Below are 144179 nucleotides of genomic sequence, written 5' to 3' on the forward strand. Positions count from 1 at the left end.
AACAAGAATCCATGGGTTAACAGAGATGTTCGCGCGGCACTTAATGCAAGGACCTCTGCTTTTAATTCCCGGGAATGTGGAGGAGCATAAACAAGCCAGTATCAGAGCAGCCAAACACCAGTACAGGCACAAAATTGAAGGACAGTTCAACACCACCGACTCTAGAAGTATGTCAAGTCATGTCAAGTGGTTTTTATTGTCGTTTCAACCATATACCATTAGTACAATACACAGCGAAATGAGACAACGTTCCTCCAGGACCATGGTGCTACATAAAAACAACATAGGACAAACACAGAACCACATGAGACTACACAACTAAATAAAATACCTATATATACCTATATACCTATATAAAGTGCACGTGCAAACATGTGCAAAAAGTACGGGACAGTACAAGAAATTTCTAACAATGAACAGGACAATAGACACAGTGAGAGACAGTGCAGCGCCGACCAGTACTCAGTACAAAAAGATGACAGTTTCTAAAAACGTAAACATAACATACTATGAGGTAGTGACGTTGGTGTTCGGAACACAACCTCTCCCTTAACGTCAGTAAGACCAAGGAGCTTGTAGTGGACTTCAGGAAGAAAGACAGAGAACACAGCCCCATCACCATTAATGAGTCAGCAGCTTCAAGTTCCTCGGTGTCCACATCACTGAGTTGTCACATGGTCCGTCCACATCACTGAGGAACTCACATGGTCCGTCCACATTACTGAGGAACTCACATGGTCCGTCCACACTGAGGCCATTGTGAAGAAGGCTCACCAGCGCCTCTTCTTCCTGAGATGGCTGAGGAAGTTTGGAATGAACCACCAAATCCTCACACAGTTCTACACCAGCACTGTAGAGAGCATCCTGACTGGCTGCATCACCGCCTGGTATGGCAATAGCACCGCCCACAACCACAAAGCCCTGCAAAGGGTGGTGCGAACTGCCAGAAACATCATCGGAGGTGAGCTTCCCTCCCTCCAGGACATCTATAACAGGCGGTGTATGAAAAAAGCTTGGAGGATCATCAGAGACTCCAGCCACCCGAGTCATGGGCTGCTCTCACTGCTACCATCAGGCAGGCGGTATCGCAGCATCAAGACCCTCACCAGCCGACTACATGATAGCTTCTTCCCCTAAGCAATCAGACTTTTGAACACTTGATCTCTCACGATCAACAATCAGCACTGCATTTTATTAATCTCACACTGGACTGTCATACTTATGTTCTCCACAATATAACTACTGTATATATATATATATATATTTTTTTTACATACTTTTTATTTTTTATTGTATGTGCATTCTATATTGTGTGTATTGTTTATTGTACATTGTATGTTATTATTGTGTTGTGTAAATATGTGTACATTTGATATGTAAATTGTGTTGTGTAAGTATGTTGTTTACTGTAATTGGTATATGTCTCGTCACTGTCATGACTGCTATGTTGCTCGGAACTGCACACAAGAATTTCACCTACTGTTGCACTTGTGTACATGGTAGTGTGACAATAAAGTGATTTGATTTAAGTTGACACTGACCAGAATGCCACCAACTTCTCTGGTCTCATCTTAGATGGATAGTAGAACAGTGGAATCGTGTTTTGTAGTCTGACGAGTCCACGTTTCAAATAGTTTTTGGATTAAAACAGCCTTTGTGTTCTCCGTGCCGAAGAGAAAAAGCTATGATGCGTAAAAATGTTCAAGCAACATATACTGCCTGCCATCCAGCACGTCTTTTTCAGGAAAGTCCCAGCATTTTCCAGCAGGACAGCTTCAAATCACTTCATACTGCCTGGATTACATGTGTATGGCTGTGTTAGTAGAGAGTGCAGGTGCTAGATTGGCATACCTGCTTTTCTGATCTGTCTCCTACTGAGAATGTGTGGTGCATTATGAAGCACACAATATGGAAACGAAGACCCCGTAAAACTGCACAGCTGAAGACCTACGAAATGAATACTTTCTAAACTTAACAAACTTGTGTCTTCAGTGCCCAAATGTGTTATTAGAAGAAGTGGTGACGTTTCACAGTGGTACACACTCGACTGTGCCATCTTTTTTGGAAGAATTTTGCAATCACCTGATTTGAAATGACTGTACACTTTCACAAAAAAAACAAACATGAAATTGACCAGGTAAAATGTCAAATGATGTGTTTTTGTAGTGTTTTCAATATAGCACTGGGTGAAATTTTTCAAATTTTACAAATCACAATTTTTTGTATTTTCCATACTATTTTGGAATTGGGGTTGTAAATAATCTTGCTCACGAAAAAAGAGTTCAAATGTCATATACTGTAATATTCTTGTCTAATTACAGTGCCAGTGCAGGAGGATAAGATACTAGCATATATTATCACTATTCTGTGTGATGAATTTACTGCTGGTAATGCTGATACACACTGTTTGCACAATGTGTAAATGTTCACATTATAAGAAGGTATACATGCATAGACATATGTACAGGAATGTGCGTGTAAAAATTGTTATGCTTGTGTACCTATGTGCAAGTGAATGTATGCATGTGTGTATGTGTAGTTTTGTGCATGTGTGTGTGCATGTGTACCCCAGCACATCTGGCCTTTATATCAGGGCTTTAATTAATCCTGAGTGAAGGCCAGGCAGTGACAACTCAACTGGGCAGACTCCAGCCCTGGACAGGTCTTGATTTATGACGGTCGAGCCCCAACCAACACTGATTTATTTAAGAATAAGACTGAGGGAGAGAGAGAGAGAGAGAGAGAGAGAGAGGCTGGGCAAGCAAGGAAGGACAGAGTCTTGGTGTGGAACAGAAAGGTACTGTTTGCTGGAGGGGAGAAGAAAAAGAGGGAAAGAGAGGGCAAAAGTGAGAGAGAGAAAATGGCCCCCATTTACAGCGGCGTCAGATACATGTACTGTACATGCCAACATATACAAGCAGCTTTCCTTTAACACAAGAACTGGTGGAGAGGAAATCATATATCCTGACTGTGGGCACAAGATGCTTTTTCTTTCAAATATACCGTAAGTTCATATTCTTTCAACTCTACACATTTCCTTATGTTTATTATTCATAAACTACATTTGCATTTCTACAAAGGAAATAGCAGTGCTTGCAAGGCAGCACAAGAGTTCAGGATTTAAGTACGTAAATAACACGCTGCAATCGAGTCACTTTACAGTTCTCATGACACTGAACACAAATCTTGTTTCCTGTCAGGCAGGCACAAGAATTGGCACACCCAATCGGAATTCAATATGCTAATAAAACAATAACATCATCACCAGTCTTGGGTAACGTTACTTTTAAAAGTAATTATTTCGAATTTTGTGTTACTCCATAAAAACTAACTTAATTCATTTCAAATTAAATTTTTATGGAAAGTAATGCATTACTTTACTTTTGCCTTACTTATTTCTCTCTTCTGCTGTGCATTCAACACAAATACAAGAGATGTGTAGAGACATTACAGGTCATGCTCGCTACTGTACAAAACTCTTGCCAAAACAACAGTAAACAAACAGATATTTAGAAAGTCTACAATCAGTAGGTCTTCACGTCAAATTTATAATAAAGCATATGCATGATTTGTTTTTCCATCGACATGGCAGTCAACATGAATAATGAATAATAAACACTGTCTTATTTAAAGCAGCAAAGATCAACACTTGAACCTGCATCATATATGCCATCATGTGCTGTGCCCATCGACAATGCCGAAAATCAACTTAAGATGTTTTTCAGTGTAGAATATTTTGAGAAATTAAGACATTTTGTCTGCGTACGCAAACCATGTAGTACGGTGTTCACTGCTGCTGATCCAGAGTCAGCTTTTCTCATCCCATTCTCCCAGTTAAGGTGAGCTGTATCACAGATAACTTTAGCTGCACAAGTCAGTGAATTGAGTGAGTATTTCATCCTGTGTATCATGTCATGGCCAGTGTCAAATGTCCTTGTTAGTTTTTAATCAAATTTAGTCAACCTTATCCTGTTTTTTTAGTCACGTTTTATTTGACTAAAAGTCTGGGCATTTTAGTCTTATCTTAGTCAAAGAAAACCCTCAGTATTTTAGTCTAGTTTTAGTCAATGAAAACTGTTGACATTTTTGTCATATTTAGACAAAGTGCAACACTTGGATTTATTGATGTTGCATCTAAGTAAAGCATTGCTTTGATTTTAACTTTAAAATACAAACTGTCTCAAACCGAAAAAAAAGTTGTCGATGTAGTGACACTAGGGGTGCTCTTGGGAGCCCCAAACACCTCTGATCTTTGAGAAAAGGCAATAAGATTTGGGGAGTGGAATTTGAATGCCACTCTCCCGGACATACAGGTATAAAAGGAGCTGGCTGCAAACACTCATTCAGGTTTTGTGCTGAGGAGCCGAGACAGAGTCCCGGACATTCCAGAGGGTAGTACAGCACTGTGGCAAGAGGGACACAACATATCGTTCCCTCCATCAGGGAACGGAGGTTACGACAGTAACGTCTCTGGTTACTTAACTGTAACCCCTGTTCCCTGATAAAATCAGATCGAGATGCTGCGCTGATTTAGGGCTTTGGGAACAGTTTTAGGTGTGACCAGCTGTGAATATGTGTGCAACACGTCAATGAATATGACTAGAATATATAGCCTCTGCTGGTGACATCAATTGGATGCACCTATAGGTATAGCAGGGCTATAAATAGATGCGTCACAGGTGCATCGTCAGGTATTTTGTCTGAAGAGCAGTCCTGGGGCATCCGCCTGACAGAAGCACTCTGGATGTCTGGACCCCTTACGGTTGTGTAGTTGTGCTCACAAGAGCGCGAGAGGTCTCAGACATGAGCTTGTGATGTTGACTCAAGGACATAAGAGCCCAGAGTGGCATGAACATCCAAACTTTACAATCTTATGAATGTGTGCGGAGAGGACCAGCCTGCCGCATTACAAACATGTTGTAGAGGGACACCTCTAGCCAAGGCTTCAGAGGGGGTGACCTCTGGACCCCTACTGGCGAAGCTTGACCTCGCGCCTCGTAGGCCAGGGCAATAGCATCTCTCACATAATGTGACATTGACTGCTTGGTGGCGGCCGCCCCTTGTTGCGCCCCCCCATGGCAAACGAATAGTTGCCCTGACTTACGCCACTGGCTAGTGCGGTGGACATAAGTCTGAGGGGCACGGACTGGATACAGTATGTAAACGGCGGGGAGCAGATGGCTTCGAGAGTGACCGGATGTACGGTCGAGAAGGAAATTTAGGCAGGTAGTCAGGATGAGTGTGCAATATTGCTTTTAGTCATTTGGCAAAATCTAAGCAGGCTGGCAAGACAGACAGAGCCTGCAGATCCCCAATTCGTTTTAGAGAAGTAATTGCCATAAGAAAAACCATCTTGAGAGTCAGAAGTTTATCAGACGCTCACTCTAGAGGTTCAAAGGGGGTCTCAACCAGACCCTCTAGGACTATTGCTAAGTCCCATGAGGGGATCCTAGTCCTAGCAGGAGGTCTCAGTCGCATGGCTTAACGAACGAAGCGAGCAAGCAGAGGATGTCTCCCCAACGGCATCCCTTCAAACAAGGTGTGGCAAGTCGATAGAGTGGCCATGTAAACCCTGAGAGTGGCGGGGCATGTGCCTGCTGACAATTTGTCCAGCAGAAAGTCCAGAACTGAAGCAATCTGGCAGTTAACTGGATTTGCATTATGTGCACTGCACATCTTTCAAAGATACCCCATTTATTGGCATAACTTCTTCTAGTAGAGGGAGCCCTAGCACTTAGAATGGTCTTGATGACTTCAGGTGAAAGCCCAGTGTCCCTTGTTTGGTACCCTTCAGGGGCCAAACATGAAGGTTCCACAGATTGGGCCAGGGATGAAATATTGTCCCCTGTGCCTGAGACAGAAGTTCCCTCCTGTCCAGAATTGCCCAAGGCGAGCTTTCGAGAAGAGACATTATCTCCGAGAACCATACCCTGTTCAGCCAGCGCCTTGCTGGCAAACTCTGGCCAATACTCCGGGAGCAGAAAAACCAGGGGAAATGCATAAAGGCGCATTCTGGGCCATGTATGCGCCATCGCGTCCAAACCCAGGGGGGCTGGATGACTCAGAGAGAAGTAGATGGGACATTGCACTGTCTGTTGAGAGGTTAAGAGGTCAACTTCTGCCCTGTAAAATCTTCCCACTCCCCCGTCGGTATTTTCTGTCTGGACAGTAAATCTGCTCCCACATTCACATCCAGGGAAATAAGCTGCTCTGATTGACAGGAGCTTGCCTTGGGCCCAAAGGAGAATCTGCCATGCCAGTCTGTTCAGCTGGCGTGAACGTAGGCAAGACAAGGCAAGTTTATTTATATAGCACATTTCATACACAATGGTAATTCAAAGTGCTTTACATAGAAGAGATTAAAATAAGAATAAAAAAAATAAGAATAATTGAAACAGTTTAGAATATAAAATAAAATAAAATACAGTACAAACAGTCGGACACACAGTGCACAGTGCTCATTCAGTAAATGCACAGCTAAACAGATGTGTTTTGAGTCTGGATTTGAATGTGACTACTATAGGAGCACACCTGATCTCTTCTGGAAGCTGGTTCCAGCTGCGGCTGGCATAATAGCTAAAAGCAGACTCTCCTTGCTTAGAGTGAACCCTTGGTATTTCTAGCTGATTTGATCCTAATGATCTGAGTGATCTGTTGGGTTTATATTCAGTGAGCATATCTGCAATATATTTAGGTCCTAGCCCATTGAGTGATTTATATACCAGTAATAATACTTTAAAATCAATCCTAAATGTAACTGGGAGCCAGTGTAAAGACCTGAGGACTGGTGTGATATGTTCATATTTTCTGGTTCTGCTCAGAATCCTGGCAGCAGCGTTCTGTATGAGCTGCAACTGTCTTATGGTCTTTTTGGGAAGGCCAGTGAGGAGTCCATTACAATAATCCACCCTGCTGGTGATGAAAGCATGTACAAGTTTCTCTAGGTCTTGACTGGAAACAAAGCATCTAATTCTTGCAATATTTTTCAGATGATAGTATGCTGATTTAGTTATTTCTTTGACATGACTACTGAAACTGAGGTCTGACTCTAGAGACACACCAAGATTCCAGACTTGATTTTTAGTTGTTTGACCCCTAGCGTCAAGGTATGCATTCACATTGAGAACTTCATCTTTGTTTCCAAACACAATGACTTCAGTTTTGTCTTTGTTTAACTGAAGAAAGTTTTGGCACATCCAACTGTTTAATTCATCAATGCATTGGCACAGGGAGTCAATGGGGCTGTAATCGTTAGGTGATAGGGCTAAGTAGATCTGTGTGTCGTCTGCATAGCTGTGGTAAGCAATTTGGTTCTTTCTCATTATTTGGCTCATTGGGAGCATATACAGGTTGAACAGGAGTGGCGCAAGAATTGAGCCTTGAGGGATTCCGCATGTCATGGACGTCCACTCAGACTTATGGTCTCCTATACTCACATAATAACCTCTCCCTTCTAAGTATGACTTGAACCATTTTAGGACCATCCCAGAAAGCCCCACCCAGTTTTCCAGCCTGTCAAGAAGTATGTTGTGATCAACAGTGTCAAATGCAGCACTGAGGTCGAGTAGTACCAGTACTGATAATTTGCCTGTATCAGTATTTAAGCGAATATAGTTTATTATCTTTATGAGTGCTGTGATGCGATCGGAAACCAGATTGAAAATTGTCAAAGTATCCATTTGAGTTCAAGAATTTGTTCAGCTGATTGACGACAACTTTTTCAATGATGTTGCCTATGAAAGGAAGATTTGAGATCGGTCTATAGTTGCTTAATATGGTCTTATCCAGATTGCTCTTTTTCAAGAGGGGATTGACAACTGCAGTTTTCAGAGAGTTTGGAAAACTCCCAGAGAGAAGTGAGGAGTTTATCACTTCTAGGAGATCTGCCTCTAAACAGTTGAACACACTTTTGAAAAAAGATGTGGGAAGTGCATCAAAAGCGCAGGTTGATGTTTTAAGGTGCTGTACGGTTTCTTCCAAAATTTTGCCATCAATTTCTTTGAAATCAGACATAGTAACTACTTTCTCAGGTTGTGGTTTGATTTGTCTGACCGCAGCACAACTCAAGGATGTGCTGATCACCTTTCTGATTTTATTGATTATTGATTTTTTTCAGAGAAGAAAGCAGCAAACTCACTGCACTTGCTGTCTGAGAGCATTTCACTGGGAATCTGGCTTGGGGGGGTTTGTCAGTCTCTCTACAGTCACAAAAAGAGTGCGTGTGTTGTTTAAGTTGCTGTTTATAATATTCGAGAAGAAAGTCTGTCTAGCTTTGCCTAGTTCCATATTAAAAGCATGGATGCTGTCTTTGTAGATGTTATAATGGACTACAAGTTTTGTCTTCCGCCACATGCGCTCTGCTTTTCTGCATTGTCTTTTCAAATTTTGCACTACTGTTGAGTTTCTCCAAGGTGCTTTTTGTCTGCCACTCTTCTTCCTGACTTTCACAGGAGCAATATCATCAATTACACTTTTAACTTTTGAGTTAAAAGAATCAAGGAGAAAATCAGCAGAGTCAGCAGATATACTTGGTGTTAAAGATATAGCCTTCATAAATAGTACACTAGTGTTCTCATTTAAGCATCTCTTCTTGACAGACACAGATCTAGCTTCAATGGCAGGAGAGATCAATATATCAAAGAAAACACAGAAATGATCAGACAGTGTGTGGCAGCGGGGGCGTGGTCAAGCGCCCGTCCGGGAGAGAAAAGCGGTAAGGGCGCTTGCACCTGAGCTAAATTATGTCTAACACCTGTCTCTAATTTCAGTGAGCACGGGGAGAGCGGCATAAAAATCAGCCAGAGGGCCTCCATGAAAAGAGGAGTGACATGAGAGTTACGAGGCTGTGTCTTTAAGCTGGCTGTTTAAAGAGTGCTCCGTGCACGTTGTTTTGTTATTTGTGATCATTATTGTTAATAATAAAGACCCTCACCTTTGAGCCACTGCGTCAAGTGTCACCCCTTGGAGGAGATCTTTACACAGTGCTACATCCTTAATAACAATCGATGAAATGTTTAGACCCTTACTGATAAATAAATCTAGAGTGTGTCCATGATTGTGTGTTGGTCCATGTACATGTTGAGTCAGATCAAAATTTTTTAAAACAGTTTTGATTTCTTTTGTCATATTGTTTTCTGCATTATCTATGTGAATGTTTAAGTCTCCAGCAATGGCAAAACAGTCAAACTCTGAGGCAATTGTTGATAACAGTTCTGTAAAGTCCTCAGCAAAGGCTGGTGAGTATTTTGGAGGCCTGTAAATAATGATAAGTAAAATGCGTGGAGCACCTTTTAACACACAACCCAGATATTCGAAAGACGGGTAATTCCCAAATGATATTTGCTTACATTGATAGACATCTTTAAAAAGAGCAGCTAATCCCCCACCTCTCCTACCTTCTCTGCAGACACACAAAAAATAAAGTTAGGAGGGGATGTTTCATTAAAGACTGTTGCACTACAGCTGTCTTCTAGACAAGTTTCATTTAGAAAAATAAAATCCAGGTTGTATGTGCTTATTAAGTCGTTGACTAGAAGTGATTTATTTTTAAGTGAGCGGATGTTTAAAAGTGCTAACTTAACAGTTTTTGTCCCCACAGCAATCTTAGTTTGGCGTGTAATAGGCACCAGATTAGATGGTTTGCTGAACGGCTTTTGAAGGCCTTAGGCTTTCTATGATGTAATCGAACAGCAATAGAGAAAGATACTGGCACACTGGGTTCCCGCTTGTTTTGTAAACATTTGAGAAAGTTACTGTTATCATATCGGGGACCCGACACATATCACTGAGAGCTGGTATCAGTTGTTTTTGGTTCACCTCGAGCAGATGGAGGAGGGTGTGAGCCCTGGCGTTGTGGCAGAGGCCAGAGAGCTCTCACAGGAGGAGGGGGAAGGCGAGCTGGGCCCGCAGGTGGGGCCTGACATTTTTTGCTTGATATCTGGGGGCTTGCAGCAAAAGAGTGGGATAGTTTGGTTCCAGCATACACCAGTTCTTCCATTTTCTCTGAGAAGTACAGATGTGGAGATGCTGGAGAGAGGGATAACGTGTCTGGTGAGAGGGGCTGTTGCTCTGGTGTTATCGGAGGCTGAAATATGCTGTCCTGGTTTCCCTGGGTGTTTTCCAGAAAGTCGTCCTTGGGTGCTGAATCTTGGAGCAGTTCTAATATGTCACAGTCTGTCTGTGGTGAACTTTGTGGGCAGGGCTCAGATGAGATTGTGTCCATGAGCAGAAATTGTTGTGGCTGAGTGGTGTTATCATTGTCCTTGTGTGATTTGTCAACTGCATGTCCATTCAGGTGCTGAAGTGAAGTCCTGTGGTCATTCATACTGTGTCCAGGTGTGTGTGTGCCATTCAGATTGAGTGGATTGGCACACACTGCAGAAGGATGATTGAGGGAGAAGTAGATATTGTCCTTTAGCACTCTTGAACCAAGTTTGTTTGGGTGGTGGCCATCCTGTCGAAACAGTTTCCTCTGACTCCAGAAAAGATTGAAGTTGTCAATGAAGTTAACTCCTTTTATATTGCAGGTTTTTTGCAGCCATGTATTAAGCCCAAGCAACCGTGAAAACCTGTTTGTTCCTCTTGCTGGAAGTGGTCCACTGATGAATGTTTGAACTTTCAGTCTTTTAAGTGTTTCAAAAAGTTCATTGAAATCCTTCTTAAGGGGTTCTGACTGCTCTTTATGAATATCATTCTTCCCCACATGAATGATGAGTTGATTTGTAGTCTTATGTTTCATCAGAATGTTCTGAAGTTCCCTGTTTACATCCGAAGTTGTTGTTTGTGGATGGCAGCATGTAGTTGTATCCCTGCTGCTAATGTTTCTGATTATGGAGTCACCCACTATCAGAGTCCTGGGCCCGGCTGTGCTCTGAGCTGAATGCCGCTGTCTGCTCGACCTTGAGCGCCAGTTAGCATCAGTGTTAGCTACTGGCTGATTCAGTCTGTGCATCGCATTCATCACGTTTGGGGATTCCTCATTCTTTAATACTTCAAATCTGTTCTCAAGATGTATAGTCGGTGGTAGGAAACCAGTGTTTGCAATCCTTGTCAAAGCCGTATCTGGGGTAGAGGATGCTACTGCGGCAATATGAGATGCTCGTGACAATCTGATGTCTCAAGTGCCTTTTGGTCTCGCTCCCTGTTTTTGCCATCGATTTGTAAGTCGATCGGCTTGTTTCTCTACACTCAGTATTGCCTGTCGAGGAGCACTAGATTCATGTGACTCACTGGCTGTATGCTGTGGGCGTCCATGACGAAGCTCTGTTGTGTGTTCCGTCTGGTTTGGTGGTCCTGTAAATAACTTTGTTTCAAGAACTGCAATCCTTTGTAAAATTCTGTGGCAGTTAGTGCAGCAAGTAGATTCCAGAAGAGGCATTTTCTCTTATCCTTTTGAATGTAGGCATTTGTGTTTTCCCTTCCCTGGAATGAAAACTTTCAGTGGGAGGCTGGTCGGATAAAAAATTCAGCTTTTTTTTTGTAGTGGTCCAAGCTTTTGAGCACTGTGCTGATTTGTTTAAGTTAAAATTAGTTGATAAAATGAGATAAAATATGAAAATATAAAAGCGACAGTAAGCAAGAGCGTCCGAACAGAAGCTATGTAAAAGACTACTGCTGTGTTGTCCACCCGCACCTCTGGCAGCCTCTGGAGGAGTATTTCAGGGCCAGAAATACAGCCATCAACTCGAGGCAGTTAATGTGACAATTGAGCTGATGACCCTCACATCACCCTGGAGCTGGACGACCACTAAGAACACTACCCAGCCTGTAAGGGAGGCGTCTGCAACTTGCGACGGCAACACGCACCTAGAGTGGGACCCAAAGTAAGGAACTGGAATCTGAACCACATAGAAAGGGTAAGAAGCGCGCCGCACGTAACCCTTATTAGCCTTAGGGGACTTTGAGCCACAACTTAAATGGTCTCATGTGCAGAAGGCCCAAAGGGATCACCGAGGACACAGATGCCATGAGACCTAGTATTCGTTGATACTGATGAACAGTGCAACCTTGGCCTAGCCTGACTTTGCTCAGGGTGTTCTGAATGGACACGATTCGAGCGGGAGACAATTGTGTCCGCATCATGATCGAATTCCAATACACAGATAGGTAATTCCCTGAGTAGGGGAGAGAACGCTCTTTTTGACATTGAGTCTCAAACCCAGAGAAACCAGATGAGCAAAAATTATATCCCTGTGCTGAACTGCCAGTTCTTGAGACTGTGCTAGTATCAGCCAGTCGTCTATGTAATTCAGAATGCGGATGCCCCGGAGTCGCAAAGGAGCCAGTGCTGCATCCATGCATTTCATTAATGTGCGGGGTGATAGGGCTTGGACAAATGGAAGAACCCGATATTGGAAGGGTTCGCCCCCAAATGTGAACCTCAGGAACTTCCTGTGTTATGGCAGAATTTATATTTGAAAATATGCATCCATGAGATCGATTGTGACCAACCAATCATGATGTTGGATTTGGGACATGACCGTCTTGCTAGTTAGGCCCCGTCTGGCGGTCTGAAGTTGTAGTATTCGGAACCGTCATATCCTGCCGGAGATAGGAGGCAGGGGCGAGGAGCCTACCCCCGTGCATGACGGGACTCAACTGGTGGTGGTGGGATGGTGGAGGTTGCCACGTTAGTACACTGAAACAGCAAATTGATAGATTGTGAGCAGACTTATAAAGCAATGGCTTACATGTGATTGGCTGGGAATTACCCAGCTAATGGTACGATGATGTACAGCTGCTAGTCTTCCCGCTAGAACTACGCTGCGCTTACATTTGTATCAGGAAGACTTGCAGACTTGAGTGAAATTGAAGATGACATTTATTTTATGAATATAAAACAGAAAAGTAATGTCTCTCTTTGGCATAGGCCCCGTCTGGCGGTCCGAAGTTGTAGTACTCGGGAGATAGGAGGCAGGGGCGAGGAGCCTACCCACAAAAGAGAGAGAATGTAGAATACTACCCCCAAAAGAGATGGTCCGATTGGGTACGAGCCTGGTCTTGTGTTCATTCTTTACAATAGAAAAAGCTGTGCAATAGGGAAAGCCGTGTTTTTTTTTTTTTTCTTCCTTCTCCTTGAGTTTGATTTTGTACGTGTGCGTCGAGGGCCTCTGGTTGTGTTGAATCTTTGCCAAAGACGAACAACGTGGTATGCGGACCTATGTTAGGCCAGTTTTGCTGTGCAGTGTCTTTGTTGAAAGATAAACAACATTTGATTATGAAAACCCTCCGTCAAGGGAAAAGTTGTTTGAGGTATCTTTGCCGAAAGGTGAACAACATGCATAAAGCCATAAGATTATGGCGACGTTGCGTGCAATCCCTTCGTTTAAAGAAAACAACATGGGGTTATGAAAACCCTCCAATGAGGGAAAAGTTGTTTGAGGTATCTTTGCCGAAAGGTGAACAACATGCGTAAAGCCATATGATTATGGTGACGTTGTGTGAAATCCCTTCGTTGAAAGAAAACAAAATTTTATATGAAAACCCTCCGACAAGGGAAAAGTTGTTTGATGGTTATCTTTGCCAAAAGGTGAACAGCATACATAAAGACATACGATAATGGCAATGTTGTCGTGCAATACCTTGTTGAAAGATATCCCATTATAGCGCAAGCTTTCCAGCGAGGGCGGCTGGCTTGTGCAATACCTATGCAAAGGAACCATGCTTGAGATTATGGAAGCCCTAGACATAGTAGACATAGTTATGCACTATCCTTGCGAACAGTGCGTGTGCTTGAATATGCGGATGTGCTGGGAGTGAGCCACCAACCACCACCAGATATGCATGAGAACTTATGGCTGATGGAGAGTTGAGCTTGTTTGATGATTTGGGTTAGGTTGACTATTTGAGGTACGATTGGGGACACCAGCGGCCGAGCATCTTTATTGTGGATTCCAGCATACCACGAAGGATGCCAGTAGAAGCTGGTCTGTGAAACTTCTACAAAACGAGGGAGGGAGTCAGAGACTACATTGAAAACCCAAGAATGTGTCTGGCTGGGATAATGAAGTTGCAGGAAATGCTCTGCCATGTCAGACATCTCATAAGGGACATGATGGTTCTAGGAGGACCAGCCTTTATTGATTATAGTGATGACTGCGGAATTGTCGCATAACTACGATGCATTTGCGTGTCTGAAGGGAACCCAAATGACACTGGCCGTGACGGCTCTTTTAAATTTCTCTTGTTGATGTAGGTTGCTGTGTCATCACAAAATGCAGCTGCAGCTGTTCTGGGAATATATCTCCCATTTCTGTACTCAAACATATATGTTACCCCATATAGGGTAAATAACTCTTTCATTGGAGGGTATAGTGGAATGTTGTTTTGCTGGAACAATATAATGAAGTGCTGTATGAATAAACGTGGAAGGATTTGATAGCTTGGGTCTCTGTGTCATTTCTTTCTTCCCTCAGTTGAGCCGCAAAGAGACAGGGATTGCAGATCAAGAACATTTATTAAATACATTAAATGATGAAATTATCTGACAATGGGATTAATTATGAAGAGAGTATGAAGCTATATTGAAAAAAGTATAATTCTGGCCATTTCCCTGTGAACCATGATCCTAGAAAGTAACCCCTAAATCCTATGGAATTAGCCGCGTCCGTGGATAGGGACATGTCATCCAGAGATTCACGGGTTCTAGTCCAAATTCCACTCACCAATTCTCATTGGCCTTTGGGGGCTCCCAAAAATACCAAACAAAAAATAAAAATAAATGTTTGACGTTAATTAAATGAATGCAAGACTTTAACCTACCTCAATTTCTTTGTGGTTAGCCTTCATACCATCTTCTCTTTCTCCCAAGTCCAACTGTTGCTGTCATTATTTAACGAAGGTTAGCTTTCTGTAAACTACTTGAAAGGGACTCCTCACTAAAATCTCCCTAAAGGCCTAAATCCTGACTGAAATTCTTCTCTGTAGAAATTAACATATTTGGGAGGATACTACCTTTTCTAGTATTTTTGACATAAACGGGATATTTGAAATCGGTCTATAATTAGCCAGTTCTCCAGGATCAAGTTGTGGCTTCTTAATAAGCGGTTTGATAACTGCCATTTTAAAGTTTCTTAGGACATGTCCTAAGCATAGCAAGGAGTTAATAATATTAAGAAGAGGTTCCGTGATTACAGGGATACCTCTTTTAAGAGCTTAGCTGGTATAAGATCTAACCAACATGTTGTGGCTTTTGATGTTTCGATACGTTTTGTTAGCTCTTCATGACCTATGACAGAGAAGGATTGAAGATGCATGTGAGGAAAATTATTAGACACTGTTTTCTGAGGTGCTATGACAGATGATTGCATAATTCCAATTTTATTTCTGATTATTTCAATTTTATCTGTAAAGAAATTCATGAAGTCATTACTCTTGTGCTGCTACGAAATATCTGGTTCTGTTGAGGCTTTATTCCTAACCAATTTAGCCACAGTACTGAAGAAACATCTAGGATTGTTGTGGTTATTTTCTATGAGTTTACTAAAATATGCTGACCTGGCAGCTTTTAGTGCCAGTCTGTATCTACAGACACTATCCTTCCATGCACCACGAAATACTTCTAATTTAGTATTTTTCCACATGCGCTCCATGTTCCAAACTGCTCTCTTGAGAGCATGAGTGTGATCATTGTACCATGGTGCAGGGCTTATTTCTTTAATTTTCTTTAATCGAAGTGGGGCGAAAATATCAAGAGTGCTAGAGAAGCCTGCATTTATATTTTTTGTTATTTCATCAAGTTCTTCTGGGCTTTGGGGTTTAGTGAGTGTATGAGATAGATCTGGAAGACTATTAGTGAAGCTATCTTTAGTGGTCGAAAGAATAGTTCTATCTGATTGATAGCGTGGTATAGATTGAGTAACATTAGCTGATTGCAGCATACAAGAGATGAGGTAATGATCCGAGATGTCATCGCTCTGCTGCAGAATTTCTATAGTATCAACATCAACTCCATATGACAGAATTAAATCTAGCGTATGATTATGGCGATGAGTTGGTCCTGTTACATTTTGTCTGACTCCAAGAGAGTTGAGAATATCAATAAATGTAATCCCAATGTATCATTTTCATTATCTATGTGGATGTTGAAGTCACCAACAATTAAAGCTCTATGTACAGTAACTACAAGATCTGATAAAAAATTTGCAAATTTACCAAGGAAATCAGAATAAGGCTTGGGTGATCTATACATTGTAGCAAAGACAAAAGACGACAGATTTTTTATTTATATCTGACGGTGTCACATTAAGCATTATTAGTTCAAAAGACTTACATTTATATCCTGTCCTCTGAGAAACACCAAAAACGTCAATGTAAATTGAAGCAACACCTCCTCCTCGACTCTTCAGACGTGGCTCATGTTTATAGCAATATTCTGGGGGAGTAGATTCATTTAAACTAATATATTCATCCAGTTTTAGCCAGGTTTCGGTCAAACAGAGTGCATCCAATCTATGATCTGTAATCATTTAATTAACAATTAGTACTTTGGTAGAAAGATATCTATGTTTAGGTAGCCCTATTTTTATATGATATGTATTTTTAATTTGTTGGTTTTGTTCAAGTTTGACCTTAATAAAAAAAAATCTAAATTATTTAGTGAGGGTATTGTGTTTGGTAGTTCGGGGAACAGACACAGTCTCTATGAAATATCTAGGTGATACATTCTCTATGTGTTGTAGTTTATGTGACCTGTGTGACGTCTCAAGGCAGCCAGCAGACGTTCGGATTAACCAGTTTGTCTGCTTCCTGACCTGGGCCCCAGTTAGTCAAATACTATCATTATTAAGACTATGACCCAAATTACTAGAGAGGAGAGCGTCATCTTCCCTGGAGGGATGGAGTCCGTCTCTCTTTAGCAGGTCAGGTCTACCCCAAAAACTCTTCCAATTGTCAATAAATCCTATTTTATTCTTCAGACACCACTCAGACATCCAGCCATTCAGTGACACGAATCTACTTTAAACCTCATCACCACGACGAGCAGGGAGGGGACCAGAGCATATTACAGTGTCTTACATCGTTTTTGCAAATTCGCACACCTCTTTAACATTATCTTTAGTGATCTCCGACTGGCGAAGCTGGACGTCGTTAGTGCCGACATTGATAAGAATTTTAGAAAATCTACGTTTAGCATTAGCCAGTACTTGTAAATTTGATTTGATGTCAGATGCTCTGGCCTCTGAAATTCAATTAACAAGAGTGGCTGGAGTCTCTATTTCCATGTTCCTTACAATAGAATCGCCAATAACAAGAGCTCTTTCAACTTGATTCTCAGTGGGTGCATCACTGAGTGAGGAGAATCGATTGGAAACCCTAACAGGAATGGGAGAGTGGTGTCTCTTTGCTGAGCGAGTATGCCGCCGAGACGTCACCCAAATGCCATGCTGCAGAGGCTCTATAGCCGGAACCAAAGTGTGTATGTTGCTCTCTGTACTACTTGCATCTGAAACAGTATCTACAGGCTTCTCTTTCTCACTGACCTCCACTAAAGTTCGAATGCGAGTCTCTAACTCATTAACCTTCTCCGTCAGCCTGAGTAATTCCCTACATTTATCACATGTAAATCCCTCACTGCTGACAGAGGAGGCTATTGTAAACATGTGACATGCAATGCAGGAAGAAATATCATGAGCGGATGCCACGACATACCGCAAATTGTTTGTTGTTAGTTGTTCCTGAGCGGTGAGGGTTTGAGATTGATGTGAATCTCTCACAAAATTGTTTGTTGTTGGTGGTGGTTGTTCTTGATAAGCGGTGCTTTGGGATCGATGCAATAATCTGTGTACCACAGAGGAGAAAAACGGGTGCGCGCTGAAAAAATTTACGCAGTTTAATCGCGATAAAAATAGAACACGGATGCAGGTGGAATATGCACGCAGTTGAATCGCGATAAGAGAATAATACGAGGGAAAACATGATGCACGCTTAAAAATGGCAGATATTAAGGATTAAAGGCTGAAAACAGATATATTCGCTTTGGATAAAAGCGTCTGCCAAATTAATAAATGTAAATGTAAAATATATAAGCGATGCTAAAAAAAAACTAGCAGGCTACAAACAGACTCTAGGTAGGTGTCAGCAGCAACAGGTAAAATACACGCAGATGAAAAAGTAGAAAAGTGGAAAAACCTGAAAAGCAGTAAAATAACAAAGGGTATAACGATGAATGATGAATATAAAGATGAACGTTTGAGAATAAGAATAAGCAATGCTAAGCAGCCTAAGCAGGCTACAAACAAACTCTCAGAGCAGTTTGGATGCAAACTGTTCCTAGAGAAGTAGTTAGGGGCAGGTTTAAAACAAAGCAATTCGGATGCACAGTTAGCGATCATTCCACGTTGTACGTATATGCATAATCATGCAGTGGCCACAGGAAGACTTGTCCTGGATTGTGTTATAATATACCACAAAAATGTGTTTACACACTTTTAAATGCAGCTTACAGGAATCAATCATGAGAATCAAAGTAGCATTACCTGAATGTTACATTTTTAACTAAATGTAGAGGAACACATTTCTTAACTCTTGCTGTGATTGCCAGGACAATGGCAAAGTTTATGATGGCTGCTCATGTAAGCTCCAAGCGCCATCCACCACTGCAAATAATGAGTACAACTGGATTCCACTGAAGCATTCAGATTTACACTACTTTTCCAGCAATATTTTGCCATTTTTTAAATATAAATCTCAGGGTGAGATAAAAGAAGACTTGTTGTGCTCTGCCCATAGCTGATAAGCATGGCTCATACTCTCTAGAACTACAATGCCCATTATTTGCACACATTCTACAACTTCAATGAACATCTCTAGTAAGCCTCCCACTCTCTAGAACTATAATACTCATCATGCCTACACATTCTACAACTTCAATGAACATCTCTAGTAAGCCTCCCACTCTCTAGAACTACAATGTCCATCATGCCCCTCCTTGAAGTTTTCACACTTTTATTTCTGATTTATCACAATATGGGGAAAGGACAGGTGTGCAAAAGCAACATGTTACTTATTTAAAATAAAATAAAAAATATATTGTTACTTTACTTGATACTCGAAAAAAGTAGTCTGATTGCGTAACACACGTTACTTTCATCACGTTACCCCCAACACTGATCATCGCAGTTGGTTTTGAATGGCAAACTTTCAAAAGTCAATGGTTGATTTTTGTTAAATTTCTTTAAAAAAGCCTACAGTGTACTAAAACCAAAAATAGATAGCATATCTAAGACTAAAATTATGTAACAAACTTTGAATATCACATGACATGGTCTTGGAAAATGTCTCTATGGGAACGATCATACAGATATAGGTAAGTTTGCACGAGCACGGCAACTCTGTGCGTCAGTCTGTTCATATTGACTGATCTTGACTGAGTGAAGAAATTAATCAGAAAAAGATGTTGGCATCACACTAGCACCGGGTCACGCCCACCGATGGCATGGACCAATGGCAGTATGAAGGTGTTTAGCAGCCTGAACAAAATTGTCCTGCAATTTTGCGCTAGCTAGCTGTTTCAAACCACCCCAACAAACTGCCACCACAACATGACGTCACACCCTTTTGTTCTTTGATATCGCCAGAAGTATATTCTGCAGTCCTCGCCTCTCCTTTCCCTTTCTCCTCTCTTCTCTTGCAGAAACATTGCAGGCACAAGCATAAACACCATGTATAAGTTAGCGCTCTTTTTTATAATAGTATTTATGTATTAGGTTTATAGCAAAATTAGATTAGGTTATTGATAGTGTTGTAAACTTTTTATCCTTCTAGAGAGTGGGAAACTCAGAAGGTAAGACCAGGAGACTCGGTTGTATCTTCAAGCAGGATTCTTTATTGAGAAATTCGTGCTGTCAGCAGCTGCAGGGACCAACATCTAACTAAGGGAACTTTACATTGTAATTTATACATGCATTTAGAGGGCAGTGCTTAGAGATAGACACAAAGCACCCAGGTGATAACTTTAAAGCATGCAAATGATGTATACAGGCATAGGAAACCCACCCTAGACTCTAGAGTGTTACCAGTCCTAATCCAATCAGCATAACTATTCAGATACAGAGATGCTAATCCAATCAGCCTAACTATTTAGACAACTGGGGCTGGGGCTCCAATAGCCATTAAAAGACAGAGGATGAGATTGTCAGTAGTCTGACTAATTTAATTTACAATAGAGAGAACAGAACTGGAAGGAAATCTCTTGCTGGAATACTCTTTCTAACAGCTGATATATTTATCATTTATACCTTAAATGCTAAATGCAGTCTACTCTACTTTCCCAGTTTATATATATGATTGTGTTTAACATTTTATAAATTTGTAATACAACAATAGGGCAGTGATATACATTGTTCAACTTTTGACATCATGCAAGTGTAGTAGTAGGGGATTTTCTTTTCCTTTTTTTGCGTTCGTTACCCTTATTTGGGAATGGGTGGATGAGGTAATTAGGGCCGGTGTATTTAAGTGTGTAGACAGGAAGCCCTAGAATGTAGGCTTTGTCATACCCGCCCCTCTTCCGGTTACCGGTGTCACTATAGTCGAGGTAATGCACGGCTTTGTGTGGTTTTAAAGTGTTTAGAGTATCTGTTTTTATCTTTGAAGTGATTGCTGTAGCCGTCTCGGCGGCGTGCCCTGGGAGTTGTGTTAAGCGCTCGTGCTCATTGAAAGCTTTAAGGTATGTCGGCTATCGTAATGTGTTGTGGTGTGGTTTCTATGGTGTAAGTCGAGTTTAATGGGGGTTATTGTGTGTTTTAGCAGAACATTCGCGAGTGCATCCTGACATCGTGACATGTGATTCTTGTGTGGTATGTATGATTTAGGGAAGGTTTTATATCTCTCGACTGGAGTAAATCATTGTCTGATTGTTATGTTTTGTTTTGCAGTCTCTCACGTATGGTTAACTCAGGTCGCGCTGCTGTTTTTCGTGATTAGGTTATTTTCTTTGTCTTCTGTGAATATATATATACAGTATTTACAGTATATATTGTTCTCAGTTTTCCATAACTTTATTAGTTTCTGTGTTTTGTTTGTTTTTATTTGATGGTTTGGGTTATTTTGGTATTCTTGTTTGGAGTTGGTTTGACCAGTGTGATTTGGGCCATAGTGGCCGTGTGGTGTAATTATCTCGTAGTGAGTCTAACCATCACCCTTTTTGGTACATTGGGGTCCTCAATGCCGATGAGGTAGGACGGGTCATCCGTGCACCACTGATTTGGGTCAATCATCATAATTGTGTCTGATGTGATTGTTGTGACTATTTTGTATTTGTACCGCACCCACTAATTTCTCTTTTTTGTTCTTTTTGTTCGAGTCAAGGCTGAGTGCACCAAGGGGGAGGCTAGTCACTTGGGTGAAACATATTTGCTGTGAGTTTGGAACACCAGGGTTTGAGCACCTCTTCCTATTTTGTTTGCCATGCACAAATAAGTGGTTGAGAGCACACTCTTGTACAGCTAGTTTGCCACCCCTAAGGTAAGATTAGTCTTATAGTTTCTATTCTTTTTGTTATTAATTTGTTTGTTTTGTTTGGTGGGAACGGTATAGTATTTTCTTTTTGTGATATTTTGTTTGATATGAGTTCGTGTTTGCATCAGGTGTGTCTGGAGGAATGTTCTTTTAATATTGTGATATTCTTATTATTGTTATAATAAACGTGGCAGTGATTTATACCATGATTAATTAGAGAAATGTTTTCCAAATAAATACAAGTATTCATTTGTTTATCGTATGAAGCAACTCTGTCTTTTCACTGCACCACCGAACCTGTGTTCCTTTCGTATTTCCTTGGGTGTAATTCCCAAGGTGGCATAGTCAGTGCTATCGGACTTAAATTATATAAGAAGTACCAGGCCACGGTCACACAAGCATTACAATCTGCTTTGATAGGATTTAAGGAAGAGAACTTCAAACACTGCAGCCTGCTTTGATGATTGTAAATTGACCCTCATAAAGGATTATAAAGAATGATTCCTATAGCTAATCAGTTTAGGCTAAAAAGGAAATATTTGTTTTAGATAACAGAGAGCATTGTTATATCTGTTACATATATACAGTAACATTTCTATATGCTTGAGATAAATGGATTTAGGTTATTTAAAACCAGTTAGGCACACAATGCACAGTACCAATACAACGGATTCAAATTGTTTTACTTGTATTTTATTATATTATGGAATAACCTAAGTGTCAGTGAGTTCACACATCTGAACATGAAGTAGCTGATGAAACTTGGAGTTGCCTCCGGGTTAGAGGCCCACAAAAAATGCTTGATCACAGGTTATTAGATTCCTCTACAACTTTCAGCTCTTTCATTCTAGTTTCCTCCACTGTTACCTGCCTGTCAACCTCTGGCACATGGCACTACTTCTGCCTGATAGGTACCCCAGGGAGTGTGATGATGGATTATGCTGGCCTGCGGAGTGGTGGTGGCGTAGTGGGCTAAAGCACTAAACTGTTAAGCAGAAGTTTGTTGGTTCAATCCCCACGGCCACCACCATTGTGTCCTTGAGCAAGGCACTTAACTCAGGTTGCTATGGGGGGGATTTTCCCTGTAATAAGGGCTCTGTAAGTTGCTTTGGATAAAAGTGTCTGCCAAATGCATAAATTAAATGAAATGAATGAAATGAAATGCCTGCCTGTGGGTCCTGGACAACACATCTCAGATCTGCCTTACAAACTCCTGGAGTTACATTTACATTTACATTTACGCATTTGGCAGACGCTTTTATCCAAAGCGACTTACAGTGCACTTATTACAGGGACAATCCCCCTGGAGAAACCTGGATTAAGTGTCTTGCTCAAGGACACAATGGTGATGGCTGTGGGGATCGAACCTGCGACCTTCTGATTACCAGTTATGTGCTTTAGTCCACTACACCACCACCACTCCAAGAGTTCCTGCTTAGGTGGGGTGGGAGTTATTCCCCCATTTCTACAGCATCAGTGGCTTTCGTGGCCTGGCCAGGCTGGGCTGTTAGACTTCGTATGTCACAGTCCTTACCTGCCCAGGAGTGTAAGAACCCAGCCAGAAAAGAAAGAAACTTTTAGTCATCATAGGGAATGAGGATTAACACTCTTTCAATGGGGTGGCTCTCAGTTGATTAAAGGTCTGTTTTATGTGTTACAATCTGAGCTTCTTACACATGTTAGCATTCTAACTGTATAAACCTGTCAATGCACCACACTTGCTTGATAATGGAGTGATGAGTAGATGGTTGCTACTCCTAAATGCTGAACCCAGTGCTTTCGACCCCTTGAATGCAAAGTGGAATGTATTGCATGGTATCAAGAGATCCCTCTCTCAACCCTTCAGTCAAGATCTCATCAGACAGGAGGTCTAGTGTCCTATTTGATATAAAAATGATTGGCCTGTTTAGCCATTGGTGTGCATGCAATTGAAAAAGGAAGGACAAGCTGAACAAAACACTTCTCTTGGTCTCCAGACACAAAGCTAATAAAAGAAGGCCCCTGACTACAGAATATACACAATTTTGATTTTTTCTAACTCACACTTAGATAATCCAAGTCAGCTGTTAATTGTAAGTAATAGTGGAACTCTTGAGCCAGGAGTCAGTGGCTCCAGCCCCTGTCATTAGCTTTTGTGACCTCAAGATGCTCTTGTTTAAATGCTGCACAATTGGACCTCTTTCTCACGTGGATTTTTTGGTCAAGCCAGCTCATGCCTCTCAACCACTATATGTGACCCCATAATGCTTCTTTACTTTTTTTTTCTACAATGTGGTTTGTTGTAGCTCTGGAGGCAGCAACCGCAGAGCTAATATGTGCCTAGACTAGGATCTCTGCCACCAAAGCCAGAGTCGATGACACGGACAAGGCTGATTCAGCTGCTGCTGTAAAAGTTCTAACTTGGTTCACCTGGTGTTTGCAGTGAACTCATGATTGATGCAAATACAATAATGTAACGTCAGTGAGTTATAGACAGTATGTGCAGTGTAATGATAGTGTGGTGTAGTTCAAGTTTTCTCTTTATATGGCATTGATGGTTGTGGCAGGGCAGAGGGCGGGGCCGGGTTGTGATTATACACATCCCTTATCAGGCTAATTAAGCCTCTGAGAGGTATAAAGGCCGATGGCAGACGGTGGTGCGAAGAGAGAGAGAGATCATTTACGGACATGTCCGTCGTGTGTGTTGTTGTCTTTTGTTTAAGTTTATAATTAAAATATAATTTATATTGCCAAGCAGGTTCTCGCCTCCTCCTTTCCATCGAACTACCTTACAATGGTTTAGTTAACTTTTGATGTAGGGCATTTTACACATGATTGCAGGGTGCCAAAGAGAGCTAAGAAACAGCAACACATGAGAGGTGGTGTGTTTAGGTAATACTCAATTAACTGAAATAAAAATTGCATTGAGAAATCCAATAAAAAGTTATAGGGTTTACATTCACTTAAAACATTGTAAGCCCAAAGGGGGTTGAATTGAATTGACTACTTAATAATTTGAATTGACTATACTCATGGTCTTGATTTTTCATGTAGAAATTTTTAAAGAATCTAAAGGATAACATTTCACTAAAGGTTATCAAAAGCCACTTCTTAAATTCACTGGGGTTACAAGTTTAGCCCATGCTAAGGCACACAGCTCATGGCCTCAATACTAGAACAGAATAACAGAACAGTATTGTGAACAGCCAGTGTCTGAAGAACACACCTTTAATGCAAGGCCAACCTCAGCACTCTTGTCACCTCCCTACGGTGGCCCCAGAGGGCCATCAGTCAGATCTCTGAGGACCAGGAGAATGTAGGGAACAGCATAGCAGTCCTTGCTTTTATTGGATCTGATCATTTCTAATATTCTCTGGAATGTCCCTGGTTATAAATAGAACAACAACAAAAAAGAGAGAGAAAGTGAAAAAAGGAGATGAGGCTGATTTAATCTGGCATAAGAGCTCTAGATGGCCATGTTTTGATTGGATGTATGGAGTATTGGGGTGAAGTACTGGTAGAGGCATGGACTGACCGCCCAGAGTGAGCTCAAGACTCCTCAGGGAATAACTGCAGATCAGTTTCAGGAGAGACCTTGTTAGAAGTGTCTGAATGATGACTACAGGTATGGGAACATGTGAGTCTGTGAGTGAATCTATAATGGGTCTGTTTGGTCCAAGTGGGCTGAGAGAAGGGCTGTCTCCAGACTCAAGCATTTCATGTTACATCATTTCAGTTCCCACATAGACTCTATTGCATGCAAGCAGCTAGTTTGAAAATATCTGGACTGTCATTTGATCATATGAAAACATTCCCCAATATATATTACTTAGACAGTCCTTTCCCCATTTGTAGGTTGATTCCACCAAAAGACTAAAAATGGTGGCTCTGTGGTGCTACTAAAAATGTATCTGTTGGTTTAAGCTTCCTCACCAGCCTGATACAGCAATAATGGCTCAACCAACAGCTTGAGTTTGAGGGCAGGACTATCTGTTTCTCTGAGCAATGGGGGAGGGGAGAGTGTTTGGAAAACACCATTACATTTCGATACCATTCAATAATTTTTGGTGTTGCTAGTGGCGCATCAATCAAATACTTCACCTTTACATGGGAGGTAGTGTGTTAAATCATGTTGAAGTGTTCGTGTTCTTCTCAACACTTGTCACAAAATCATTACTGTAAAATCACATTTTTCACGAATTTCCCCCTTTTCCCCCATGATTGGTTTAATGGATTTTCTCCACTTACAGTGAGTTAAAAGGGCCTGCATTCACCACATACATACATCATACTTGTGTTTATTTGTGCTCGACATTCTTTTGTGCCTGGGTGTAAATCACATCTCAAAGGAACATATACCTCATTATCCTGCTACAACTTTAATTCCCCCTAAATGCACTGGAGAATATTCAGAGCTCATTGGTGGTGTAAACTCCTTAACTGATCCATATTAACTCCTCTTCTCCAGTTACCTTCCTCTCCTGTGCCTCTTGCCTTTCTTCAAGAACAAGGAAAAAAGCTGTCCCAACCCCCACTGCAACTGATGATCATATATATATATATATATATATATATATATATATATATATATATATATATATATATATATTTTTTTTTTTTTTTTTAACTTAATTTGACTTGTTAAATATAATTACAATCTAATGCATTCCATGTTGAAATTATGGCTCTGTAAAATACTATATTTTTCTGTTACTGTAAAAAAGGACTGGTCTACTCTGGTGTGCTTCTGGTGGAACCCAAGGCCATGAGCAATGGAACATGTCCATCATCCTGATTATTAGGTGGAGACCAATGGTGAAAATCAGGGCCATTTGGTAGGCTCAATAACACTGACAAAAGGGAAGGCTGAGCTACAGGAAGTCGATCTATACAGGCAACTGCTTAGGGAAGCACTCTTCACAAGAGGCCCTGGCCAGACCTTGGTTAAAATCCTTCACAACACAATGACAGGCCAAATTTAGGTCTGACATGGAGAATTGGTGCACTTCTAGAGCAATTCTTGAGAACCTGTGGCAGGGTCCAAATGATCTTGCTTGAGTTCCTCTTTGTCTAGATACACAAATCCAAACATTGTTGGTGTTTAACATGAAAGCCATTAGGGGAAAATTCATTATGCAGATTCAAGGTGAGGTATTTCAGTGCAAAACTTTTAAAAATCGTATTCATCAACCACCCTCAATCTATTTTTGCTGATGCAATCAGCACTGAAATTAAATTGCGCCTTGAGTATTTAAATTAAGTCAATATCATTATTTTCTGTGCAAACATGCCTCTTTTCAAGTAAAACTCCAACTCCAAAGAAGTATGTATGGGTCACTGAGTCATCCAGCGCTGAGGTCTGAGCCTCAATCCTGCACTCTCTTGAACCTCTAGGAGAACACCGGGGCAGGACTCAGGGGAGCATCATTCATTGCCTAGAGGATTTGGGTGGGTTGGAGGCCAGGTTTTCCTGGTATTCTGCCACAGCCCAGTAAATAAACACAGAGTCCAGCTGCAAAGAGCTCAGCCCAGCTCCAAGAAAAGAGAGCTAGGGAAAAAAGCACAAGAGGAGGAGGAGATCTTAGTTCACCTCCCAGTCAGAGGGGGTCTCTGTCCTCCCAGGCAGGAGAGGGGTCTGCAGCGGGGGGCTGAACTGGATGAGGTTGTGTGGAGAGGTAATTGCCAGCGGAACCTGAGTAGCTCTTAAGTGCCCTGGCCATAAACTCGGGGTCGTAAAGTGATCATCTCCCATGTAGTCGTACCAGTAAAACACACAAAGTCTTGAAGCTCCTGCTGCCAAAGGAAGATTCAATGGACAGCATAGGGACATCAGATCTAAAAGGAGGTACTATTCGTCTAACAACTCCTACTGTCCTCTGACTTACTCTTCATTTTACTTAAAATGCATGTAGGTTTTTGCCAGGATTTTTTTATATATATAACTCTGTTTAGTGGTTAATAGAGTTGGAATAGCGATGGGATGATTGAGCAAGTAGTTAACAACCGGGGTTATAAAGTGGGTTCACACAAATTTGCAAATTTTTTCCTTTCAGTGGTGGGGAACTGTAAACTCATAGTAGCGATGCAACTTATCTACATTTTTCAGTAGATTTTCAAGTAACAAGTTACATTATCCAATGAGGAGCACAATAGTATCACAAAATGCTTAATTTTTCCTATTATACTGCAAACACATCAGAGCCCAGGAAGAAATCAAACACACTTCCCTAAACCATCCTCTCTCTCATGTAGTGCTGGGCAAACCAAATAATTGAAGTGACTCGGTTCTTTCAGACAGTTTGTTAAAATAAACGATTCTCATATATTTAGTGTATCTCATATACTGTAAAGGGATATAAGGGAAAGGAGGAGGCGAGAACCGGCTTGACAATATAAATAATAGTTTTAATATAAAACTGAACAAAAAGACAAACAAACACATGATTGTCAGCTGCCCGTAAACGATCTCTCTCTGTCGCTCCACCATCCGCAGTCGGCCTTTATCCCTCTCTGAGGATTAATTAGCTTGATAAGGGACCGGGTATGTATAATCACGACCCAGCACCGCCCTCCACTGCATGACGTACACCCACCCCCCCTCTTTCCATGGGGGAGGGCGTGCCCTAAGCCCTGTCTGCCGGCAGGTCATCCCCGCCTTCCTGAAGGGGGACAGGGGGAGGGAAACGAAAACAATTAAAATATGGGGTCTCAGACCCCGCCGCGTTTCAGCTACTGGTAGGGGAATCCTCCTCCCTTGGCAGCGGCCCTGACCGCTCCAGGCGGTCGGTTAGAAGCCCCTTCTCCCCTCACGGTCGGTCACCATCCGCAGTCGGCCTTTATCCCTCTCGGAGGCTTAATTAGCCAGATAAGGAACCGGATGTGTATAATCACGACCCAGCCCCACCCTCTGCCCTGTCACATATACGTATATAAAACTATGATTCATTATAGTCATTCAGTAAATGAACTAGACCACATAAATAATTTTTTTATTTAATTGAGGCAGCCTTAGAGGGACTTTCCCAGAACTTACTGCAGAACTAAATAATATCTTTGGATAGTTTTGATTACAATACATCTAAAAATATTTTCTTAAAATAGCTTCATTGTAGTTAGCTACATTTTGTTAGTAACTTGTAGTGTAGCTCAATACTTTTTCAAAAGAGTAGCTAGGCTGCAGGATTTTTAATTTGCAAACTTCTGCACTATTCTATGCCATTTTGTAGTGCAAGAGGTATGATTACAATGAAAATGCAATAAAAGGTCTACTACGAGGACCCAAATTAAGAACTTCTTCAACTGACAAAAAAATATATAGTGTGGAATGCTGGACACTTCATGCACTTAGCGCTACCAGCTTGAACTGCATAGCGGTAGGGGTTGGGTTATCTGTCCGTGATGATGACCTGACAAAACAACTGTAATTAATGGAGAATGTGGCAACTAGCGAAACATCTATTAAAATGGCACCTTGAAAATTATTTGAATGCTTTGTCACACCTCACTGAGTGAATATGTACTTTTTTCAAGATATGAAAGTGTTGGAATGAGGTCGGGCTAACATGCTAAAGCTAGCGGCAACACATTATGAGCATTTTATATTTCATTTTCATCAGCTGAAAGATGTCAAACGCTTCTGTGTAGTAAAGAAAAATGTCAGTGTTCCATTTGAGACAATACTACACTTTGAAAATTCATCCACTAGATAGACAAGTGCATGTAGTGAGTAATCTAATTGCCTAGCATTTAGTGCATTATTTGGCACCCAACTTAAGACCTAACCCTTTTTGCACTTTTTGTGCTACAGAAATTAATGATACCTCAAATTTTCAGGACTGTTGAGGAAAGGTGTGCACTGTTACATTTCTAAGCTATTGGACTTATTATTTTCATCTAGCGGACAATGCAAAAATCCCATGGACTTACTTTGCAAGAGGGACACAAGCCATACAAGCCATAGTTTTAAGGAAACATCCGCAGTGGACTATATTGCCCAAGTCCATGGTGCAGATATAAAGTGTAATGAGAGGCAGTGGAAAGATGAAAATAAATGATGCTTGGCAAAGTTTAAGACTTGTCCAGCCTCCTATATGGTCATCAATAAAGTATCATCCAGTGAAACATTTTATTCAGCATGAAACCGGGAACAAGAGAAGGATTCCAGATGATGTATGACAGATTAACTGAAATGGAAATAACATCTCAAACAAGTCCAAGATGGCTTGTTAGTCTATTCTGGTCTCCCAGCCTGGAGAGGCTAGCCTGTTTTGTTGTTTTCATAGGGATTCTGGCACTTGTCAGCTGTGAGACCAGCTGGTCAACCAGCTAAAACAGCTGAAACACCAGTTTGGCCAGGCTGGGAGACCAACTGAATTGCAACAATACTTACTTTTAAAAACAGGTTTCATGCACTCTTATTGTCCCCATATACCCTTAGTTTGGCAAACAGATCAACATGATAACAAGGGAAGTTGTCATGTTGTTTCCGAGAGTTCTGGTACCCTAGGATCAGCCACATTATGCAGACTCAAGTGCCATTTCCCATCAGACATTTTTGCATTGGGTCCAAAAAGTTTACCTTCCCTTGTGGTGCGACCAGAAGCATATTGCATCAGCAGCATAGGTGACCCTGTTCGGATCCCATGATGAATCCAAGAAATAAGTGCATTTGTATAATCGGTGATGAGCACGATTCAGAGATTGCATTTTTACCACTAACATAACATTTTTACTCCACGATGGTCAGGTTTAGGTTTGGGGTTTGGGTTGGAGGGTTGAGTTTATAAAATATGCATTCCTTTTCACTAGACTACAGCCTGTACAGCTGAAAACAACATGCTTCACAACTCGCTTTTGGCGCCAGTACGCCCAACAACACTTCCACTTTGGCCACTGGGGGCAGTGTTTCTATATGCTGTTTCCAATTTCACTCTGAGATAAGTTTAAACAGATAATCCCACTCCAAACTGCCATTGAACTCTGCAAGCCATTTTAGAGGGGAAAAATGTTGTGGTTTTCCTAAAAAATTATGTAGATGTTTGCAAACTAGTAAGCATTTATGATGCTGTTGGTGACAGGTGGTGATTCATGGTGATGGTACACAAGTGATGCAGAGGTGAGAGGAGTTCAGGGCAGCCATATAAGGACTGTCTCAGTAGGCATTTGAGCAGACACATGGCCCCCTGACTGCCCAGGGGATGACCCAGCATGCATCACACATTCTGGGCAGGCAGTGAGGCAGAACCAGGGTGAGGAACGGGCCACATGGACAGGAGGGAGAGAGACAGAGAGGATACAAGGTTTAAAGGTCTCTAGTAAGCTACCTTGATGCAATATTATTTCCTAAAGAAAAGTAGGGCAAAATGTGGAACAAAGAGAATATGTGTTGTTCGCCACGCCAGATGATTTGATGAATCTAATGATAAAAACACAGTTACTTCTGCTGCCCCCCAAAAATTTGGTTTTGTTAATCAAAGTAACAGATAGTAGTAATGAATCATAGGCTGCTTGTGTAAATAGGATACATAGCAAATTAGGCATAAAACGTCCATTGCCATTTCACAAACAGTCTATAACTGAAAGGAGTTTGAATGCTGTAAGCTTATTATTAAATATGGATTTATAAATAATGGTTTATATTTACATATATATTAGAAATAAAAAGTAATACATTACTAGCTTTGTGTGTGTGTGTGTGTGTGTGTGTGTGTGTGTGTGTGTAAGTGGTGCTTGTCCATGCAAAACTAGGTTGCCACCATGATGCTAAGGTGTTGGGGGTGGTTTCCAGACTATTGCTATGTGGTTGCTAAGATGTTCTGGATTGTTGCTAGGTCCCTGCTTGGTGGTTGCTTACTGGTCCATGTCAAAAGAGCCCACGCTCAAGTCTTAATGATATTGTAGTCCATATATGTGGCTTGCATCTAGAGGTTGACCGATATTGGATTTGGCAATACAGATAACTTAGGTAGGGGGAAAAAGACCAAAAATGTTCTTAGTCTTTCATTATTGTGACGGACATAGATGTAGAGGCTACAAGAGTCCAAAGTGAATGAAATCCCAGATGCTGTTTATTGTACAACCAAAATCCCTATAACAACCAGAAAGAAAATGAAGATTTGGTGCATAATGCAGGACTTTTACAAGACCAAATACACCCGGTTTTCTTATTTTAAAATGTCTGTGCTCCCAGCTGCTCAAACAAACACATAAGGGAAACAAAATAGACACTCTTACAATCATCTACAACATATTACAATATAAACACACAACATTTTTTTTGAATGTGAGCAGAAATTCATCAACAGTTGATCAGCAATCAGTGTCATAAATGTTTGGTTATTGGTCAATAAACAGTGACATAGAGGTCTATGGTTAGGGATGAGGTTTGGGTTAGGGGTTACAGTTTCAAAAAACATACTTTTGGATTCACAAGGAACAAACGTGACATTTATTAAACTCCTACTTTTGTGAAAAATTCTCATGAGATAGGGTTGGATTGTTTATATTTCACCTCCAAGGGCTGTGCTTTTAGCAGCTTTAACCACTTTTAGTTAAGGATTTTGAACAAAACCCTAATTATTCAGCTGCATCCCTAATTACATACTTCTGCACTATTCTATGCCATTTTGTAGTGCAAGCAGTGTGATAACGTTGAAAATGTAACAAAAAAGTCTACTACGAGGACCCGAGTGATACACAACTGACAAAAAAAAAGTGTGAAATGTTGGACACTTCATGCACTTAGCCCTACCAGCTTGGCCTGTTGCAGTAGATGTGGGGTTACCTGGCCGCGATGCTGACCTGACAAAACAACTGTAATTAATGGAGAATGAGGCCACTAGTGAAACCTCTGTGACAACAGCACCTTTATTTTTAACCCATTTATCATCTCAACAAGCACAGGTCGATAGACTGTATTATTCATACCACCAAAAATTGGGCAGAGTTCAGTAGAAAGGGATAACAGTTTTTCATTATCATGGCAATGAAGTTGTAAAATCTTTCCACAGATGCAGTTAGTAAGTGATTTTCTCACAGTAAAATCATGTTAACACACACATTGTTTATGTCTTGTGTCTATACTTGTGAAACAGGGATTTTCAAGTTCTCAAATGTGGTGTAAGTGCCTGTACACACTCTTCACATGTCAAATTGTAACCACAGTACACAGTCTCAACGCCTAACCAACGGAAGCCCTCTAACGGAGATGTCTTGTCGCAGCAGCTGTACCAAGAGTATGGCTGATATTTGTCCAAACAGCAGTGGCCTCCTCCTGGCTGTTTCGAGCAGGAGTAGCGGTAGGCATCAGGGGCCTGCTCAATTCTGGGAACAGCGAGTTGTTTGGAGGGTCTAAACTGTTCCCCATTCCTTCTTGGCAGAACATCACAGGAGAACTCATGCAGCTCAAATATTTCTCTGTCAAATGATCTACAAAAACACATCCCACTGCGCATTTGAAGGGAAGTATGTGCACTCGTGTTTTTGAGAACGAGGAAATTATTCTGTGTTCTTATATACATTTTCAGCCATTGCAGTGATATTTTCTTTGTTATCGTCATTGTCATTTTAACCCAAATCAGAATCTGTGTACTAGAAAAGGCCTATGCACTCACACTTTACAAATCTTCTGCAGCAGAACATGCAGAGCAAACCTGCACAACATTTTTACACTGCATTTCCAACAAAAACTTAAATGTTTACAAAGTAATTTTGGTTTATGTTTTGCTGGATCTCTTTTTTCTAACCAACCAAAACAATAACATAAGACTCTCTGATGCCCCCTGCAGCTCTGGAGCAGTCATGACGTTTGTGTGACATTACCTCAGGTTGCTTGAGGTAAGTTTGTCTGATGTTTGTTTTTAGCAACTGGGATGGCGACTGTTGAATTGTAAAGTATAGTTGGTAGTGTGATCTCAATGTGATGGCCATATTTTCTTTTATTCGTCTTCTAGGACACTGATATCGCTAAAAGTGACACATAATGATAGGAACAACACACCTGCAAAGCAATTAAATTTTATTTATAGATTTACTTTTATTAATCTAATACATTTACATTTATTTTATATTAAAATATAACTCATTTAAATCTAAATAAATAAACATATTATTTTAAATATGTATTTGTTTAATTCTAAATTATGTACACAGTTACATAAATGTATAACAATTATACATTTATATTGAAATGCATAAAAATATACAAAAGAAATGTTTTTTATAGTTGATTTATTATTATTGTTTCTACATACATATATTTTACCAATAAATTTACCATGAGAAATTGAACAGGTGTTCCTAATAATCCTTTAGGTGAGTGTATACCATCAGATAAAAAATGAAAACCTGAATGCCTCTGCCAGAAAGCTTACAATGGGCCCTGGTTGGATCTTCCAGCAGGACAATGATCGAAAACAAACATCAAAATCAACACAAAAAAATGGTTCACTGACCACAAAATCAAGGTTCTGCCATGGCCATCCCAGTCCCCTGACCTGAACCCCATAGAACACCTGTGGGCTGAACTGAAGAGGAGTTCACCCGCATGGACCTCTGAATTTGAAGGATCTGGAGAGATTCTGTATGGAGGAATGATCTCAGATCCCTTCATGTGTTCTCCAACCTCATCAGGCATTATAGGAGAAGACTCAGAGCTGTTATCTTGGGAAAGGGAGGTTACAAAAAGTATTGAATAATCAAAATGGTGCCAATAATTATTGCCAATGCTTTTTGGTGAAAAAGGATTTTTTTAATGAGATATTTCCCGTTTCAATTGTTCTACTTCAATAAAAGGTGAGATTTTTGTGATTTGTTGTCAATGAAAATTCAAAAGGATAAACGATGCAGATTTGTTTTCACAGCCTTTTTTGCTCATATTTACCAAGGGTGACAATATTTTTGGCCACCACTGTATATTAAAATCTAAAGCACATATAAAATATGATTTTAAATATATTAATTTATATCTAAATTATATACAGTACATGATCAAATAAATATATAACAAATGTGAATTTGATCATATATTCATATAGAAATGTATAAAATACATGTAAGAAATGTTATTATTATTGATTTATTATTATTTATTTCAACATTCATACATAATGTAATTTTATATTAAAATATATTAAATATGAATATGAATTCAACATATCAAAATTATAATTTGAAATTATTATTTATAAATGTAATCTTGTATTTTAGCTCATGCAGTATAAATATATATAGAAATACAATTTAAATATTCATTTATTCAAGTAATAAAATATAACTAATTTAATAGAAGAATTTATAAAATATACATAATAATTTTATTTTTTATTATTGATCTATTATATTTGTTTTTACATTTATAAATACATTTTATATTAAAATATGTAGTAAATATGAATATAAAGTATTTAATATTTTATTGATATATATATTTAAACCATATCAATTTAAATTATTATTTATTGTATTTTACAGTAAAACCTATAGCACATATTAATATAAAATATCATTTTAATTGTTTATTTACATCTAAATTATACACATAATTAAATATAGCAAATATGAATGATCAAAATATAGAAATACATAAAAATATACATAATAATTGGTTTTTATTATCTATTTAGTCATTGTTATTTTATTTATTGTTTCTACATTTATATATACATGATATATTAAAATAAAAAGTAAATATAAAATAACATTCAATACACATTATACTTTATATACAATTTTCAAAATTACACATTTGTATTATAATTATGTTTAATCGTGTATTGTATATTTAAATGTACAGCACATACAAATGAATATAAAATAAAATACTGTATTAAATATTTATTTACATCTACATTAAATTTGTTATAAAAACAACATATAACACAAATAAATGTATTATACATTTATATAGAAATGTACTAAAATATACATGTTAATATCCAGACAGATTTTTTTATGAATACTTTATTATTTGTTTTTATATTTAAGATTATTTATAATTATTTTGATTTCTGATGGATTAAAAGTGCACAAATGATGTTATTGTAGTTTAGTTTAGTAATGTGTATCTCCACTTACACATCATTCATCTTGTCCAGAAACCCAAAGCTGTATGAAATCACACTGTAATTCTCATCTGTCTTTCACTCTTGTGACTGTCTCTCTCTCTATCTCTCGCTGTCTGTCTCTCCTCGCAGGAGCCTGACCTCTGCCTCAGACTGGTAACTGCAGCCTGTTGAAACATATCCTCATTTCATTCATAAACAATACAGTAGAGAGCAACGGCATAAGAGCTGCGATGAGAAAACCCTGTTCGTATGGCTTACTAGTGGCTGATGAAGCCGCAAATCAGACACAAATACGTCTTTGATGAGAACATAGTGAACCCAGTGACATAAAAGTGGAGCGTACAGCTGAGACAGATTATTAAGCTACAGGGCCTCTAGCAGGTGTTTTTGTGCAGCGCAGCGATAGTTTAAGGTTAGCGACTAACTGCCTCAATCTGTTACAAGCCTCCCAGCACAGCGTGTCATAGCAGTCCACTGTTTTAGTTGCTAATCTTTTTAACCTTTTCTAGATTCTTCTGGGTTTGTGTCCCAGGTTCCTCTCAGAGAAGGGGATTTTGAGAACACACTGTTATGTCCAGAGCTCTGTGGGCTTTTAGCCATGCCACATGTTGACATTAAGCAGGGCCGATGGATTTAGCCACAGGAAAATTGTGCGACATCAGCCAGGCCGGAGTGGTGGCATTTTTGTCAATACAGGGTGAGTGAAAATCAAATGCGTGAGAGATGTTGAGGAAAAGCATTCTAGAGTTAAACAACCACCTTTACTTCTTACATGCTACATGCAAGTGCACATGCTAGCATTGTTAATGTTGGTTTCAAACACATTTACAACGTTTCTGATCATCTCAGGAGAACCAGTTCTATTAGCTCTCAATTTAAACAATGTGTGCCATGAGAATGTACCTCTGTGACGTCTCAAATGCTTGTTATGTATTAGCTGGGTTGCTTTTCTGCATTTTCAAATGGGTTATGTTTGCAATGTTGATTCAATTTGACAGACAGCACATTTAACAACAGCTGTGTCCCAGAAGAATCCAAAACAGCAAGGCATTTTGTCTGTTCTTTTTTGGACCTCACATAATAACTTGTTGTGTCAAATAGCTGCGTGAAAACACACGGGCTGTGATGTCATATCTGTGTGACCTCACATCAGTTCAGTAATGCTCAGGTGATTTGAAAAGTTGCAGTCATTCATAGCGGCTGAAGTTTACTGTGTGCCCAGACACGCTGGCATTTGGCTGAAATATGCTCTCAGGGTGCTATTCACACTCCGCTGAGCTTCTTTCTCTGGATACAAGCTGCCACGATACATCTGAAAGCTGCCTGTGGCAAACACTGATTATAAAGTGTCACTCTGAGAAAGGACAAGAGCAGGTCTCGACGAAAGACAGATACGTTTACGTGTGCAAGAGTCAATGGAAGTGTGTGTCACATTCACATACACACTTATTATCACATATACAAAGATAATTTGACCTCTTTACTGTGAAAATAACCACCACATGTTCTGTTAATGGCATCTAGCATTCACAATTTAACACTGCTCTGAAATGATACTGATGATTTTGTCCTTTTTAACATAATTTAAGCAGAGTGGGCATGTTGCGCTTTTCACATTAACTATTGGCACAAAACTGGCATTTAATTTAATTAATACCATAACATGTACCAGGGTCTTAAAGATTACAGGAATTAACCATGTCTCTTTTTTTTTTATTTTGTCCTTGACAAAATGCATTTCCTGAAAAATAAAAGTTGCATCCAATCTTCTCCGTCAGTCAGTATCATATTGATTCAAGTGAACACCAAAGTGAAAGCTAGGAGTCAAGCAGAGGTTTTAACTGCCACTATTTACAAGTGTCTAAAGTCAATATTGAGCCACGAATATGACCGCATGTCTCTCTTTTTTTCATTTCATTTCCTGTGCATCAGAGTTGATCGTTTATGGCGGGAAGGGCTTCAAAGGGCCCTGAGCTCAGGGTGCGGAGGCTGATGCTGAGAGACGCAGGGGCGTTTAGAGGACTTCCAAAAAAAATCCAGAGAAAAGCTCAATTCTCAGGCCAGACAGTCAGAGGAGGAGGGAAACATATCAATGTGTGGCCAAAGATATATTATAAAACTGATAGTTATGATGCTGAAATCTGATTGGATGGGCCAGGTTAAGTCAATAGAGCAGTCTGGTTCCGGAAGTAAAAATCCCATTCATTTATCCATAGACTATTTGATTTTAAACTATAACATTTCAAGACAGACCTACTCGAGCTACGAGTTTGTTTATCGATGGTATATGCTTCTGTTGAAGCCGCCAGTCTGCGTTATTTCAACTTTGTTTAAAAATCATGTTTGATAGTTGAATTCAAGGCCAACAAAGTCCATTAAATGAGCCTCAGTCTGACCAACCACTCCCATGATGCACTCTGAATGACATAATCGAGTCGGTGCCTTTTCTCTATTTGTACATATCAGATTATTTTACAATTAGAGCGCAATAGTGCCCGTCCACAAGTGTTTTTCCTTTTCCTTTCTTTCATAGGGATTTCATCAAGTTCTTTCTTAAAAGAGTTGTAAGCCATGAACCAAATCAACCAGCTCCGAAGTGAATCACAACATTACAAACTTAGATTTGAACTTTGAAGGGAGAAAAAAAGGATTTACAAATTGGACAAAAAGACAAAAGATACAAGGCTGTGCAATTACAGTCTTTCATGAGGGAGTGAACGAGAATCCCATGAAGCATTGTGAACAAAATAATTAATTAAAACACATGGAAAAAGACATGGAAAAACTATTGATTTAAATTGGTTGATTATGTGTACTGTAAAACATCTGCTGAGCTCTGTGGTAAAATGAAGCCTATGTTCCCCTTCTGTCACTCACTCGACGATGTGTCGAATGTAGTGACACAAGGGGTCTTCCTTGGGAGCCTCGCGTACCTCTGAACTTGAGAAAAGGCCAATGAGAAATTGGCAGACTGAATTTGCATGGCCCACCCCCAGACATACGGGTATAAAGGGAAGCGGGCGTGTGTATATCAGCTGAAGTATCACCACTATTTCACTCACCTCTGTTGGCAAGAGCACTGCTGTTGGATCCTACGGCGCATTTCCAGTGGTGTTCTCTCTCTCTGCACGCTGTGCAGTCCACGCCCCTGGGTGCTACGACAGTGCTTCTGTCTATAAGAGTGTTTTCCCCTCCTAAAAGAGTTTGATTTCTCTAAAATAATTTGATTTTCACTCACAAAAGAGCAATACACAGCAGGCGTTGAACGTCCTTTTCAGGATGCGTCTTTTTAAACATGCCTTTCAGCCTCTGTGTAGTTCCTGGATGCGGTCGATATCTCTCCAAGACTGATGGTCATAGACGCTGCCTCGTGTGCCTGGGCAGCGATCACGCTGAGGCAGCGTTTGTGGGTGGTTCATGTACTCACTGCGAGAACATGACCATGGCAGCATTCGCGGCTTTCATTCCTTAAAGTGAACGCCACTTCAGCCACCCCCCGCATCGCTCCTTTTCCCACGGGATTGAGGAAGACCCGGCTGGTGATGGATGTGACTTGGGGATGGCAGCAGGCTCAGGCCCCCAGAATTAGATGATGACGTCGCCTCTGCATCGGAGAGCGTTCAGGCATCTGACGCAGAGGACTCGACTGGGCTGCCACCTTAGGGTCAGCCCGCCCAGTCTGAGGCCGACGCGCAGATGGCCGACATGATTGCCCAGGCTGCCGTGAGCGTGGGCTTGGACTGGAACCCTCCGTCCTCCCCACAGCCTTCACGGGTCGATGATTGGTACCTCGGGTCAGGGTACCGCTCCCAGCCACGCCCCCCTCCGGTACCTTTCTTCCCAGAGGTGCATGACGAGCTGATGAGGTAGTGGAGGGCACCTTTTACTGCCCGGAACCGACCTCCTCACTCGTCCGCTCTCACTACCCTCAACGGTGGAGCAGCCCAAGTGTACACAGGGGTCCCCCCCCTAGGTGGACAGAGCGGTTGCGATCCACCTGTGCCCCGAGAACAAAGCCATCTGGCGGGATCGCCCGGTACTCCACCTCCAAGGCCTGTAGAATGATGTCATAGCTGACTTTGAAAGCCTATAGCACCACTGCCTCTGCCCTGCATGGTCTCCAGCAGGTCCACCAAGCCAAGGCACCTGGGTAGTCCCGAACCCGATGTGCTGCAGGAACTGCGCTCTGCCACTGACCTCACTCTCAGAGCTACGAATGTCACAGCGTGGGCACTCGGTCGGACGATGTCCACCATCGTGGTCCAGGAACGCCACCTTTGGCTGAAAATGGTTGAGATGTACGACATTGACAAGGCATACTTCCTCAACGCCCCCGTCTCCCAGCTTGGCCTCTTCGGCGACACCATTGACGACTTCGCCCAGCAGTTTTTCCAGTAAAGAGGCAGATGGAGGCTATATCTCACATCATGTCACGGCACAGCCCGCACCCCGCCTGCCCACCAAGGGCAAAACAACAGCCAACTCCGCCTCAACCCGGGCCCAGCTCTCAGCCCCAGTGTTGAGTGCTCTGCAAGCAGCTTACGCCCCCTGTCTCCAGGACCACCTCTAGGACCCGTAAGTGCTCCTGAGACGGAAGACCCGGGCAGTCAGATGTTCACTCCGAAGCTGGTATCAGGACTACTCCGTCCTCCGGTGGCCCACTCGGACTTGGTTCTTGGATCTCACGCTCCTCGCGACAGCACCTCCATGGCAAATTCCCCTGAGGAAGGACCTTCTTTCCCAGGGATGGGGCACCCTCTGGCATCCGTGCCCAGACCTCTGGAACCTCCACGTCTGGCCCCTGGATGGGACGTGGAGGATCTGAGTGACCTACCACCTACAGTCGTAGGCATGATCAACCATATTCACTTTGGTGAATAAAAGTACAAATTTCCTTCCAAAACAGCAAAACCTGTACATTATTCAAAACTTTTGGCTGCCCAGTGTATATACAGTATATGTATAAATATATATATATATATATATATATATATACACACTGGCGACCTGTCCAGGGTGTCCCCTGCCTTTCGCCCAATGTTAGCTGGGATAGGCTCCAGCCCCCCGCGACCCTGTACACAGGATAAGCGGTTGACGATGGATGGATGGATGGATATATATACACATATACACTGGATATATATATCCAGACTACATATTTATTTAAATAAATAGGAACCTTTTGCGGTTTAGTAATCACATTGGGTCACAACGACCACGTTTAAATGCACCCAACAAAACAGTTTATTTCAGGGTTTTTAACAGAAAGTAGCATTCTGAAACATCATGTTAACAAGAACATTGATTTCCTTATGCATTAGCGGATTAAGAGAAAGTAATTTAACATACCTAGGTTTCTTGCATTCTTGAAGAATGCAGCTTAATGTGGTCATGCATAAACAGCATTTTGATGGGTGTTTGAAGAGTGCGTATGTGTGTGGAACAGATATAAAAAACATCATAGGATGGAGCCCAACAATGTCAACACAGTGGAAAGAATTCAACATTTACTGTATGGGAGTACAGTGAGAAAATCACATACTGTAAACTATAAACTATGTATATACACACCAATATAAAATATCAACTGTCCCTATTATCTGCTTTTACATTGGGGGAATTACGGAGGAAATGTACATTTTGTTAAGTTAACTCTATACTCTGCTTGAAAGCTTCACTTTATTTAGTTGACCATCTACTGGAAGCTTGCTTCTAAAACAAGCAGGCCAATTTAACTGTTACACTTGTGTAAAATCACCATGCAACAACTGCTTTATGCAGCACAATGAGCTAATTGCTAACAGCTAGCGGTCATGTTATTGTTTTGGTCAGTTTGTGTCGTGTTTAAGATGATGTCACGGCAGTAGAGGCAGCGCAACTAAGACGATCAGCCTATAATCCCATACATGTTGAGGGAGGGACATTAAACTGCAGTGGAAATGCAAGCTCAGAAAAGTAAAGCGAGTAGAGTTGAGGCGAGTCGAACCGTAATGTGCAGTGGAAAAGTGTCATTATACAGTGCATGTAAACAGGAACACGTCATGTGTCAGGTGTTTTGACCAAAACATTTTCTGCATAGGAAGCTCCTGTATTTCCTCGCTGAAGCATCTTCGGTAAGTTTCCTCTGTCCTCAATTCTCACGTCCTCATGGTGCATTCAGAGAATTTATACGCTGTAAAAAAGCAGTTTAAAAAAGAAAAAGTTTATGTCAGAAATATATCACTACTGCTATGTAATACTCAGTGTTTTACTTCTACTACTAATAACAATAATAATAATAAACTAAGCTAAAATATGCAACTTGTAGAGAATCAACTGTTTGTCATTGAAGCTTTTGTAAATGCGTACAAAATATTTTAATTACAAGTTCAGGTGTTGGCACGGAACACATGGCATGTTCTTGTAAAATTAAAATTGCTTTCAAAAATCATAAAAACATACAAAGAGATAAAAATGCCCAGACATGACCTCATCTAAACACACAAGTGTATTTGTGGGAACCTCTGAACTCATCTTTTCATACATCCAGCCATTTCTTTCCGTTTAAGCCTCCCATACTCAAAGACTTCTCCCTTAATCTATGTAAATTCGCATAGATTAAGCCAGATCCAAACCAGACGCTGGTTTCATCCAAATCACAACCAGTTTAAGCTGTGACCTCAATCAGGTGACTGCTCCAATCCCAGTTTGGAACTAATTAAGGTGGAGGGCATAATCTCCACTAAACTAGCACACCCCACCTTCTGCATTGTTACACCCAGCAGTGTCCCACCACACAAAGCAAGACCATTTTTATCCCAGCAGTTGCTCAATCTGCTTCTCATGGTGCCCAAAATTGCAACAACATATAAAGTGAGCAGAACAATATGTGCGGTTTTGTGTTTAATGTGGAAAGAGAACCCTCATTGTGGAAGGTTTTAGCATTTACAAAAGTTGACAAAGTGAGATATCTCCTCAGGGAGTGTTTTGGATGAGACTTGTCAAAGTGACTAATGTTGGCACATTGCTGAGACAAAAGCATTTGGGGAGAAAAGTAGCTTCAGTTGAATTAAAATACATATACTGTGTGCCAAGCATCCATCTTCAGAAGTTAGACAAATGCTCTTGTGTTAGTAATGGGGATTCCCCAAACTTTTGTGTGTCTCTGTGTCAGTCAACCAAAAATCCCCACAATCATAGTTAAACAATGAAAGCAGTTTATAAAAAGAATAAAACATAAATTAAATCTAAAAATGCCAAAGGGTTTGTGTTACGGTTACAGATTAAGGTACAGCAAACAGAGGTCTGGACAGGCCTTAAAATGAAACCTGACCAGTACCCATACCCGAAACCTGTGAAACGTCTGATTTTAAGCCCCCTCAGCGGCCCCTCAGGACACCAGAGCAGGAAGGAAAAAACACATTTGCTTACCGTTTATGAAGTGCCAGAACAATCTGGAATCATGTGTAACAGTCACATTAAGTCCTCTTTGTAGCCTGAACTTCTTTAGAAAATCTTTGTGACACCTGTGGACACAGCGCAGTGAATGAAACAGGGTTAGTGTGGCGGTCCTGTATGTGATACTGAAGATCAGTGAAATGTGGCGAATGATCAAAGACATGTCCAGCACATGTTTAAAAGCAGATCAAATGTATGTAAAAACTATTTCGTCCATTGGTTGGTCTGTGATTGACAGCATGGAGATGCATTAAGGCCCATTAACTGCGATGCCTCCCTGCCAGTCATCCAATTGTGTGAAGGGGGAAATGTTATTCTATGAAAGTCTGCTTCGTAGACGGCTTTCGCTGTTGCACACTGTCTCCTTGTTTATATCAGCATCTCCCACTGAAGGGGTTTAGATGTGCTCCTCCCACAAATGCAGTAGGGAGAAAACGTTGGAGGCCTGTGGGCTTCAGCATGTGTAAGCCTGTGCATTAATGCACCTCTGGTGTGCAAAGCAACTTAGGAAGTCTTTTACATTTTGTATTAATTATAAACCCGACTGAGACTGAACCCAAAGTCAAAGTTGGAAAAACTGGCCAGAAATCGGATGATTTGTCAGGTCCGGTCAGGCCCGTGTTGGGTTGCAGACCTAGCTAATTTAATTAACTTAATATAAAACAATTAAGCGCAACAGTCTGGTTCCTAGTAACAATCCAATTCATTTTCTCCATTGACTAAACGTTTGGTTACGTATGTAACCTCCGTTCCCCGAGGGAAGGAACGACATGTTGTGTCGGAGAAGCGACACTAGGGGTCTCTCTTGAGCGCCGATATCCACCTCTGATCTATGAAAAAAGGCCAATGAGAGTTGGCAGCCGGTATTTGAATGTCCCGCCCCCGGACATACGGGTATTTAAGCGGCGCAAATACAGGAGTTCATTCAGGATTTTTCTGAGGAGCCGGAAATGGTCTGGCCACAACAGTGGCTCGGTTCAGCGACATGGCGGAGGAAAGACACAACGTGTCATTCCCTCCCTCGGGGAACGGAGGTTACATACGTAACCAAACGTTCCCCTTCTGTCGCTCTCTCCGCGTTATGTCGGAGAAGCGACACTAGGGGACCCAATCCAATCTTGCCATGCACTGAACCGTGTACGTGAACCGCCGATACAGAGGCGGGCAGGGATTTCATCCAGTGCCGCGCATCGTCTGTACCTGGCTGCACGTACCCTTCCCCAATGCCCCATAAGAACATCGGAATCCTTCTAGTTACCCTGGAAGGGGAACAAGGCGATGTTTGCCAACATGGGAATGGGCCAGCCTGGCTGGGCCTCTTTTCTCTCTATGTTTCTGCATAGAGCAATCACGCCGGGCCCTTACGCATATAGGGAAGGGGTCTTACCCAGACCCTCGCGGAGACCACACCTGCCCTTTTTCTTGGGGAGGAAAAGTGGTAGACACGTCACACGGCCGTCTTAGGGCTCGTGTGGAAAGTATGGTGCGGTGGTAGATCCAGCCTCGAAAGGGGGGAGTTGAAACAGCACAGCGACCGGGGCAGCTGTAACTGCCTAAGGGAGACACGGGGTCCGCTTCGTAGGGGACAGAACCGTGGAATTACACACAGGGGAGTCCGAGCAGGAGGCCTTACCTGTGGAGCACCTATACCAGTACAGGGTAGCCATCAGGGTACCGCGAGTGGCTTGGTCGGCGAGTTCCTCTGCTGAACCGCGGACCTGGAGGGCTGGGGAGGAATCGACCAGGGTCCCGACTCGGAGTGGGGCGCCCTGGGAAGAAGGCGCACTACTTTACCTTGATGTCAGGAAAAGGGTGCTGGGCGCAAGCGATCCACCCGGCCGGTCGGTCTACGTGTTACCGAGTTCTACGGGCTCGGACCTGAGAAAACACAAGACGCAACCGACTCGACGCGGAGGTTGTAAAACCTTGCTAAGGTGTTGGGTGTTGCCCAACCCACGGGTCTACAGATGTCTGCTAGGGAGGTGCCCTTGGCCAGTGCCCACGAGGACGCAACACCCCTTGTTGAGTGAGCTCGGACCCGCAAGGGTAGGGGCACGGCCTGGGTGTGATAAGCCAGTGTGATGGCGTCGACAACCCAGTGGGCGAGCCTCTGTTTGGAGATGGCATTCCCTTTCTGCCATCCCCCAAAGCAGACAAAGAGCTGCTCAGAGCGTCTGGTGCTCTGTGTGCGGTCCAGGTAAATGCGCAGGGCGCGCACTGGACATAGCAAAGAAAGGGCTGGGTCTGCCTCCTCCGGGGCAGCTTGCAGGTTCACTACCTGATCTCAGAATGGTGTGGTAGGAACCTTGGGCACATAGCCCGGTCGCGGTCTTAGGATCACAGACGTATCCGCCGGACCGAACTCCAGGCAAGTGTCGCTGACAGAGAACGCTTGCAGGTCCCCGACCCTCTTGATAGAGGAGAGTGCGATCAGCAGGGCCGTCTTAAGAGAGAGGGCCCTGAGTCCAGTTGATTCAAGCGGCTCGAAGGGAGGTCTCTGGAGTCCTGTCAAGACTACCGAGAGATCCCAGGAGGGAACTAGGCCTGGCCGGGATGGATTCAAGCTCCGGGCGCCTCTCAGGAACCTAAGGATCAGGTCGTGCTTACCCAAAGACTTGCCATCTACAGGATCGTGGTGGGCGGCAATGGCGGCAACATACACCTTGAGTGTGGACGGGGACAGCTCCGGAGCTAACGTCTTCGGCACTGGGTCGGCTGTCTCAGGAACGCTTGGGAGCCTTCCGGGTCCTAGAGGGGGTTCGTGAGACAGGGGGCGTGCGCCGCCTGCGGGGTGCTCGACGCTGGGGCTGAGAGCTGGTTTGAGGCAGAGCAGGAGCTGGTTTCTTCGCAGGGGGACGCCCTCGGCGGGCAGACAGGGCGGGGCCCGTAGCGGCAGGTCTGCGGCGGGGCATGATGTGACTGATGGCCTCCGTCTGCTTCTTCACCGCGGAGAACTGTTGGGCGAAGTCCTCGACGGTGTCGCAGAAAAGGCCAATCTGGGAGACAGGTGCGTCCAGGAAGCGGTTCTTATCAGCCTCACGCATCTCGACCAGATTGAGCCAGAGATGGCATTCCTGGACCACTAGGGTGGCCATCGCCTGTCCGAGTGCCTGCGCTGTGGCCTTCGTCGCTCTCAGGGCGAGGTCGGTCGCTGAGTGCAGTTCCTGCAGCACATCAGGATCAGGTCCACCCCCGTGCATGCTTCTGAGTGCTTTGGCCTGGTGGACTTGCAGGAGGGCCATCGCATGCAGGGCGGAGGCAGCGCGTCCAGCCGCACTGTAGGCCTTCGCGTTGAGCGAGGATGTTGTCCTACAGGGCTTGGATGGGAGTACGGGGCGGCCACGCCAGGAGGTAGGGCTACCGGGGCATAGATGGTACACAACTGCCCTATCGACCTGGGGAATCGCCCCGTACCTGTGGCGCTCTCCGCCGTCGAGGGTGGTGAGAGTGGAGCGGGTGGCACCTAGACGAGCGGAGAGTGGGGCTCTCCACGTAGACGTCAGCTTGTCATGCACCTCCGGGAAAAACGGGACCAGGGGATCGCGAGGCCGCTGACGGCGCTGCCCCAGGAACCAGTCATCCAACCGTGAAGGCTGTGGGGAGGATGGAGGGTTCCAATCCAACCCCACGCTCACGGCGGCCCGGGAAAGCATGTCAGACATCTGAGTGTCGGCCTCAGCCTGGGCCTGCTGGCCCAAAGGCGACAGTCCAGGGGCGTCCTCGGCATCAGACATCACACTCTCCGATGCAGCGGCGAGCTCATCTGCTTCGGGCTCGGGAGGATAGACAGCCGGGCGTGAGGTGAGCCGCTATCGCCCTGGCGTGAAGCGGGGACCAGCGGCGTGTCGGGAGCGGGAGGTTCGCGGGGGCTACCGGCGAAACTGCACCGCTGCCGCCCCAAATCGCCCCCAGCACCAACCGCATCGTCCTCAATCCCGTGGGAAGAAGGAGCAATGTGGGGTGCAGCTGGGGTGGCTTGCTCTCTGTTGAAAGCAAGCCGCGACGCAACGTGGTCATGGTCATGTTCTCGCAGTGAGAACATGAGCCATCCACAAACGCCGCCTCGGTGTGATCGCGGTCCAAACACACGAGACAGCGCCTGTGGCCGTCTGAAGCGGAGAGCACTCTACCGCATCCAGGAACAACACAGGGGCGGAAGGGCATCTTGAAAAAGACGCCTCCTGAAAAGGACGTTCAACGCCGCTGTGTTTTGCTCTTTTAGAGAAATTACTCTTTTAATAGGAATTTACTCTTTTAAATAAACAATGTGTGTGTGTCTGCGCTGTCGAGGCTCAGGGGCAACAATGCATGCCGTGCAATCGCGAAGGAGAAAGCAGCTGTTGTCGCCGTCAAGATCCAACAGCATGCAGATCGTCAGAGGAAACAGGAACGTTAGTGGTGTGTAACTCGCAGCAAACTGCAGACAGACCATCGGCTCCGAAGAAATTTTCTGAATGAACTCCTGTATTTGCGCCGCTTAAATACCTGTATGTCCGGGGGCGGGACATGCAAATACCGGCTGCCAACTCTCATTGGCCTTTTTTCATAGATCAGAGGTGGATATTGGCGCTCAAGAGAGACCCCTAGTGTCGCTTCTCCGACACAACGTGGAGAGAGCGACAGAAGGGGAATTATATTTAACTATAACTTACAAACCTTTACATACAGATTTAGCATGAGCGCTTATTAATCGATAGTATAGGCTTCTGCTGAAGCCATCACTCTACATTAATAGTGGAAGATCTGGTGAAGAACTACACTACACATGATCCTGAAGAGAAAGATCCACCAATCACAAAGTCTTGTACCTTTGTTTTGTTTTTTGGTAAGATTTTCAATATATTTTGCTTCAAAATAAAGTTTGTAATGTTGTGATTCACCTCGTAGCTGGTTGCTTAAATTCATGAATTAAAACTTTTTAATGAAGGATTTTAATAATGGCAAAAATACTTCTGGAACCAAGACAGCTGACAAAGTGGGTGGGCACTGTTGCGCTCTATTGAAGCCAATAGGAAGACCCCACAATGTTTTCGATGTCATTCTGAACTACACCAAATCTCAAAAAGTGTTTACCAAAGTTTAACAAGTAAACGGTGCAATGAATGAAATTAGAGGTAACATTTTGAGTGAAAAATATTGTATTAAAGTATAGTTCATGTAGTTCCGTTCAACATAGCAAAAAATACACGGTAACCCTAGTTACTGTGAAAACCAAATAAATAAATTTAAATGAAATAAATCTGACAAATATTTTGAATATTTTTGTGTATTTATTTATTGGTTTAATATTATTGATATTATACAAAACTAAAAAAACTTGAATTGTTCTATAATATTTTTGGTTGAAACTATGGTTACCATGTATGGCTATATATTTAGACATTATAAATGTGTCTATATTTTCAGGAAAGGTGCAGGAATTCCCTTTTGCATCCAAACCTCTTACACAACTGAACCAGTGCAAAGTACAGTATATCAGATATAACACACACACACACACACATACACACACAGAGAGAGAGAGAGAGAGAGAGAGAGAGAGAGAGAGACATGTCTGTAGCTCTGCTGGTGTCATTATTTATGGTGGCTCCAGAGTTCTTGAAGGGTGCAAAGTGTTTCTAATAAATGGCTTCAAATTTCCCCATCATTTAACTGTGTGTTTATGTATGTGTGTGTAAGAGCTTACACACCTACAAATCCCTGACCGTTGACAACCCAGGTGTCAGTCATCCAACTGTCCACTCCCCTGGACTGAGAGAGAGAGAGAGAGAGAGAGAGAGAGAGATAGTGTCAAGACAATGGTCATAAGTAAAGTTGTCCGTCATTGAGTGTGAGGTGATCCAATAGAGTGTACTGTCAGCGGGGCCACTAATATTTCACAGGTGGGAGATGTGTGTGAGTGAAAGAGTGATGGTACAGCAGATGAGTGAGATGCTACATCTCTCCTTTCCATGTAGCTGTGGGGCGAGGGAGTAGACATAACAAATCACATGTTTTACTACTTTGTCATATGCTGCTCTGGGCTTTAGATTTGTCCAACAACAACGACTTTTATTCACAAATCACGAGTAAAACGTCAGATTATCAGTTCATAAACACTTTTCACTCTGTTCCTCACACAATGCTATCTTATGACATCTAAACACTTTTACTATAGTGCATGAATCATTTTAATGTTTGCATTACATCATCAACTACAAGCTTGTTCAAATGTGATCAAATTGAGCTCAACTGAGAGTGTTGCACTTGTGATGTAAAGGAGCGGGGTACGAGTCCTGAAGAGCACACAAGTCCACTCGTGAACCCAAAGTATCATAGAAGTGACACAAAATGACATGCTTGTGTTTTTCATCTCACATTTACTTCTTCTGACACTATCGGTAAGGTTTAGGTTTAATCTCCTGAGACCCGAGCTTGACTGCTGTGTGCATTTATCATTTGCAGTTTTGATTTGTATGTAACTAGTAGCACCAATAAACAAGCAAAAACACATTTCTAGAGCAAACAGTTTTCCTCAAATTGTTTTATCAAATAGTTTATAATGTTTCCAAGAGTGTTAGTTATTCATTGTTTTGAGACGTTATGGACATTACAGCTGATTTTCTATAAAGCTGAATTCATAATTCTGATTAAAAGTATTGACAAGCATCATTCAATCACCGCCAATGATGTTAAAATTACATTTACATTTATGCATTTGGCAGATGCTTTTATCCAAAGCAACTTACAGTGCATTTATTACAGGGACATCCCCCTGGAGCATCCTGGAGTTAAGTGCCTTGCTCAAGGACACAATGGTGGTTGCCGTGGGGATCAAACCAGCGACATTCTGATTAACATTTATGTGCTTTAGCCCACTACTCCACCACCACTCCATTGATTGGTTTAATTACATTTTGCATTCTACAATTCTGAATCTATGTACTGATTGTCATTAGCCTAGTTTCCATCCAACATCACGCTATTTTGTTATCGACAAAGTTTTTATTTTTACGCAAAATAAAAAGGTTTCTGTCTGTTTCCATTAAAATGACCTTTTATTGATAAAAATGGTGTGTGTGATGACGTCATACCCTTTGTCGCAACAGAAATCTGCCCTTAAGCTGTTTCGATACAGAAATGTGTGTTTAGCGATAATTGTGTCCCTTTCGCCTCCCAGATGTCCCTAAATTTTTTTCTGGTAAAATGGGGAGAGTACTGAGACAATTCATTGAAATTAGTCAGCTTACTGTCATTTTAATTAACAAATAAATGCAATCATAAGAGGAGGAATTGCAATCAAAAAGGAGCAGTTGTCCTTCTGATAGGACTGTAATATTGCTCCTGATGTTGTGCCCATCACAGGGTGTTCTAACCCGAAAGCGGATCATCACGGCCCTGTTTAAGCTGGCAACCTGCAGCAAGTAGTGGGGGTAACTTTCAGTATAAGCATAAGGAGCATCCATCGATGTGTATATAATGTGTGCACAACTATTAAAGAAACATTGATGCGGTGTTATATCAGGGTTTATATATATGATACATTCCTGATATTCAATATTCAATCTTCTAATCAAAAGCATCATAACTGCATTATGTACCGCATATTTCTCCAGCAACTTTTAACCACCAACTGAACTTGATTATCATCTCAAATTAATTTTAGCGTCATAATGCAATTTACATTTTCTGAAGAAGCTCAGCAAGTGTGATCTGAGGTAAAGAGGTAAAGATTTCAAATCTTTAAATGTTTTAAAATGTTCAAAAGCTCGTTTTCATTGTACAAATAGTTCTGATAGTTTATAGTCTTGAAAAATGTCTAGAACATTCTGAGAACGTCTTTCAGACAACTTTATTCATCTACAGAACAGGTAAGGTTAATTTAAGTTTGTGTAAAGAAAAGGCATATATATATATATATATATATATATATATATATATATATATATATATATATATATATATATAGGTTTAAAATGTTGGTAATTAATAGTTTTATTTAATGCTTTATTCATTTGGTAGGATAATTTATTTAGTTAAATACAGGGCATTTTGGGGTCTGGGTATCTCAGCGAGTATTGACGTTGACAACCACACCTGGGATTTGAATCCAGGGTGTGCTGAGTGGCTCCAGTCAGGCTTCCTAAGCAACCAAATTGTCCCGGTTGCTAGGAAGGATAGAGTCACATGGGGTAACCTCCTCGTGGTCACTATAATGTGGTTCTCACTCTCAGTGGGGCATGTGGTAAGTTGTGCATAAATGCCGCGGAGAATAGCGTAAAGCCTCCACACACTTTACCTTTGTGTTAACTCGCTCAACAAGTCACGTGATAAGATGCGCGGATTGACGGTCTCAGTCGCGGAGGCAACTGAGATTCGTCCTCCGCCACCGGATTGAGGCGAGTTACTACACCACCATGAGGACTTCGATCACATTGGGAATTGGGCATTCGAAATTGCGGAGAAAAGTGGACAAACCACTTTTTTATAAAATTTTATAAATATATATTGTGGCCATTCATTTGTTCTTCGTGCACTTGTCGATGACTTGTCTATATGACATTAAGATCAATCCATTCAAAAAATCTGTACAAAATTTGCGTTAATGCCAATTTTCTTGACAAAAAGTGTTTCCAAAACAGTTTTCAAAACATTTGAGGTATAGACATAGAGTTTATGCACTAGAGTTAAACGGAAAAATTTTATGTCGTCACTTGTGACATTTTTGCAATAATTTGCGTACTACGAAACGTAGATATTGTCTCATGTGTGTCAAACATGTTAAGTGATCTAAACATCATCTGCAGCCTAAAACTGAACTTTTCATCAGATTGGAGTGAATGCACTTATCAATAGGATGCTGCCTTGCTCCCTATTTAGTGAATGACTTAACCTCCAGTGTGCTGCCTGTCTGCACTGGTCTCAGAACAGTTCAATGTGATAATACACAGTAAACATCTAGGAATGCATTTATTAATGTTAATGAATAGAACCGTATTGTACAGTGATACCAAATGAAAATATAACCAAATTTATATGAAAATGAAGGGAAAATTATTCAAAATAACAAACATGTTTTTTCAACTTTTGAGGGAACGTGGTCCTAATTTCCACGTATGTGGACATCATGTTTATCAGCGCACTGATGGCAGAAAAATGTACAGACATTTTAAAGCAACACATCAAATGAAACTAGAGACATTCATCCAAACATTTTTCAGTCAAAAAACGTTTTACCCGATGAGACAGTTTTGTTGGTGCTGCACCTGTAGGAGTGTTTCACAGAAATCAACATCATGCTGTTGTGTCATGTGACTCAGTGCGCCAGAATTGTAACCCTTAAATGACAGTGTAGAATGTTGTCAACAATATTCAGTTTATTTAAATTCATGTAAATTATGCATTGTGTATAGCGAACTCAAAATACATCGTGGGCGAAGAGTCGCACAAGGTTTAGGGTAGGTACGTCAGTTTTGTTGATTTAAAACATGATAAACGTCATGGTTACTGTTGTAACCTCCGTTCCCTGAGGGAAGGAACAAGACATTGTGTCGAATGAAGTGACACAAGGGGTCTTCCTGGGACACCAAACGTACCTCTGAACCAGAGAAAAGGCCAATGTCAAGTTGGCAGACAGAATTTGCATGCCCCGCCCAGGACATAGGGGTATAAAGGAAATCCAGGAAGTTGCCTGAAGTTGCCTGGTGGAGGGAGCTCTGGCTTGGTCTATTACTGCAGGTGGTAGATCCACTAGATATTCCACATCCCGTCCAGGGGCCAGACATGGAGGTTCCAGAGGTCTGGGCGTGGGTGCCAGAGGGTGCCCAATCCCTGAGAAAGAATCCCAATAAGTGCCCAATCCCCTTCCTCAGGGGAATTTTCCAGGGAGGTGCTGTCGCAAGGAGCGTAAGATCCGAGAACCAGGCCCGGGTGGGCCAGTAAGGGGCCACCAGGATGACCTGTTCCTCGTCCTCCCCGATCTTGCACAGCACCGGTGCAAGAAGGCTCACTGGGGGAAATGCGTACTTGCGCAGCCCCCGGGGCCAGCTGTGTGCCAGCGCGTCTGTCCCGAGAAGAGTTGAGTCGTGTTGCGGTTTCCAGGGATGTGAGTGGTACGAGTTCAAGTCCTGAAGCGGTCTCATATGCATCAACCCGAGCGGCGCGGCTGAGGATGCCATATGCCCCAGGAGCCTCTGGAATTGTTTTAGAGGAACCATTGTGCCGGGCTCGAAGAGAGCGACTAGTTGTGTATGCAGTTGTGTAGTTGTGTATGCAGTTGCTCACTTCCTTTAGTGGGGCAAGATCTGCCTCTGCGTCTTAGTGAAGACGCGAGGGGACAGGGACAGAATGGTAGTGGGGGGGCGGAGCTGTGAGTGATGCCCAGTACCGAGGAACCAGTGGTCAAGCTGCGAAGGGTGTGGGGAGGACAGAGGGTTCCAGTCCAAGGAACGCTCTCCGATGCAGTGACGATGTCATCATCGAAGTCCAGGGGCTCAAGGGAGAATGCCGGCTGGCTGTGAGGCGAACCGCACTCATCCCGAGGTTGGACGGAAGTAACTGAGCATGTTGGGGGGCGGGTGGTTCGTGGGGATTTACCCGCCGAAACTGAGCCCGTCGTTATCCCCATATCGCCTTCATCTCCAGCCGGGTCGTCCTCAATCCTGTGGGAAGAAGGAGTGACATGGGGGGGGGGCAGCTGAAGTGGCATTCACCTTGAGGAAGGAGAGTCGCGACCGCAACGCTCCCACCGCTGTGTATTGCTCTGTTGTGAGTGGAAAACTCAAACTCTTTTAGAGATATCAAAACTCTTTTAGGAGGAGAGCATTCTTTTAACAGTGAAAAGCGCTGTCAAAGCGCCCAGGGGCGTAGACTGCACAGCTTCGGCTCCGAAGAAAAATTCTGACCGGCACTTGCTGCCCCCGCTTCCCTTTATACTCGTATGTCCGGGGCGGGGCATGCAAATTCTGTCTGCCAACTTGACATTGGCCTTTTCTCAGGTTCAGAGGTACGTTTGGTGTCCCACGAAGACCCCTTGTGTCACTTCATTCGACACAACGTGGAGTGAGTGACAGAAGGGGAAGCATTAACTTTAAAAACCTCATCTGTTTGGGAGAACATTTAACTTGCTTTTAGGACCACACAATGGACATTTCACCTCGAAACTATTGCAATACATTTAATGAACCACGCAATCTGATTTTGGAAAAATGTTGCCATGGTTGCGTAATTTTCATGAGTGTGTGCATACATTCACAGAAACCAAGTTTAAGAAAGTGTTTGTGTTGAACACAGTTTTAAATCGTGTTCTAGATGAGGCAGCTTTGCTTTCCTAAAGCCGAGACAGAAGCTCTCAGTCAAGTATTTAGCCAACAAAGAAAATGAAATGTGATCTCTCCCCGCAGTTTTATCTGAGCTGAGCATGAGTCAGCAGGCATCAGAGGAATTAAAGGTTTAATATTTGATATCGCCAGGGTCGTCTGCTTTCATGAGAAACTTACTCAGACTAGCTCCATAATTTCCACATCAGATTTAATCTCAAATTAAGACTTTGCTGTCTGATTTAGAGATTTTTAATAGCTATTCATTAAAAATATTTGGTGGCAACTGGGATCATTCAGGACATTCTCATAATTTTTCATAGATATTTGTACGTTTACACGATTTTTCTACATTTGGATTGACACTGAAATGTACAACATCAATGTATTCATAGCATTTAAAATGTTTATTATGTGTATTAGAGATGACATGTTTCTGCATGATAAAATGGTCAGACATTTCCTGGCATTATAACAGAACAAAGCATTTATAACACAATTATAACAATACCGTAATTCTGTTGCAATTACAGCTTATTATAAATGAATGTATTTTTCCTCCAGGAAACACATCTAAGTGATGACCCCGACACTGACCGCTCATTGAGCAGACACATACATTCCTGCTATCTGTGACTGTGCAACATAAGTGTCTGATGAAGCATTGCTGAATTAACTCCATTCAGTGAGACAGCAAGGTGAGAGAACGACAAGATGAGAGACTTATGGGAGATGTGTGGCAAGGTAATGGGGTGATATGAGACCAGCATCAGACATCATCAGTCTGGTGTGTAAAGATTGTGTTCATCTACACGTAACAGGGCCAAGGCAATCCAAAATAACAGCCTTCACTCTTACTCCACTATCTTCACACATATTTGTGCAGAATGGGATGTGGGAGAGGGATGCCAGTGGAGGAGCAGACAGATTTATATGGAAAGGTCAAAGGTCAGAGTCTCCCAAATTCTGTTATAGCCTAAAACCATCTTCAACATCCTCCACAAAGCACGTCTAGGCCATCAAGATGTGTGATTTTCAAATCTACTGTCCCATGGCTGGACATATTTGACTATTGTTTTTATGACCAAAAGACTTCATGAAAAACAGTTTTGACACACTTGACTGAATTTATGTTTCTCGTGATCTTTAAAGCGTTTTAACATTTAACATGTTTTGGTCTCTACATCAGGGGTGCCCACACTTTTTTGTGTGGTGATCTACTTTTAAATGACCAACTCAATAAGATCTACCAACTAAAAAAAACAGTTTCATTTAAAATAAGAAAATGCTTGTTGGGACTACTGCTTGTATCCCTACATGGAATTCATCTTCTTATTAATAAAAATATATAATAATGTTCAATGTTGATATCATTCAGTTTTAAAACTAAACCCAAAACACCTACAGCACAATAGATTACAATAGCCAGGGCATTTACCTTATTCTGATGACGAGTAAATATTGACCAGGTGAGGTTTTGTTTATTCAGTTGCCATGACAACTAGGTTTGCGCATACGCGCCTTCCAAGGACTTCTGAAACAGAGCGCGAAATTGCGATGCTACTGCCCGGATTAGGCAAAACTGAATGGAATCAGACAGTTTTGCTCTCCGTTCTCAGAAGTCCTTGGAAGACACGTATGTGCAAACCTAGTAGTCATGGCAACTGAATAAACAAAACCTTGCCTGGTCAATATTTACTCGTCAAGTGCAAGTCAAACAGAAACTAAAAGAAGGAAAGACATTATATTTATTTATATTAAAATTTAACGAAAGTACATTTACATTTTCTGCGATCTACCAGCATTGCCTTTGCGATCGACTGGTAGATCGCGATCGACGTATTAGGCACCCCTGTCTACATAATTCTGATATGTTATTTTATAGTTTGAATGACTTCACTATTATTTTTCAGAGTGATTCATTTTATGAAAAATCTATTTCAATAGTTATATGAAAAATAACTAAATGAATCATACCCATGACGCATACGTGTACATATTTTTTTGTGAATCTGTGTCAGTAGGGGGCAGTCAGTGCAACTCCACCTGTACAGACAACACGCCTTGTCAAACCATTGAAAGCAGCACAGCCTTTTACAGATGACACGCTCTTGCACTCAAAGACAGATGAACAGAGTTCAACAGAATGAAGGGATCACGAGACGTGTTTCCAAACAAAGCGAGACGCTTCATAAGCATCCATCTGATGCGCTGATCAAAGTAAGCCAATAATATGGTTATGCTTAATCAGGGCTGTTTCAGAGCAATTGGGGCCCAAAATCCTACTTTGAGGCCTCCAAGAATTTATGAACTACACAAAACGCAATAAATAAATAAAAACATAGCACAGGACTGGAAAATGTTAGCTAACTAATGGTTGCAATTTAAAACATGACAGTAAACAAACACCACTTACCAGTTTTTCTTACCAGTGGTCTGGCTGCGTTTCTCCTCGTTCTTTTTCCTTTTTCCATTTCCGACTTGTAGGTTTGCTTCATGATGATGAAAAACCCTCTGAGCGTGTCATATAGCTACAACGGTCTGCTTGCAGTTGCGTTCTCCTTTCCCTCTCAGGCTCCCTACAACTGTCTAATTGAGCCAAAACATTCGCAGCTTTTAGTATATTAAACACTATATTATCAAAATTGTAATAAATAAATAAACGACCTTGCTTTGTGGGGTAGCTCTGGGGCCGTAAGTGGCTGCTATTACCGCTTATAGCTAGAAACGGCCCTGTTTTTAATCATATGGAAATTTTTATCGATTGACAGACCCTAACTGTTATTATGGCAGTCTGCAATTTACAATGTTGGAACATTTTCACCCTGGATCACTCCATCGGGAACACCCACAGTCACATGAAACCTTGTGTGTGAAAATGTGTAAACGCCTGAAGTTCTGTTGCATCAGACAACGGACGATTGCTGAAATGTCTTCAACAATTGGAAAGAAAACTCCAGTTTCACCTACTGGCCTTCACTGACTGGTGACAAACAGCGTCACAAATGGTACAGAGAAAACCACAATGATTCCCGTCCTGCCCTCCTCCTTGTCTTCTTCGCTGCTCTTTTTTGGCTTAGTTACGTGCTGGCCTCAAGAGTACAAGATATTCTTCAACTCTCCCCACCCAGCCCTTCTGTTCTCTCCTCTCAGCGAGAGGGAGGAGACAGAGAGAGAAAATATGATGTTATTGTATCCTGTACAAGCACAGGATGTGGTGTGTGATGGTGTGTGATGTGGTTCTGTATGTGAGAAATAAACTATTGCTTAGTGTGTCATCTGTGCCTCTTTAAAACTAGCTTTTTTTATACTTACAAGAATGGCCCTGCCTCAGACCAGCGGTACCCTCATGTACCCTGTCGGGCCACATCAGGGAGGCGTCTCTTGCTGTGATTAGTGTCCGTGTAACACTTTGAACACTTCCAGCTCAAAGCAGAATCCAGCTGGGTCAGAGGCTTCAAACATCTCGGACAAGCGCATGAAATATGTGTGTGGGGGGGGTCTGGTTCCAGAGCCACTGAAAAGCTTCTTAGAGTTTAGATATAAAAAGATATCATATTCATTTTCCCATCTTTATTGCATGCCCCGGGAATCAAAGACAACAAATAAAGTCTCAGGTCACCCTTGCGGCATTTCAACCGGGGTCTTTCTTGTAAATAGTTCTGGGGCTCGGTTTTGCATGCTGCTGGCCAACAGAACTTTTTTTGAGTTTGAAGCATGATTTATGCTGCTGGAGGTATTAAAATCAGGTCACTGTCAACAATTTCGCTGTTATTGTTGGCTGTTCTCTACATCGCTCGTGCACATTGTTCTGTCACAGTCTTTTGTCTTGATAATTCACTACAGTTCTTGGCAGCGCTGGCTTTTACAGGATTGTCTTCACTCATATATTGACAATCTAATCTACATACAGTTTTAATAATTCATTTATATACTTTGATAATCCACGAGAGCCTGGCTGACATCATCATTATGACAATCAAAAATGTTTCATTATCACTATTTGGCCAAGAGAAATTATAGAAGAAAATGAGGAAGATCAACTAAATGAATAAACAATTTTCGCTACCACATTAGACAGCTACAGGTAAAAGTTTTGTGCTATGCTAGATATACTGGTGTACTCCTGAACGTTGACTAAATCAACTTTATGCAGTTTCAAATTTGCTGCATGGTCCAAAAATGGTCCAAAAGTATTGATGACTCATCTTTCATTTCATCATCTATGCAGTGTTGGATCATTTCATCAAAAAAGTAATCCACTACAAATGCGGTTCCGAGGTCCTGAGAACCTTCCGTATTAACTTGCTTTGTTTTTCCATAAGTAATTGTTACAATATTAGTAGTTACTCTTTTTTTTGGGCTGAAATTACGGCTACCATGATAAATTCTTGTAAGAGTCACGTATCAGATTAAATAATCCATAACCTCAGGCTGGTAATCTGCAGCCAGTCATCCAGCAGTGGAGCATGAAACAGCCATGTGCAGACTGGAGACAGAGCTGAAGGCCCTGCTGACAACTGTAAGTCCTGCTTGGACTCTTCTGTCAGTAAACATTGCTCCATTGTGCTCTCTCGGTCTGGCGCTTGGCCAACACTAGGTTAAAGTCTTCAAGCTGTTCATCTGTCAGAGGCCCGTGGTGGTTTCCCATCAGCCAGCCCATCAATATCAATGTTTCAATAAGCTATCACTGAACTCTAGCTAGGAGCAATGCTGCAGCATGCTAAGAGAGATATACGGTATCTACGTTTAAAAGGTATTTATTGCGATCTCTGAGAATTTTTGGCCAATAACACAATGAACTAAAACAAAACTTGCAATGCAATTTTTGAGGCTGTCTGCTCAGGGTGAAAGCATTATGATGTTATATACAGTATGTTTGGAATGCTGTTATTCCTGGGCTTTTTTTGGCAAGGGAAATAAAAGGACATTCTGTAATCATAACATTCTTTCCTCAGTGGAACACTGTGGAAGTGAGGGTGTGGTCGAGCGCCCATCTGGGGAGAGAGAAAGCAAATGAGACCAGGTTGGGAAACATCTCGGGTTACATGTGTAACCCTTGTTCCCTGAAAAAAGCGGAACGAGATGCTGCGCATCACAAACTTGTTTGCTCACTGACATTCAAAACACTGTCTCCAGTTGTCCAGTCGGGAAGTCTTATAGAACATATGGGCACATGTCAGCTCGTGCCCACAGAGGGCACTTAAAGCAATTTGTTTCAGTGTACAGGCTTATTGTGTAAACTGAACTCCCCAAACCAAACCTAACCCTAACCATGAGTGGAGTAAAAATATAATGTTAGAGGGAAATATGCAACATCAAAATCACACTCATCACTGATTATTCAAACATTATTACTTCCTTGTTACAATGCAGGATCTGAACCCTGGTCTCCCACACTGCTGATGCAATGTTCTTCAGGTCATGTGGAAGGTAAACATGCTGGAGATGATGCAAAAGATCTGATGGGAGATGCCGCTTGTCATGTGTCTGCAAAATGTGACCGGTCCTAGGGTACCGGAACTCTCGGAAACAACATGCCGACTTCCCATGAGATCATATTGAACTGCACTCCCTAACCTGAACCCCAACCCTAAACCTAATCATTAGTTAGTCAGGGAAAATGCAACCTCCTAATTGAGCTCACCAATGTTTATGTGAACGCAATTACTTTCTGGTGCCCACGGGACCAGAACCTGTGTCTCTACTAATTGTTCCACGGGAAAGGATAAACTCTTTTGAATTGATGCGTAAATGTCTGATGGGGGATGATGCTTGTCAGTAACTCAGCAGAATGTCACTTTCAGGGTATATGAACATTCGGAAGCAGCCAGTTGATTTCCTGTGTGACCATGTTGAAATAAAAAGTGGCATACGTGTTCATGGCACTGCTTCGTTTGGAGAACATTTTTAATGATCGTTTACCAATTAAAAAAAGGAAAAAGAGGTATAACAAGAGGACACTAGTTTGACTTACAACATCTGGATTTTTGGTGGCTCTTTTAATCCTTTTCTAGAGGATTATCTGTCTTGGCTCGTTGCAATCATTTGAATAATGCTGAATAAAGCCTGACTTGTGTGGAATTTCTTTATTAAATTCTCTCCTGGTTTCTGTATGAAAGTGCTGCTTTCAGTCGAGCCCTTTCTGTGGGGAGACACATCAAGCAATTGAAAGCAGCTGAGAGAAGTGGGAAGCTTTGAGAAGCTAAAACAAACAAATTACCCTGGTTCTTTACAATTATGCAACCATTCTTGTGGCAGTAAAAAGGCAATGAAGGCTTTAAAGACAGAGCAGCTATAGAGGTCAAGTTCTCTCTCGCTCTCTCTAGTGTTCTCTGGGAAGGAGGCCAAGTCCTGTCAGTTGTGGAGGTCTGAAGCCAAGACGACAGAGAGAGAAGACAAAAGTGAAATGTTGGACTACATTCCTCCTTACATTAGACGCTCTAACATCCAGATGTTGATAGGAACATTTTAGTATGAGCATTTTTATCTCTGACAAAATATATCCCCCCTTTTCTCCTTCTTTACCTGTCTGACACTGTTGTAATCCCCTCCGAGATCTCTGTGGAATGTTCTATTACAAACTGCTATCCTTTGAAAACCTTTTCTTTCTGTATAGCAAAGTCAAAATTAAAGTGTTGTGGCATTTAGTCAGTGATTGTTTTGCTTTGATATTATACTTCAAAAATTGCCACAATTAACTTTAAGCAGATAGACTTATGGGAATACAGGTCAAAAATACTGATGACTCACTCAGTACTCTCTAATTTTGTCCAATCAAATGCTCTCTAGAATGACAATGTCCCTCCCTCTAATACCATCCGTGACTGATTAGCACAAGCACATAGCAAATCATGGCTCACAGATGTGACGCAATCAACACAGTCATATGACAACGATTCGAAAGAGTGAAATCGTTACATATCGTACGACTTGGCTTGTACAAAAAGATACCCATATAGTTCCTAGCATTTCAAGGGACTGGATAGGGATAGTAAATGTTACAATTAAGTGTTGATTTGTATGTTTTAATACAAGTTTATATACTTATTAGTGTGATTTCAAAGAGTTTATGATGGTGTTCTGGGGGTTACCATTATGGTGAAGAGTGGAGCTTGAGCTTGCAATGAGAACAGATTAATGTGGTTCAAGATACTTATTACTCTCTAAGTTGAGTGATTGCTGTGCTAACTGTAACATAGTGGCCGAGCTGAACTCTGTAGTGTTTCACATTAGCATGTTTTTAACATGCTAACAATCACTGCAACAAAAATAAATAGGATAGATTATTTTGAATTAGTTTCACAAGTCTAATTTTGTTAGTTTGCCCAATTCAATTAGGTTCCTTCTACACAAAGTATTTGAGTTGAGATTACATTCTAATTGTGAACCTGGGAAACCACTGTCCACGATTAAATCAAGTTCAGCCAAAGAGTTATTTTGTGAGTGCACATTTAACTATTTCTGTCCTGTGGTGAAGTGCTTGAACATGTACGCCACCTGTAATACCATCTTCTGTTTGCAGAGATGAAAGTCATGGATGTGCTTACTGTGTGATGGGAGGAAGCTCTGTTTCTTCCCCGGGATCTTTCTGCCCATAACACATGACTATTACAGGACACCTATTGTATGCGGGTGTATACACATTTACAAATGTACAAGCGCTCGATGATGACAGTTGTCTGACTAAGCCACCCCACACTCTGTGTGAATTCACGGACCTCAACCAGCACCATTCTGAAAACCTTTCATGGACTCTAAAAATACTGCAAATATTGCCTTTATAAATAAACATTCCTTAAAATAAGGAAAGGAATGGGGCTTTTAAGGCTCAGAATAACTGTGGCTCTTGCCCTCTCTTTCATGTCTGAGGAAGCCAGGAACAATCTCATTGTTACATTGTTACATTTCCTTTTCTCCCAGTGAAACCTCTGTAGCTTTCGATATAAGTCACAAGCAGGTCCCTTCTGCACATTTCCAGCTCTTTGTATCACTAAATCGAATATAAACTGAACCGACCACACCTAAAGATGAGAATATGACCTGAGAATCAGGAGAATTTCAGTTTCACTCCATAAAGCATTGAGCTGTGACAAGCAAAGGTTTTTGATGGATAAATGTATGTAGCTAATTATGAACTGAAAAGAACAGATTCTGAACTAGAATTCCCAATTTCCAAGATAGTAGCATTGACTCAGAATCAACACCTGAAGAGCTCAGCAAGCTCACTGGCCTCTGACAAAGTCTGAGTTACAGCGGGATTCATTTAGACTTCATTAAGCACTGCAAGAGTTCACGACACAGAGAAAGGGAGTGAACCAGGGGAGCAACATTGGGTAATCAGAACAATGAGGGTTTGAGAAAGTGAGGATGGAAAGTGAGAGTGAGTGGTGAAAGACATAATGAGCCTAAGAAAGTCCCATATGGATTCAGTGTGGATGTGAACTGGCATCTCAGCAAGCACAGTGCTCACACAGAGAACTGACTCTTCCAAGCACACTCAGGTCACATGGATCATCTCTCAAAAGACACAACCACACCCAACACACGCAGAGAGAAATATAGACCTGGGTGTTTGGATATTGAACATATTACTGCTGCTACAGTATAAAAAAATAAAATAAAAAAACAGGTTTAAAAAGAAGTGTAACTGAAGTGAGAACTATCCCAGATTAGTATACTGACTGATCACACTGTAAATTTATTTTAGTACAAACTTATTGTATATTGTATATAAATCATGATTTCTGCGTGAAAATATTGGTCCACAGATATTACGGACAGATACATGCATATGTACAGCGAATGAGACCAAAAATGTACAGGGCACTTCCTATCCAAGGCACCTCCAATGCCACCACACATCATGTCATCAAGTGCTCCCCGCCAATTGTGGTCCATATACAGCCTATAGTCTTCCTGCTGGCCAACAGCTGGTTCTGCAGCCAAGGTTAGTGCTCCATTTGGTGGTAATCAAGTGGAGAACAGGAGCCCCACATCATGTTAGCTCCTCCTAATTAGCACCACTGAAGTCCATCAAATTTGCCAACCTGTGAGTGCCAGAACCAGGCCTCCTCTTCTTTGTGTTACCTGATCTGAGGAGGCAAGGGAAAATCAAGTAGAAATGTGGTAAAGAGAGGGCAAAACTGAGGAAAGTAAGAGCATCCAGGCCACATCACTCTCTCAGTATTTTTTTATTTATGACATTCCAGGCTCTATTTATATTCATGAGCAGGCATGGGAGCAGACTAGCATTCATTCTGCAGCTTCAAGTTCCCTACCTGTCCTTCCAGGAATCTCTGCTATTCCCATGCAATATTACCAGCACTGTTTATCCTGATCAAGGCTGGGACACCAACATAGACCAATCATTTTCCATTATGCATAGGATTTTTTTAGGATAATAGCCTACTAAAAAAGCTATTAGTTCACACCCACCTTGCTTAACAAGATCAACTGACCTTTCTTATGTTTTTGTGGCACAGTTGAAGGTTAGATAGAGCCTTCAGCGCCATCAAAGAAACATGAATATTCTTTATTTATCGCTACACAACCAGGGCAAGTGGAATATGTTTCCACAAGTTCCACATGATGTCACCACACAACAGTGCCATGGTGAGTTATTGACACAGTCCTGCTGAGGTAACCTGAGGATAACTGACCCGCTCAATGACACAATAGTGATTGCTAATGGATGTTCCCATGGTTACAACCCTGCAACCTTTTGGTGATCACACAATGAACACACAGGAAGTTGACACATTGCTAACAAATTTTCCAGTAACCTGAAATTGATATCAGTTACTGAGTTACTGAGATCCTGACATCTTCTATCAGACATTTATGCATCAAATATTACCTTTTTCCTGTGGTGCTACTAATAGTACAATGCACAAGCAGACTCAGAGACACAGGTTCTGGTCCTTTGGAACCCAGGAAGTAATTGTGTTGAATTTTGAATCAATGATGAGCATGATTCAGATTCAGAGGTTGCATTTTCCCTCTAGAATGTAGAAGCACCTAGTTTCACAAGCTTGACTTTGTGCATTCCAAAATGTGTTTGTAACGTTCCAAAAAATACCACACCACAAAGTCATAACACTACACAAGTATGTAATGCATCTCAACGTTGCTGCAAAGGGTTCTGTGGCCAACATTAGTGTGTACTGTCTGCTTCTGTAATTTTAGAGTTTTCTAAGTCAACTACTATCATGACGAAGCATATTGCTGTCAATATATTTAGAACAGTGTACCTGAAAAATAACATCCAGTTTGATGACAGACATTTGAAGATAACTTTATCATCCCCCTGAGTACTGAGGTTTGTTACTGTCACTCTAACACAAGAACACATGCATGCTCAGCTGGACCGTGCATTGGACAAAGCTCTTGCTTCTGCGTGTGCATACTTGTATGAAATGAGTTTCTGGATTAACTGGTTGGAAATTTCCAAACTTTTCAAAGTATTGAATATTAATAATTTTCTTGTGTTCACTGACATTATAGTGGTTCGTTTTAGATGATGACCAATTGCAGATGAGTTCTATTGGACTGTTAGAGACAGCAAGGTTTCTGTAGTGAAGAATTACAACTTTGCGATTTTGCCACATCCATGTGTCAGTTTAATTCCATCTCATTCAGATTACATTTCTATTTCGTCATAGCTGAGAAAATTGTTTAGGCTGCGTTTCAAAGTGATTTTGCTGTTATCACCCTAGTGCTGTTTGGTTTGAATGAAATCACCATAAATGGCGTGTGGAGAGTCTGATGGCTAAAACATTCCATATGCCAAATTACTCATTATTTACTGTTATACTGCTGTGGGGCATTTCATAATTCATGAATTTCCAGGAACAATGTGGCAACACCAGTATACGTACACTGCCAAGGACTCAACACTTAACCTTTCATTACACCAGTTTCTGTTGCATCCACTCCAGATTTGAAAACTTTGTGTCCCTCAGAGTTTCTTACACCCATCGTTCTATTTATTTGCTTACCTTGAGTTCACCAAATATCCATGTTCCAGGATCAACACCCTTATTGGTACATTCCATTGATAAATCAGATTGTAGGGAGATGAAAAGTGGTAAGAATGCCAAACGTATATATACAATGTTGATTTAATAATGTGGTACATTTGTTTACCCAGCATAGACATAATGAAAGCGTGCTTTTTTCATATGATTTAAACACTGAGTCCACCTAAAACTCCAATACTCAAGCCTTTTATTTGTGTAAAATTCAGCATTTCTTGTTTATAATAGTGTTTTTATGGCTCTGCTGTCAATTCCACAATCCGCTGTGCAAGCCTGCTACTCAGCTCTCATAAAGAATGATTTAAAAATGCCCACTCAACTCTACTCAATGCACCATTGGACATGTCTAGTTTGTCTTTGGCTGGGGTTAAACGGTTGATCAACATTTTCAGCTTATTACCTAATAAATTCTCTCTGATTTTAGGGATATTTCAAGGTTTGGCTTAGGGTTAGGGGTCAGTTTGTGGTTAGGGATAAGTTTAGGTTTGGGGTTAGGGATAACAATGTTGTTCCAAGAACAACACAAGATTTTGATGCAGGACCACATCTTACGTGGCAAAATCACAGTTGGCCTTTGTGTTTAGTGTGATTATACACTCACTCTCTCCAGTGTTCTTGATTTACATCCATTCCTAATGGCGGTGTGTCAGGATGTGTCTCTCGGTATGTCAGGATGTGGAGCAAGAGTTGCACTCTTCCTTCCTGACTGATGAGCAGACACATATGTGGAAACATAGACCATCCATCTAGCATGACACGATGACACCCTAGGGAACCCACCACACCCTCTTCTTATTACTCTTCATTAAGAAAATGGCATGTTTCAGAGACTTTTATGATGATATAACAGACTAAACATAACAGATTTTTTTATGTGGCTCAGGTGGTAGAGCGGGTTGTCCACTAATCACAGGGTTGGTGGTTCGATTCTCGGCCCACATGACTCCACATGCTGAAGTGTCCTTGGGCAAACACTGAACCCCAAGTTGCTCCCAATGGCAGGCTAACGCCTTGCATGGCAGCTCAGCCATCATTGGTGTGTGAATGTGTGTGTGTGTGAGTGGGTGAATTAGACGCAGTGAAAAGCGCTTTGAATACCACTAAGGTTAAAAAGGTGCTATATAAGTGCAGACCATTTACCATTATGTTGATATGGTGCTTTCTCAGACTAAAAGTGCTTTAAGAGAGAGTGGTCAAATCTTCTCAAGCATCAGTGTGCAGCATCCACCTGTGCACCAAATGCCCACCACATATCAGTGGAGAGAAAAAAGAGATGCAGTGGGCATGGTGAAAACTTTGTTTTCCACAGTAGGTCCCCCATCCAGATACTGATCAGTCTCAGCCCTGCTAAGCTTTAGACACCAGGCAAGAGTGGCAGGGTGCTTCTGTTGTACTTCATATACAGGATCTATGCAGACTATGTCACATACTCAAACGAATAGCACAGTGCAATTGCCATCTGCCAGTTACTCTGCCAACATTTATCCTTGCATCACAAAAACATCATGCTGGTTCTGTTTTTATGAAGTTTCAGAGGATTCTGTTAAGCTTCCGTTATCCTCTTGTTCTGATAATAAATCAAATTATTTATGTGGTTGTTGTTACTACATCAAACATTCGGGTCACAGAACAATGCCCGTATTGTTGGATGAAGTTTGTTCGGGAAGTATTCATACTACTTACCTGCATACCTAAAAAGCATACTTTATTAATTTGCCGAGAAGTACAATCTTCATCAAATTTAGTAAATACTCTCACAGTACACAAATCCGGATGCAGCTCCTGAAACTGAATGCCAACATCCAAAGATGGCAGGTCATGTAATTTTGGGACTTGTCTTTTTGAATATCTTGTCTTGTTGAAGTATCACAGTATGGAAGTCAAATATTGCAATAGCTGTTTAATGTTGACTTACACTAGCAAACATTTGAGAGTGTCTAAGAGTTGTTAAACAGATGTAATCTGGTGGATTATTGTAATAGTATACAGTATATCTAACCTTCACTGGTCACCTTTCACACAGGTGAAAACATGGTACAGCTAACAGGTGACTGGCATGTTTGTGATATCTGCTTTGAATGATTGGTACAGCAAATATCCCCTGTCCTAAAAAAAGAAACACACACACATTTCTACAAACCACACAGAGCTCTAGACCAAACACAGACAAGAGTGAAAAAGTGGCAAATTAAGTGTGCGTGGCGAGCACTACCATTATGTGTCTAACAGGGGCAGAAAACGTGCCAGGACATTTCAGTGGTGTCAACTTCAGCTCAGATTTACGGTTCTCTTCCTGTCCTTCATGGTCAATGACCTCAGTGCCTGTGGTTTTAAAAAGACAGATAAGTTTTCCACAAGCTGGCACTAAGGTTTAATAAAAAATGCATGCAGTTACTACCTTAAGGAGCTATTCCAACCTGATGTGATCCTTACAAATGACTTTCATTGGAGTAAGCCAGTCGGGGGTCCTGATTGGTCTGAATAACTCGCTGCTGCATGGTGCTGCCTGCTCTGTCTTGTTTGTCCATGCGCAGTCAGTGCCCTCTTTGCTCTGCAACGTTATCACTGCGTGAGAAAAGGGACGTGTGGTGTGACAACATTGTCAATTGTGTGACTCACATACATTGACAGCCCTGATCAAAGGTCTTACTAGAAAGAAAAAAAATATGATCTAAAGTGGATTTTCTTGATAGCATTCATTATAAGGGCTAGAAATAGTAGTTTAGCGAAGCATAAAGCTAAATGTTTACATGACAGTTTTCACAAGGTTAACTATTTCTGCTGCTGCAATCGTACATAAAACTCTACTGAGTCTACACAACTACATCTTTTTCTGATCATATGTGGATTTTGTTCATAGAATGAAGCAGAAAATATATTATTTGTAGCTTTCTATATGATGCTGTAGGCTACAGTGGTTAGCATTTCTCATAACACCCTGTATTGTTGTAGAAAATACAGTAGTTTGACTATTTTAAATTATGAGTAGCTTGTAGCTTGTCAAGAGACAGTTTCAAAGTATTACACTTTGTGTGAAAACAATTCAGAGTTTAATTCAATTACATCTTGAATTTTCATAGTGAATCTCACAAATTCCAGGACCAGTTTAATTAAACATGGCCAAAAATGTGATCTTAGACCTCAAACAAAGTGCTTCTTATTCGAAGGGTTGGTCATGGAAAGAAAGAAAGAAAGAAAGAAAGAAAGAAAGAAAGAAAGAAAGAAAGATAGATAATGAGTTAGAATTAAAGACAGAGAGCCTTTTACACTTTGGCACAATTTCCTCTCTATTTCCTCCCTGTAGACCAGTGTCTGCAAAATGTGCATGGTAGGAATTTTACACAGCAGTAGCTGTGAGAGTTGCCAAAACGTGTGCAAAAGACAAAGAAGGATATACAAAGAGAAAGAGAGGTTTGAAGAATATTCTTTCAGTTTCAAGAACGAGTGATTGGAGTTCTAGCAGTAAAACCTCATTCTTTGACTCCTTTTCCTTGTGTTCCTGGAAGTCTCAAGTCTTCCACGCAGCGGAATATGAGCCGGCAGGGCCACATGTGCATCCTGTTCTAGACCTGCCAGTGAGCAGATGGTTGGGGAACAGCTCTGAATGTTTAGGGTTAGAGTTTAAATAGGTAAAACTGACCGAAGAACAGTGCTTTCCACCCTGTCGAATGCTCCACCACACATACCTTCATAGATTTACCCACAGTTATTTATATCTAAGGTTACATGAATCTGCAGTCTGGAAGGATTGTAGGATTGCAATAAATTTGTGGCAGGACACCATGGAGTGAAATGTGCAATTGAAGACATTTTGAGAAGGAAACATTTTAATGTATTGTGAAAGAAAAAAAATTACTTGATAGTTATAGACTCGACAGGCACAGTTTATAATCAGGTCATTCGATATGAGATTTATTGGAAAAATACAAATTGACTCCATTATAGATCATTACAATTACTTAAATAGATGTTAGTAGGTTTTATGTGAATACTTCAGAAGTTTTAAGTATGCACCATGCAATAAATCATTTTCGTAATCAAATTCTTGTTTTCGAGTCTTTTTTCAAATTAAATCATATATAAATATTGATATTGGAAAACAAACAAATTTTTTTGGTATTAAATATATTTATTACACGGCTGTCTGGAATACTCTATTCTGATTGATCAGTGGCGCCATCTAGCAGTCTGATGTCTCTCAGTGTTATGACGCAGGAGGAGGCAGACAAGGGGTTGGTTCCAAGCGTGGTTTATTTGTAAACAATAATCAGGAAAAACACAGGAACAAAGGAAGAGACCACGATGGGCAAAACTAAACTCAAACACAAAATGAAACACAGGAGCAAAGAAAAGTCCACAATGGGAAAATCAAACTAAAACACGAAATGACATCCAGGCGTGCACAGGGTGAGGGAACATCGAACAGAACATCCACGAAGGGTAAGACTCGAACGAACAGACAACTGCAGGGAGCATGAACAATGTGAGCGTGCATGGACATAGGCAACGAACATGAAACGTCAACGATCGACAGGGAAAGGAGAAAACAGCAGGGTTTAAATGGACAGACACGGTGATAACAAAATGACGAACAGGTGCAGACAATAAAGCTGTGACAGCGCCGGGAAAGACGGGAAGTGAAGTTTACACATGGACAGTGATACTCAGGGCGGACAACAGGGAAAACGTGACATGGAACGGGATCAGTGCTGGGTGAAACAGAAAACACGGTGCGGACGACACGAAACACGGTGCGGACGACACGAGACCGTGATATAATCCCCCCTCAAAAGGACCGGATACCAGACGGTCCTAACACAAACAACAAAACAATAAAAATGACTGAATAACCCAGAAGAGAGGGGGGTAGACTAGGGAGAGAACAGACAGACCAGGGGGAAAACAAGGGGCACAGAGACAGACCACGGGGGCACAAGGGGCATAGAAACAGGCCATGGGGGTACAAAGGGCAGATAGGCAGACCAGGAAGGCCGAGAGGGCAGGCAGGCAGACCAGGGAGGCCGAGAGGGCAGGCAGGTAGTCTATGGGGGTATGAGACGGGACAGGTTTAGGTGGCCTGGGAGGAGGAGTGGCCACTAGGGGAGCTGGCAGAGCCAAGGAGGACTTCTGAGGCGAAGCAGTCGAAGACTTGGGTGGCGGCGCTGGAGGTGTAGGCAGAGGCAGGTTGAGCCGTGGCAGACTCAGGTGGTAAGGCCTTGGGTGGACCAGGACAGTGTTGGGCGGAGCCAAGGGAGGCGATGGCATGGAAGGCTCAGAAGGTGGAGCAGGGGAGCCACTGGAGGCGGAGCCGAGGGAGGTTCAGGAGGCGGGGCCGAGGAAGGTAGGAGGCATTAGAGGTGGAGACCTGGAAGGCTCTGGAGGCGGAGCCGAGGGAGGTGGCGCCGTAGGAGGTTTCAGAGGAGGAGACCTGGAAGGCTTTGAAGGTGGAGCCGAGGGAAGGGGTGCCGTAGGATGCTCTAGAGGCGGAGCCGTAGGAGGCTCGGGAGTCTCTGGGAGAAGAGCCGTGGAAGCTCAGGAGGCGGAGCCGTAGAAGGCTCAGGGGCAGAGCCGTAGGAGGCTCGGGGGCGGAGCCCTGGGTGGCTCGAGAGACTTGAGTGGCGGAGCCCTGGGTGGCTCGAGAGGCTCGAGAGGCGGAGCCCTGGGAGGCTTGAGAGGCGGAGCCCTGGGAGGCTCGAGTGACTTGAGAGGCGGAGGCTCGGGAGGCCCGAGAGGCGGAGCCCTGGGAGGCTCGGAAGGCCCGAGAGGCGGAGCCCTGGAAGGCTCGAGAGACTTGAGAGGCGGAGCCCTGGGAGGCTCGGGAGGAGGAGCCCTGGAAGGCTCAAGAGACTTGAGAGGCAGAGCCCTGGGAGGCTCGGGAGGAGGAGCCCTGGAAGACTTGAGAGACTTGAGAGGCGGAGCCCTGGGAGGCTCAAGAGGCAGAGCCCTGGGAGGCTCGGGAGTCTCTGGGAGAAGAGCCGTGGAAGCTCAGGAGGCGGAGCCGTAGAAGGCTCAGGGGCAGAGCCGTAGGAGGCTCGGGGGCGGAGCCCTGGGTGGCTCGAGAGACTTGAGTGGCGGAGCCCTGGGTGGCTCGTGAGGCTCGAGATGCGGAGCCCTGGGAGGCTTGAGAGGCGGAGCCCTGGGAGGCTCGAGTGACTTGAGAGGCGGAGGCTCGGGAGGCCCGAGAGGCGGAGCCCTGGGAGGCTCGGAAGGCCCGAGAGGCGGAGCCCTGGAAGGCTCGAGAGACTTGAGAGGCGGAGCCCTGGGAGGCTCGGGAGGAGGAGCCCTGGAAGGCTCAAGAGACTTGAGAGGCAGAGCCCTGGGAGGCTCGGGAGGAGGAGCCCTGGAAGACTCGAGAGACTTGAGAGGCGGAGCCCTGGGAGGCTCGAGAGGCAGAGCCCTGGGAGGCTCGGGACGAGGAGCCATGGGAGGCTCGAGAGGCGCTGACTCTTGGACGGGCGCGACCACTGGTGCTGGCTTTTGGATGGTCAGGGCTACTGGCGCTGGCTCTTGGACGGTCATGGCTACTGGCGCTGGCTCTCGGACGGTCATGGCTACTGGCACTGGCTCTCGGACAGTCGAGGCTACAGGCGCTGGCTCGGGGACGGTCAAGGCTACAGGCGCTGGCTCGGGGACGGTCAAGGCTACAGGCGCTGGTTCGGGGACGGTCGAGGCTACAGGCACTGGCTCAGGGACGGTCGAAGCTACAGGCGCTGGCTCACTGCTGGCGGTGGTGACAGGCGCTGGCTCACTGCTGGCTCGCAGACCGGGGCAGGCGTGGGCTCTGGCTTGCAGACCGGGGCAGGCGTGGGCCGGGAGGCGGAAGCCTGTCTTCTCTTCCTCCTCCGGGCAGACGAAGTGGACCGTGCAGACTCATGGGGAATGACGGACATGGGGGTTGGCTCGCTGACAGGTGGGGCAGTCATGACAGGAAGCGCCACGGACGACTGGGGAGTCACTACAGTGGGAGGAGAGGTTGGGTCCTCCTCAGTCACACCCACAGTGAATGGCGAGCCGCAGACCAGCAAGGTCTCCTCCACGAATTCCTGGAGAGTCTAGCCGCGTGTCGCCGGTGGCAACCGCTACCTAAGCGAACCGTTCAGGTTACCCCTGAAGAAGGCCACAAGGGAGGAGTCAGGGAAGTCCGCGACACTCGCCAGTTCAATGAAGTCGCGGACGTGGTCCTCTATAGGTCAGCCTTCTTGCCTTAGGCTGAGCAGCCGGTAGTTAGCCTGCTGGACCGCTGGATCCATTGGTGGGTCGATCGTTCTGTTATGACGCAGGAGGAGGCAGACAAGGGGTTGGATCCAAGCACGGTTTATTTGTAAACAATAATCAGGAAAAACACAGGAACAAAGGAAGAGACCACGATGGGCAAAACTAAACTCAAATACAAAATGAAACACAGGAGCAAAGAAAAGTCCACAATGGGAAAATCAAACTAAAACACGAAATGACATCCAGGCGTGCACAGGGTGAGGGAACATCCACGAAGGGTAAGGAAATCTCGAACAGAACATCCACGAAGGGTAAGACTCAAACGAACAGACAACTGCAGGGAGCATGAACAATGTGAGCGTGCATGGACATAGGCAACGAACATGAAACGGAATGGAGAAAACAGCGGGGTTTAAATGGACAGACACGGTGATAACAAAATGACGAACAGGTGCGGACAATAAAGCTGTGACAGCGCCGGGAAAGACAGGAAGTGAAGTTTACACACGGACAGTGAGACTCAGGGCCGACAACAGGGAAAACGTGACATGGAACGGGATCAGTGCAGGGTGAAACAGAAAACACGGTGCGGACGACACGAAACACGGTGCGGACGACACGAGACCGTGACACTCAGTAACAACCGCACATCCACATATCAGACCGCTCATCCAGGTATTAGAGTCATCATTCCTGCTTCTCGGATCACTGTGTGATCTTCAAAAGTATGATAATAATGTCAACTCAAATCAATGTTTCATGTGTATTTATTTATTTATTTGGCAAGTGGTCTTGTAATAGTCTGAATAATGAGGAGTCAGACATTCATTAATTACAAAATAAACACCAACAGAACTTCAACGCATACCAGAGGTGGATTTCAGCTGTCAGCGATTTCTTTCTTCTCACATAATTACGCAATTTTAATGGAAATCAATAGTGTATGTGCATGTATTTATTTATTTGGTTAGAAGCCGTGTAATAAGCGCATCGCATCTGGGTTTATTTTGCGATAACAACCGGCTGACTGTACATTATCCCAAACTTAATTAATCTTCTTCATTATCAATAGAAACAACCTGACTTCAATGAATTCAACATTCTCTGAACCTCAAAGGATTTGTACACATCCACTGTAAATAGTGATAGCCTTCAGTTGTTGTCTTAAGGACCAACTTCTACCTAAACTTACCCATAAAATGAGTTTTGTTGCTGTAACCTAAAGTATTCAGGTTGATTCAGTGACGTAAAATAATACTTTTGACTTGAATCAAACCAGTTCATTAAGATATTACCACATTTTGTTTTTCAGTGCATTCATTCACACATGAAGACCAGAGGAGTGATGTGGTCCTCTTCACATTAATCTCATGTAACTAAAGAGAAGGTCATCTGTGACGGGGTCAGTCCTGCTGTCTGCTGAGGTGTCAGGCAAACAGTCCTGAAGTGCTCTAAAACCTCTGCCTCTTCCTGCTCATTTCAGCCATCACACCCACGAGATAACAAGTGTGAGCATGTCAGTATTCATGAGTGTGTATCTGCTTGTGTTTGAACTACAGGTTGTCCCCTGACAAATACTTTGGGCTCAAGGATGTGTTTACCAGCCCTTGTAGTGCCAGCGCTGAGATAATATTATTGTGTGGTAACCCTGAAAAACCAATAGACGGCATCCTTGTGCTTGACACGCTCTTGAATGAGACCCTAATTAATTTCAGTTGTTTTTAAAGGAACAAGGGTTATCAAACTACAATCTCTAATCACTCTTATGCAGAATGCAATTAAAAAAGCACAATAACAACCTACTTGTTTTTCAATACAGAACATACCACATAAAAATGTATAGACACTCGACTTCATCTTCCATTTGTAGGTTAACAAATGCAGTAGTTTGACTATTTTAAATTATGAGTAGCACGACATTGGTTAAATCGATTTTGCTATAAGTGGAGTCAACAGAGCAATGTTTTAATACCATCACAGAGCCACAATATGAATTCAATAATACTTTTTGGGAAAGTCAAGTCATGCATAACTTATCTAGAGTTGGCCCTTCATATTAAGCTGTATTTTAACATTGAATAAATTGGTAACACTCTGCAATAATGTTCCCTTCGTTAAGGTTTATTTAGCAGTTCATTATTGAATAATAATTCATTTACAAATTCATTATAAATCATTGATGTGTGATGAAGCATTTTACCTTAAATGTATTAAAGGCTTTATAAAACTTGTTCAATGTTATTAACCTATGAAAAATTACTTTAATGGTAAGTGGACACATTATACAAAGTACATAAAGTTCAGTTTGGTTTTATTGTCATCAGGCTTTATTATATGAAAGGTATGCTGTGAATGAGCATGAAGACCTGAAAAGTGTTTTTGCACAGGAGTTTAGGGTAGCACTTTATAATACGTTTCCATTCATTATTCTAAACCCAGATCTTGATAGTGTTAAACTGAGTGTAAATTGTGCAGGACAGTGTCAGGCAGGGGCCAGCCCTAAAACATCTCTTGGGGTGAGGCTTACTTTGTCTTAAACACAGGAAGATCTGGCTTGTGAGAAGAGGAGTGAATGGGCCCCTCTAAAAGGCAGGAAATGGGACTTCAGGATGGCCAATCTTCCCCTGACACAGAGACACAGACACTTAACCACTGTCTACTGCTGCCTGTGTGTCAGTGCTTTCATTTACTCTGTTCCAGGAACTGATATACTTCTTGTACTCACCTCAAAATAATACCACAGTGAAGATCTGAAGAAATCAAGGGAATTCACACTCTGCAATGCAGATTACTTACTTTCTTTCTTTTTAGAGATGTCCAAAAGTTGGTTTTGACTTTGGGCAAGGTCATGCCCGACCAAATTATAACCAAAACAATGTTATGACCAACTTTGAACTTTTGATCTCTTTAATTCTCATCATCGGTTACTTACTATGTTATATGAGGTGAAGTGGACTATTAATCGCCCATTAATGTCTTCATCCTTATCTCTCATTATTGTCAATACAAAAGTAGTAGTAGTGACATCATTTGAAGTGACAGCAATAATAGCATTAACAGTTGCAATTGTAGCAGTAGTAGTAACAGTAACAGCAAAAGTAACAGTAATAAAAGCAATAATAGTAATACTATCAGTAAACACAGCAGTTCTACTAATAGTAATAATGACAATTGTAGTAATAGCTGATGGTAATATTGTCAAGCCAGTTTTATTTGTAAAGCACTTTTAAAAAATCGTTTCAAAGCAGCTTTACAGAAAATGATGCTATGTCAATGTAATAGCAGTAATACTAGTCAGATTAATTATAGCACTATTATTATTAGTGATGTCCAAAAGCTGTAATGGCAATAATAGTAGAAATTATAGCAGCAGTAATACAACTTAGAAGTAACAACCAATCACAAAAACTATTTTGCCAGCGGCTTTGCACTTATCACACTTTTTATTTCAGAAATAACTATTTTACCTTTGCCATCAGTTACATAGTATGTACAACCACAAAGTTTCACAAAGTGGACCATTAGGTGCCCATTCATTTCCTCCCATCATCTCACCATTGCCATTACAACAGTAGAAGTAGAAATAGGAGCAGAAGTATTAGTAGTGATACAGTTGATAGTAGTAATATCGGTAATTTTAATATTAGTTGTAATAGTAGCAGCACTAATAATATTTATAATGGCAAAAGTAGTATTAGCAGTTTTTGCAATACGAGTAGTTGTAATAGCAACTGTGGCGAGCCGCGGGAGTAAGAGGAAGGGAACGAGTGCGATCGACAGACACCACCTCCAAATCAAACCTTCTCTGCACTCCCCGACATTCACCGTGACCAAATCACTGCGATGAAATCAACCTTTATATTCATTTTGATTCATTTTTTAAAGTAGTATTAAAGGAAATATTAAGATTGGAAACAGGAAATTGGATGGTGAAAAAAAAATGGGACAAAAGGCGGAATCAAACTAGGGTCGCTAGGACGACACTACACATTCACACTGTCTTTAAATGGTAGAACAAATGGTCGTACTGATATAAAGTATTGATATAGTATTAATAGTAATCCTAGTAGTAAAAGCAGAAGTACTAATCATATTAATAATGGCAATAGTAGTAATAGCTAATGGTAGTTGTAACAGCACAAATAGCAACACTGCTAATTGCAGTATTAGCAATAGTAGTGACAGCAATAGTAATAATAGCAACAGTAACTGTTCTAATAGAACAATAGCAGTTATAGCAATAACAGTAGTTGTAATAGCAATAATAGTAATAGCAGTTTTAGTAAAACTATTACTCTCTCTACTAAGAACATGCAATGTTAGAAATGTTTCATTTTCAGCTGTTTGGCTTGGAGAGACAGTTCGGATATTGAGAAATAGAAAAAAACACAGTTTCTCTTGACTTGTTTCAATACGCAGAGATGTGAAATGAAGCTACCATATGGCTTTATCACATTGATCTCTGACATTCAGAAATCATTGGTGTTTTTCAGGCTTTTAATCGTGACAGCTTCTTTTAACAATCTTTCTTTGGTATCTGTATAACTGCTCCACACTAGCTCAATGTTTCCTTGTGAAATTTTGTTTTCCCAGAATTTCTAAGTGGTTTCTAAAAACAAAGGTACACTGAATTTCACTCAGCAGCCACATTTGTCTGCACTGCTATTCTTACATTTCAACCACCAACAATGTTTGGATGATTGTGTGGTTTCATGGTAACTCCAGCACTTTATGATCTCTCTCTCTCTCTATCTCTCTCTTTTATGGGCCAGAACATGATGTTTCTGAAGTGTGGATGGATCCAGTGATGATGGATGCAGTTGTTAGAGATGATACCTCGCAATTAAGTAATTCTGTCTAAGCACAAATTGCCTTGTTTGCAGAGCCCAACTGATTGCAACTGAGGGTGTGTAATAACATCTAAAATATTAGAAGCAGAGTGAAATGACTGAAAGGTTGACATTGAGAGAGTTAAACTGATAATGAGTCTGTTTTTCTTTCCATCACCGAGGTTTGCTTCTTTCTAGTCACAGCTTCAGATGGTGAAGTTACGAAGGTTCTATTATCCGACTCGAGCCTGACAGGTCCCGAAATATCGTAAGGCCTCAAGCTGTTTTTGGGTAAATTTTTCAAGTTCGGGTTGGGTTTGTAATTATTGTAATGGGGTTGTAATTTGTAATTAATTTGCTCTGGTGTGCAGAGAGGTCACCGTGACTGGCACTTCGAAACTGGCTTCTCTTATAGCATTGATGAACCCCACCTCTGTGGGGTAATAGAAATTATTTTCTATTATTTTTTTATGAAGAACTCATTTTCATTATATTCTCATCTACTTTCAAGTAAGACTTACCTTAATTCAAGACTGAATATCACCTGCACCACCTCTCGTACGCTCTCACACACCACATCAACACTGTCTCAGTCATGTAAGTTACTGCAATTGCCCAAAGCTGCAATGTTCCTGGCCTGCTATGAGCGGAGCTATTCACGTCTATCGACAGAGGGCCATGGGTTAATCCTTGTTTATTGCTGGGATGCCAGTATAAACTCGGCTTTGTTTGAAAATAGCAGTCGCCTGTGACTGTGGCTCGTACTCTCTGGGATTTATCTCGACAAGCAGTTTTGAGGTGTAGAGAAATTTCCATTTTCAACACTGCCTCCTTGATGTTCCTTTACAAAATGTCACATATGCCTAATGACGTGCTGATAAAAGAGGGTATTATATCCGTGGCATAGGGGGCTGTGCCGAGGAAAAGGTCTGGAGCTTAAAAAGAATGTTAATGTAACCTGATGCCCTCTTTTAACTGGTGCGAGGGGCCGCCAAATGTTTGAAAATGTATAGAGAAACAAGCACCCCTGTGTTTGTACCTGGGATCCTGGTGGCCTGCCTCACCTACCCACGTGTGGAACACAAGCTAAGAGCGGTGCTGTCAACAAAATATCTTTGTTTACAGTGATATCTTATTCTTTATGCAGGACATTGTCATTTGATTTCTGAAACCTGAAATAAAAAATACAATGTCTGTCACCAGTTGCTTACATTACATTATATTTAAAAATTGTATAGGGCTGTCAATCGATTAAAAATGGTAATCAAATTAATTACATTATATGTTTTTTAATTATTCAAATTAATCACAATAAGCCTGAAAATAAATATACTCAATCTGTATTGATGAAAATAGTTATAAATATATGTAATAAATATAATGATTTAGATTATTCAAATACATTATGTTATTTTGGAAGACATGTAAAGCACTCATTAGACAACACAAAAATCAATATATCGTTTGGTTCATTTTAATACTGTTAAACATTTCTCTAACCATAAACACAGCCTTTTCATCAAGATGTTTCTAGTAAAAAGTTTGAAACTGAGTCAGGACTAGGGATGTCACGATTACCTGTGATTAAAATGGTCACAGTAATTAAACTATAAGAATTTGGAAGCTACGGTTAAAAACCCAACATGCAAATGAGTCTTTCAGTATGGGTCTAAGTACTTGTGCCGTGCATGTGCCCTGCCCTCTGCCTGTCGGGGCACTATCTGTGAGGCTGTTACTATGGTAACAGAGTTCACGAGGTTATTGTCTAGGTAAGGCTGGGTGCGTGCAGAACGTGAACTTTCAGCGCACGTGAAACGCTCAAGATGAAAACATGGCGGAACAACACGACCTCCCAGAGTTGTATCCGCCAAAGACGCGAATTAAATCAGCTATTTGCGAGCATTTTGTCTATCTAAAATATTACACAGGAGTTGTTGAAACAGGTATCCAGTTTGTGCCAGCAAAAGCAGAGAACACATCTAATATGTTCCAGCATATGAGGGATCACCATCCAGAGATTCATCCCCAGATGAAGGTAATCATTTTACAAACACAGCAAATATTATATGTAGTGTACTGCTTACCTTTTGGTAAAGTCAAACACTGAATTGAAACTGTAATTATGAAGAGTTGTATATTTTACATTTAAAAGAGGAGGGGTTCAGCTTTATATTGTGAATGCGATGCCTTCAAATAGTTTTTCCTACTTGAATAAGATTTCAGTGAGCGTAAAAGTGCTGTGATTATCCGGCTGATTGTTACATTACTGAATAAAGGAAGAAGGTTATAGCCTGACACTGTTTTATTTTAAACATATGGTTTAAGTTATAGTTGTTTTTGGTTGTTGTTATTGAAAGGGTATACATACTTTTGTTGAAAAGGTACAGTACATTTTGGTGTCAGAGGGTAGATAGTGAAATTTGCACCTACATAAATACAAGTACTTTACCTACTTGTTTTCAACTTAGAAGTAGGATATATATATGTTAACTGCATGTTCAAACGAATGCTGCAATACAACTTGAGTTGTGATACGTTTGATGAGGGTTTTATTGCTGCATAATAGGTCAATTTTAAGATAATCATAAAAATCGTGAAATCTTGATTTTTTTATCAGACAATAATCGTACTATCAAAAATTCACATTGTGACATCCCTAGTCTGGACTCCTAAACTCTGCTGTGTCCAGCAGTCGGTTTATTGCATGTACAGCTGGAGTTGTACTGACTACTGACTGTGACTCAGTAAAACATGAGGGTGCTACGTAGGAACATTCCTAAGGAATTTACATAGAGTCGGGACACATGATTAATTAGTTGTTTTTTATAATTAATCGCACTTTGTGCACATTGCAAATTTCGTCTTCAGCACAGCCTAGAAAATGTCTAAAAAGACTAGGCTGTTATTCTGTGTACTGTGCTTATGATGAAATTTGTGTCATGAACACTCTGTCCAAGACATACTGGCATGTCTTTGTGAGTTGTCAACCCATGCACCAGCCGTTGACAGTGCCAAAAGTGTATCACCATGCAATCATGTGTTCACATTCAAAAGAGTATTATATGAAAGGCAGAGCGCTTGAAAATATGCATTTCTGTTGACGCTATTTCATCATTTCAAACTAAAACCCAGTTCACTGGGCATCTCACATTGAAACCAGAAACCGTAGGTTGACTTTTCTTGAGATAAATTAGTCTGTGCTCACTGAAATTCGAAACACTGCACCCAGCGGTAAGTGTTGTTGGGCGTATTGGCACGTGTGAGCTCCATTTAATGTCCACAGAAGGGTGCAAAAAGCAAGTAGATTTCAGCTGTTCAGGCAGTAATACAGTGAAGAGCAACCTCTAATTTGTGCTCGTCACTGATTATGCGAACACGATTCCCTCCTGGTTTTAACAAGGTATTCGAACCTGGGTCTCCCATTCTTTTGACGCAACAAATTTCTTGTCACGCCACAAGGGTGCTAATAATGCTTGAGCTGATGCAAACTTGTCTGATAGGAGATGGCGCTTGTCATTGAGTTGGCATAATGTGGCCGATCCTAGGATACAGATAATGTTGAAACTGGAGGTCACACATCCCCATACTTTTAACTACTTTTCCATATTTGGCCACAGGGGATCAGTCAGACTCACACGTTATTCTCAGAGTGTAAGGAACATACCTGGGTTAATAGAAATGTCAATGTTTAATTAAGGTCTAGATAAAAAAAGTATTTTTCCGCTTTTAAATGTCTTATAAGTAAAACACTAAAATAGAATTCATAAAAGGTTTTGGCAAGTATTGGTTCTACAAGGCCAGACATATTATCCCTGTTACTACACTCATCTGACTTATATAAGGCAGCTCTGTCTGCAGATCACACCCTCAAACAGCCCCTGCTTTCTCCTCACAACTCGCACGTCTCTGGGTTACAGGTTACAAAATGCCTGTTTGCTGACAGCCGCTGGATGGCTGTAACCCACATCCCCTTCCCTCATACTGATAAAGTGCTGTGATAAACAGCCTGGCCCCCGGCCTTAGGGGCCCGACTCACACAACTGCATGTCTGAAGCAACAGCACAGAATAACTTGAAAGTACGAAGGGAGAAACATTGAGGAAGAGAAAATGTAATAAAAGCTTGATATTGTGTTTGGTGGAGAGGATATGGGCCTGTATTTGTATTATGTAATATTGTTATTGAGAGATACAATTACACTGTTCTCCTTTCAAGAACTACATTGAGTTAAAGAGTTAAGATTAATACTAGCTGAAATATGTTTCTCCCGGGCAGCTAACCTTACCAAACATCCTCAGAGACATGGGTTCTGGTCCCACAGACACCAGGAAGTAATCATGTTTACACAATCAATGGTGTGTTTAATTGTAAGGGTTGCATTTTCCATGTAAAATTTAAATGTTTCTCCACTGATGGTTAGGTTTAGGGTTGGGATTTGGGTTTGGGGTAGAGTTAAAAACATATATGCATTCCACTTCAATGTATTACACCATTTAGAACAAAAAAAAAACTCTCTTTAGGTGCAACTCTGTAGACATTTCACCAAGAAACTGGAGCTCACACGTGCCAATACCTTTATCAACACTTCCAGCTTCAGCCACTGGGGGCAGTGATTAAAATTTCAGTAAGCACAGACCATTTCAACGTTTGTCTTTCTATTGCCGAAATCACACTTTATATGAGACATGGACTACCCAGTTCAAGATCAAACATGTTAACAACACTATAAACGAGACAATCTTCATGAAGTTGTCTGAGCATGTAACACACAATCAGTGGTCCACACAACTGGGCCTCATGGTGTAAACAAATCCAAGTGTGCAGAAGATCAGTACCCTCATGCCTGAGCACTTTTCCTGAAATCTGTTAGCCAGAATTGCAGGACACATCTCATTACCAGCAGGAAGTAAATATAGACATATGGAAAAAAGCTTGTTGGATCATCAGAGTCTCCAGCCACCCGAATCATGGGCTGCTCTCACTGCTACCATCAGGCAGGCGGTATCGCAGCATCAGGACCGCACCAGCCGATTACAACACAACTTCTTCCCCCAAGCAATCAGACTGTTGAACACTTGATCTATCAGGATCAATAATTAGCACTGCACTTTATTAATCTATAATATATCTCACACTGGACTGTCAACATATTCTCCTCAATACAACTACTTATATATATATAATTTCATATACTCTTTACTTATTGTATTGTATATTGTGTATTGTATATTGTGTGTATTGTTTACTGTACATTGTATATAATTATTGTGGTGTGTAAGTATGTGTGTTTGATATGTAAATTGTTTTGTGTAAGTATGTTGTTTACTGTAATTGGTATATGTCTCGTCACTGTCATGACTGCTATGTTACTTGGAACTGCACACAAGAATTTCACCTACTGTTGCACTTGTGTACATGGTAGTGTGACAATAAAGTGATTTGATTTGATTTGATTTGATTTGGATGTGTATCAGTGGAAATCACAAACTATTATGTGGCTAGAGTTTGGAGATGATACAATATCCAAAAAATAATACAATGTTTGCCATTTGAGTAACCTATATTTGAGCATAAATGTCTCAGTGAATCTTCACAGTGGGAAACTGTGGTCAAACTTTAGATAGTAGATGGTCTTTTTATTTGTATGCCTGCTATTTATAAATGTCTGCTATGCCTTCATATTTATGCCTGCTATTATATTTAAATGCTATTTATTGAAGTTATTTTAAAGTGTTACTGCTAAATCTTGAAATGATTCAATCAACTTTCAATTTACTAACTAGACTATAGTCTGTGAGAGTCTCTCTCACTTTCGGTCTATGTGCACTTGCAGCACTAACGCCACCAGCTGGAGAAAGGCTGCTATGTTTTTATGTTAAATAATTAACTTGTGTCATCTCACAGGAATGCTGCAGCACTCAAATGCACTCAGATTATGGGCCATTTCCTGTCAGTCAAATGGTGACAACAAGGGCCTATGTTCCTCCACTGTTTGCTAAATCACAAGAGTTTGAGCGATGTGATTTAACTTGGGAAACACAGTCTGAGAATCCAGCACCACACCTCTGCTGTATGACTAGATTGTATTTGATCACATCATATGATGCAAATATATATTTTTAATATTAAATTTTTAAACTATCATGAGAATGTAAGATAAACAAACAAACAATCACTATGTGGCAGGAAAGGTGTTCATTGACATCCTAATTAGTAGAATTAGTAGTCAGGGTTGGGTCGGGTGCAAGAGCAAAAGTGACAGCAATAGAGTGAACAGAAGGGGTTTTATTATAAAAATATTTTGTGCCATTTTTGACAAGTGGTTCACTTGCTGTTTTTCCTTCTTTTTTTCTAGATTGTTATAATCAAATTTTCCCAGAATGAAAATAAACCGATATGTAAAACCACTACTGAAGAAATGTAGGGGTACAGAACAGAATTCTGAAATCAGAAGTCAATGAACATACAGTGATTTCCATCCATCCATCTTCAACCGCTTATCCGAAGTCGGGTCGCGGCTCCAGCAGGGGGCCCCAAACTTCCCTATCCCGAGCCACATTAACTAGCTCTGACTGGGGGACCCCGAGGCATTCCCAGGCCAGTGTGGAGATGTAATCTCTCCACCTAATCCTGGGTCTTCCTCGAGGCCTCCTGCCAGCTGTACGTGCCTGAAACACCTCCCTAGGGAGGTGGCCGGGGGGCATCCTTACCAGATGCCCAAACCACCTCAACTGAATCCTTTCGACACAAAGGAGCAGCGGCTCTACTCCGAGCTCCTCACGGATGACTGAGCTCCTCACCCTATCTCTAAGGGAGAAACCCGCCACCCTTCTGAGGAAGCCCATTTCGGCCCCTTGTACTCACGACCTAGTTCTTTTGGTCATGACCCAGCCTTCATGACCATAGTTGAGGGTAGGAACAAAAATTAACCGGTAGATCGAGAGCTTTGCCTTCCGGCTCAGCTCTCTTTTCGTGACAACGGTGCGATAGAGCGAGTGCAATACCAACCCTGCTGCCCCGATTCTCCGGCCAACCTCCCGCTCCATTGTCCCCTCACTCGTGAACAAGACCCCGAGGTACTTGAACTCCTTCACTTGGGGTAATACCTCCTTCCCTACCTGGAGTACGCACTCCACCGGTTTCCTGCTGAGAACCATGGCCTCAGATTTAGAGGTGCTAATCCTCATCACAGCCGCTTCACACTCGACTGCCAAGCGATCCAGTGAGAGCTGAAGGTCACGGACCGATGATGACATGAAGACAACATCATCTGCAAAAAGCAGCGATGAGATCCCCAGCACACCTTCCCCACCCCGACTACGCCTCGATATCCTGTCCATGAATAAAACAGGATTGGTGACAAAGCGCAGCCTTGGCGGAGACCAAGGGACCCACATTGTTCCTCTTCAATCCGAGGTTCAACAATCAGCCGAACCCTCCTCTCCAGCACCTTGGAGTAAACTTTACCAGGGAGGCTGAGAAGTGTGATACCCCTGTAGTTGGCACACTCTCTGATCCCCCTTTTTGAAGAGGGGAACCACCACCCCGTTCTGCCACTCCTTAGGCACTGTCCCAGATTTCCACACAATGTTGAAGAGGCGTGTCATCCATGACACCCCCTCCACATCTAAAGCTTTCAGCATTTGTGGTCGGATCTCATCAATCCCCGGGGCTTTGCCACTGCGGAGTTGTTTGACTATCTCAGTGACCTCCCCCAGGGAAATAGAATCTGATCCCCCATCAGCCTCTGGCTCTGCCTCTAGCATAGAGGGCGTGTTGGGATTTAGTACAGTGATTTCCATGTTTTGAAATAACCTAAACTTGAAACTTTGTTAAAATACCTTCCTGGTCGTATTTTGAATGATTCATTGGTGCACACTGTTCCAAAGAATTAGGCTTCGATTAAACTGCATGTGGCTCTGAATGTAACCTGAATCAGATTTTTAATTGTTCTAATCACAGATATGTTAATTGGGTGAGAGTCTTGATGTCCACAAGTGTATTTAATCTGCAGCCTGATCTCATGAACATTACATTACAGTGGCAAAATATTTCTACAACAAAATTAGATGCTTCATTTCACGTTTGGCTACAGTTTCCCAGTGAAATGTCCAGCAAAAGCGAGTGAAATGGTGTCGTAATCAGAAGAGGTTTTTAAGGTGAATATTGGATGGAGGTTTCAGAGAGTAAAACATACCTCCCTAACCTAAAAATGTAACCTAAACCTAACAAATAGTGTCCTAAAAGATAAATGAGTGGTGAACAAAACAGACATCCTTACCATTAACCAACACCTAAATTGTAACCTTTAATGACATTTTAATAAATTTCTCCATCTCTGAAACAGCATTCCTTTTTGGATGATGTCACCGATCCATCTTACTTTTTTAACCCCTCCCCTCCAACCAGATGTCATATAGTTTGGTGGCCAGGAGTTGATGTTGAATATCCTGTTTCACTCAGAAATTCACTTGCATCTCAGTTGCCTCCGCATCGGAGACTGTCAACCTGTGCATATTATAAGCTGGCTTGTTGAGCGTGTTACTGCTGAGACATAACACATGTACAGTAGAAGCTTCACGCTATTCTCCGCGGCATCCTAACACAACTCTCCACACGCTCCACAGAGAGCAAACCACATTATAGTGACCACGAGGAGGTTACTCCATGTGACTGTACACTCCCTAGGCCAATTTGGTTGCTTAGGAGACCTGACTTGAGTCACTCAGCACACCCTGGATTCAAACCCATGACTCCAGGTGTGGTAGTCAGCATCTTTACACGCATCTTTTCTGGCCCCCAGGCCAAAGTATTTCTTAAAAACTGAATGACATCGCCACTAAAGAGAGAGAGCAGCATCCAAACGAGGCATTTCCTCTGGTTTAACGGAATGATCCAGGCTTGAGCTCTGTCAGTGTATATTTAAACGTCTAGCGTTTGTTGTTCTTGTAGTCCCACATGTGTAGCAACTCCAGAATAAACAATTGCATCTTTTAACTGAATCGCACTGGGAAAGGAGGGGGAAGGAAATGGTTCTTTGGTGTTTTTCTGTATTGATGGAATGACTTCCCGCCCTTCAATAAAGAACTGCTCCACTCGCAGCCTCCGTCTGGAACAACCTGCCTGTTTCCTGTCCAGAGGAACCTCCCTGTGGAACAATGAGCAGCACAGGAGCAGAGGTGACATTCACACCTGACTCTACTGTGCTTTATAATTGTTTGTCACATGTAGCAGATTGCTGGAAAGCATGGAACTGATATCAGGGATTTTTATATCCTTTATTTAACCAGGAAAATCCCATTGAAATAAGTGGAAAGTCCTGGTCAAGACGGCAGCACATATAAGTTTCACAATAAAGTTCAAAAGATAAATACTCATACAAATACACAAAGAAACAGAAAAGAAATACCGTCAATATATACAATCAGGTCAATAAAAACAATTACATGTTTCCTTTAAAACAGTTTGTAAAAGATCTTTAAAAGTGCTCATAGGGTGAAGTATATTTAAATTGATTACATTTTGCAATCCATTCCATCCCCAAGGAGCATAAAAAGAAAAAGCATTTTTACCAAATTCGGAATGTACCCTTGGGACTTTCAGCTGAATTTGAGTTGAAGATCTTGTGCAGTAGCTATTTGTACAATAGGTTAAAAGATTAGAAACATAAGGTGGTAATTTACCTAAAAGTGCCTTGGCAATAAATAAAAACATATGCAATTTTCTCCTGTGATATAAGGACGACCAAGCTAACGATTCATACAAAATACAATGTGACTCTGCACCACAAATCCATACACAAAACCATAGTCCATTACAGATAGAAAAGTACCCTCTACTATTTTCTTTCTAGTCCCATAAGTGAAGCATTTTTTTAATCGATAAAAGAATAACAATTTTGGCCTTAGTTTTTTCAACAAGTTGTCAATATATACATCAAAATCGAATCTATCGTTAAGCCATATACCTAAATAATTTTAAGAACTAACTCTTTCTGTAGATATGGCATCTAAAGTCGAGATCGGCAGATCCGCTATTTTAGAGCGAACATGACTAAAAATCATATATTTAGACTTTTTTGTATTTAAGACCAGTTTCAAATGTAATAATGAATGCTGCGTTATTTGACACGCCAACCCCAGACATCCACAGCACCAAGCCGCCACACACGTAAAGCAGCAGAAAAAATATCCGCATTTTAAAGACGATGTCTGAACGTTAAAATAACAAGCAAATCTTAAATAAAAACACTTAAATGAAACAGACCAACAAACAAGTAATTACAGACAAGCTGCCATCTTGATTTTAAGTTTTTTAATCATATGAATCACTGCGAATTGAGGTATTTTCGAATAGACAGGTTCCTTTACCTCTGAATGCAAATGGATGGACACAATTCATCCCTTAAAAAAATCCAGAGTTCTGGCAAAATTGCCGCAAATTCGTCATTCATTATTTTCACATACAAATGAGCTTTCGGCAAACTCTTCATTGTTGCCAAAGGTTTTCTGCAGAGGTGAAGAGCTGCAAACTTCTGCCTAACATCTGCAGTGAAATGCAAGCTCATTTTCATGAGAAAATAACGAGTAGCAAATTTGTGGAAAGTTTCTCAGATTTTTTGTAAGGGATGTTTTAAACGTATTGTACATAAAGAATATTATTATGTGTAACCCACATATTGTTTCATTTAAGTTATTAAATCAATTGAAAGTCAGTAACAGTAATATGATTGAAGTGTTAAGACTACCTTTTCACTTTAAAGCAATTCGATTACAGTAGCAAATTACTTTATCATCAGATTACACCCAACAATGCTCACGATAATGGGGTTCTCAGTTAGATTTCATTTATTTATTAACTTTTTTCGATTTTCTCCTGAAATTCATTCAGAGAAGTAAAAATAGTCACAAATGAGACAGTTCTTGGCACACAGGAAGTGTAGAATGAGTAGAAAATGAGTAGAATGTGAATAGAGCTCACTGAATGTTAAAAATAGATTTTGGAGATCATGAATTCTCTTTGTTTTGAATGTTAACTTTGGCGTCTTGGCATATCAGGAGTACAGAATGAGAAATTGATGAGATCTTATCTGAAATGCTAGAGGAGACACATGTGAGATCACTAGGTACACATTTAGAGGAGCTGGATGCTTAAAAGTCTCAATTTGCTCTTCGTTTAATCTCATCGCTGTATAGGAGAAACATTTGGATTTTACAAAAAGGAATGATGAAATCACTGAAAAACAAAACTCCCCCTCTGTCCCCGGCATCCCTTCCTCTCTCCGTATCTCAAGGGATTTCTCACACATCAACTTTCACTGCAGCTCCGTTCTGTCATGTTAGCAAACAGAGCGCTCTCCACACACTCACACTAATAACCTCTCGTCTCACAAACACACACTTCCTCTCTCTTCCCTTTCAATCTTACACTCCTGGAAATGTTTTCATACTGCATTATATAACCCCTCATGTTTACAGTGAGATCAGATCGATTGGTTTTCCAAAAAATGTGGGGGATTTTGATTCATCGTTCATTTCCATTTCATAAAAAGTCATTTAAATGAGTTATTAGTGAACAGCATTAAAACTACTGCAGTGCCAACAATAGTATTTATATATATATATATATATATATATATATATATATATATGAAATAGTTTTGAATAATAATATAAGCAGGAGACCGATGGAGTGCGTACTCCAGGTAGGGAAGGAGGTATTGCCCCACGTGTAGGAGTTCAAGTACCTCGGGGTCTTGTTCACGAGTGAGGGGACAATGGAGCGGGAGGTTGGCCGGAGAATCGGGGCAGCGGGGGCGGTATTGCACTCACTCTATTACACCGTTGTCACGAAAAGAGAACTGAGCCGAAAGGCAAAGCTCTCGATCTACCGGTCAATTTTTGTTCCTACCCTCACCTATGGTCATGAAGGCTGGGTCATGACTGAAAGAACTAGGTCACAAGTACAAGCAGCCGAAATGGGCTTCCTCAGAAGGGTGGCGGGCTTCTCCCTTAGAGATAGGGTGAGGAGCTCAGTCATCCGTGAGGAGCTCGGAGTAGAGCCGCTGCTCCTTTGCGTCAAAAGGAGTCAGTTGAGGTGGTTTGGGCATCTGGTAAGGATGCCCCCGGCCGCCTCCCTAGGGAGGTGTTTCAGGCACATCCAGCTGGGAGGAGGCCTCGGGGAAGACCCAGGATTAGGTGGAGAGATTACATCTCCACACTGGCCTGGGAATGCCTTGGGGTCCCCCAGTCAGAGCTGACCCGTCTTCGGATAAGCGGTTGAAGATGGATGGATGGTTTAATATGAACTAACGTGTCAAAATATGTAGTTTGAATAAATATATTTAATACTTTATTGTAACAAGTAAAAAATAGGAAATAAAAATATATATACAAAAAAATATGCATTAGTGGGACTAAGAACTGCATAAAATATCATTTGCAATCACAATCAATGCATTATGTAATCTTTAAAAGCAAATCACACTGAGACACTGTTTATAATTAAGAGCTGTCAGAAAAATGTCTGTCATAAATATCTAACACGTGGTAATTTAGAGTATTGATATGAAAATATATTACAAAAGAATGACAAAGAAACAGGAATAAATGAAGATCTGAGTGAAATCGTGTGCTTTCAGTGTCTCAGTATGTCTCTGTCCAGGAGGGATTTGGGAAACATGAGACTTTGACAGGACAAACAAACTAAGGACAGACTCGAAAGCAGTCTTATCACTGATCAGACTGATTAAACAATCCAAATGAAGCTATTTGAGTGCATTAGCATCACATTAGTACAGTCTGACATGAGTTTCCTGCATGAAATCTATTTTCTCATATTGCTGATGTCCGCATGGAATGAAGTTTATTAGAGTTGATAAGCATTTAAGAGCCTTTCTGCTTATTTTACAGTTCGAACCAGATCACATAAACAGTCCATCAGGCTAATTAAACAAATATGGGTCCCATTTGTTTTTGAAATATTACGATTTCATCCGTTCATTCAATTCTTAAATATATATTGTCCAGAAAGATTGCATTATTTTGTTTCATTAAATAATATCTACTAATATTTGGATTGAAAATAATAGAAATATGTTGTATAAGAAGAAAATATGAAGTACTTTCTACATTTATTAATTAGTTTAAGCATAAACTTGAAAATATTAAGTAAACTAAATTCAAACATGTAAAAATGAACGCTCTAGCATATAAGTAAATATTATTCATGATTGTTTGTTATCTTTCCAATATCATGTAGAACCCCTTTTCATATTTATTTGCCAATTTGTGTAGATTTCACTGGTTAATAAAGTTAGTACATGTGACTTAAGTCTTTGAAACTCATGATGTACATGATGAAACATGTCAATGTAAGATAAATGCAAAACATCGTGACATGTTTTAATACCACGCATATCATATTTGTTAGCAAAAGACACTACATTTACTAAAATGCTTTGTTTAATTTGATCACTTTCAGTATTTGTCATGAAGTTAAGTAGATTTGACTTAATTTTATACAATTAAGATTTACTTTGAAAAGGAGTCAATCTTACTAGTCTTTTTTCTTTAGTATGCATAACTATAGTGGATTTCATTGAATTGGAAAGCAGAGAATACAGGATTACCCATTGAGTTAATAGACAGATTGTTCTTTTGAAACACAAATGTATTGTCCAAATCCTCCAGCTGAACAGTGCTGGCTAACTGACATAATGCCCTTCCTTAAATTGGCAAAAATCAAATACGCATAAAGTGGGACGTATTTCTTTATATGTATATATGTATAACATGGCAACCCATCCTCTGATATTATGAGCAATTATCAAGCCCCTCCTACCTGAACGGAATCAGACCCCTGACCATGAAGCAAATGATTTGATCTAATATATCAGCACGTAAACTTGGTGTTGGATCCTTTTTTCTTTTTTAGTACTAATATTTTTAATTTTATTTTTTGCTGTTTTTCTTTTCTTTTCCTTATTCTATTAATGTGTAAAACTATTCTTGTTTCTATGTGACAACTGTATAAAAAATCCCCAAAAATTCTATATTTTTATCAGTGTTTTTTTTTAAGGATCGTCTAAGAAGAATTCACACCGTTTCCAACTCTAAGCAACCTGTCAAAGTTATGGAGTCAACCAATTAAGTGTAACATTCTTTAAATAAGTCTGTCCGCAAAGTAATTAATCACACACTCCTCCGTAATAACTCCCATATCTCTTGTCTTGATAGTAGCCTGGCGTTAAAACAATTAAAAACTGGTCCCTGCAATCAAATCATTCAGAGTTTTGAGACACGTTGTACCACCAAAGAGAGGGAGAGGAATAAAATCAGAGAGAGCGGCACTGAGGCCTGAGGTCTCGCTGGAATCGGCTGTTTCTCTGACTCCATCAGCTGCTCCAGAAGTGCAAGCGGGGGATCGTAGGGGAGAATGAAATAAAACATGGCAGCAGTTCCCATACTGACATACAGGATTATTATTGTTCACACTATTATTAAGTCCAGAATGAGTTTCTGAACAACAATAAAGAAATCGAAAATAACTGTAATGCCGATGATCAACATGACAGTTCTGCTCTACAAAGCCAAAACACAGACTTTCATTGATGATGTATTTAAATGCCACTGACTATACTAATCTTGATTTTTAAGCTAATTTTGTTTTGGGGTGAATCTTGTGTGAATTCAGAAAACAATGGCAGTCAATGGGAAAATCTTGTTTTAAACTCATTTTAATTAGACGTGACTATTGTGTGACTTAATCAAGCTGTGATATTAAAATGCATTTATTTATTTATATATGTATTCTTTTTTTCATTTTAATTTTGCATTTGTATTCAGAAAAAAATAGGTATTGTTTTAATGCTGTAGAAAACGCTGTGATTCTGCTACAGTGGGTCTCGGGGGGGTTCAGTGTCTTTAACTTGCACCTACATACAAAAATAAGCATTTGCTGACAGTCTACTTATTATGTACCGTAAATGTGCTGTTTTCTACCATTTAAAGTACCTGCATGTAATAACATCTGTAATTAAACTGTAGAACACAAACATCTGGAGCAGTAAATGCAAATCTGACATGGGATTTCTCATAACGTAATATATGGACACAATAACTGCATCGGATAAAATAATTCCATTTTTAGTACATTGAATTCAAAGGAATGTTCCGGATTCAACAGAAGTGAAGCTCAATTAACTGCATTTGTGGCTTAACGTTGATTACCACAAAAAATTATTCAGTGAGGCACTTCAATGGAAGTCAAAACTAAAACACACACACTGTTTTAAAAGTATAGCCACAAGATGCAGGGCTGGGGAGTAACGGATACATGTAACGGCATTACGTATTTGAAATACAAAATATAAGTAACTGTATTCCACTACAGTTACAATTTAAATCATTGATAATTAAAATACAGTTACATTCAAAAATTATTTTGATTACTGAAGAGATTACTTTGCATTTTATTGTCATTTGTTTCATTTAATATTTAGTGCTTTCAGATGGAAAACATTTATACATATAAATGATATAAAGTGCATTTGAACAGCGGTGAAACACTTTCTGATGATGTGTTACATTCATACGAGCAGACAGAGAAGTACGTTTGAAATAAGTTTGGAGCAGAAGAAATAGAAATAAACCTTGTGTAAATTGTCAGATTTATGCTAAGCTAAAATGCTTAGCTTTAAATTTGACATGTTACCAGACACTCATATTTATTTATCTAGAAAGTTTACGTTGGATTATAATTTCTTTTTTTTGGTAAAAACCTTTCATATTAGGGCAAAAAATCATATTCTTGATAATAATTTTTGTATTGTTTTCCTGTAAAAATCTTTAAAACAAAATCAATTTGATTTATCTTGTTTTAGAAACAACACTGCATAAGATATTTAGGTTTTTCAGAGAATGTATTTTTAACATGTGTATTTTGTCTTTCTATACTGACAGAGTTTTTATAGTCAAAACAAGTGAAAAATAATCTACCAGTGCTGAAGAAGTAATCCAAAGTATTTAGAATATGTTACTGACCTTGAGTAATCTAACGGAATACGTTACAAATTACATTTTACAGCATGTATTCTGTAATCTGTAGTGTAATACATTTCAAAAGTAACCCTCCCAACTCTGACAAGATGTAAACATTATATGAACTTGTTGTATATTTTATAAACTTATAACATGAATTTAGAATCACATACTGACCTTATCCGTGTAAAATGATATCCATTACCGGGATTACAGGGTTTTGTTGTCAGGCAATGAAGTTGTAATATTTCATTTAACTTCACACAGTTTAGTAAGCTATTTTATCACACCAAACTAATGTTAGCATGTATTTTGTTTACATCTTGTGGCTATATTTTTGAAACAATATGCTTTTTAATGCTTTTAAACTGGCCTAATTCACTTCCATTGTAAGTGCCTCACTTATCTAACATTAATGAAAGGTGCACTCAGTCATTTGTTCCTCATTAAATATGTTGAAATCCTAAAGACATGAATTGTCATTTTGCAATATATGTATGAAATCATGAGCACTCACATTAAAATGAAGACTGAAGTCATATCAGTCACCTTATAAAAGCTCTTTTATTCTACATGGCGAGGGTCTGCACGTTACAATCACATGACCAGCCGCAATCACATTGGTAGATCTGATGCAACTGAAGTAATCCTCTAGACTCCAGGGGTTTAATCAATGTCTTCTGAAGCGATTCAATTGGTTTAGGGTGAGAATAGAGCAAAATAAAACTCCTTATTCAGTCTCATTAGTAATCATGATTTCAAGCTCGATTAAACTTTTAAGAGCAATCTAGTTTTACTCAATCCTTCCAAGTTCACATTACTCAAAAAATGCATGTCACCAAGGGAACTTAAATTAACTGAAGTTGAAACAGACATTGCTAATTAACTTTACATTCAAAAGACACCAGGGTTAATAATAAAGGGGGTCTTGCAGGAAAATTGGCATTGAAAGTGAAAATGCCCCGGCATTTTTTATTTCTAGGGCCTTAAAATAAAATAAAATACTGGCCCGTAAGGCAAAAGATCATTACTGACACTGACAAACACTGTTAAAACTATTGTTATATATCAGTACTGTCATTCACGCATGAGTGGCTGGACAAATCTACTGTGAGTCACCAGAATGTAGAGTACAGGTGGGCAGGAGTGTTCCTTAATAAAGCCATGACCTTACAAATAGCCTAACATCCCCCTCCCGCAATAAATTCTCAAAGCGGTGCCAAGTGTACCTCCCTCAGGACTTTCATTAAAATTGTTACCATGCACTCATGCAAGAAAAGGCTGTGGGGGTGGTTGTTTCTATATGGTGTGGGCAGACCTGTGCCCCTTTAAATCACTCCTCAATGCTGAAATGCTGATGCAGAGGAGAAACCCAGACTAAACATTCCCAGAGTGAGAGAGTGAGAGAGTGAGAGAGTGTGAGAGAGAGAGAGAGAGAGAGAGAGAGAGAGAGAGAGAGAGAGAGAGAGAGAGAGAGAGAGAGAGAGAGATTGAGATTTCCACAACAGATACATGCTGGTTAATGAATTGTGGTGTCAATTTAATGCATTTTTTCAGTTGATTAATTATATAATAATTAAGTGTTCAAAATCATAATGAGGATTCCACTCCACTTTATGTTAGTATTTCTACAAAACTTTCTGAACTATGCTCTGGCACATAAACTTTGAATTATAACTTTATTATTTACACAATACAGAGAAAGTGAACTGAATGGAAAGAGAGCTAAATGTAGCCATTGCTCAGTAAAGCATTGACAGTTGGCTTCAATGAGGGTGTCAACATCTTTTGAAATGTGAATATTATCCTACCACTTTCTGTAATTTTATTTAACAAAATGGAATGTTTGACAGTGAGACAAACTAGCGTAATAGCACCAGCACCACAGAATTCAAAATGATGGAGCGCTACGACTTATTTGAGTTGTTGTTTTCCCACCAACACTTCCTGGACGATGATGCTTTAAAAACATTAGTTAAAGTTATGTTCAAAATATTAAAAGGATGAAAAGTGATATTGAGGACACACCTGAAATGTGTCTATATGAACTATGTTTAGTGTAATGTACCCAGAAACAGGTTATTACAAAGTAGTGACATTGCTTCCAGTTCACCCATATGTTCATTGTGATTGTGATAAAAGAAAATCTTAGGCTAGTATGCTAATCTTGTCTCACCTGCATGTTGTGTCTGCAACTCCGCCCCTTACAGATGTCACTCCTGATCTTGATACCATGTCCATGCTCATGTTTCCCTTTTCTCTGGTGTAAATCTCTCACATAAGTGACTTTTGCCTCACATTCCATTGATTGAGAGGACATTGCAATATGCTTACAGTCATAATAGTTGCTGGAGAGCTCTTAATGCTGGATGATAGCAGACTGCTGCCATCTAACTTCAGGGCGATTATTACAGGCACTCCAGTCAACCTGCAAACTCACACATTTATCACCAAATCAATGCTGACCACACACCTTGGTTTGTACCGTCAGTAAAGATGAAACACAAAAGTTCTAAAAATCTCTTTACTCAATACTTACCTCAACTTTTATTATGTAGCCGAAATTGTAGCCTGTTTCAAGTTTCCCAGCCAGACGAAATGCATTCATGTGCTGACTTGCATTTATATTTTGTTCGTAGAACAAATATTTAACCAGCCCTTTAAACAGAAGGTTAAAAGGATATTTCACCCAAAAATTATAATTCTGTCATCATTACTCAGACTGAACAGATGTTAGACAATATGTCATTTTCAGTCACCGTTCACAATCACAGCTTTTTTTCTCCATACAATGAAAATGAATGGTGACTGAGACATTCTGCCTAACATCTGCTTTTGTGCTACACAGAAGACAAAAAGTCATGCAGTTTTGCAAAAGTGATGACAGAATTTTTATTTTTGGGTGAACTGTCACTTCAAGAGTGTCTAAACTCCCCAGCTTTACACTGATAAATTGCACTGAATGACTTCTCTTAAATTATTTATGATGTATATTGACAGATAATAATAGGCATATTAAAGATAATGAATGAAATGATATGTTGAGTACTATGGGTGTATATTAGAAATATTATAATATGTTACTATTGATGTTTACTTAAAACAAAACAAAAATCTATGAAACAATTTCTATGCTGAAATTGCTGGTAAATTTAACAGACACAATTTTAAGGAAAGGATTAAAACAATTCTTGCTAGCTTTAAATAGAAATTCTCATGTAAAGTTTTATTTGCAATACTCTGTTTCAAGTATATTTTACTCACTATTTGTTCGTACATTTCACTCAAACAATGTAGCACTGAATTATGCCATGCTTTTAAAACTGTAATACCGTTTCAGTGTTCTTTTAACCATGTGATTTACAGAAGCCTTCCACAAGAAAACTTAATGCAGTCTATTAGACATCATCATCTTGCATTAATGGTGCCCTGAACACGTGTGCACAAAACATGATGACAGTGACAATCAACAGATTAAAAAAAAACGTCTCGGTTACTGACGTAACCTCCGTTCCCTGATAGAGGGAACGAGACGTTGTGTCGCTGAGTTGACACTAGGGGTCACTCTTGCGGAGCACGGCCATCTCTGATTTTGAGAAAAGGCCAATGAGAATTGGCGTGTGTAATTTGCATGCCACTCCCCCGGACATACGGGTATAAAAGGAGTGACGCTGCAAATACACATCAGGTATCGCATTGAGGAGCCGAGCCAAAGACCCGGCACTTTCAGCGGATGGTTCAGTATTGTGGCTAGCGGGAACACAACGTCTCGTTCCCTCCATCAGGGAACGGAGGTTATGTCAGTAACCGAGACGTTCCCCGTCTGTCACTCAGTCGATGTTGTGTCGCTGAGTTGACACTAGGGGTCCCATGGAAAACGCCACAGAGCTGAACCGAGTTACGCAGACAAGCGGTACGAGACGGGCAAACCTCCGTGTGCCTCGTAGCCAGCGCAGCAAGCCGTCGCATAACTACCCCCAACACTGGCAGGCATGAAGCGGTCCCCTGCACCTAGGAGGAACAGCTAACTGCTCAGAAGTATAAGGACTGGCTGGCCCAGCCGGGGCCATCTCTCTATTTTTCTCCCCTGTAAAAGAAACGCAATCGTTCGGCTGGGGGCCAAATATGAATGGTCCAAGCTGGGGGGTGTCCCTCCAAAGAGGAGGACACCGCGGAGACCACACCTGGCCCCGAGAGGGGGGGGGTTTAGGTGGAATACACACACGGTCTTACCGGCTAGCAGTGGAAGCACATCGTGTGGAACGGCACCGTGGTAGACCCTACCCAAAGGTGGGGAGGGGTTACTACAAACACGGCGACCCAGGGCAGAGGGCCCTCTGTCCAAGGAAGACGTGGTTTGCCGGTGGGGAAACCATTTTGCGGGATATACATCACACAGGGTTGCTGAAGGGGGCAACCAGCACATGTGGATCACTTACCTCAGTACGAGGGCCTAGTGACGCCCGTACCGGGGCGGCAGTGAGCCTCTCCGAAGACTCGACAGCCGCTAGGCTAGGGAGGAAGAACGTCCAGGGTTCACACTTCCTGCGAACGCTACTGGGGAAAAGAGCGCACGTCTTCACCTCAAGGGAGGGGAAAGGCGCTATGCACAAGCGATACACCCGGCCAGCTGGCCCGAACTTACCTGTTTGTGTCACCTGATAACACACGGGACGAAACTGGCTCAACCCTGAGGTTATAGAACCTTGCAAAGGTGTTGCCCTACCCGTGGCTCTACATATGTCTGCTAGAGAGGCGCCATGGGACAATGCCCATGAAGCCGCAACGCCCCTGGTAGAATGGGCTCGTAGGCCAGCAGGGGGCGGCACGTGCTGGGCATGGTATGCCATCGTGATGGCATCGACGACCCAGTGGGCGATCCTCTGTTTGGAGACAGCGCTTCCCTTCCGCTGTCCGCCAAAGCAAACAAAGAGCTGTTCGGAGCTTCTAAAGCTCTGCGTGCGGTCCAAGTAGATACGAAGAGCACGCACCGGACACAGCAACGTAAAGGTTGGGTCTGCCTCCTCCAGGGGCAGCACTTGCAGGTTTACCACTTGATCCCTAAAGGGGGTCGTGGTAACCTTGGGCACATAGCCCGGTCGGGGTCTCAGGATGACGTGAGAGTAAGCCGGACCGAACTCTAGGCACAGTTCGCTAACAGAGAACACCTGCAGGTCCCCTACCCTCTTGATGGAGGTGAGCGCCGTCAGGAGGGCGGTCTTCAGAGAGAGCGCCTTTAGCTCTGCTGACTCAAGGGGCTCGAAGGGAGCTCCCGAAGGACCACAGAGAGGTCCCACGAGGGAACGAGGCGCGCCTGGGGGGTTTAACCTCCTCGCGCCTCTCAGAAACCAGATGATCAAATCGTGCTTCCCTAAATACTTACCTTCCACTGCATCGTGATGTGCCGATATAGCGGCTACATACACCTTCAAGGTGGAGGGGACAGCCGTCCCTCCAACCTTTCCTGCAGAAAGGAAAGCACTGATCCAACTGCGCATCTCTGGGGTCTTCACCATGGGAAGAACACCACTGAGCAAACAGACGCCACTTCAGGCCGTAAAGACGCCTCATTGAGGGGGCTCTCGCCTGAGTGATCGTGTCTACCACCGCTGGTGGTAGGCCACCTAAGTCCGAGGGCCAGACATGGGCCAGACATGGAGATTCCAGAGGTCTGGTCGTGGGTGCCAGATGGTGCCCTGACCCTGAGAAAGAAGGTCCTTCCTCAGGGGAATTCGCCAGGGGGGGGGGCTGTCGCAAGGAGCGTGAGGTCCGAGAACCAAAACCGGGAGGGCCAATAAGGGGCCACTAAGAGGACCTGCTCCCTGTCCTCCCTGACTTTGCACAACGTTTGTGCAAGTAGGCTCACTGGGGGAAACGCATACTTGTGAAGCCCCGGGGGCCAGCTGTGTGCCAGGGCATCTGTGCCGAGGGGGGCCTCGGTCAGAGAGAAAATAAAGTTTTATTTGCAATACTCTGTTTCAAGTATATTTTACTCACTATTTGTTCGTACATTTCACTCAAACAATGTAGCACTGAATTATGCCATGCTTTTAAAACTGTAATACCGTTTCAGTGTTCTTTTAACCATGTGATTTACAGAAGCCTTCCACAAGAAAGCTTAATGCAGTCTATTAGACATCATTATCTTGCATTAATGGTGCCCTGAACACGTGTGCACAAAACATGATGACAGTGACAATCAACAGATTAAAAAAGCGTCTCGGTTACTGACGTAACCTCCGTTCCCTGATAGAGGAACGAGACGCTGTGTCGCTGAGTTGACACTAGGGGTCACTCTTATGAGCACGGCCATCTCTGATTTTGAGAAAAGGCCAATGAGAATTGGCGTGTGTAATTTGCATGCCACTCCCCCGGACATACGGGTATAAAAGGAGTGACGCTGCAAATACACATCAGGTATCGCATTGAGGAGCCGAGCCAAAGACCCGGCGCTTTCAGCGGATGGTTCAGTATTGTGGCTAGCGGGAACACAACGTCTCGTTCCCTCCATCAGGGAACGGAGGTTACGTCAGTAACCGAGACGTTCCCCGTCTGTCACTCAGTCGATGTTGTGTCGCTGAGTTGACACTAGGGGTCCCATGGAAAACGCCACAGAGCTGAACCGAGTTACGCAGACAAGCGGTACGAGACGGGCAAACCTCCGTGTGCCTCGTAGCCAGCGCAGCAAGCCGTCGCATAACTACCCCCAACACTGGCAGGCATGAAGCGGTCCCCTGCACCTAGGAGGAACAGCTAACTGCTCAGAAGTATAAGGACTGGCTGGCCCAGCCGGGCCATCTCTATTTTTCTCCCCTGTAAAAGAAACGCAATCGTTCGGCTGGGGGCCAAATATGAATGGTCCAAGCTGGGGGTGTCCCTCCAAAGAGGAGGACACCGCGGAGACCACACCTGGCCCCGAGAGGGGGGGGGTTTAGGTGGAATACACACACGGTCTTACCGGCTAGCAGTGGAAGCACATCGTGTGGAACGGCACCGTGGTAGACCCTACCCAAAGGTGGGGAGGGGTTACTACAAACACGGCGACCCAGGGCAGAGGGCCCTCTGTCCAAGGAAGACGTGGTTTGCCGGTGGGGAAACCATTTTGCGGGATATACATCACACAGGGTTGCTGAAGGGGGGCAACCAGCACATGTGGATCACTTACCTCAGTACGAGGGCCTAGTGACGCCCGTACCGGGGCGGCAGTGAGCCTCTCCGAAGACTCGACAGCCGCTAGGCTAGGGAGGAAGAACGTCCAGGGTTCACACTTCCTGCGAACGCTACTGGGGAAAAGAGCGCACGTCTTCACCTCAAGGGAGGGGAAAGGCGCTATGCACAAGCGATACACCCAGCCAGCTGGCCCGAACTTACCTGTTTGTGTCACCTGATAACACACGGGACGAAACTGGCTCAACCCTGAGGTTATAGAACCTTGCAAAGGTGTTGCCCTACCCGTGGCTCTACATATGTCTGCTAGAGAGGCGCCATGGGACAATGCCCATGAAGCCGCAACGCCCCTGGTAGAATGGGCTCGTAGGCTCGTAGGGGGCTGGGCATGGTATGCCATCGTGATGGCATCGACGACCCAGTGGGCGATCCTCTGTTTGGAGACAGCACTTCCCTTCCGCTGTCCGCCAAAGCAAACAAAGAGCTGTTCGGAGCTTCTAAAGCTCTGCGTGCGGTTCAAGTAGATGCGAAGAGCACGCACCGGACACAGCAACGTAAAGGTTGGGTCTGCCTCCTCCAGGGGCAGCACTTGCAGGTTTACCACTTGATCCCTAAAGGGGGTCGTGGTAACCTTGGGCACATAGCCCGGTCGGGGCCTCAGGATGACGTGAGAGTAAGCCGGACCGAACTCTAGGCACAGCTCGCTAACAGAGAACACCTGCAGGTCCCCTACCCTCTTGATGGAGGTGAGCGCCGTCAGGAGGGCGGTCTTCAGAGAGAGCGCCTTTAGCTCTGCTGACTCAAGGGGCTCGAAGGGAGCTCCCCGAAGGACCACAGAGAGGTCCCACGAGGGAACGAGGCGCGGCCTGGGGGGGTTTAACCTCCTCGCGCCTCTCAGAAACCAGATGATCAAATCGTGCTTCCCTAAATACTTACCTTCCACTGCATCGTGATGTGCCGATATAGCGGCTACATACACCTTCAAGGTGGAGGGGGACAGCCGTCCCTCCAACCTTTCCTGCAGAAAGGAAAGCACTGATCCAACTGCGCATCTCTGGGGGTCTTCACCATGGGAAGAACACCACTGAGCAAACAGACGCCACTTCAGGCCGTAAAGACGCCTCATTGAGGGGGCTCTCGCCTGAGTGATCGTGTCTACCACCGCTGGTGGTAGGCCACCTAAGTCCGAGGGCCAGACATGGGCCAGACATGGAGATTCCAGAGGTCTGGTCGTGGGTGCCAGATGGTGCCCTGACCCTGAGAAAGAAGGTCCTTCCTCAGGGGAATTCGCCAGGGGGGGGGCTGTCGCAAGGAGCGTGAGGTCCGAGAACCAAAACCGGGAGGGCCAATAAGGGGCCACTAAGAGGACCTGCTCCCTGTCCTCCCTGACTTTGCACAACGTTTGTGCAAGTAGGCTCACTGGGGGAAATGCATACTTGTGAAGCCCCGGGGGCCAGCTGTGTGCCAGGGCGTCTGTGCTGAGGGGGGCCTCGGTCAGAGAGTACCAAAGTGGGCAATGGGAGGATTCCGGGGAAGCAAACAGGTCTACCTGCGCTTGGCCGAATCGACTCCAGATCAGCTGAACCACCAGGGGGTGGAGCCTCCACTCTCCCCTGGATGTAACCTGCCGTGACAGCGCGTCCGCTGTGCTGTTGAGGTAACCTGGGATGTGAGTGGCCTGCAGCGACTTGAGTTGGTGCTGACTCCAAAGGAGGAGACGGCGGGCAAGTTGTGACAAGCGGCGAGAGCGTAGACCGCCTTGGCGGTTGATATACGCCGCCGTGGCTGTGTTGTCCGTCCGGAGCAACACGTGCTTGCCCCGGATCAACGGCAAAAGCCTCCTCAGGGCAAGTAGTACTGCCAGCAACTCGAGGCAGTTGATGTGCCAATACAGTCGCGGGCCCGTCCAAGGGCCGGCGACTGAGTGCCCTCTGCACTCGGCACCCCAGCCCCGTTGGGAGGCATCTGTCGTAACCACGACATGCCTGGAGACCTGGCCTAGGGGAACTCCTGCCCATAAGAACGCTAGGTCTGACCAGGGGCTGAGAGAGCGGCAACACGTCTGCGTGACAAGGACGCGGTGTGTGCCGCGGCGCCATGCTCGTCTCTCGACTCGGGTCTGCAGCCAGTGCTGGAGTGGTCTCATATGCATCAAACCAAGCGGTGTAACCGTGGCTGATGATGCCATATGCCCCAGGAGCCTCTGAAAGGATTTCAGTGGGACCAACGTGTTCTGTCTGAACGTACGCAGACAGCTCAGCACTGACTGTGCGCGCTCGCTGGTGAGACGCGCCAACATTGAGACCGAGTCCAACTCCATACCGAGAAAAGAGATGCTCTGAACCGGGACGAGCTTGCTCTTTTCCCAGTTGACCCGAAGCGCCAAGCGGCTGAGGTGCCTGAGCACCAAGTCCCTGTGAGCACACAACATGTCTTGCGAGTGAGCTAAGATTAGCCAGTCATTGAGATAGTTGAGGATGCGGACGCCCGCTTCCCTCAGTGGGGCAAGGGCTGCCTCTGCGACCTTCGTGAAGGCACAAGGGGACAGGGACAGGCCGAAGGGGAGGACTTTGTACTGATAAGCCTGACCCTCGAAGGCAAACCGGAGAAAGGGTCTGTGCCGGGGACGGATCGATACATGGAAGTACGCGTCCTTCAGGTCTACCGCCGCGAACCAATCCAGATGCCGGACGCTCACTAGAATGCGTCTCTGTGTAAGCATCTTGAACGGGAGTCTGTGCAGAGCCCGGTTCAGAACTCGCAGGTCGAGGATTGGCCGCAACCCGACGCCTTTTTTGGGTACGATGAAGTAGGGGCTGTAAAACCCCTTCATCATCTCGGCTGGAGGGACAGGCTCTATCGCGCCCTTCTGTAGAAGGGAGGCGATTTCCACACGCAAGGCAGCGGCGTTCTCGCCTCTCACCGTGGTGGGGCGGACGCCGTTGAACCTGTGCGGGTGCCTGATGAACTGAATCGCATAGCCGAGTCGGACTGTCCTGATCAACCAACGCGACGGGTTGGGGAGCGCGAGCCATGCCCTCTCCGAGCGAGAGGGACCAAGGGGACTATAGCATCGGACGTACCGGCAGACGGGGCCTCGCGACGGGGCGGAGCCCGGGGTGCTGAGTCTAGGGACATTGAAGCACTTACCTGGCTCCTTGTGACCACTCCCGGAACATCCTGGGATGGGGGAGGAAGAATTCCGCGGAGACCGTCGGCTCGGGGGCGGGGTTGTGCCGCGGCTGGACACGTGGAAGCGGAAGACCCGGTTCCAGGGCGCTGTACCTGCCAAAGAGAACCGGTGGCCGTCAGTCGTGATAATGACGGCCGGGGAGACCAGAAGTGGAGCCCGGGGGCTGAGGAAACTGCTCTTTTTTTGAAAATGTGGGTACCGCAGCCCGTTGGGCGTGCGGTGAAATAAATTTCAAAAGGAAATAAGGATTGGGTACCGAAGCCCGTTGGGCGTGCAGTGAAATAAATTTCAAAAGGAAATAAGGATTCTCCACCCGCCCCTCCGGCGGGGGAGGGAGTGGTCTGCTTACCAGCTCCCGAAGTGCAGTTCCCTGAGTCCCAGGGCTGCCCGTCTCAGGGGCGCTTCGAAGCCTTCTTAGGGATCTTGGCGGCCGGCCGTGAGGCGGGGGGCGTCGCCGTCCTGCGGGTAGCTCCGCGCTGGGGCCGTCCCCGAGGGGCGGGCTGTGGCGGGCTGGTGTTGGTACCGCAGGGGGACGTGCTGGGCGACGAGCAGATGGGGTGCGGGGCCTGTAGCTCCACCTGGGCAGGATGTGCTGTATAGCCTCCGTCTGCCTCCTTACTGTTGTGAACTGCCGGCGAAGTCTTCAACGGTGTCGCCAAACAGCCCAACCTGGGAGATGGGGGCGTCAAGGAAACGTACCTTGTCAGCCTCTCGTGACTCGACCAGGTTGAGCCATAGGTGGTGCTCCTGGACCACCAAGGTGGACATCGCCTGCCCGAGAGCCCGCGCCGTGACCTTCGTTGCCCGGAGGGCGAAGTCAGTCGCCGAACGCAGCTCCTGCATTAGACCCGGGTCAGGACTACCCTCGTGTAGTTCTCTAAGTGCCTTGGCTTGGTGCACCTGCAGGAGTGCCATGGCATGTAAGGCGGAGGCGGCGTGTCCAGCAGCGCTGTAGGCTTTAGCCGTCAGAGACGACGTCAGCCTACAGGCCCTGGACGGAAGCGTCGGGCAGTTCCGCCAGGTGGAGGCATTTTGCAGGCATAAGTGCACCGCGACCGCTTGGTCCACCTGGGGAATCGCCGTGTAGCCCCTTGCCGTCCCGCCGTCGAGGGTAGTGAGAGCGGAGGAGCTTACCGCTCGCGTGCGGGCAGTGAAAGGCGCGCGCCACGAGCGCGTAAGCTCCTCATGCACCTCCGGGAAGAAAGGAACGGGGGCGGAGCGTGGCCGTAAGGGGCGCTCCGGCCCCAGGAACCAATCGTCGAGCCGCGAGGGTTCGGGGGGGGCGGAGGATTCCACTCCAGCCCGACACTTGTGGCTGCCCGGGCAAGCATGTCTGTCAGCTCCGCGTCAGCCTGCGACTGAGCCGCCGCACCCGAGGGTGGGAGCTCAGCCGAGTCTTCAGCATCAGACATGACAAAGCCGCTCTCCGATGCTGCAATCGAAATCTCATCGTCGTCAGGCGCTCCGAACATGATCGCGGGTCCGCTATGAAGTGAGCCGGCAACCGCGCCCCAGCGCTCGGTTGGAGCATACGAGCGTGGCAGGGAGTGGGAGGTCCATGGGGTTGTACCCGGCGGAGAGGCTCCCACTGAGGTCCCCATATCGCCCCCAGCGCTAGCCGACACCGCCTCATACCCGTAGGTAGAAGGACCGAGTCGGGGAGCGGCTGGGGTGCCCCGCGCTCTTACGAGTGCGAGGTGCGACCGCATCGTAGCCATGGGCATGCTCTCGCAGTGAAAGCATGAACCATCCACGAACGCTGACTCTGCGTGGGTAGCACCCAGGCACAAGAGGCAACGATCGTGGCCATCAGACGGGGAGAGAGAACGACCGCAACCAGGAAACACACACAAACGGAAAGACATCTTGAAAAACACGCTTCACCGTTTGTGCCACTTTTTTATGTTTTTTTTTTTATATATATATATATATATGTATACGAGAGTATAAATGTATATATAAACGAAGTTATTCACTCCGTAACTCTTTTATCAGCTGCTGAAGCGCCCAGGGGTGTATGCTCAGCACAATGTAGTATGCGAGGGGGAGGACTGCTGGAAAGCACCATAAAGCCAACAGCTTGCAGAGATGACTGGAACAGCAGAGGAATTCAGCTCTATGACTGCTCTCTCGGCTCCGAAAAAGATATCTGATGTGTATTTGCAGCGTCACTCCTTTTATACCCGTATGTCCGGGGGAGTGGCATGCAAATTCCACACGCCAATTCTCATTGGCCTTTTCTCAAAATCAGAGATGGCCGTGCTCCGCAAGAGCGACCCCTAGTGTCAACTCAGCGACACAACGTCGACTGAGTGACAGACGGGGAACAAGTTCATACATGGAACAACAAAATCAATTATAAAAGTGGTGTAAATCAACTTGCAAGCACTGAAACCGTGCAAGCTCATTAATTATTTAAGACCAGTGCATGCTGGGAACACCAGTTTTGAAAAGTTAAGTTAGATTAACCTCTTTTATTTACCTGTAACAGTTTCTCAAATTAGCCAATAAAGATTTTTTTTTTGCCAATAAATTAGCCAATAAAAAGTTTTTTCTGTTTTAGGACTGATAAATGATGACACATTTTAAAGATATCAAACAATCGTAAAAAATATTGATTGAAATGGTAAACGAACTTACTGTATTCAATATAGAAAGTTCTTAATATTTTCTGCTATATTTAATTCACTACAAAATCACCAGTGTCATCAGTCATTAGAAATTTAACATTATTAGCTATTAAAATTGACTGATTGACAAGAAAGAGAAAATATATATCAGGTAAATGACTCGAGAAATGGAGATCTGAGAGCATCAAAGCATAACTAGCAATCAGGCCACGAGTAAACCAGTCAGCGGCTTTGTTACTGAATATGCATCAATTAAGTATTGGATGGACTTCCATCCAAATGAATGAGGTGATTCAAGGCACTTCTCGCAGCCCATTATGGATAATTTGCAGAATTGCAAATATCTTTCACTCGCTCAACATTGTGTCAATGTAGTGACAAAAGGGGTCACTTTTGGGAGCCCCAAACACCTCTGATCTTTGAGAAAAGGCCAATGGGAATTGGCGAGTGGAATTTGCATGCTACTCCCCCAGACATACGGGTATGAAAGGAGTTGGCTTGCAACCACTCATTCAGATTTTCTCTTAGGAGCAGAGCGGTTGTGTTTCAGAGAGCTGAATTCCTCCGCCGATCCACACACCTCTACAAAGCTTCAGCAGTCTAAAGGAGCATATTCTTCCTCTAAAAGAGAATATTTCCTTCTAAAAGAGTGGAACTCACGGAGAAGGTCTTTTTAAAGATTGCCATTCCCAAGCACGCTCATTTGTCCTGGTCGTGCTCTGAAATGAGACCGCCGGCTCGACTCAGGGCGAGTTAGCAATCTCATTTGGGGCTCGCAAAGCGTATGAGCTCTCGATTGCAGCATCCGAGAGTGGGCTGGTTCAGTCCTATGCCAAGGACTCGACGGGGCTCCCACCTTTGGGTGCGGTCGCCCCGTTGCAGGCCGACGCGGAGATGATGTCCATGCTTGCCCAGGTGGCTGCGAGCATCGGGATGAAGTGGAACTCTCTGTCCTGCCCTGAACCCTCACGGCTTGATGATTGCTGCCCCGGTCTGTTTCTTCCCAGAGGCGTGGCGGGCACCTTTTACTGTCTGGACCTGATCTCGGAGCTCCTCCGCTCTCACTACCATCGATGGTGGGGTCGTTGTGGTGCACTTGTGCCCACAAGGCACCACCACCAACCATCCAAGACTCCCATCCAAGGCCTGTAGGTTTATGTCTTCACTGGCGACTAAGACCTACAGTGCCGCTGGACAGGCCGCCTTCGCCCTGCATGCCATGGCTCTCCTGCAAGTGCATCAAGCTAAGGCACTTAGAGAACTGCACGAGGCTAGTTCTGACCTGGGATTGATGCAGGAGCTGCTCTCGGCAACCGATTTTGTGAAGGTCATGGCGCGGACTCTCGGCGATGTCCACCTTGGTGGTCCTGGAGCACCAACTTTGGCTCAACTTGGTTCATATGAGGGATTCTGACAAGGTATGGTTCTTCGATGCCCCCATCTCCCAGGCTGGCCTATTCGGCGACACTTTGCCCAGCAGTTCTCGGCTGTTAAAAAGCAGTGCTTCAACGGCGTGGTCCCCACTACCGTAAACCGGAGCAGGCATGTCTACTGTGGAAAGAACTGCAAAATCTCTCGGTCTAAGGGGCCATAAAATGTATTTCCCTTCCAGAGAAAGAGTCAGGTTATTACAGCAAATACTTCCTGGTTCCCAAGAAGGGTGGGGGGTTGCGTCCGACCTTAGATCTTCAGTCCAAGATGCTAACTATCAAGACGATCGTGTTACAAGCCCAACATCACGTTTGGCTGGTCACGATTGATCTCATGGATGCATATCTTAATGTAGAAATTCTGCCACAGCACAGGAAGTTCCTGAGGTTTGCTTTTGGGGGTAAAGCCTTCATGTATCGGGTTCTTCCATTCAGCCTAGCCCTATTAACCCACACATTCACGAAATGCATGGATGCAGCACTGGCTCCTTTGCGACTCCTGGGCATCCGCATTCTGAATTTCATAGACAACTGGCTGATACTAGCACAGTTCCAAGAACTGGCAGCTCAGCACAGGGATATTGTCTTGGCTCATCTGGTTTCTCCGGGTCTGAGACTCAGCATCAAAGGAGCGTTCTCTCTCACACCTAGGGAATTACTTATCTGGGGTTATATGGAATTCGGTCACGATGCAGGCACAATTGTCTCCCGCTCGAATCATTTCCATTCAGAACACCCTGAGCAAGGTCAGGCTAGGTCAAGGTTGCACTGCTCATCAGTATCAACGAATACTAGGTCTCATGGCGTCTGCGGTGATCCCTTTGGGCCTTCTGCACATGAGACTGTTCCAGCTGTGGCGAAAAGCCAGGGGGATCTCATCCAAGGGCCGGTCCCCTAAGGCAAATAAGCTCCTGTCACTCAGGGCAGCTTATATCCCTGTATGCCGGAATGTGGGAGCAGATTTACTGTCCAGACAGGAAAATACCGAAGGGGGAGTGGAAACTCCACCCTGAGGTAGTGGAACAAATCTGGGTGGGATTTTTCAGGGCAGAAGTGGACCTCTTTTTCTTGACTAACAGTGCAATGTCACCTCTACTTTTCCCCCCGGGTCTGGACGCGATGGCGCACACATGGCCCAGAATGCGTCTGTATGTGTATTCCCCTGGTTTCTCTGCTCCAGGGAGTCTTGGCCAGAGTTCGCCAGCATGGGTGCACCGTGCTGGCCGAACAGGGTATGGTTTTGGCGATTCCGGACAGGAGGGACCTTCGGTCTCAGGCACAGGGGACAATATTTCATCCCCGGCCCGAGCTGTGGAACCTTCATGTTTGGCCCCTGAAGGGTACCAACTGAGGGACACAGGGCTTTCTCCTGAGGTTATCAAGACCATTTTTAGTGCTAAGGCTCCCTTCTACTTGGAACAAATCTGGGTGAGATTTTATAGGGCAGAAGTGGACCGCTTCGCCTCAACAAACAGCGCAATGTCTCCCCTAATTCACTCTGACTTCAAGCTTCTCCAGTAGGTATCAGGGCTCACTCTACCAGAGGGCTCCTCTAAAGCCTTGGCTAGAGGTCTCCCTCTGCAGCATGTTTGTGATGCGGCAGGTTGGACCTCGTTCTGCTTTTTTCAGGGAACAAGTGTTACACTTAAGTAACCTGAGACGTTTTCTATCTCTAGCTATTTTATACCTCCCAGTTTCCTATCCCCTGAGTAGACCCTAGTGTGAGACTGCCTCCACTAGCAACCCCTGTTTGTTCTGTCATATTTTGGCACCTCGGCCCACCTCTCACAGGGCTCAACAAGTGCCTCTTCCTTCCCCAAACTAATTTAATCGCTCCACGCTCCTTTTGGGGGTGTACAAGAGGTATCATAAATACTTTGTATTATCTCAAATGCAAGAGGTATCATGAATACTTAATTTCTTCTCAAATACAAGAATACATAGACAACAGCTCGCTGTCCCCTTTTCTGGCATCTTTTGGGGGGTATTTGTGCTCATGTCAAGGCTCAAGTCTCAGGGACAGGACAGCGAGCCACAAATGTTTACACTATCCTCTAAGCAGGATTACATTAACTTGCAAACTACTGAACCGCCTCTCTGAGGCCCTCATTGACCAACGGTCGCCTAAAAATGGTTTCGGCAAACTTGAAATGTTCTCAACTTTTATACACAAGCCTTTGCAATTTCCCACTTCATCCTTCAGGATGCACTGTCTACAATGAAATTAGTACATTTGTAGTGTGTAGGCTCGTTTGAGATGAGCACTTTCTGCAAAGAACAGATCACCGGTGATCACCAGCAGGTGCATTCCAGTTAGAAATGCTGTCCGACTTGCTGTGATGTCATGCCAAAATACACTGATAGGGCCTTTGACATATAATCTGTTAGCCAATTAACTTGCATACAGTACTCTCTCTTTGTCAAACATTTGAATTACTCAGCTGATCACAAAATTTGCAGATTTCACTGCATCAGGTTTTCAACATTCTCCTCCTCCCCTGTACCAACTGTCTCGATCTACTTCTGAGGGATTGTTTGTATGTCTAATTGTACAGCGGCATATCTCACATGCTTGACAAAACATTGTGGTGTATGTTCTAGTAGTAGTAAGTCTTTGAACTTGCTCTGCAGCAGCGGCATAAGCAGATCTAGTCTGCCAAGATCAAATCTACCAACTTTTTATATCCTTTATAACCACCTAAATTTATTCTGAAAATTGTCATGACTAAACTTACTTTGGGGCCTTGCTCAGCAGGATTCTGATCAAACGGTTTGTAAAAATTGACCATGAAAGAAGACATTACATATTAACTCCAATGATGGTTAGGTTTAGGTTTGGGGTTTATGTTGGAGGGATCAGTTTATAAAATATGCATTCCTCTTCACTGTATTAGCTGAGAATAACTTGCTTTTGGTGCCCCTTCAGTGGACATTTAACCTTGAAAATGAAGCTCACGTGTGCCCATACACCCAATAACACTTACTGCTTTGGCCACTGGAGGCAGTGTATGGCATTTTGGTGAGCACAGAACGATTTTAGCTAAAGAAAAGTCAACCTGCTGTTTCTGCTGCTCTGACACATTTCACTGCCACTGTTCTTCATCATACACACATGCCATAAGTATATATGGACTTATCTATATCTTTATTTATACACACACGACCATTCACATGGCATTTGTTGAATAAACAGAACACAGGCCTCAGTGATGTACTTACGAAGCAGGTATGGTTTTACTCACAGTGAAGCCGCTGGCCAACACAGCTGTTTCCATCTTAAATAACTACAACATTTTAGTCAAGAAACTAGTGATTCAATCAAATTGCTCCAATGCATAACCTTCTTTAGCCAACACCAAAATGTTCCTAGAGGACTAGAAGAGCTGAGTTAAGGAAGATTTATAAAGTGTCAAACAAATCTGTATTACCCACAAAGACGCTGTGTAAAATTAGTTTTGAAGGGCAGCTGATAACACAGTCTTTGTCTATTCAAAAAGAAAAGGTGTAGAATTTCAACTCAGGTTTTTTTGTGATGTTGTAACATGTTCTCTCTGACAGGGAAAATCTAATTCACATAGAACATAGATGATTGCTGGTGCCAGACGGTCTGGTTTAAGTATTTCTGTAACTGCTGATCTCCTGGGATTTTCACACACAACAGTCTCTAGAATTTACTCAGAATGATGCCAAAAACAAAAAACTGGCTGTTTTGTGGACGGAAATGCCTTGTGATGAGAGAGGTCAACAGAGAATGGTCAGGCTGGTCCGAACTGACAAAGTCTACGGTAACTCAGATAACCACTCTACAATTGTGGTAAGAAGAATATAATCTCAGAATGCTATTCTGAGATGCGGGTTTGTGCTGTTTTGTCAGCACGAGGGGGACCTACACAATATTAGGCAGGTGGTTTTAATGTTGTGGCCGATCAGTGTATATGTAGCTATGATGTAGCAAAACATTGCATGCTATTGCAATGAGTTATTTTCCATTTAAAAGTTTTCTTTTTATTTTGAGCTTTTAGATATGAACCAAATACATTAATAAATAGTTTGTAATTGTCATAATATGTTTTCTGCATGAGACCATACTTTCATCTTGCTTAACAGTTACATAAAAAAGGATAAATCGTTCAGAGAAAATTATACTTTGATTTCACTCCTAATAATGGTAAAGATCAGGTGTCACAGCAACACCTAAAGACCACATGTGCAGGAAAGAGGGAAATAGAAACGTCTAGGTTACGTATGTAACCCCCGTTCCCCGATGGAGGGAACGAGACGTTGTGTCAGAGAGTGACACTAGGGGTCTCTCTTGAGCGCCGATATTCACCTCTGAACTATGAAAAAAGGACAATGAGAGTTGGCAACCAGTATTTGCATGTCCCGCCCCAGACATACGGGTATTTAAGTGGTGCAAATACGGGAGTTCATTCAGGATTTTTCTGAGGAGACGGAAATGGTCCGGCCACAACAGTGGCTCGGCTAAGCGACATGGCAGGGGAGACACAACGTCTCGTTCCCTCCATCGTTCCCCTTCTGTCGCTCTCTCCACGTTGTGTCAGAGAAGCGACACTAGGGGTCCACTTATAAAAGTGCCATGCGCTGAGCCGTGTACGTGAACTGCTGATACAGGAGCGAGCAGGTATTCTTACGTGCAGGACGACCAACTGTATCAGGCTGCACGTACCCTTCCCCAATGCCCCATTTAAGCCATCAGGATTCCTTATCGTTACCCTGGGGGGGAACAAGGTGATGGCCGCCAACCTGGGAACGGGCCGAGCCTGGCCGGGCGTCTTTTCTCTCTATGTTTCTCGCATAGAGCAACTAAGGCCGGGCCCTTACACGCATTGAGGGAAGGGGGTCTTAGCCCTTATTCAGGGCGGAGAAGACCCTGTGGAGGCCACGCCTACCCGAGAGGGGAGGCAAGTTTAAGTGGCAAAACCATCAGAGGCCTGCCTTAGGGCCTATGTGGGAAAGTTGGTGCGGTGGTGGATCCAGCCTCATAGAGGGGGGAACATACAGCACGGCAACCAAGGCAGCCGTGACTGCCTAAGGGAAACACGGGAGTCCGCTCACCAGAGGGGACAGAACCGTGGTGTTACACACAGGGGGAGTCCGAGGAGGCCTTACCTGTGGAGCACCTATACCAGTACAGGGTAGCTTGCGGTACCCGCAGTGGCTTGGGTCGGCGAGTTCCTCAGCTGAACTGCGACCCACGAGGGCTAGGGAGGAATCAACCAGTGTCCCAAACCTGAGATCTCCTGGGAATGAAGGCGCACTGTTTCCACTGGTTAGGGGGAAGGGCGCTAGGTGCAAGCGATTCACCCGGTCAGATCGTGGGCGTGCTACCGAGTTCTACGGGCTCGGTACCTGAGAAAACACGGGACGATACTGACTCAATTCGGAGATTGTAGAATCTTGCAAAAGTGTTAGGTGTTTCCCAGCCCACTGCTCTACAAATGTCTGCTAGGGCAATGCCCCTAGCCAGTGCCCATGAGGACGCAACACTCCTGGTGGAGTGAGCTCGGACCCGCAAGGGGGGGCACAGCCTGGGTGTGATAAGCCAGGGAAATGCCATCGACAACCCAGTGGGCAAGTCTCTGCTTGGAGACAGCGTTCCCTTTCTGCTGTCCCCCAAAGCAGACGAAGAGCTGCTCAGAGCGTCTGGTGCTCTGTGTGCGGTCCAGATAAATACGTAAAGCACGTACTGACACAGCAGTGAAAGGGCTGGGTCTGCCTCCTCCCAGGGCAGCGCTTGCAGGTTCACCACCTGATCCCTGAAGGGCGTGGTAGGAACCTTGGGCACATAGCCCGGTCGCGGTCTTAGGATCACGAAAGTATCTGCCGGACCGAACTCCAGGCAAGCGTCGCTAACAGAGAACGCATGCAGGTCCCCGACCCTCTTGATGGAAGCAAGCGCGATCAGCAGGGCAGTCTTGAGAGAGAGGGCCCTGAGTCCAACTGAGTCAAGCGGCTCGAAGGGGGGGTCTCTGGAGTCCCGTAAGGACGACCGAGAGATCCCAGGAGGGGAACAGGTTAGGCCGGGAGGGAGTTATCCTCCGGGCACCTTTTAGGAACCTGACGATTAAGTCGTGCTTCCCAAGACACTTGCCGTCTACCGTGTCGTGGTGGGCCGCAATAGCTGCGACATACACCTTGAGGGTGGAGGGGGACAGCCTCCTCTCCAGCCTCTCCTGAAGAAACACGTGCACTGACCTAACTGCGCACTTCTGTGGGTCTTCGGCTCGGGAAGAACACCAGTCTGCGAACAGACGCCACTTTAGAGCGTAAAGATGCCTGGTAGAGGGGGTTCTGGCTTGATTGATTGTATCTATGACGGTCGATGGTAGGTGGCTAGATCTTCCGCATCCTGTCCAAGGGCCAGACGTGGAGGTTCCAGAGGTCTGGGTGCGGGTGCCAGAGCGTGCCCCGTCCCTGAGAAAGAAGGTCCTTCCTCAGGGGAATTCGCCAGGGAGGGGCTGTTGTGAGGAGCGTGAGGTCCGAAAACCAAGTCCAGGTGGGCCATTAAGGGGCTACCAGAATGAATTGCTCCTCGTCCTCCCTGACCTTGCATAGCACCTGTGCAAGAAGGCTCACTGGGGGGAATGCGTACTCGCGCAGCCCCGCTGGCCAGCTGTGTGCCAACGCGTCTGCCCAGAGGGGAGCCTCTGTCCAGGCATACCAGAGCAGGCAGTGGGAAGTTTCTTGGTAGGCAAACAGGTCTACCTGAGCCTTGCCGAACCGGTCCCAAATCAGCTGGACCGACTGGGGGTGGAGCCTCCACTCTCCGCCAGGCAAGCTTTGTCTTGACAGTGCGACCGCTATCACATTGAGGTTGCCGGGGCTGTGAGTGGCGCGCAGTGACTTGAGTCGCTGCTGACTCCAAAGGAGGAGACGACGGGCGAGCTGTGACATGTGGAGGGAGCGTACTCCGCCTTGGCGGTTTATGTAGGCTACGACCGTGGTGCTGTCTGTCCTGACTAGGACGTGTTTGTTCCGAATTAATGGAAGAAACTTCTGCAGGGACAGAAAAACAGCCAGCAGCTCTAGGCAGTTGATGTGCCAGCGCAGCGGGCCTCGGTTCCACCGGCCTGCGGCTGCGTGCCCATTGCTCTACAGGTCCAGGAAGAGAGTACGGGGCGACCTCGCCAGGTAGTAGGGGTTCCGGGGCATAGATGGATCGCAACCACCCTATCCACCTGGGGAATTGCCTCGTACCCATGGCGCGCTCCGCCGTCGAGGGTGGCGAGGGCGGACGAGCCTGTGGCGGTGTGACGAGTGGAGAGGGGTGCTCTCCACGAAGACGTCAGCTCGTCATGCACTTCCGGGAAAAACGGAACTGGAGGGGGGCAAGGCTGTGAGCGGCGCCCAGACCCCAGGAACCAGTCGTCCAGCCGTGATGGTTGTGGGGAGGATGGAGGGTTCCAATCCAAGCCCACGCTGTTGGCTGCCCGGGAAAGCATGTCGGTCATCTGTGCATCGGCCTCAGCCTGGGCGTGCAGGCCCGAAAGCGGCAGCCCAAGGGAGTCCTCAGCATCAGATACCACGCCCTCCGATGCCGCGGCGAGCTCATCTGCTTCCATCGCAAGAGGGTCGGCAGACTGGCTGTGAGGCGAGTCGCCGCTGCCTCGAGCACGGACGGGAATCAACGAGCGTTCTGGGGTGCGGGTGGTCCGAGGGGGCGTACCTGGCGGAGCTGCACCCGCTGCCATCCCCAAATCGCCTCCATCGCCAGCCACATCATCCTCAATCCCGTGGGAAGAAGGAGCAACACGGGGGGTGGCTGGAGTGGCTTGCTCACGGTTGTAAGCAAGCCGCGACCGCAACGTTGTCATGGTCATGTTCTCGCAGTGAGAACATGAACCATCCACAAACGCAGCCTCGGTGTGATCACTACCCAGACACACGAGACAATGCCTGTGGCCGTCGGAAGCGGAGAGCACTCTACCGCATCCAGAAACAACACAGGGGCGGAAAGGCATCTTTATAAAGATGCGTCCTTAAAAGGACGTTCAACACCGCTGTGTTTTGCTCTTTTAGAGGAAATTACTCTTTTAAATAAAATCACTCTTTTAGGAAAAAAACTTGTGAGAGTTTTTTAATCTGCGCTGTCGAAGCGCCCAGGGGCAAGAAGTGCACAGCCGTGCAACAGGAGAAAGCCGCTGTTGTGCGCCGTAGAATCCAACAGCATGCAGCAGAGGGATAGCAGGAACTCGGTGTGTATACGCAGCAGTTGCAGACACGACCATCGGCTCCGAAGAAATTTTCTGAATGAACTCCCGTATTTGCGCCGCTTAAATACCCGTATGTCCGGGGGCGGGACATGCAAATACTGGTTGCCAACTCTCATTGGCCTTTTTTCATAGTTCAGAGGTGAATATCGGCGCTCAAGAGAGACCCTTAGTGTCACTTCTCTGACACAACGTGGAGAGAGTGACAGAAGGGGAAACAAGAACTTTCTATTTTTAGGAGCCACTATAAGTAACTAGGAGAGAGATTTCTGTCTGACAGGCCCAGCAAGTGAAACATGGACTTTGCATGACGCTGGTGAAAAGTATCATCAGTATTGTGTGGAGATATGTTTTTAAAAAAAAAAAATTGTTGCACTACTGTTCATAAGTTTGGGATCATTTGCCTGAAATGTTTCTCATGATCTTAAAAACCTTTTGATCTGAAGGCGTATGCTTAAATGTTTGAAATAACTTTTATAGACAAAAATATAATTGTGCCAACATATAAATTTATTTAATTACAAAACTAAAATTTTTATAAAAAAAAGTTATTGAAATTGATGACTTGGACAGAATAATTAAGAAAAGTAGCCACTAAGTGCCCAGCATATAGATGGGATCTCCTTCAATACTGTTTAAAAAGCATCCCTGGGTAATACTTCAAGAAGTTGGTTGAGAAAATGCCAGGAGTACATTTCTGCAAAATCTAGGCAAAGTGTGGCCACTTTGAAGATGCTTTAATATAACATAGTTTTGATGTATTTTTTATTTATCTTTTAGTCACAACATCATTGCCATATTTCCATTTATATTATGTCATAGTTGTTATGACTTTACAATTATTCTAAAATGTGAAAAAAAAAATAAATAAATAAATAAAGAATGAGTAAGTGACCCGTAACTTTTGAATGGTTGTGTTTTAGTTCTGGAGGTAGAAGCACATGTTAGATGACAACAGATAACATATATAGTTCTTATTTTGTTAGATTATCTGCTGATAAATGTTATTCCATAAGTAAACAACTGTAAAAAATAAAAAATGAAAACTTAAAGGGATAGTTCACCCCAAAATGACAATTCTCTCATTATTTACTCACCCTCATGATATCACAGGTGTGTATGAGTTTCTTTCTTCACCAGAACACATTTGAAGAAATGTAGGTCCTTAAAGTCAAGTGAATGATGATTTCTCTTTTGAAAGTCACCACCAAAAATAAAATTAACAAATAATTGTGGTAATTCATGGTATCCGCTCATATTATTGCTTCGTACATTGCATGCCACATTTTTACTATAGCTTCTTTCGTCAGCAGTGAGGCATTCACCTAGTCAGGCTGACAGAGAAGCTTAATGAGTTAGAGATACGCAGCTACATGCTAGTTGAGGTCAGTGAGAAAGAGAAGCTGGTAGATACAGTTTTGGATGTAAGTAGTACAGCGAGCAACAAACACACTTAGGTTCCGGCTGTAGACCCCCGGCAACAGGGTGTTTGGGTGACGTATCGGCGGCATATTCGCTCAGCAAAGCGACACCACTCTCCCATTCCTGGTTGGATTTCCAATCGATTCCCTCCACTCAGTGATGCTCCCACTGATAATCATGTTGAAAGTGCCCTTGTTATTGGTGACTCTATTGTCAGGAACGTGGAAATAGAGACTCCAGCCACTATTGTTCAATGCATTCCGGAGCCAGAGCATCTGACATTATATACAATTTACAAGTGCTGGCTAAAGCTAAACATAGATTTATTAATATTGTTATTCATGTCAGCACTAACGATGTCCAGTTTCCCAGACCGAGATCAGTAAAGATAATGTTAAAGAGGTGTGTGAACTTGCAAAAATAATGTCAGACACTGTAATATGCTCTGGCCCCTCCCTGCTCGTTGTGGTGATATCACAGCATAGAAGTAATGACTTCTTTACTGATAAAATTGAAATAATCAGAAACAAAATTGGAATTACACATCCGTCAGCCACAGCACCCCAGAAGACTACAATTATTCCCTATGAGCAACTTCAATCCTTCGCTGTTAAATGTCAGGAAGAGCTAACAAAAATGATCAAAATGTCAAAATCAACTAAATATGTGTCAGATCCAATACTGACTAAATTCCTAAAAGAGGTGTTTCCTGTCATCTCAGAACCTCTTCTTAATATTATTAACTTCTCATTATCCTTAGGGCATATCTCAAGAAACTTTAAACTGGCAGTTATCAAGAAACTTCAGCTTGATCCAGGAGAATTGGCTATGTATAGACCAATTTCAAATCTCCTATTTATTTCAAAAATACTACAAAAAGTAGTGTCCTCCCAACTATGTTAATTTTTACAGGACAATGGTATAAATGAAGAATTTCAGTCAGGATTTAGTCCCCATCATTGTACAGAGACTGCAGTTATAGCAGAATTACAAATGACTTGCTCTTATCATCTGATTGTGGCTGCATTTTTCTTATAGTGCTTTTACTGTAGATCTTAGTGCTGCTTTCAACACCATAGATCATGACATTCTCTTGGATAGGCTGGAGAATTATTTTGGCATTTGTGGACAGGCATTAGCTTGGTTTAGTTCCTATCTCTCTAGCCTGTTTCACAAGCTGCTGCCTGTCTGTCAGAAAGCTGGTAATACATTGACAGATAGACATTGGAACAGAGAGTTGGTGTAATTTATTCTGGAGTAACTGGAGTAACAGGTGGTTTCTGAAGTAAATTTAATCTTTAGTAAAACTAATTGATACATTCATGACCTCAAGACTAGATTATTGTAATTGCATTACTTGGTGGATGTCCTGCAGGTTTAATAAATAAACTTGAGATGGTACAAAATGCAGAATCTAGAGTGCTAACTAGAATCAAGAAATATGATCATATCAGCTACATTTTATCATTGTTACATTGGTTACCTGTTAAGTTTTGTATTAATTTTAAAATTCTGTTAATTACTTACAAAGCTTTGAATGGTCTAGCTCCAAAGAACTTAAAACATCTTAAAATCCACGATCCCGGTTCCGGGATTTAAAATTACGTCAGTAATAATGTACTTCCAATTTTAAATGTATGCGGAGGAGTTATGAGCTCATATCTGATACCATTTGAAAGCTTAGAATGTCTACTTTCTTGAGATATGCATCACTTTGGCATTTGTTTTACACTAAGTAACTTATTTACAATAAATTACATAGTTCCACCCATCAAAAGTCGTGTCATAATTATGTGCGTTTTTGAATATATACATAGGGGAGAACGGGGTAATGTGAGACATCGGGTAATGTGAGACACCCCCTGTATCTAGGCAACGGAAAACATTTGTGGTCAAGTGACCATTATTTTTTCAAGCCCCTCCCATTTCCCCTTGGCCATTAAGAAGAGGACCTTATGGTGCTGTGGTAAGCATGTTTTTTTCACAAAAATATTTTTTTTGCATGTAAAAGTAAATTTTCTTGCTGTCAACTTAATCAACTGTTGTTCCAAAGCAAATTGATTCAGGTAGAAAAACTTATATCATACATGTTGATAAACTACCAACATATTAAACCATGTGATTATGCTAGCTGAAGATTAGCCTGAATTGCTAAGAGAGATCATTTTTTCTAAAATGTAGCGGTGGTGCAAAGTGAGACAAATGCTGTGGGGTAAAGTGAGACATGAGGCACAAGTTAAGTTTAGTCTTAAACATATTTTAATGTAATAATACATTACATATGTTTTATTTTTAATGTCATAAACATTGTAGAAAAGCCATCATGCCAAGGCAATACACCAGGAAGACAACCTGGGGCAAAACACCCCTCAAGGAGATGGAGAGTGCAGCCGCTGAGGTCAAGGAAGGAAAAAAGTCTATAAGAGCAGCTGCAAGGGATAGAAATATTGACAAGTCAAGCCTCCTAAGATTCATAAAGAAAAAAGAGAAAGGGGAAGTAAAATCAGTAGCCTGGGGTGCAGTAGCTGAGGCAAAGAGAATATTCACAGATGAGATGGAGGAGGAGCTTGCCAAACACTTGAAACTGGAAAACCAAAAAAGAAAGCAACCAAAAAGAAAATCATAGTTAGCAGCTCTGAGGAGAGTGATGTCCCTGTCCCAATTGATAATGTGTCTGACGAAGAGAGCTCTGAGGATGAGAGAAGTGATCCAGGAAACACAGATCTGTCCATGGGTGACTTTGTCATAGTTAACTTTGCAACCAAACAAAGGAGCATCCGTTACATTGGCATGATTGAGAAAGTTGAGGATGACGAAATACTTGCACAATTTCTCAGAAGAATCCAGGGAAACACGAAAGAGTGGGAGAGACCCACGTTTGGTATAAAGGAAAATGATGTGGCACATGTTCCTAAAAGTGATGTGGTGAAGAAGCTGTCTCAAGCTAAAAGGCCTGGAGGAACCACACGGAGAGAGCAACTCCTCATCTTTCCCTGTAACCTTCAGGGCTGGAATGTAGAGTAGGCCTAGTTGTAGAGCATGACAGTAGGCTGGTGTTCTAATCCAGGTAGGTCTAGTCCTGTGTTCTGCGGCCCAGGCTGTTCTAGCTGGCTCTAATGGTCCTGTATTCTAACCCCCAGACACTAGCTGGCTCTAAGGGTCCTGTGTTCTGACCCCCAGACTGTGTTCTAATCTAACGGGTTCTATCTGTCATTTGAATGTTAATTAAAACATTTTGAATTATATTATGTTGTATTTTATTTTGTTCAGAGTTACTTTCAAGTGTTTAGAAAAACAATGTGCTTAATTGACCAATCCCCATGATTCTGTTACTATTCCGACATTAGTTTTTGAATGTGTGGTTGTCAAGCTAGCTGTCAGGATTTTAACTGTAACAACATGTGTTGTTATGGTAGCTTCAGAGTGGAAAAAGTAAGTGGATCAGTTTACCCCCAGCTGGTTCACTTTACCCCATTGATTTCTCTGGTCTGTCTCAGTTTACCCCTAAGATGGGTAAGATGGGTGAGACACAAGACCACTTTTTAAAAAACAATCATATTTTCACTGCCCTTCGTCCTGAATACATTCTGATAATGTCCATTGCAGGGAAACATCCTGAATTAATGGGAAATGTGTCAATTTTACTGATATATAATTTTAGCTCGCTTAGAGGGGAGCAAATGTAAAAAATGTCTCACTTTACCCCACTCTCCCCCCTATGTCTCATATCGCTCAAATATTACGCACATGTACAAACCATGTATCAAATGAAAGCTCTCATTGCCAGTAAGAAGTTCCAATAAGTCTTTTTATTGAGGTATAATCACATATCTAATACACTTCGAATGAATCATGAAGTATACAATCATAGAAGTGAAATTATTGAATATTTTCCGTGCTACTCGCACTAGACAGCACAGTCAGCCACAAATGCTACATAATCCTTTACCTTAGATTATTCTCTGCAAAATGAGCCGTTTTTCAGTGTTTTCTGTGGTTGTGTGCCCAAGTAATCCCTCGATATGTCACACGAGTGCAGAAACACCACAAAGTAATGTTATATGATATTCAACAATCCAGGAAAATATGTAAACATCCGATCCGGATAAAGCATATATTGCCGTAAAGCTTAGACCCTCTGCTTTCCGGCAATGTCTCTCAAGATCAAATAGACCAATCAGGGGCTGTGATATTGCCTCCAGACTGTGAAGTGATCACTGGGTAGGTTACGTGCCCAAAACACACAGACGTGTCTCACCAGACACCTGAGCGCATATTTACCACTTTCAACAGTGTTTTATGTAATGACAAAGGGTTTTCTGTAAAATTACACTGGGATTTTGCATTTATAGCACTGTATATGGGTATGGGGAGACTTTAGATTTGGGTAGGCGGAAAGTACACCAAAAAAGGTAATATTCCTCCCTTCAAATAAATTGAAATAGATATTAAATAAAACATGATACAGACAAAATTCCTTTTTCAGGTATTTGCTGACATCTAGTGGAAACAGCCAAAACTGTCTGCTTGCTGCTAGGGTTTACAGGGCTTGAGTTATACACTTTCAAAAATGAATTTATATAAAAAAAATCAAAAAGCGCCTCTTTTTTAGGAGGGTTATTACTGTTCAGACAACATATATTTAATTTTTTTTATTTTTAGCAGTGTTTTATGCAACTTCAAAGGGTTTCCTGTAAAATGACACCAAAACTGTGTATTTAGGCCAAAGTATGTGGGAATGGGAAGCTTTTTAATTTGGGTAGGCCAAATCCAGGCGGAAATCCCCAAAAATGGCAAGGTTCTTAAGAGGTTAAGGGATCTTCTGTCACACAATAATCCACTGCACTCATTACATTTGAAAAACTCTTAACAATACCAAGAATATCAAAATCCACGAAAGGAAGAGGGCCTGAGTAGCTCAGTGAGTAAAGACACAGACTACCATCTCTGGAGTTGCGAGTCTGAATCCAGGGCATGCTGAGGGACTCCAGCCAGGTCTCCCAAGCAAGCAAAATGGCCCAGTTGCTAGGGAGGGTAGAGTCACATGAGGTAACCTCCTCGTGGTCACTATAATGTGGTTCTTGCTCTCAGTGGGTCTCTTGCTCTCACGCTATGTCTCAGTGGTAACTCTCTCTCAACAAACCACATGATAATATGCGTGGATTGGCGGTCTCAGACGCAGAGGCAACTGAGATTCGTACTCTGCCACCCGGATTGAGGCAAGTCACTACGCCACCACGAGGACTTAGAGTGCATTGGGAATTGGGCATTCCAATTGGGGAGTAAAAAAATCCACAAAAGGAGGGAGATCATTTTCATATTTGGCTCCTAAACTATGGAATTGTCTTCCTAGTAGTGTTCGGAACTCAGACACACTGTCTCATTTTAAGTCTAGACTAAAAATGTATCTATTTAGCCAGGCATACACCTAATTTATTGCTCAGTTCATAGCTATGCTGCTTTAGTTAGGTCTGCCGGAACTGAAAACACTTTCTTTAACCCTGCTTTAAATCAAATGCATCAACACTTATTTTATTTAATTTCTTTCCCTGTCTTAACCTCTGGATATAATCCTGAGGTTTCTAGAGCCTGCCAGATCCACCTCCGGTCCTGCCTGATGTCTGATTCCCACTGTGCCGCTGAGTGATGATGACCAACTGCAGTATGTGCCAGCCAGACTTCACTTCAGTCTACTAAGATAGATTTCACAGAGGATGAACAGATGCAAACTCAAAGACATGTGATTCTTCATGAGCCACTGTCTGAAGCATGGGCTCAGGATGCAGTTCACCATACAATGCTCCTCGCTGAATGATACCTACTGTACATCAACTTGGTCAAAGGAGGGACAACACTCTCTTACACTACATACAAAATGAATTAACACTAACAAAAGCCTTCATTGGCCAAAATCAAAGTACAATGCATTTATGTGTATTTTCTCCTAATTTGGGATGACTTTAAGGACTTTAACACTAAAAGTTATAGTTAATAAAAAATCAGTTTGTTAAATCATTGACCACAGCACTTACTTAGTTTACAAATGTTAACATAAATATCTAATATAGGCATTATATAAATTCATTTTCTGTTATAGCATAATTTAATGTATAGCTGCTTTGAAACAACACCTGTTGTGAAAAGCACTATACAAATAAATTTGACTTTACTTTACTTTGCAATTCCATTTAGTGATGCTTGTGGTACAGAAATTACACTTCACTTTTAAAAGAATGAAAACAAAATGCTTACATTTCACACATACTGCTATATTTGGATTATCTTTCAAATGGTTGCAATCCTGTGCTGTCCTGTAGACCAACAATTGACTGTAGAAGTGTACAGTAAACTACTGTTATTTGACTAACAGTGTTAAGAATGACTACAGTATAGCACATATCTCCCTAACTGTCCATAACTCCTTAACCAGTAAATGGGTAACCGAGAGGTCAATGCATTATGTAGACTGGATCATAAGTCTCAAAGTCCCATTGAAGCACAAACATCATCTAGCGGTTTCAAGGTTCTCCACTATCCCTTAGCATTACTGCCTTGATATCAGCTAAATCGACTTTTATATGGTAATAACAGGCTTATTCTTGGCTGAGGATACAGTGGCAGCAGTTATGTAGTGGTGAACAGGCCGTGTAATGGCTTTCACTGCAGAAATTTGAGTCAAACTATCCCAAACGTCCCCAGAGACACTGTAAGGACACATGAGGTCCTCAACAAAGGGCTCATGCAGACAAACCTGCACACATTCGAGCTCTGGCTACAGTATGAGCACAACTGATAAATAACCAGGGTTTATTGTGTTGTGACCTTAAACACTAAACACAGCTGAAACCTTCTGTTCTGCTTTTTCTGGTTTGTTTCTTGTGCTTGAAATAGCGAGAATGTATACAATCCAATCTTAGTGGCAGGGATTTCATAATGCCCTTGACAGAGTCCTGTATCTTGGGATTCCTAATTGTGGAGTTGCATTAGCATGGTTTAGGTCATATTTAGCAGACCGCTACCACTTTGTTTATGTAAATGAGGAATTGTCAAACCAAACAAAAGTAAAATATGGAGTGCCACAGGGATCAGTTTTAGGGCCTCTGCTTTTCTCCATGTATATGCTTCCCCTGGGAGATATTATCAGGAATCGTATAATAAGTTTCCACTGCTATGCTGACGATACACAACTTTATATTTCTTCAAAACTTGATGAGATTTCACAATTCTCAAAATTAGCAGAGTGTATCAATGAAATAAAAGATTGGATGGCCAGAAATTTCCTTCTACTCAATTCTGACAAAACAGAGGTTCTAATTATTGGATCAAAAAACTCTAAAAATAAGCCACTAAAATATAATTTGACTCTAGATGGATGTACTGTTACATCATCTTCAACAGCGAAGAACTTGGTGTTATATTTGATACCAATCTGTCCTTTGAAAATCAAATTACAAATGTTTGTAGCACAGCATTCTTCCACCTAAGAAATATTGCTAAATTAAGGCATATGCTCTTGGTTGCTGATGCCGAAAAACTAATTAATGCGTTCATGACCTCAAGACTAGATTATTGTAATGCATTACTGGGAGGATGTCCAGCAAGATCAAAAAATAAAATTCAGTTGGTTCAAAATGCAGCAGCCAGAGTCCTGACGAGAACCAAGAAATATGATCATATTAGCCCCATTTTATCATCGTTACATTGGCTACCTGTTAAATTCCGTTTTAATTATAAAATTCTGTTAACTACGTACAAAGCTTTGAATGGTCTAGCTCCGCAGTACTTAAGTGATCTTCTACCACGCTATATTCCAACACGTTCATTAAGATCGCAAAATTCTGGCCTGTTAATAGTTCCTAGAATATCAAAATCCACTAAAGGAGGAAGATCCTTTTCATATTTGGCTCCTAAACTATGGAATAGTCTCCCAAACACTGTTCGAGATGCAGACACACTCTCTCAGTTTAAGTCTAGACTAAAGACTTGTCTATTTAGCCAGGCATACACCTAATTTATCCTCCAACCCACAATTAGGCTGCTTTAGTTGGGTCTGCCCGAACCAGAAACCAGAAACATTGAGCATGATGTCTAACTCTGCAATAAATTGAATGGCATCTATGCTTACATCTTTTTATTTGTTTCCCTGTCTCAAACTCGGGACTCCTATCCTGAGGTCACCAGAACCGGCTGGATCCAGCACCATTCATGCTTCGTGTTGGACTCCACTGCTACATGTCACAGAATGATGATGCCTAAATGCAGCCGGTGTCAGCCAAACATCACTTCAGTCTATTATGATGGACTTCAGAGGATGAAATTATGCCAACTCCACCTGCATCACCTCGGTCTATTGATGGACTACGATCTTGAAATGGAATGCTTAGACTAACTATTGCCAACAAAAGCTTCATCAGCCAATTAACAAGGACAATTGCATCTATGTGAACTTCTGCAATTAATCTAGATGGACTTCAAAGCATGTGGTCATTACTCTTACAGTTCAAACACAATCAATGTTTAATCATTTTAAACCATGATTTTACATATACATAATTAATATTTACATTTCATAATGTTAGCCAGAGGGGAACTGGCCCCCACAGTGAGTCTGGTTTCTCCCAAGGTTATTTTTCTCCATTAATCCACATCTTATGGAGTTTTGTGTTCCTTGACACAGTCGCCTACAGCTTGCTCACTGGGGTTATTAATACAATTATTATTTAATTATTCTTAAACACTATTAAAAATCGTATTTTATCTAAATTACACAATGATGATTCATCGACTTTATAGACATTACAGAATATCAGCATTAACAGACGATAAAACTGTAAAGCTGCTTTGAAACAATGTGTGTGGTGAAAGGCGCTATACACTACTTGGGACTTGCTTCTTGCATGGGTTCTTTTTTAACTAATGTAATGACATTCATGCTAAAGTTTGGCGTACACCCAAATACTTTGGGATCACTGTATGTATATTCTCTGACCATCATTATAATGGTAGTGACCTGTGATGTTTGTGTATTCTGTACTACACTGATCTGTGATGATGATCATCTGAGACCTAGGCTGGGCATGAATCCATAGGAAACGCTGTGAGAAGAAGATAATGGCAACAACATGAGTGTGTGAAAATGAGAGATTGAGTATGAGTGTGTATGTGTGAGCGCTAGGACTCTGCCCCCACTTCCTGTATTCACTGGCATATCCTGTCTTTGCTGTGTACTTTAATGAGAGAGCAGTGCTTCTGATTTCCTGCTCTAACACATCCCACAGGACGCCACACCATCACAAACACACATCTACTCAATCTTCACCTGTCACCCTTGTGGGAAAAACGCAACAGTCACTTTCACTGTATTGTGATGTCATTAAAATGACTAAAACCATTTTATATCTGGCTGTCCATTCTTCATTTTATTTTTAATGACAGACACTATTCTAAGAAACAAAAAACGTCTAGGTTACGTATGTAACCTCCGTTCCCCGATGGAGGGAACGAGACGTTGTGTCAGAGAAGCGACACTAGGGGTCTCTCTTGAGCGCCGATATTCACCTCTGAACTATGAAAAAAGGCCAATGAGAGTTGGCAACCAGTATTTGCATGTCTCGCCCCCAGACATACGGATATTTAAGCGGTGCAAATACGGGAGTTCATTCAGGATTTTTCTGAGGAGCTGGAACTGGTCCGGCCACAGCAGTGGCTCGGCTCAGCGACGTGGCAGGGGAGACACAACGTCTCATTCCCTCCATCGGGGAACGGAGGTTACATACGTAACCAAGACGTTCCCCTTCTGTTGCTCTCTCCACCTTGTGTCAGAGAAGCGACACTAGGGGTCCACTTAAAAAGTGCCATGCGCTGAGCAGTGTACATGCACTGCTGATACAGGAGCGAGCAGGTATTCTTACGTGCAGAATGACCAACTGTATCAGGCTGCACGTACCCTTCCCCAATGCCCCATTTAAGCCATCACACTCCTTATCGTTACCCTGGAGGGGGGAACAAGGTGATGGCCGCCAACCTGGGAACGGGCCAGCCTGGCTGGGCCTCTCTCTATGTTTCTCGCATAGAGCAACTACGGCCGGGGCCCTTACACGCATTGAGGGAAGGGGGTCTTAGCCCTCATTCAGGGTGGAGAAGACCCAGCGGAGGCCACACCTACCCGGGAGGGGAGGCAAATTTTAGTGGCAAATACATCAGATGGCCTAAGTTAGGACCTATGTGGAAAAGTTGGTGCGGTGGTAGATCCAGCCTCGTAGAGGGGGGAAGCATACAGCACGGCGACCGAGGCAGCTGTAACTGCCTAAGTGAGACACAGGGGTCCGCTCGTGAGGGGACAGTACCGTGGCATTACACACAGGGGGAGTCCGAACAGGAGGCCTTACCTGTGGAGCACCTATACCAGTACAGGGTAGCTTGAGGTACCCGCAGTGGTTTGGGTCGGCAAGTTCCTCCGCTGAACTGCGGACCCACGAGGGCTAGGGAGGAGTCAACCAGCGACCCAAAGATGGGATCTCCTGGGAACGGAGGTGCACTGTTTTCCCTTGGTTAGGGGGAAAGGGCGCTAGGTGCAAGCGTTTCACCCGGTCAGATCGTCAGCGTGCTACTGAGTTCTACGGGCTCGGACCTGAGAAAACACGGGACGATACTGACTCAACTCGGAGATTATAGAATCTTGCAAAAGTGTTAGGTGTTGCCCAGCCCGCTGCTCTACAGATGTCTGCTAGGGCGGTGCCCCTAGCCAGTGCCCATGAGGACGCAACACTCCTGGTGGAGTGAGCTCGGACCCGCAAGGGGGGCACGGCCTGGGTGTGATAAGCCAAGGAAATGGCGTCGATAACCCAGTGGGTGAGTCTCTGCTTGGAGACAGCGTTCCCTTTCTGCTGTCCCCCGAAGCAGACGAAGAGCTGCTCAGAGCGTCTAGTGCTCTGTGTGCAGTCCAGATAGATACGTAAAGCATGTACTGGACACAGCAGTGAAAGGGCTGGGTCTGCCTCCTCCCGGGACAGCGCTTGCAGGTTCACTACCTGATCCCTGAAGGGTGTGGTAGGAACCTTGGCACATAGCCCGGTCGTGGTCTTAAGATCATGAAAGTGTCTGCCGGACCGAACTCCAGGCAAGAGTCGCTAACAGAGAACGCTTGCAGGTCCCCGACCCTCTTGATGGAGGCGAGCGCGATCAGCAGGGGTCTCTTGAGAGAGAGGGCCCTGAGTCCAACTGAGTCTAGCGGCTCGAAGGGGGGTCTCTGGAGTCCCGTGAGGACAACCGAGAGATCCCAGGAGGGGAACAGGTTAGGCCGGGAGGGAGTCAACCTCCGAGCACCTTTTAGGAACCTGACAATTAAGTCGTGCTTACCAAGAGACTTACCATCTACCGTGTCGTGGTGGGCCGTGATAGCGGCGACATACACCTTGAGGGTGGAGGGGGACAGCCTCCTCTCCAGCCTCTCCTGTAGAAACATGAGCACTGACCTAACCGTGCACTTCTGTGGGTCTTCAGCTCGGGAAGAACACCAGTCTGCGAACAGGCGCCACTTTAGAGCGTAAAAATGCCTGGTCGAAGGGGCTCTGGCTTGGTTGATAGTGTCTATGACGGCCGGTGGTAGGCCGGCTAGATCTTCTGTGTCCTGTCCAGGGGCCAGAGGGTTCCTGGGAGGCAAACAGGTCTACCTGGGCCTTGCCGAACCTGTCCCAAACCAGCTGAACCGACTGGGTGTGGAGCCTCTACTCTCCGCCGGGCAAGCTTTGTCTTGATAGCGCGTCCGCTATCACATTGAGGTTGCCGGGGATGTGAGTGGTGCGCAGTGACTTGAGTCACTGCTGGCTCCAAAGGAGGAGACGATGGGCGAGCTGTGACATGTGGAGGGAGCGTACTCCGCCTTGGCGGTTTATGTAGGCTACCACCGTGGTGCTGTCAGTCCTGACTAGGACATGCATGCCGCAAATTAACAGAAGAAACCTCTTCAGGGCAAGAAAAACAGCCAGCAGCTCTAGGCAGTTGATGTGCCAGCGCAGCGGGCCTCGGTTATAAACGGCCTGCGGCTGTGCGCCCATTGCACACGGCATCCCAACCCAGTTTGGAGGCGTCGGTCGTAACCAGAACACGTCGGGACACCTGCTGCAAGGGTACTCCTGCCCTTAGAAAGCAGAGGTCTGTCCAGGGTTTGAAGGCTTGGCGGCAGGTAGTGGTAACTTTCATGTTGTGCGTGCTGTGGCGCCATGCTCGTCTCAGAACTCGAGTCTGGAGCCAGTGCTGAAGTGGTCTCATATGCATCAACCCCAGTGGTGTGACCGCCGCGGAGGATGCCATATGCCCCAGGAGCTGTTGGAAACGTTTTAAAGGGACCACGGTGCCTGGCTTGAAGGAAGCGAGGCATTCCAGCACTGACTGAGCACGCTCGTTGGAGAGACGTGCTGTCATTGAGACTGAGTCTAACTCCAACCCGAGAAAAGAGATGTTCTGGACCGGGGTGAGCTTGATCTTCTCCCAGTTGACCTAAAACCCTAAACGGCCGAGGTGCTTGAGCACCTGGTCTCTGTGTGCGCATAGTAATCAGAATGAGCCAATCGTCGAGGTAATTGAATATGCGTATGCCAGCTCCTCGGAGAAGGGCAAGATCTGCCTCTGCAACCTTCGTGAAGACACGAGGGGACAGAGACAGGCCGAAGGGGAGGAGTTTGTACTGATACGCCTGGCCGTCGAACGCGAACCGCAGAAAGGGTCGATGTCGAGGGAGAATAGAGACGTGGAAGTACGCGTCCTTCAGGTCTATCGCTGCGAACCAATCTAGATGCCGGACGCCAGATAGAATTTGTTTCTGGGTGAGCATTATGAACGGGAGTTTGGACAAGGTCCGATCGAAAACTCGCAAGTCCAAGATCGGTCGTACGCCGCCGCTTTTCTTGGGTACAACGAAGTAAGGGCTGTAGAAACCCTTCTTCGTTTCAGTTGGAGGGACTATCGCGTCCTTGATTAAAAGGGAGGTGATTTCTTCGCGCAGGGACTGAGCGTGTCTGTCGTGCACTGCGGAGAAACGAACGCCCATGAAGGGGTGCGGAGACCTGGCAAACTGAATTGCGTAACCAAGTCGAATGGTCCGGTGCAGCCATCGCGACGGGTTGGGCAGTGAAAGCCACGCCTCTAAGCTCCGTGCTAGGGGCACCAAGGGGACGGGGATTTTGGACGTACAAAATTCGCAGCGGTTCGCGGAACAGGTAACGCGGCGTCGGGGGCAACATGGCACCCCGAGGCTCTGGTGCTGAGAGCAAACTCAAAGCACTTACCTTGCTCCACGCACCTGGCGGGGGGTGGGTTCGTGACTGAGGAAGAGGTCCGACGCTGGCGTCCTCTGGACTCCTCTGAACCAGCCTGCCGGGGAACAGTCGTGGGGCTGAGGGCGGGGGCACCGCATCCAGGAAGCCAAGACTGTTGAGGCCTGAAAGCAGAGTGCCATGAGAAAGGCATTTGTGGGCCATATGACCCAGAGGTAAAGGAAATAGCTCTTTTATTGAGAATTTGGGTACCGCAGCCCCTGTTGAGGGGTGCGGCAAATGAAAAAACAAAAGATTCTCCTCCCGGCCCACCAGCTAAATTCTTGCACTCTGGGTCCGTTGTCTCAGGAGCACCTGTGAGCCTTCCAGGTCCTCGATGGGGTCCGTGAGACAGGGGCGTACGCTTCCCGCGGTTTGCTCGACGCCGGGGCTGAGAGCTGGGCCCGGGTTGAGGCAGAGCAGAAGGTCTTCTGGCAGCGGGAGGACGCCCTCGGCGAGCAGATGGGGCCTGGGCCGTGGCGGCAGGCTTGCGGCGAGGCATGATGTGAGAAATGGCCTCTGTCTGCTTCTTCACCAGGGAGAACTGCTGGGCGAAGTCCTCAACGGTGTCGCCGAAGAGGCCGAACTAGGAGACAGGGGCGTTGAGAAAGCGAGTCTTGTCGGTTTCACGCATCTCAACCAAGTTTAGCCATTGCTGACATTCCTGGACCACCAGTGTGGCCATCACCTGCCCGAGCGCCTGCGCTGTGACCTTCGTTGCTCTCAGGGTGAGGTCGGTCGCTGAGCGCAGTTCCTGCAGCGTGTCGGGATCAGGGCCACCCCCGTGCATGTTTCACAGTGCCTTGGCTTGGTGGACCTGCAGGAGAGCCATGGCATGCAGGGCAGAAGCGGCGTGTCCGGTAGCGCTGTAGGCCTTTGCGGTGAGTGAGGATGTTGCTCTACAGGACCAGGAAGGGAGTACAGGGTGACCCCGCCAGGTAGTAGTGCTTCCGGGCATAGGTGGAGCGCAACAGCCCTATCCACCTGGGGAATCACCATGTATCCGTGGCGCGTTCCGTCGTCGAGGGTGGCGAGGGCGTATGAGCAGGTGGTGGTGCGACGAGTGGAGAGGATGCTCTCCACGAAGACGTCAGCTCATCATGCACCTCCGGGAAGAATGGAACCGGGGGGGAGGGGCGAGGCTGTGAGCGGCGCCCAGCACCCAAGAACCAGTCGTCCAGCTGTGATGGCTGTGGGGAGGATGGAGGGTTCCAGTCCAAGCCCACACTGTTGGCTGCCCAGGAAAGCATATCGGACATCTGTGTGTCGGCCTCTTCCTGGGCGTGCAAGCCCGAAGGCGGCAGCCCAGAGGAGTCCTCAGCATCAGATCCCACGCCCTCCGATGTCGCGGCGAACTCATCTGCTTCCATTGCAAGAGGGTAGGCAGACTGGCTGTGAGCCGCATCGTCCTCAATCCCGTGGGAAGAAGGAGCGACACGGGGGCGGCTGGAGTGGCTTGCTTACGGTTGTAAGCAAGCCGCGACCGCAACGTTGTCATGGTCATGTTCTCGCAATGAGAACATGAACCATCCACAAACGCAGCCTCGGTGTGATCTCTACCCAGACACACGAGACAACGCCTGTGGCCGTCGGAAGCGGAGAGTACTCTACCGCATCCAGGAACAACAAAAAGACGTGTCCTTAAAAGGATGTTCAACGCCGCTGTGTTTTTGCTCTTTTGGAGGAAATTACTCTTTTAAATAAAATCACTCTTTTATGAAGAAAAAGAACTCGTAAGAGATCTTTATTATCTGCAATGTCGAAGTGCTCAGGGGCAGGAAGTGCACAGCCGTGCAAACAGGAGAAAGCCGCTGTTGTGCGCCGTAGAATCCAACAGCATGCAGCAGAGGGATAGCAGGAACTCGGTGTGTACACGCAGCAGTTGCAGACACAACCATCGGCTCCGAAGAAATTTTCTGAATGAACTCCCGTATTTGCGCCGCTTAAATACCCGTATGGGCGGGACATGCAAATACTGGTTGCCAACTCTCATTGGCCTTTTTTTATAGTTCAGAGGTGAATATCGGCGCTCAAGAGAGACCCCTAGTGTCGCTTCTCTGACACAACGTGGAGAGCGCGACAGAAGGGGAACAGATATATGATATGATTTAAGTCTTTACTACTACCTCTTTCAAAATCTCTCAGATACTACCATTATGTATGCATCACATTTAAAATTATATATTATGGGGGCCAAACATGAAATAATTCTGAATATATAGTTGTAAATCTGAATATAAAGTTATAAATCTGAATATATAAATATAAACCCTGAATGTATAAATTAATATGTTACAAATCTGAATAGAAACGGAAATTCTGAATATATAAACTCTCAAAAAATAAACGTCCTCTCAATTTCAACTGCTTTTATTTTCAGCAAGTTTAACATGTGTAAATATTTGTATGAAAATAAAAAGATTCAACAACTAAGACATAACCTGAACAAGTTTCACTGACATGTGACTAACAGAAATTGAATAATGTGTCCCTGAAATGTGTTAAATGTGTCAAAATCAAAAGTAAGAGTCAGTATCTGGTGTGGCCACCAGCTGCATTAAGTCCTGCAGTGCATCTCCTCATGGACTGCACCAGATTTGCCAGTTCTTGTTGTGAGATGTTACCCCACTCTTCCACCAAATCACTTGCAAGTTCCCAGACATTTCTGGGGGGAATGGCCGTAGCCCTCACCCTCCGATCCAACAGGTCCCAGACGTGCTCAATAGGATTGAGATACGGGCTCTTCGCTGGTCATGGAAGAACACTGACATTCCTGTCTTGCAGGAAATCATGCACAGAACGAGCAGTATGGCTGGTGGCATTGTCATGCTGGAGGGTCATATCAGGATGAGCCTGCAGGAAGGGTACACATGAGGGAGGAGGATGTCTTCCCTGTAACACACAGCATTGAGATTGCCTGCAAAGACAACAAGCTCAGTACGATGATGCTGTTACACACCGCTCCAGACCATGATGGACTCTCTACCTCCAAATCGATCCCGCTCTAGAGTACAGGCCTCGGTGTAATGCTCATTCCTTTGACGATAACCGTGATTCCAACCATCTCACCCCTGGTGAAACAAAACTGTGACTTGTCAGGGAAGAGCACTTTTTGCCAGTCCTGTCTGGTCCAGTGAAGGTGGGTTTGTGCCCATAGGCAGCGTTGTTTATGGTGATGTCTGGTAAGCACCTGCCTTACAACAGGCCTACAAGCCCTTAGTCCAGCCTCTCTCAACATTTTGCGGACAGTCTGAGCACTGATGGAGGAATTGTGCATTTCTGATGTAGCGCAGCCACATACGGGTGGAATATGTATATTGCTGTAAAGGATCTAAATTGTTCTTATAAGACAGCCATAATTAATATATGTATTTTTCCTGTGTTTATTGCCAAGCAAAGTTTATTGGTTCTAGTTTTATTCAAGCGAGAGTTTGTCGCGCTGCACCAGGGAATCCCCCGTGACGTCACACGAATCAGCTGACACGACATTACTTCTGTATTTTAGGAACCGAAAAACACCGTACCAGGCGACATATTGCCCTCTGATGTTTAACCAATCGATCGTCTAAGGATACCAACCAAGCCTACTGTTCCAGTCTGTGATTGTATGTTCCACTGTGGATTAATCGCTGTTTTTGTTTTTTTTTGCCATGGGGACTCATCACAGAACAGTGCATATTAACATATCCACCGGTGAGGCCGATTCAATACACACACACACACAAACAGGACATTGTACGGGACTCCAACAGTCAATGCATCCACTTTTCATATACCTTTAGTATTTATCTTTTTCTTTCTTTCTTGTTTGTCTTTTGTATATATATATTTCTGGATTCACTTTGATGTTTTTTTCTAGATGTAAATACACTTGGGGTTTAAATATATTTGTTGTCTTCCAAGCCATTTTTTGTGTAGCATCACCTTTCAGTTAGGCTGAGCGTTACATAGTGGTGGCCCGTACGGGGACCCTTTATTATTATATTCCTCCGTAAGGAGGGAATCTATTGTAATTGACAGTTTTCTTCTTCTTCTTCTTCTTCTTCTTCTTCTTCTTCTTCTTCTTCTTCTTCTCCTTGAGCCCCAATAGCTCAAGAAGTCACTGGTGAAAAATTTTCTAAATTGGCACATTGATACTCCATGCCAACGGGTACCCCCAAACCAAGAATGGCCCACATTCGCCCATAGGTGGCGCTACAGGCCACGCCCACAAAATATATTTTCAAAGTGATATAATTTCCACCCCATTTGTCCAAATCTTCTGAAACTTGGTAAACATGCCTCATTTCTCATGGGGAACAAAAAAGCCTCAAGGACCCATACTTCTGTCATTATGGATTTTCCTGTACAGTGAACATTTTGGAAAACCTACAAAACTCTTCTTCTCCTGAACCTTAGCTCCAAATGACTTGGAATTTGGTACACATGTGTAGAATGGATGTCTTTCCAAACGTTACTTAGCAAAAATGAATACAATACAAAATGGCTGAAATGGACGTGTTTATGTAAATGTACACACAAATGATAATCAAAAATGTAAAAAATCCCATTGATTTACAACGGCTGAGCAAAAGTGCCCCCCTCTACTGGATAAATATGGTCTACATGTAAAATCCCATTCACTTACATTGGCTGAGCAAAGAGGCTCCCTCTAGTGGAGTAACTCTGTCTACCACATGCAGCTCTCCTGAGCCATCTCTCTAATGGAGCATTTCGGTCTCCTAGTGGGTGGAGCTCCAGACTTAGAAGCCAGATGACATTTTGTTGCATCTATTGTCAATTGTGTGTTTTAATGCTTTCCAGTTTGAACATTCAAGCTATTTTACACTATTCAACTCAACAAAGGCAAAACAACTCAAATAAATGTTTGCGAGCAGTTTGTGTGACACAGTGAGCGAGCCGCGTCGCGTCTAACGCTCGCACGCCGATGAGAGAACGCTTCTTGCGTTTGAACGGACAATTTCATACACCAAAATACATGATATATTGGGGTGTCTGCTATGTCTCAAGTGAACAAACAGTTGATAAAGAAATCGGGTATCAATATATTGAATTATGAATTATTGAAGGGGTCAACATTGATGCCGCTGTGATGTCCTGTTAGATTTTTCTCTATCGAAACAGCGTTAACAGCTTAAACAAAATACTGCGTTATTTTTGCCCATACAGATACATTTAATACATCATCACAAACTATGAAAGTCGTACTTTGTACACTTATTGTGTGTACACTTATACACTTAAAATAACAACAAAACCTTGTGCTTTTGTAAAATAAAGAAAATAAACCGTGTGCGCCGTCTAAGCGATTATCTTTCTGAAACACGTCACAAAAACTTACAGAAACGTATAACACAAACATGAAACATATGTCTAAAGAAAGTAGGGATGGGCTGATCGATCCTAACGTATCAAAACTTCCGAGAATGATGTTGTTTTAGGGTTGTCTCTGACAACACGCGATCCGCGAGGCGAGATCATCACGAAGGTTTGTCGGTTGTATACAATGTTTGCCTGTTTGAACATTCAAGCGATTTTACACTATTCAACTCAACAAATGTGAAAACAACTCAAATACATGTTTGCGAGCAATTTGTGTGACACAGCGAGCCGCGTCGCATTTAACGCTCGCACTCCAATGAGAGTTCGCTTTCGCTGCTGCTTGCGTCTGAACGGACAATTTCATACAACAAACTGTCAAACTATATGATATATTGAGGAGTCTGTTATGTCTCAAGTGAACAAACAGTTGAGAAAGGTATAATTATATTGAATTCTGGCATTATTCCAGATGACGTCCTGCTATATTTTCTTCCATGAATATATCAAGATGCTATATATCAAAATAAAGATCTGAGCCTCTGCTTTTAGGCAAAAAAACGATTTTATTTTATCTTCATTTGTTCTTTTTTTATTGCCACTTGAACAGAGGTAGGTTTTGTCAAAAACAACATTTCGGACAAAAAGCTGAGAAAAAGGCATTTTTATCAAACAAGTGCTTTAGTATTAGTATGGTGTTCCACTTCACGTTTGAGACGATCGCAGTCTGTTTCTTTGATCAAAGAGTTGCGTACTCTTTCAAAACATGCGCGTGGTCTTCCTTACCAGTATACCACCTAAAACACGGATACCCGGAAAATTCTGTGTTTGGCGGGGAAGCGTTTTTTCATAAAACCCGGAAAATTCCGTGTTTGGCGGGGAAAGAGTTAAGAGAGAAGAGCGCTTGTGAAAGTGAAAGTGGAGATTTATAGTAAAAAATGACTTAATTATTGATCTGTTTCTCACCACTTCTCATTTACTTACATTGAAAGGACCAACAGAGCTGAGATATTCTTCTAAACATCTTCATTCAATTTCTGCAGAAGAAAGTCATACACATCTGGGACTGCATGAGGGTGAGGAAATGATAAAATATCCCTTTAACATTCACTTAATTTTACAATGCATAAAATGAAGTCTTAGAACAAAGTGAAAATCTTAGTAAATGCTAATTTGGTACATTGATACTACAGGCCAACAGGAACCCACAAACCAAGAATGGCCAACATTCGCCCCTAGGGGGCGCTACAGGCCACGCCAAAATTCCCATTTTCTGGTCAAAAATGTTCTAATTTGGTACATTGATACTACAGGCCAACAGGAACCCACAAACCAAGAATGACCCACATTCGCCCATAGGGGGTGCTACAGGTAATTCCCAAAAGTCAAATTTTCTGGTCAAATATTTTCTAATTTTGTACATTGAAACTACAGGCCAACAGGAACCCACAAACCAAGAATGGCCCACATTCGCCCACAGGCCACGCCCCAATTTTTTTTTTCAAAGTGATACCATTTCCACTCCATTTGTCCAATTCTTCTGAAACTTGGTGTACATTTCATTATCCTTTATTTTACCAGGATAGTCCCATTGAGATAAAAATCTCTTCTTCCAGGGAGTCCTGGCCAAAATGGCAGCACAAAAAGTTTCACATATACAATACAAACAAAAAATCGTACATAGAATGTAACCCAGCACTCATAAAATGGCAACAAAAGTTACTTTACAAAACATGCACACGTTTCCTTTAAATTGGTCAATAAGAGATTTTTAAAACCGTTTAAAGAGGGGAGAGTTTGTATCATTATTATACTCTGCAGCTCATTCCATAACCAGGGGGCATAGGAAGAAAAGGCAGTTTTACCAAGCTCTGAACGTACTCTAGGAACCTTTAAAAGCAGTTTTGCACTAGATCTAGTGCTATAATTACAAATACAATAAGATACGTGCCTCATTTCTCATTGGGAACCAAAAAGCCTCAAGGATCCATAAGGTCTGGTATGATGGATTTTCCAGTACACTGAAAATGTTTAGTTTAGGATTCAGACAGAAATAGATGTTTTTTGGATTCATAAATCGAGAGGGTTTAACCCCAACCCTCTACTGATCAATTTTAAATGATTTGCAATTTTGAGGAGGAATCGCATTGCTGCTTGCAGCTATATTTATTATTATTATCAAATGTTGTGACTAATGTTAACTCTGGGAAACCTGTAAATGACAATTCTAATACTGAACAGAGATGGATTTTACCACAGGTCCATTTGTAACCAGGCATAATCTGCCCTAAATCAATTTAATGGCCCTAAATCAAAAATTACATACTTTAGATCAAGATTTCAAACAGTCAAGGGACAGTACGTTAAATCGAGAAGCAAGCTTTAGGCAAGCCGTGGACGCTAGCTTGGCAGGGTTGGAGGATTATTTTTGTAAGGCACAGGGAAAATTAGAAAAGGCTGTAACAGATTGTTTTCTAAGGAGAGATGCAAAGTGGGAAAATCAAATGAGAAAAATGAGGCTCACTAGTACTCCCACACTCACCAGATTACAGGCCTACTCACCTGATGCCTCCCAAGTTTCCACTGTCCGTCGACCACTGACCCCAGCTCTAGAATCTAGAGAGAAAATTCCCACTCAGAAATCTCTCGAAGATACTTATGTTGTTCAACATCAGGTGCTTGCTCACCATCCTAATGTGCATACCTCCTCTGTAGTGGTAGGTGCATCCTCATTCTGTGCCTGTCCGCCTATCCGAATCGAGTTCCCTTCTTTCGGAGACTCCTGTGAGCCGGCGGAGGTGCTCATCTTCATCGAGCAATGTGAGAACTTCCTGGAGATCCGGCCCCTTCCCTGTGCTGAACTACTAGGAACCTTGAGTGTGGTACTGAAGGGACCCGCTCTGAGCTGGTGGAAGGCAGAGAAGGTCAGGGTAACGGATTGGAGATCCTTCAAAAGGGCATTCATGGCTGCTTTTCTTTCAGATGATTACCTCTCAGAAGTGGAGGAAAAGCTGAGGACGATGGTTCAGCAGCCACGACAATGCCTGAGGGACTTTGCTTATGACTACCGGGCCTTATGTCTGAAATGGAAGCAAGAGATCTCTGAGGAGGAGCTAGTAAATCGTATACTTAACAACATCAACCCCAGAGTTGTCGGGTGTATGAGGGGAACAGTCAACTCGGTTGAACAGCTGGTGAAAATCGGATCCATGGTGGAAAAGGACTACATGGGAGCTAAAGACTACTGGAAGAAAGTGGGTACTCAGAGCAGCCAAGAAAAGACCAACAAAAAATCTGCTGAATGTACCTTCTGCAAAAACCTGGCTGGAGTAACACTAGCTCAACCTCATCCACTGTCGTCTCTTCTTGTGGTGCCTGTAAGGGTGAAGGGCAAGGAGGTGAAGGCAGTAGTAGACACAGGTAGCACTTACACCTTGATGCAAGAAAACCTTTGGAAACAGTTGAGAGGGGAGATTCCATCAGTGGTTACCTCCAGTCCACAGAGGTTCATGATGGCAGACGGAACGATTCACCAGTCCAGAGACCTGCAAAGGATTGAGTTTTAATGGCATGAACACGTATGCCGGATGGATACTTATATACTAAAAGACACTCACCTAGCTTTTCCACTCATTGCTGGTCTGGATTTCCTGAGAGCCATGGGAGCAGTACTAGAAGTGGGACGAGGCAGATATGGGGGTACACGAAGGATACACTTATTACCCTTTCATGCCATCACACATGCCCACTAAAACAGACAACCCGTCTGGTCAAGTTCTTGCTCATATGGCTGCGCTGCTGAATTTATACTATGCTTTACCCTCCACTGGTAGACTTCCCGAACTCATGTCCATTTCCTCAGAGATCCCTGAGTGGGACACTGACAATCAGGGAGAGTTAATGAAGTTAATCTCCGCCTGGCCACGCACCACTTCAAACACCCTGGGTAAAACCTCTATTGTGCAACACAAAATCACATTATCAGATGACATACCTCCATAAGTCCCGAGCATACAGAGTGTCTCCTCTTAAGAAGCAGATCATTGAGGAACAAGTAGACCTGATGCTACGGGACGATATCATCGAACCCTCCTTTTCACCGTGGTCTTCAGCTGTAGTCCTGGTCCACAAACCTGATGGCTCTTACAGGTTCTGCGTGCATTACAGGAAGCTGAACAGCAAGACAGTACCAGACACTTACCCAATGCCGTTGATTCATCCTTGAATCCCTGGAAGGAGCTTCCTGGTTTAGTTCCTTGGATCTGCAGTCCAGGTACTGGCAGGTGGAGATGGACGAACAGAGTAAAGAGAAGACTGCTTTTATCTCAACCAAGGGGCTATTTCAATTCAAGTCGATGCCGTATGGGCTCAGAAATGCCGCTGCTACCTTCCAACGGTTGAGAGTACTGTCTGATCTGAGGGGGACAATTTGTTTTGTGTATATTGATGACATAATAATCTATTCCAAGTCACTAGAACAACATATTCAACATTTAGATATGGTTCTGCATAGACTGGCCCAAGCCAATCTGACACTGAGTATGAAGAAATGCCACTTCTTCAAACGACAGCTCAACTTCCTCGGCCATATAATCTCTGAGAGGGGATTGGAGGTGGACCGAGAGAAGACCAGGGTCGTTGTAGAGTTCCCCCCACCGCAAGATCTCAAAGCCTTGCAACGATTTCTGGGACTGGCAGGGTGGTACCATACGTTATATTTCCACTTCGCAGATATTGCTGCTCCATTGAACCTCCTCAAAAAGAAAGGAGTTAAGTGGGAATGGACTCTAGATTGTCAAGCTAGCATGGAAGAACTTAAACAAGCCTTACAAAACTCACCGGTCTTAATACAACCAGATATTAACCAACCCTTCCAGGTTCATACGGATGCAAGTGAGGTAGGACTGGGGGCCATCCTCACTCAACATTCTGAGGAGGGAGAAAAGGTGGTGGCGTATGCATCACGGACCTTAACTGGAGCAGAAAAAAATTACAGCACTTCAGAAAAGGAATGTCTAGCAGTGGTTTTCCCTTCATGTTCATGTGTCTTGTTTTCATTGGTTTATTGTTTAATTATATTGTTTAGAGTTCTGTTTGTTCATTGGTTTATGTTCCCCCATGTCATGTATTAAACCCTCATGTTCGCCATTGTCCTTTGTCGAGTATTGTTAATGTATCGTTGTTGGTCTACTTTGTTCCATGTTAAGTTTATAGCCATGTCTAGTTCATGTTCCTGTTTTACTTCATAGTCAAGCTAAGTTAAGTTTATGTCTAGTCATAGTTTATAGTCATTGTGGCTGGGCGGAGGGCGGGGCCGCGTCATGATTCTACACAACTGGTCCCTTATCAGGCTAATCAAGCCTCTGAGAGGGATAAAGGCCGACTGCGGAGGATGGTGCGGGAGAGAGAGATCGTTTACGGACATGTCCGTCGTGTGTGTTTGTTTCTTTTATTTAAGTTTCTCATTAAACTATTATTTATATTGTCAAGCCGCTTCTTGCCTCATGTTCATGTTTATAGTTAGGGTTGTGGATTTCACTTATAATAATAAACTGCACTTGGGTTCTCGTCAAATCATCGTCATAATTTCTTCGTTATTGCCATTGCCAGCTACAACGTTACAATAATTGTAAATCAGAAAGTATTGTTATAAATCTTGAATATATATAGTTATAAATCTAAATATATTGATATAAATCTTGAATATGTAGTTATACATTTTATATAAAATTTAAAATCTAAATACATAGCTATACATCTGAATATATAAATATAAATTCTAAATGTATACATGAACCTCTGAATATATGTTTATATATCTTATTACATAAATACAAATCCTGAATATATATATATATACACTCACCTAAAGGATTATAAGGAACACCATACTAATACTGTGTTTGACCCCCTTTCGCCTTCAGAACTGCCTTAATTCTACATGGCATTGATTCAACAAGGTGCTGAAAGCATTCTTTAGAAATGTTGGCCCATATTGATAGGATAGCATCTTGCAGTTGATGGAGATTTGTGGGATGCACATCCAGGGCACGAAGCTCCCGTTCCACCACATCCCGAAGATGCTCTATTGGGTTGAGATCTGGTGACTGTGGGAGCCATTTTAGTACAGTGAACTCATTGTCATGTTCAAGAAACCAATTTGAAATGATTCGAGCTTTGTGACATGGTGCATTATCCTGCTGGAAGTAGCCATCAGAGGATGGGTACATGGTGGCCATAAAGGGATGGACATGGTCAGAAACAATGCTCAGGTAGGCCGTGGAATTTAAACGATGCCCAATTGGCACTAAGGGGCCTAAAGTGTGCCAAGAAAACATCCCCCACACCATTACACCACCACCACCAGCCTGCACAGTGGTAACAAGGCATGATGGATCCATGTTCTCATTCTGTTTATGCCAAATTCTGACTCTACCATCTGAATGTCTCAACAGAAATCGAGACTCATCAGACCAGGCAACATTTTTCCAGTCTTCAACTGTCCAATTTTGGTGAGCTCCTGCAAATTGTAACCTCTTTTTCCTATTTGTAGTGGAGATGAGTGGTACCCGGTGGGGTCTTCTGCTGTTGTAGCCCATCCGCCTCAAGGTTGTGCCTGTTTTGGCTTCACAAATGCTTTGCTGCATACCTCGGTTGTAACGAGTCGTTATTTCAGGCAAAGTTGCTCTTTTATCAGCTTGAATCAGTCGGCCCATTCTCCTCTGACCTCTAGCATCAACAAGGCATTTTCGCCCACAGGACTGCCGCATACTGGATGTTTTTCCCTTTTCACACCATTCTTTGTAAACCCTAGAAATGGTTGTGCGTGAAAATCCCAGTAACTGAGCAGATTGTGAAATACTCAGACCCTTGGACAGACCTCTGAGTCCCCCTACAGCAGGTGTCCAGATGTGTCATGGTCACCACAGACGCCTCTCAACAGGGTTGGGCTGCAACGGGCACACAGCCGCTGGCTCCTAGACGGGGCCCCGCCTGCATTGGCACATCAACTGCCTCGAGTTGTTGGCTGTATTCCTTGCCCTGCGGAGGTTTCTCCCACTAGTTTCGGGGCAAGCATGTCTTGATCCATTCAGACAGCACCGCAACAGTACATAAATCACCAAGGCACCGTGCGCTCTCGTCATATGTCACAACTCACCAGCCATCTCCTCCTTTGAAGTCAGCCGCGACTCAGGTCGCTGCATGCCACTCACATCCCGGCGCCCACCCACCACCTGTCGTGACAGATTACACTCAGCGTAGAGTGGAGGCTCCACCCCCAGGCGGTCCAGCTGATCTGGGACCAGTTCAGCATGGCACAGATAGATCTCTTTGCCTCTCAGGAAAACTCCCATTGCCCACTCTGGTACTCCCTAACGGAGGCCCCTCTCGGCACAGACGCGTTGGCAACCAGCTGGCCCCGGGGTCTGTGCAAGTACGCATTTTCTCCAGCAAGCCTTCTTGCCCTTGTGCTGTGCAAGGTTAGGGAGAACGAGGAACAGGTCACCTTAGTGGCTCCTTACTGGCCCACTCGACTTGGTTCTCGGATCTCACGCTCCTCGCGACAGCACCTCCCTGGCATATTCCCCTGAGGAAGGACCTTCTTTCACAGGGATGGGGCACCCTCTGGCAACTGCCCCCAGACCTCGGGAACCTCTACGTCTGGCCCCTGGATGGGACGTGGAAGAATTAAGCGGTCTACTACCTGTAGTTGTAGACACGATCAACAAAGTAAGAGCTCCCTCCACCAGGCAGCTTTACGCACAAGTGGCGTCTGTTCGCAAATTGGTGTTCTTCCAGATCTGAAGACCCGCAGAGATGCGCAGTTTAGTCAGTGCTTTCATTCCTGCAGGAGAGGTTGAAGGGGAGGCTGTCCACTGACGCAGTGGATGGAAAGTCCCTTGGTAAGCATGACCTGATTATCAGGTCCCTTAGAGGCACCCGGAGGTTGAACCCTTCCCGGGCAAGCCTGTTCCCCTCCTGGGATCTCTTAATGGTCCTCTCAGGCCTTCAGAGAACCCCCTTAGAGCTCCCATGCTAGTCATGTTACCTGTTCCCGTGCGGGTACTGGGAACCTAAGAACGGTATATGACACCTTTAATTTGGGGCGTTGGGGG

General features: G+C 43.4%; 2 long non-coding RNA genes across 2 annotated transcripts; one reads left to right on the forward strand and one right to left on the reverse strand.

Moving 5' to 3' along the window:
• The first annotated feature begins 2856 nt into the window (after positions 1 to 2856).
• LOC127644869 (uncharacterized) lies at positions 2857 to 34107 on the forward strand. Its single transcript, XR_007970736.1, has 3 exons — positions 2857 to 3004; positions 33225 to 33273; positions 33751 to 34107. It is a non-coding gene; the product is annotated as an uncharacterized LOC127644869 (long non-coding RNA).
• Positions 34108 to 40761: 6654 nt separating this feature from the next.
• On the reverse strand, positions 40762 to 57264 carry LOC127644867 (uncharacterized). The gene is made up of 4 exons (XR_007970734.1): positions 56652 to 57264; positions 48629 to 48689; positions 42912 to 43006; positions 40762 to 41673 (listed from the first exon to the last, which is right to left on the reverse strand). It is a non-coding gene; the product is annotated as an uncharacterized LOC127644867 (long non-coding RNA).
• Between the last annotated feature and the right edge of the window lie 86915 nt (positions 57265 to 144179).

Source organism: Xyrauchen texanus, chromosome 6 (genome assembly GCF_025860055.1).
Source record: "Xyrauchen texanus isolate HMW12.3.18 chromosome 6, RBS_HiC_50CHRs, whole genome shotgun sequence".
Taxonomy (NCBI): domain Eukaryota; kingdom Metazoa; phylum Chordata; class Actinopteri; order Cypriniformes; family Catostomidae; genus Xyrauchen; species Xyrauchen texanus.